We start from the raw sequence: 137,396 nt of genomic DNA on the forward strand, positions 1-137,396 counted from the left end.
TGCACTGTTAACTCCCCACCAAAAAGTTTCACACTTGCATAAACTGAAGTTCAAAGTCCAAGGGCAACATCTAGTGGAAAGATGCTGCATTTACAGAACTGCATTTACAGAACTTCACTGGGCACTGGAGATTAGATTTTTTCAGCACTCGAAAATGTAATATGCTAAAATCACAAAATATATATCAGAGAATACTTAGCGTCATGTGCTAGCTTTACATACCGTAACTTTTTTTTGGCACGGAGTCATGATTATGAAAGGCTACATATTACAACAGATTACAAAAGATTCATAACAAGTCGTCTTCTCACCGGAAGTTACAAGCACAAATATGACGTAACACGTAGAAACTTCCGGAACAGCAGTCCTTTTTATTCCTACGAAGGTCGATTAGACACAGACACATTAGTTACTGTACTGAGTTGCTTTCTTCAAATACGAAGGACTTTTCTTGTTATATTTGACTAGCTAGCTATCTTCATCAAAAATGCCAAGAGGAAGCAGAAGCCGGACGTCAAGGATGGCCCCTCCAGCCCGGTATGAAAATTGACAAAGTCATGACATTAGCAACGCATTGCCAGCTAGCTAGTTAACTTTGCTAGCTAACTTGATGCTAAATTAACTAACGCTAGTTGCCTGATTTTACTTGCTCGCTGGGCTTGCATAATTTCCCTAGTCTATATTTCACGTGGTGTCTGTATTTCAAAGGTGTTATAATAGTCAGCTAACGTTAGCCAGATAACAAATATAGTAGCTAGTTAGTTATAAATATGGTTTTTGGGCTAGCTAGCTAGGCAGCTATCACAACAGCTAGCTTGCTAGACACTGTTGGTGACGTTAGATGAAACTGATAATAATAAGACAAGTAACTAAATGTACTGAATAAATATCTGGTAGGCTAATGTTTACACTACCCTATTTTACGTTGATATATGTTACTGAATTGGCCCAGAATAACTTACTGAGGTTGATGCTGTTCATGGACCTAATTCAAGTTCTTCAGTGACACATGATTGAGTGTTGTCACTTGATTGCTCATCTAATGACAGCACTTTCTCTTAAAAACCAGGATGGCTCCACCGCCACCCCCCATGGCCAGGGCTGCACCCCCTCCATCCTACGCCCCAGCGCCTGCCCATGCCCCTCCGTCTGCCATGGCTGCCCCAGCCGCTGTTGCCCCCCGGCAGCCAGGCATGTTTGCGCAGATGGCCACCACAGCCGCTGGGGTAGCCGTTGGCTCAGCCGCAGGGCACATGATTGGCCACGCAATGACTGGAGGAATGGGTGGGGGCGGAGGAAGCCAAGAGGCTGCCAAGCCTGATGTCACCTACCAGGTAGGTGATCACTGCTTAGTCACAGTGAGTGACAGGGCCATGGGATTGAAGTGGCTTTGTGTCATGTAGCCTAGTTAGTAGTGATGAGTATGAATGAGTCAGAGAGAGGATAAGCCATTTAGGATTATACCCTGTGCCAGGCCTTAAAGAGCATCTAAATAGTTGAGAATAACATCAACACTAACCTCAAATGCTTTATGTTTCTCAGGAGCAGCCCCAGCAGTACCAGCAGCAGTACCAACAGCCACCTCCCATGTACCAGCCAGCCCAGTATCAGCAGCAGCCCCAGTCCATGTTCCAGCAGGAGCCTGCACCACAGCAGGGATCCTGCTCTTACGAGCTCAAACAGTTTATTGAGTGTGCTCAGACCCAGAGCGACCTGAAACTCTGTGAGGGCTTCAGCGAGGTGCTCAAGCAGTGCAAGTTTTCAAATGGTGAGTCTAAAAGTGTGTGTTAATACAATCTTAGCTGTTACTGGACATATTTGTGAAAAAGAGGGTGCTTTTATGTATCCCTGAAAGTTTTAAATAGTGATGTTGTATCATGACTATTTTATGCATTCATTAGATTTTATCAATTGACTTGTTGCCTATCCCTTGCCTTACCTGGTGTCACTTTCACCTTTTGGAATAGGATTAATAAACTCAGCAAAAAAAGAAACGTCCCTTTTTCAGGACCCTGTCTTTTAAAGATAATTGGTAAAATTCCAAATAACTTCACAGATCTTCATTGTAAAGGGTTTAAACAATGTTTCCCATGCTTGTTCAATGAACCATAAACAATTAATGAACATGCACCCGTGGAACAGCTTACAGACGGTAGGCAATTATGGTCACAGTTATGAAAACTTAGGACACTAAAGAGGCCTTTCTACGGACTCTGAAAAACACCAAAATATAGATGCCATGGGTCCCTGTTCATCTACGTGAACGTGCCTTAGGCATGCTACAAGGGGGCATGAGGACTGCAGATGTGGCCAGGGCAATAAACTGAAATGTCCGTACATTTGAGACGCCTAAGACAGCGCTACAGGGAGACAGGACGGACAGCTGATCGTCCTTGCAGTGGCAGACCACGTGTAACAACACCTGCACATGATGGGTACATCCGAACATCACACCTGCGGGACAGGTACAGGATGGCAACAACAACTGCCCTAGTTACACCAGGAACGCACAATCCCTCCATCAGTGCTCAGACTGTCCGCAATAGGCTGAGAGAGGCTGGACTGACGGTTTGTAGGCCTGTTGTAAGCCAGGTTCTCAGCAGACATCACCGGCAACAACGTCACCTATGGGCACAAACCCACCGTCGCTGGACCAGACAGGACTGGCAAAAAGTGCTCTTCACTGACGAGTCGCGGTCTTGTCTCACCAAATTTTATTTGTCACATACACATAGTTAGCAGATATTAATGCGAGTGTAGCGAAATGCTTGTGCTTCTAGTTCCTACAATGCAGTAATAACCAACTAGTAATCTAACCTAACAATTCCACAACAACTACCTTATACACACAAGTGTAAAGGGATGAAGAATATATACATAAAAATAAATGAATGAGTGATCGTACGGCATAGGCAAGATGCAGTAGATGGTATAGAGTACAGTATATACATATGAGATGAGTAATGTAGGGTATGTAAACATTATATTAAGTGGCATTGTTTAAAGTGGCTAGTGATATATTTTTATATACATTTTTCCATTTTAAAGTGGCTGGAGTTGAGTCAGTATGTTGGCAGCAGCCACTCAATGTTAGTGGTGGCTGTTTAACAGTCTGATGGCCTTGAGATAGAAGCTGTTTTTCAGTCTCTCGGTCCCTGCTTTGATGCACCTGTACTGACCTCGCCTTCTGGATGATAGCGGGGTGAACAGGCAGTGGCTCGGGTGGTTGTTGTCCTTGATAATCTTTTTGGCCTTCCTGTGTCATCGGGTGGTGTAGGTGTCCTGGAGGGCAGGTAGTTTGCCCCCGGTGATGCGTTGTGCAGACCTCACTACCCTCTGGAGAGCCTTACAGTTGTGTGCGGAGCAGGTGCCGAACCAGGCGGTGATACAGCCCGACAGGATGCTCTCGATTGTGCATATGTAAAAGTTTGAGTGCTTTTGGTGACAAGCTGAATTTCTTCAGCCTCCTGAGGTTGAAGAGGCGCTGCTGCGCTTTCTTCACGCTGTCTGTGTGGGTGGACCCATTCAGTTTGTCCGTGATGTGTACGCCGAGGAACTTAACTTACTACCCTCTCCACTACTGACCCGTCGATGTGGATAGGGGGGTGCTCCCTCTGCTTTCCTGAAGTCCACGATCATCTCCTTTGTTTTGTTGACGTTGAGTGTGAGGTTATTTTCCTGACACCACAGGCCGAGGTCCCTCACCTCCTCCCTGTAGGCCGTCTCGTCGTTGTTGGTAATCAAGCCTACCACTGTAGTGTCGTCTGCAAACTTGATGATTGAGTTGGAGGCGTGCATGACCATGCAGTCGTGGGTGAACAGGGAGTACAGGAGAGGGCTCAGAACGCACCCTTGTGGGGCCCCAGTGTTGAGGATCAGCGGGGTGGAGATGTTGTTACCTACCCTCACCACCTGGGGGGGCGGCGGCCCGTCAGGAAGTCCAGTACCCAGTTGCACAGGGCGGGGTCGAGACCCAGGGTCTCGAGCTTGTTGATGAGTTTGGAGGGTACTATGGTGTTAAATGCTGAGCTGTAGTCGATGAACAGCATTCTCACATAGGTATTCCTCTTGTCCAGATGGGTTAGGGCAGTGTGGTTGCGATTGTGTCGTGTGTGGACCTATTGGGGCGGTAAGCAAATTGGAGTGGGTCTAGGGCAGGGGTGTCAAACATACGGCCCGCGGGCCGGAACCGGCCCCCAAGGAGGTTCGATCAGGCCCGCAGGATAATTTGAAAGTGGAAAAAATGCATAAAAGACATGGAATTAATATTTTTAATTCGCTGCAATTCATGGATTATCCGCTAAGGCGCGCACTCTTTCCATCAGAGTAGAAGACAAGCCGCATCACTGAGACAGACTGAAAACAGCAGACGGTATCAATGCGCCATCTGCTGCTTGTTACGACGTTGTTAATACCTTGGTCTCTACCTCTCCGCTACACCCTCATTAGCCAAAATGTCGTTATCCAAACGGAGAAAAGTAGATAAGGAGTGTAGAATTTTCAAAGAAAAATGGACCACGTCCTATTTATTTACAGAGATGCACGGAAAACCTTCGTGCTTGGTGTGTTTGCAACAAGTTTCGGTATTAAAGGAATATAATATTCGACGCCACTACGAGACTCATCACAGCGAAAAATATGACGGCTTGCAAGGACAACTGAGAAGTTTGAGAAAGGAGTTTGAGAAACGTTTTCAGGTATTTGGTGAACTTGAGACAGAATTTTCAGTTTTTCGCTCACCTTTCACAGTTAAAGCTTCTGATCTGCCGGTCAAAATTCAGCTAGAGATAATTGATTTGCAGTGTGATGCAGATTTGAAGGGCAAATTTGCCTCTGTAGGTCTGGACAGATTTTATCAGTATCTACTACCAGGGTACCCCAAATTAACAGCCCTGGCTGCTAAAATTTTGTGCATGTTTGGGACAACCTACCTTTGTGAACAAATTTTCTCAGTGATGAATATCAATAAAACAAAAATGCGATCAAGGCTCACAAACAAGCACTTAAATGACATTCTGAAAGTGACAGCTAGTCAGGACATGACACCTGGTGTTGATGCACTTGTACAGGCCAAAAGATGCCAAGTTTCAGGAACAAATACAAGTCCAGACTAGACTAACACCTTTAAAATGCTGCCTTAGATACTGTTTGCATTGAAAGAATACAGCTCTGTGAAGATGAATCCTTACTGTGGTGATTTAAAAAATGTGCACTTTAATGTTAGTCAGCAGCTTCAAAACAAAAGTTGTGTGATGGAATTCTACTGTTCATACAACTCCATAAATTTTCAGTATGTATTGTATGTGTATGTATGTTTCATGTATGAAGTTTACAGATTTACAGGACAGGCGAACACTTTCTTCATTACACATTTAAAATCACTCTCCTTAGTTTGTAAGGTGTACGCAGGGATTACATTTAGATTTTATATGCGTATGTGTAAGTGGTTTAAAAATTCCTTTCTTTAAAAGTCTCATTTAATCTTAAAGTGCATTACTATATTTTTCAGTACCAATTAAAGTTTTGTGCCTTTGTACAATCAGTGGGATCAGTTGCAATGCATATTTGTGAATGATAAAAGTAAATTGCACATTTGTCTAAGGAAATATGAGGTGTTTCATGAAATGTTTTGTAAAAGGATAGTTCATTAAATTTAAATATTTTCCTAATGTTCTTGTGCTTCTTTACACCAAAACAAAGGAAAGACATGATATTTTGGTTATTTATAGCAGAGTATGGTATAATTTTAATGGTCCGGCCCACTTGACATCTCCCTAGGCCGTATGTGGCCCACGATGCGAAATGAGTTTGACACCCCTGGTCTAGGGTGTCAGGTAGGGTGGAGGTGATATGGTCCTTGACTAGTCTCTCAAAGCACTTCATGATGACGGAAGTGAGTGCTACGGGGCGGTAGTCGTTTAGCTCAGTTACCTTAGCTTTCTTGGGAACAGGAACAATGGTGGCCCTCTTGAAGCATGTGGGAACAGCAGACTGGGATAAGGATTGATTGAATATGTCCATAAACACACCAACCAGGGGTGATGGTTGGATTTGCATTTATCGTCGAAGGAATGAACGTTACACCGAGGCCTGTACTCTGGGGTGGGATCGATTTGGAGGTGAAGGGTCCGTCATGGTCTGGGGTGGTGTCACAGCATCATCGGACTGAGCTTGTTGTCATTGCAGGCAATCTCAATGCTGCGCGTTACAGGGAAAACATCCTCCTCCCTCATGTGGTACCCTTCCTGCAGGCTCATACTGACATGACCCTCCAGCATGACAATGCCATCAGCCATACTGCTCATTCTGTGCATGATTTCCTGCAAGACAGGAATGTCAGTGTTCTGCCATGGCCAGCAAAGAGCTCGGATCTCAATCCCATTGAGCACATCTGGGACCTGTTGGATTGGAGGGTGAGGGCTAGGGCCATTCCCCCCAGAAATGTCCGGAAACTTGCAGGTGGCTTGGTGGAAGAGTGGGGTAACATCTCACAGCAATAACTGGCAAATCTGGTGCTGTCCATGAGGAGGAGATGCACTGCAGTACTTAATGTTACTTTTGATTTTGACCCACCACCCCCTTTGTTCAGGGACAAATTGTTCCATTTCTGTTAGTTGCATGTCTGTGGAACTTGTTCAGTTTGTCTGTTGTTGAATCTTATGTTCATACAAATATTTACACGTTAAGTTTGCTGAAAATAAACGCAGTTAGGCCTCCCGGGTGGCGCAGTGGTCTAGAGCACTGCATCGCAGTGCTAACTGCGCCACCAGAGTCTCTGGGTTCGCCCCCAGGCTCTGTCGCAGCCGGCCGCGACCGGGAGGTCCGTGGGGCGACGCACAATTGGGCTAGCGTCGTCCGGGTAAGGGAGGGTTTGGCCGGTAGGGATTTCCTTGTCTCATCGACTCCTGTGGCGGGCTGGGCGCAGTGCGTGCTAACCAAGGGGGCCAGGTGCACAGTGTTTCCTCCGACACATTGGTGCGGCTGGCTTCCGGGTTGGAGGCGTGCTGTGTTAAAGAAGCAGTGCGGCTTGGTTGGGTTGTGCTTCGGAAGACGCGTGACTTTCGACCTTCGTCTCTCCCGAGCCCGTACGGGAGTTGTAGCGATGAGACAAGATAGTAATTACTAGCGATTGGATACTACGAAAATTGGGGAGAAAAGAGGATAAAATTTAAAAAAGAAAGAAAGAAAAAAAGAAAATAAACGCAGTTGACAGTGGGGACGTTTCTTTTTTTGCTGAGTTTATAAGGTTTTATGGCAGCGAATGTTCTTTGTCATGGAACCAGACTAGTGTTCTGTAGATGTCAGGTATTCATTCAATTAAGACTGACTTGAGTCAACTGAGCTCATTTGTTGAACGCCACTCAAACTGTACCTAGGCCCACTTTAATGTATGTCCTCATAGTTACAAGGTCCCACTTAATATTCTTGGCCTCCAAGATCTTTAACCACAAATGTATGCAATACACTGAGTGGCCATAGGGTGATGCAGAACTATGGGACATTAAATCATGAAATGTGTAGGAACTCATGCCAGGCTCTCACACATTTGATTTCACTGTGAGTAAGGACTGTCCTCCATTCCCGGTTAGGGAGTTGCTGGTTTAAAAAAGTTCACAATGTTTTCTTTAATGTTGATCTAGGGGTAGTGCTGCTGCCATGCATTGCCCCTGGAGTCCTCTATCTCTATCAATATAAACTACAAAATATGTACAATTTCCCTAATGTAATTTTGTATTTTTCCTCCACAGGGATGTCCTGAGAGACAAACAACCCCAGCAACGCTGAACGTACACACTCAACATACACACAATACTATTAAAGAAGTAATTTACAAACACTGGATAGACTTGGCTTTGTTTTGGCACTTTATCAAATAACTGTTAATCATAATATATGGACAATTAAAAACATTTTCCTCAGGCTGATGCTGTGAAACTTGTAATAAGTCATATTTCAAATGAAAACATGCAAAAAAATAAACTACACGTTTGTCTTTAATGCTTAAACATGGGGTGTATTCATTGCAATGGAAACGGTTTACCTTTTTAAGAACCAACCAGAGCAAACGGAATGTAACGGGGAGGGACCTAACTGAATTTATCCAATAGAAACTTGTTTCGTTGCAAAACGTTTTCCGTTGGGAGTAAACGCTTTTGGTTGCAAAACGTTTGTTAACCGACAATGTTTTGCTACAGAATCGGCGTAATGAATACACCCCTGTTGTAAATTAACCTGGTACCTAGTCTCAGCCGGCTGGGGACAAGATTAGTTGTAAACCTACTTGATGTATTTTAACAGTAATATTCCCTCATAGCCTGGTTAAATCAAACTGAAAGTAGTGGTTGAAATCCGTTCGGATGCCTGGCTAACTCCCTCATAGATCACAATGTAAATTTCATTGTTGGTAGATATTCCCTTGGTCCACCCATTTCCATCATATCTGGATTAGGGTTGTACGGTCGAAATTTGCTTGTAACAAGCATAGGATCTAATAAAGCTCTTCACATTAAAGACTCTTCTGAATCACATTCTCCTATCCCTGATGTCTCTCTTGCATGCCGTGATAATGTGATGCAGTATTACATAAATTGGATCATCCTTGTGGAACATTTGTCTAAGTAACGCTAGACTACAGCAAGAAGAACATGTAGTTATTTTTATGCCGCTTCTTTTATTGAAGATTTAGTACTACAGTACGTCTATTTATGTGCCACCTGTTATGCCCAGTTGTATACGAGGCTGATTATCTGTTGCATGCAAACTGAAGGGGGGTATCCCTGGAGTGATCTAGCGGAGAGGAATCGTTTTGAATTGGGGGGGGGGGGGGGTTACTGTCACAGGTGAGAATGTTAACCCGTGTGTTATTTCATGAATATGAAGAAGATATGTGTACACGCGTAGAGTGCCTGTGCTCTTCAACTAGTACTGATTTATTTTTGGCATCTGACATTAGCATTTGCCCTTTTCCTATGTTAGCACTGTCCACCATGAAGACTGACCAGATGTGTTGATAACGTTAGTGAGCCAGTTGCTCGTTTGCTCGTTATATTATATCCCATTAAGTGTTTGGATGATGGATTTAACGGCTTTGTAAGGACTATACAGGCATTGATTGATACGGTAAGTGTTGATCGTAAGAATTTCGTGTTTGTTCAACTTGACAAGAATGCTATTTAAAAGGTCAAATATTGATAGGAGCGAAATGTACGACAGCAATTATGGCTAATAGATTTGTTTCTTCTCCAAAATGACTTGATATTCAATCGGTTAGCCTAATTTATATCAATGTGTGACAAAGGCTGACGATGCTCACTAAGAACGGAACAATAGTGTTTCTTGTCGTGTATCCCACAAAATGCAACGCTCGCTTGCATCATGACTACATATTAATTCTATCTTGTAATGGTTACATGTATTATTAGTCCATATAATCTATTAAAAATATTATTTCTGGAATATATTGTACACTGTTTTGGAATACTTTTAACTAAAATGTAATCATTATATAATGCCGATTTAATTCACGTGCTAGTCGGAACAAAGAAACTCAGAAATGTCTGACTTGCTAACTGGTTGAAGCGGCACGTGTATAACACCGAGGTAAAGACAGTTTCAGATTGCATATTCGACGGAGATTCGCCTGTAGTTTTCTTTACGTCCACAAACAGCAGTTAGGGACCGTCAACATAGTGACAAATAACCTTTTTTAAATTTCAATAGCTCTGTAACCATTACTCCAAATACTTTCAAAACTAGTTGTAGCTAACCCGATGGCATAGACACACATTGCACACCATTTAGTTTGTCCATTTTAATCTCATATGGTTTTACATGAATTTTTCAAAATGTAGAATTTCAATAGCTCCTTTGTCATGTGACCTAATGACTTCAAACAAGGTTCAGAATGTCCACTCCGTGGGCCTACACATTGCACACCCTTTAGTTTGTCCATCAAGGAGCTATTAAAATGTAGCATTTTGAAATATGCATGTAAAACCATTTGAGATGAAAATGGACAAACTAAAGGGTGTGCAATGTGTAGGCCCACGGAGTGGACATTCTGAACCTTGTCTGAAGTCACTAGGTCACATGACCAAAGAGCCATTGAAATTCTACATTTTGAAAAATGTATTTAAAATCATGTGAGATGAAAATGGACAAACTAAAGGGTGTGCAATATAGAAGGGTAGTCAGTGGACATTCTTAACCTTGTTTGAAGTCACCAGGTCACATGACCAAGGAGCTATTGAAATTCTACATTTTGAAAAATGTATTTAAAATCATGTGAGATGAAAATGGACAAACTAAAGGGTGTGCAATATAGAAGGGTAGTCAGTGGACATTCTTAACCTTGTTTGAAGTCACCAGGTCACATGACCAAGGAGCTATTGAAATTCTACATTTTGAAAAATGTATTTAAAATCATGTGAGATGAAAATGGACAAACTAAAGGGTGTGCAATATAGAAGGGTAGTCAGTGGACATTCTTAACCTTGTTTGAAGTCACCAGGTCACTTGACCAAGGAGCTATTGAAATTTGAATGTAAAATAAGTTTGTACTTTGCTCCCTAACTAATTCAACTTGGAATACAAAATGCTGCTCACATTTCCACATGTGTATTAGCTTTGGAAAGTGAATTAATGTCCAAATCATGAAAATAAGACCTGTGCAATGTTGTGCGCAATTTTTTCCATCATCGTGACACTTATTTGGAGTCTGTGGCTCAAGTGGTTTGAAAGCTATTGAGGTTTGAAAGCGCGAATATCCGTCAAAGTTCCAATTTAAAACCAGTTCAACATGGCATCTGCATTTCTATCCCGGGTCTTCAACCTAGCTATTGTTTATTAGACGTATATATCCAGCCCCTACCATTAAAGGGCCCATTTGCCGTTTGCACATGCCTCCTGTGCCTATTGTGTGTTTTTATTTTATACAACCATTGTTTTCAAAGCAATATGGCTACACTCACCAAAAACCTACATCAATTGTCTCCTATGTGCTTACTTATATTGCTGTTAGAGGAGTTTAGAATGTCATTATTTGGGGGGAATTGAATTTTTACTTAAAATGTTATAAATTTCACTGTGTTAGATTTGATAAATGTATTACATGTTTTGTTAAAAGGACAATCAACTTCACAAATGCAGCTCAGTTCAATGAGAAAGTGAGTTTGCCCTGTGTATTACCTGCTCTGTTTTTTTTCTTCTTCAGCTTGTGGGTAGCAGCATCAGTATAGTAGTCTAGTAGCCTTATATAACCAGTCACGCCAACATGACCAAAGAGGACGAGATCCCGGATTGGGTGGGAGCTCAGGAGTTCTATGGCAAATATGACCCCAAGGAGATCCTGGGAAGGTATGGTATCATTTGTATGTCATATGGGATTGTTGACATGAACCTCGCATGAGGTAAAATGAGCATGAACCCATTTTCTATTCATTCACTGCATAGAAATAGCCTGGCCCCAGATCTGTTTGTGTTGCATACCTGTAACAAGCTTGCATGCCAACTCAACAATGTTTGGCAATGCATCACAATGACCATATTATCTGGGACCAGACTAGAACATAATCTCCACAGAAATGAAACTCTAAACAAAAGAACCAATTCAATGAGATGTCCAACTCTAAACACACACCAACCTCACCTCAGTCTAGACTGGTTATGGAAGGGAGTTTGGGTTCTGTGAACTCACTAGTAAACCCTGTCATCAGGGACATCCTTTGTGTCACTGTGTGCAGGTGTTAGTCGAGCGGTATGCCATTACGTAACTAAGCTATGCATTGTTGAGCCGGGCAGTGTTCATTTGAACGTGTTTTAGGACCAAGGTTTTGGCACTGAACACTACCAGTCATTGGTCAGCTAGAAGAGTCATTATGTCATCCCACTTGGATTCACACAACAATTCACAGAAATGTAACAAAGACAGGACAGATCAAAGAGGAGACAATTCATCGTAGTGTTTTGTACATAAAAAAACACATGCAGTATGTGGGCCACATGGGAATAAAACCCACCACAACCCTGGTGTTGCCAACATCATACTCCAACTAACCGAGCCATTCTAGCAATGTCAGCACAAGCTAACCATTTGCCTTTAAGAAAACCTTGATGATAAACCTCAAATCAAGATCCCACCACGAGATAATGTATTATAGTATGTACAGTACTCCAACCTAGCTATTGTATGTGCACTTTATGTCCCTGGAGTGTTGTTTTGAAGTGGACACACCCCCTAACCAGGGGTGTGTGTGAATAAGTTAGCCATTATTCCTGGTGACGCACTATACCACTGTTCTGATTGGGCCAGTGGGCTTTGACATGTCACACAAACAGCGCACCGTATAGTATTGCATAACATACACATCCCCTGTATTATCGTGTCAGTTTCCTGCACACGTGGAGAGAGACAACACGCTTTTGGAGAGAACACCTGCATGTCAATATACTGAGGAGCATGTACTTGCTTTTGTGGCCTAATGCAGATTTATGTCATTTTATGTAGTGTAGGCCTACATTCAAAGAGGGTTCTCAAAAAGAAAATGATAAGGATGAACATGTTTTTGAGGCTGCCTTAATATATAAAGCTGTGCTTCAAATATTTCAATATCTTTATCTGATAGGGATAGACAATCAGTCTCAGCCCTGTGAGAGTTTAGCTCTAGTAAATGTTCTGCATTAGATACACATTGTGTCCTGTATTGGTTTACTTAGGTTTGTATTACGTCCTATATAATCTCTTGTGGTCACATGCACATAACACAAATGGTAGTAGCATCTGTCGACAGACTGGAATTCGACGACTAATGAGAAACTTGGTTCCGGTACGCAGATTATTTGTCGCTTATCATTTGGACAAATGATGTAGGTCACATGCACATAACACAAATGGTAGTAGCATCTGTCGACAGACTGGAATTCGACGACTAATGAGAAACTTGGTTCCGGTACGCAGATTATTTGTCGCTTATCATTTGGACAAATGATGTCCAAATGATAAGCGACAAATAATCTGCGTACCGGAACCAAGTTTCTCATTAGTCGTCGAATTCCAGTCTGTCGACAGATGCTACTACCATTTGTGTTATGTGCATGTGACCACAAGAGATTATATAGGACGTAATACAAACCTAAGTAAACCAATACAGGACACAATGTGTATCTAATGCAGAACATTTACTAGAGCTAAACTCTCACAGGGCTGAGACTGATTGTCTATCCCTATCAGATAAAGATATTGAAATATTTCGCATTTTTGAAATTTGGGAAGGGGAGGGGAAATTTTGCCCATAGACTGGCCCGAAACTGGCTGAGAGTTTCCATTTAGAGAGATGGAGACTTCGCTAGTTTCGTTAGTACATTTTCTAACACATTTACCCTCTAATTATAGTACCTCCATGCTCCCCCCAGAATTTAATCGTGACTATCTGACGCAATTACACAATATTTTAGTTCTGGGTGTCTGAGATTACATCCTATAAAGTGAATAGAGTGGTGATCAGAGGGTTGTCGGTTCAAATCCCTGGTGGGGCACATTGCCATTGTTTCTTTGTTCTGGAACACATCTAATAAGAGCAGTTCCACTTAAGTATTCATCTGTACAAATCAAATCAAAACGTGAAATGTGTGTGATGTAACTTACTACCTTTAAATAAGATGCTGTTTGTTGACGTTTGTTTTTCTGTCCTTGTGCTTCAGGGGGGTGAGTAGCGTGGTGCGACGTTGTATTCATAAACAAACCCAACAGGACTATGCAGTCAAAATCATCGACGTCACTCCTTCTGACAAGATCTCAGCTGCAGAGATCGAGGAGATCAAAGAGGCCACAGTGAAGGAGATTGATATTCTCAAAAAAGTCTATGGAATGGACAACATCAGTAAGCAAAATAACACCATAATACATACATTATTGTCCCTTTAATGGACTTAAGATACAGTTGAAGTCGGAAGTTTAGATACACTTAGGTTGGAGTTACTAAAACTCGCTTTTAAACCACTCCACAAATTTCTTGTTCACAAACTATAGTTCTGGCAAGTTGGTTAGGACATCTTCTTTGTGCATGACACAAGTAATTTTCCCAACAATTGTTTACAGACAGATTATTTCACTTATATTATTATTCACTGTATCACAATTCCAGTGGGTCAGAAGTTTACATACACTAAATTGACTGTGCCTTTAAACAGCTTAGAAAATTCCAGAAAATGATGTCATGGCATTAGAAGCTTCTGACATCATTTGAGTCAATTGTTGGTGTACCCGTGGATGTATGTCAAGGCCTAACTTCAAACTCAGTGCCTCTTTGCTTGGCATCATGGGAAAATCAAAAGAAATCAGCCAAGACCTCAGAAAAAAAATTGTAGACCTCCACAAGGTTGGTTCATCCTTGGGAGCAATTTCCAAACGCCTGAAGGTACCACGTTAATCTGTACAAACAATAGTACGCAAGTACAAACACCATGGGACCACACAGCCGTCATACCGCTCAGGAATGATACGCATTCTGTCTCCTAGAGATGAACATACTTTGGTACGAAAGTGCAAATCAATCCCAGAACAGCAAAGAACCTTGTGAAGATGCTGGAGGAAACAGAATCCTATATTGACATAACCTGAAAGTCCGCTCAGCAAGGAAGAAGACACTGCTCCAAAACTGTCATAAAAAAGCCAGACTACGGTTTGCAACTGCACATGGGGACAAAGATTGTACTTTTTGGAGAAATGTCCACTGGTCTGATGAAACAAAAATAGAACTGTTTGGCCATAATGACCATCGTTATGTTTGGAGGAAAAAGGGGGAGGCTTGCAAGCAGAAGAACATCCTGCCCAACCGTGAAGCACGGGGGTGGCAGCATCATGTTGTGGGGGTGCTTTGCTGCAAGAGGGACTGGTGCCCTTCACAAAAATAGATGACATCAGGAGGGATGACAATTATGTGGATATATTGAAGCAACATCTCAAGACATCAGTCAGGAAGTTAAAGCTTGGTCGCAAATGGACAATGACCCCAAGCATACTTCCAAAGTTGTGGCAAAATGGCATAAGGACAAGAAAGTTAAGTTATTGGAGTGGCCATCACAAAGCCCAGACCTCAATCCTATAGAATATTTGTGGGCAGAACTGAAAAGGTGTGTGTGAGCAAGGAGGCCTACAAACCTGACTCAGTTACACCATCTCTGTCAGGAAGAATGGGCCAAAATTCACCCAACTTATTGTGGGAAGCTTGTGGAAGGCTACCCGAAACATTTGACCCAAGTTAAACAATTGAAAGGCAATGCTACCAAATACTAATTGAGTGTATGTAAACTTCTGACCCACTGGGAATGTGATGAAATAAATAAAAGCTGAAATAAATAATTCTCTCTATTATTCTGACATTTCACATTTTTAAAATAAAGTAGTGATCTTAACTAAGACAGGGAATTTTTTACTAATATTAAATGTAATTAAAAACGGAGTTTAAATGTAATGGTTAAGGTGTATGTAAACTTCCGACTTCAACTGTATATAACAACAAAACTACTTGAAAACGCTTGAGGAAGAAACACATCCATCTAGTTTATTCCTGGAGTAGGCTTAACCTGGGTTTGGAAAATGGGCTCTATAAAAACATTCACACATCTTGTCTAATGTGGAGTGTGCAGCACATTGACATGGATCTCTCGATTTCTAAAGTTGTTTAACAATAACTTTGTTCAAAGGCTACCCGATTATGTCTATGCATCCTAGAGGGTTGGACAACTTTAGCCTTTGCTCTCTACTGCTCCATAACCATATTGACTGCACATCACTTGTTTTGTTAGAAAAGGTCAAATGTATAATAGAACATTTGTGTAACTCTATGGCTGTTTACACAGGCAGCCCAATTCTGATCATTTTACCCACTAGTTGGTCTTTTGACCAATCACATCAGATCTTTTCACATATCTTTTTTTAGAGCTGATCTGACTGGTCAAAAGACCAATTAGTGGAAAAAAAGATCAGAATTGGGTTACCTGTTCTTCTGGTTGTAGACGTGCCTCATAACAGGTCTATTATCTCTCCGCAGTACAGCTGAAGGACTGCTATGAGTCTAAAGCCTTCTTCTTCCTGGTGTTTGACCTGTAAGTATCCAGACAGACTCTCCAGCATACAATCACGTTATCTTTCAATTTCCTAAAAATGAATCATATAAATCTTTATTTAACATTTTAAAAACACTTTCCAATTAAGATACAAGGAGGAGTGACATTTTTAATGCACTGATTATTTTTTACAGTGATTATACAGAGTACATTTACTGGCCCTTAGGATGTATGCATAACACTATAATCTGTGTCTCTCCCAGGATGAAGAGAGGAGAGCTGTTTGACTACCTCACAGAAAAAGTAACTCTGAGTGAGAAGGAAACCAGGTCAGAAACTCTTAACTCCCACACATTCATTCATTGGCGTACATTTGGGTTTGATCCAAATCCTCTCCCCTCAAAAATGTATATCAGGACAAGACAGTTTGGGGTTGAGGTGTTCATTAAGACATTTGAGGGACATTGAGAGATTTGCTGTGTGTGCTTTAGATTTGGAGTGATTTGGGGCTAGTTACAAAAAAAGAGTCTTGCATGTTTAGGGAGTGTGAGAGATTTAGATCAGAAGGGACAACATTTCCATATTTCCCTGTAGGAAGATCATGCGTGCCCTGCTGGAGGTGGTTAAGTTCCTCCACGACGAGAACATCATCCACAGAGACCTGAAGCCTGAAAATATCCTGCTGGACGACAACATGGATATTAAGCTCACTGACTTTGGCTTCTCCCTACAGATTGAGCCCGGACAGACACTCAACGGTTAGTTAGTAGTTTTTATTGACAGATGTGGGGTCTACGACTAGCAAAGCAAATCTAGTTAGTTACTGTAACCACACAATCTGAGTCTGACTGAGTGAGCTGTGAAATCATTGTAGAAACTTGTCGGAATCTCCGATCTCCAATATGGCTGGCTCTGTTCCAATGTCCATACTGGCATACCACATAGAATGAAGTATTATAGCAGAAGGGAATGAGATCTACATACTGGAGGCTCAGTCAGTGGAAGGAAGCCTCATGTTTTGAACATTGTGGCACTAAGTCTGAACACTAGCTGTCAGTGCTATGCAGAGGAACTCTTTCTAGCTAGTCAATGCCCCTAAGTCCTTTTCCACAACCCCCTCCCCTTCCTGTCCCTGTTGTTGGCTCAAGCAAAGGTTAAGATGCAACAGGACACTTGCTGAGCTATTTGCTGCTCCCCAATCATTAGGAGCGTGTGTTGACCTTTTAAAGGGCAATGCTGTGACTTATCTGCATGCACAGAACTTCAGAACTAGGAACTGCAGTCATTATTTTGTGTAAAAATACAATCCCGCACTTATACGTTTGTCAACAAATACTATATAGGTTCAGGTTGAATAATATACATGCAAAGAACAGTCAATTACTGTAACAGACTAGGATGTGTTTCCTGTATCAGCTTGAGACTGATGCTACATTGAATGTGTTTTTACATACATTTATTGTACTCAGACTTATAAGAATATACATGATTACTAATATTCACCTAGCAATGCCCTCCTGTTTTCTACACCAGAAGTGTGTGGGACCCCTGGATACCTGGCTCCTGAGATCATTGAGTGCTCCATGGACCCCAACCACAGGGGATATGGGACTGCAGTCGACATGTGAGTACTCAGATTACACACTACTACCCATTCACTTTTCCATCTACACACTGGATACCAGATCTTGGTTAAATACTGTACATAAAGCTTATCTGTCCTCCTACTGCTCCAGCCCTTCATTTATTTTAATACAAATTATATAGAATTGGAAAATTATCGCTAATCAGCTTTGAAGTGCAACATTTATTTCTAAAAGTATCCATTTAGTTAAGCTTGTTCCATATACATTTAGTTTAATAATACATGGTACCTAGTTTTTAAATGGTACCTATAGGTGACTGCCAAAATAAAGGAAACACCAACATAAAGTGTCTTATTAGGGAGTTGGGCCACTACGAGCCAGAACAGCTTAATGCACCTTGGCATAGATTCTACAAGTGTCTGGAAGTCTATTGGAGGGATGCGACACCATTCTTCCACAAGAAATTTCATAATTTGATGTTTTGTTGATGGTGGTCGAAAACATTGCCTTAGGCACTACTCCAGAATCTCCCATAAGTGTTGGATTGGGTTGAGATCTGGTGACCGAGACAGCCATGGCATATGGTTTACATTGTTTTATGCAAATCTGTGAATGGGGGCTTTGTCATCTGTTTATGCATGCCCTGTGAATGGGGGCTTTGTCATCTGATGGGTAGCCAAAATGTCTTGCCCAGCATTATTATGCATGACCCTAGGCATGATGGGATGTTAATTGCTTAATTAACTCAGAAACCACACCTGTGTGGAAGCACCTGCTTTCAATGTACTCGTGTTTCCATTATTTTGGCAGTCACCTGTATATTATATGGTGAAAGAAAGTCATAGATTTTTTTCAATTACTATAATCCAGATTTATTGTGATTCCAGATGGAGTTCAGGGGTGATCTTGTACACCCTGCTAGCTGGATCCCCTCCCTTCTGGCACAGAAAACAGATGATGATGCTTCGTATGATCCTAGCTGGGAACTACGACTTCACCTCTCCTGAATGGGACGACCGCTCCGACACTATCAAAGACCTAGTGGGTTTGAAAGGAACACTGTCGCTTCAAAACATAGTTAAAACTATACTTCTGACCTCATGGATAGTCAGATGCATCCATAGCTCTGTCAATGAATACGGTACACTTTATTGGTCCATTTGCATGGATACTTTCTTTTTTGCTGTCACAGTACTAAATCTGACACACACATCACAGGCTGGAGCACAAGGGGTATTGCCTTGCTCAAGGGAAGAACGGCAGGAGGTTGTATACGGGATATTGAAGCCAGTAACCTTCGGCTGCCGGCTCACTCCCTGCAGATTTCCTCGCTGGCAGCTCGGGGGTTCCAATCCTCCATTACCGGCCCGCCTCTCTAACCTCGAGGCTACCTCCTCCCCCTAATTTGAGAGTGCCTACATTTCTCCAGACCCATCCTTAAACTGTTTACCAAAACAAGTGTTGGAATTACCTCTTTTTTGGGGGGGGTCCTTGATTGCCCATTTAATGTTGCCTCATGTTTCCAGATCTCCAGGATGTTGGTGGTAAACCCAGATCAGCGTTACACAGCCCAAGACTGCCTGAACCACCCCTTCTTCCAGAAGTATGTGGTGGCTGAAGTACGACACTTCACCCCCAAGAGGAGGTTCAAGGTAGGAGCAGCAGCACTATACAAATATTCTCATTTGAGGGCCATGTGATGTCACCACGGTTGGGGATTTATGTTCATGATTTCAGAAATCCTCATAGAAAATTAGTTTTTTGAATCTCAATATCGGAACTGACTGGGATCGATGACTGAGCAATATATGACACCGTAATAGCTGAGTCATAAGGTAAAATAAGTCATAACAGTCTACTGATGTACATTGAACCAACACATTCTCTTCACCAGGTCGTCTGCATGACAGTGCTGGCCGTGATGCGCATCTACTGTAATTACCGCCGCGCCAAGCCTATCACCAAGGAGGTGATCAAGAACGACCCGTACGCCATCAAGCCCATCCGCAAGCTGATCGACGCCTGTGCCTTCAAGATCTACGGCCACTGGGTCAAGAAGGGCCAGACTCAGAACAGAGCCGCCCTGTTCGAGAACACTCCCAAGGCCATCCTGCTGTCCATAGCAACAGAGCCCGAGGACTCCTCCATGCACTCCTGGTAATGACGATGATGCTGCTGTTTGTTTCTCAGTCCAGGTCCTGAGAGGAGGGAGGTGGGACTTTACATAAGCATTCCATCTGTCCCAATTCTCTATCATTTTTAAATCAATGGTTTTGAATGTGGGAGGAGTGTACAGCTGCACACGTCAGGAGAAAGAACAGAATTGGGCTGGTATGTCGTTGGGCTCAGCTCAGGATTTAATTGGGCTGATTGAAGCATGGGAGTGACACAATAACAAAAAAAACTTTGGGTGGGACACTTTAGAGATGAGATATATATTGTTCTTTGTATTGGAGGTGCTTGCACACCTGATTCAATTCGTCACTAATCATCAATGCCTTATATGGGTGAATCAGGTGAGCTAGTTTAGAGCTACAACAAAATTGTTAAACATCTGGCTGTACCAGAGGAGAGGTTTGAGAACCACCGTTTTAAACAATAGATTGATTATAACGAAGACGTGGGAAATGTCCTAGAACTATGACCTGCACTGAGGAATATTGGTCCACTGTGTTTAGTACGGAACAAATAGCTAGATGACATCCACAGTGAGATATCTGTTTATAACAATCACTTATCTAGAGCTTATACCCTTAACTCAACATTGATAAAGAATGGTGTCCATTCTATTATATAGATTTCTGTGTTCTGAAATATTGCACCCTACTGAATTATTCCTAGATATGAAGTGTTACATTATGGTTAAAAAGGTCATTTCAACTGTATGAGCTTCAACACAGCACATAAATTCCATATGCATACAGTGTTATGTAAAAGACTATGCTCTGCCTGCAAAGCTTCTTAGTACTATGTAGCTAGTGATTTTCTTCCCTTTGCTCAGTATGTGCAATGAACCCTGCATGCGTGAACTGGCATGCACTAAGACATGTGCATTCTTTTTATTTTTACATACAGAACCAGTCAAAAGTTTGGACACCTACTCATTCAAGGGTTTTTATGTTCTACATTGTAGAACAATAGTGAAGACATCAAAACTATGGAATCATGTAGTAACCAAAAAGTGTTAAACAAATATTTTAAGTAGGTTCACATTTGACAGCGTTGCATTCTCTCAACCAGCTTCACGAGGAATGCTTTTCCAACAGTCTTGAAGTTCCCACAAATGCTGAGCATTTGTTGGCTGCTTTTCCTTCACATTGCGGTCCAAACCATCTCAATTGGGTTGAGGTCAGGTGATCTGATGCAACACTTCATCACTCTCCTTGCTCAAATAGCACCTAACACAGCCTGGATGTGTTGGGTCATTGTCCTATTGAAAAACAAATGATAGTCCCACTAAGCGCAAACCAGATGGGGTATCGCTGCAAAATGCTGGTTAAGTGTACCTTGAATTCTAAATCTGTGTAACCAAAAAAAGCACCATCACAACACCTCCATGCTTCATGGTGGGAACACCATCCGTTCACCTACTGTCTCTCACAAAGACCTAGCGGTTGGAACCAAAAATCTCACATTTGGACTCGACAGATTTCCACTGGTCGTGTTTCTTGGCAAGTCTCTTCTTATTGGTGGGTTTTCCCCCCCAGCAATTCAACCATGAAGGCCTGATTCATGCAGTCTCCTAAACAGTTGTCTGTTACTTGAACTCAAGCATTTATTTGAGGTGCAATTAACTAATAAACGTATCCTCTGTAGCAGAGGTAACTCTGGGTCTTCCTTTCCTGTGGTGGTCCTCATGAGAGCCAGTTTCATCATAGCGCCTAATGGTTTTTGCAACTGCACTTGAAGAAAATTCTCAGATTACTTTAAGACATGGTCAGTCAATGATGGAATGTTGTTTCTCTTTGCTTATTTGAGCTGTTCTTGACATATGGACTTTGCCCTATTTGGTAAAAGACCAACTTCTGTTTACCTTGTCAGAACACAACTGATTGGCGCCAATGCATAAAGACATTCCAGGTAACTACCTCATGAAGCTGGTTGAGAGTGTGCAAACCGTGGCTACTTTGAAGAATCTCAAATGGAAAATATATTTTGATTTGTTTAAGTTATTTTATAGTTTTGATGTCTTCACTATTCTATAATGTAGAAAATAGAAAGAAACCTTTGAATAGGTAGGTGTCCAAACTTTTGACTGTAGGTTATACTGCAAACTGTTTAAGGGAGAGTGTGAGAACACTTAAAATGTATGTTAATGTTTCGATGAATTTTATTTATTACAAATCTCAACCTGGATTGGTGTATCCTAAATTGTGCAAATGTTTAACTCACAAGACTCAGACTCAGATTATAATGAGCTGCAAACTCAACATCAGAGCCAAGCTACAGGTTTATTACATACTAAGATAAGAGTGAGGTTTATACATTCTTGGTATGATCCATAGCAAAAAACAAAACAAGAACACGTGTGGATGAAATGGAGTGTCCATGTATAATATGACAGAAGGGACATATCCACAAGCAGGGGAACAAGAGCATTCTCCATTCATCACCTATGATGAGAACCTTCTAATACTGGTCCATTTATTCCCCTAGTTATTCTATGAGGCTGCTCGAACAACTAGAATCTTAAGCGGTAGTCATCCACAAGAGGTCATCGGTTCTGACCTTAGCCCTTCAGGGATGACATGCCTGCTCTCATGATCTCATCCACCAACAGGATGTTGCTGGCTATTACCGTGCTGTGTACAGAAAAAAAACGAAGCAACAACAGTTTAATCCAAAGGGGTCATTGATTCTTAAATCTACAGGGTAATACTGATTTGAGATTTTAAAAGGGTGTGTTCTTCTTACCATGAGTGAAGGAGTTGTTTCTTAACACTGTAGTTATCCCAAACCCCAGCTTCCGAAGCGACCATTGGTTCACCTAAAGAAAGGAAATGCGTCAATTTAAAGTTAATTTTAATAGATTTTTTTTTATTTGACATAGGATATGGGTATGATGCATTTGGATGTGAAATAAAGCCATATACACCCAGTTTGAGCTTTTAGGGAAAAAAAACATTCCATACCAGAGCTCAGGTCCACGCCAACCAGCTGACCACTCTCTTTGTACTCAGTCTGGAGTTTGACCAAGGTCTCCATTGGATCATACCCAGAGTTCTGGGCTAGTACCTGGAGAGAAAGAAACAAAGTCAATTAACAGTAGACAGGAAGACTTTTCTTAAAGGGTTCCTTCAGGATTTTGTCAATGAGGCACTTATGTACTTCCCCAGAGCCAGATGAACTCGTGGATACTATTTGTGTCTTGGTGTCTAGTATGAAGGAAGGGGTAGTTTCACAATCGAATGCTTGCTAACACTACTTAACAATTGCACTAGCTAGCAACTTTCTTCAAACTGCACGCAGAGACATAAGTTCATCCGACTCTTGGGAAGTAGATAAAGGGTCTAATTGTCAAAATCCCAAAGTATCCCTTAATCTAAAAGCTAGATAACTCTGACAATGAAGGATATATCAATAGAACATCAAAGCATGGAAGGCATTGACAAAAATAAGAACACTTATAACCGTTGTTTTAAGACTCATTACATACCTTAGGGATGATGAGGAGGGCATCAGCGAAAGCCTGCACACCCAGCTGAGCCCGGCCCTTCACTAACGGTTTGTGCTTTATTAGAGCATCATGCACAGCCACCTCAAAGGCCCCGGCCCCTGACACCACGCAGCCTGCAAAGTCAACACTGGGGTCAGTCTCTGAACAGCTGATAAACAGTACTGAAGAGCTCAGTCAGGCACACATTGACAAATAAAATTAAGTGATTTGAGGCAAAGTGGAGTTTGAAGATGTGAATGAATGCTATCTGACCAGGCTAATCAACATTCTGTAGGGACTTGACAGTGAGACGTAACCTGAAATTTGTGTATGCACTAAAACTAGCTACTTCGAGAGCTTAGGACTATAAGGTTCTATCTGCAAAAATATGATTGAGATAATTGGCTTTAAAGTTCTGAACCCTCATTTTTTATTTTTTTTTCACCTTTATTTAACCAGGTAGGCTAGTTGAGAACAAGTTCTCATTTGCAACTGCGACCTGGCCAAGATAAAGCATAGCAGTGTGAACAGACAACAACACATGGAGTAAACAATAAACAAGTCAATAACATGGTAGAAAAAAGAGAATCTATATACAATGTGTGCAAAAGGCATGAGGTAGGCAATAAATCGAATAATTACAATTTAGCAGATTAACACTGGAGTGATAAATCATCAGATGATCATGTGCAAGAAGAGATACTGGTGTGCAAAAGAGCAGAAAAGTAAATAAATAAAAGCAGTATGGGGGTGAGGTAGGTAAATTGGGTGGGTAGTTTACAGATGGACTATGTACAGCTGCAGCGATCGGTTAGCTGCTCGGATAGCAGATTTTTAAAGTTGTTGAGGGAGATAAGTCTCCAACTTCAGAGATTTTTGCAATTCGTTCCAGTCGCAGGCAGCAGAGAACTGGAAGGAAAGGCGTCCAAATGAGGTTTTGGCTTTAGGGATGATCAGTGAGATACACCTGCTGGAGCGCGTGCTACGGGTGGGTGTAGCCATCGTGACCAGTGAACTGAGATAAGGCGGCACTTTACCTAGCATAGCCTTGTAGATGACCTGGAGCCAGTGGGTCTGACGACGAACATGTAGCGAGGGCCAGCCGACTAGGGCATACAGGTCGCAGTGGTGGGTTGTATAAGGTGCTTTAGTAACAAAACGGATGGCACTGTGATAAACTGCATCCAGTTTGCTGAGTAGAGTATTGGAAGCTATTTTGTAGATGACATCGCCGAAGTCGAGGATCGGTAGGATAGTCAGTTTTACTAGGGTAAGTTTGGCGGCGTGAGTGAAGGAGGCTTTGTTCCGGAATAGAAAGCCGACTCTAGATTTGATTTTGGATTGGAGATGTTTGATATGAGTCTGGAAGGAGAGTTTGCAGTCTAGCCAGACACCTAGGTACTTATAGATGTCCACATATTCTAGGTCGGAACCGTCCAGGGTGGTGATGCTAGTCGGGCGTGCGGGTGCAGGCAGCGAACGGTTGAAAAGCATGCATTTGGTTTTACTAGCGTTTAAGAGCAGTTGGAGGCCACGGAAGGAGTGTTGTATGGCATTGAAGCTCGTTTGGAGGTTAGATAGCACAGTGTCCAGGGAAGGGCCGGAAGTATACAGAATGGTGTCGTCTGCGTAGAGGTGGATCAGGGAATCGCCCGCAGCAAGAGCAACATCATTGATGTATACAGAGAAAAGAGTCGGCCCGAGAATTGAACCCTGTGATACCCCCATAGAGACTGCCAGAGGACCGGACAACATGCCCTCCGATTTGACACACTGAACTCTGTCTGCAAAGTAGTTGGTGAACCAGGCAAGGCAGTCATTAGAAAAACCGAGGCTATTGAGTCTGCCGATAAGAATATGGTGATTGACAGAGTCGAAAGCCTTGGCCAGGTCGATGAAGACGGCTGCACAGTAATGTCTTTTATCGATGGCGGTTATGATATCGTTTAGTACCTTGAGCGTGGCTGAGGTGCACCCGTGACCGGCTCGGAAACCGGATTGCACAGCGGAGAAGGTACGGTGGGATTCGAGATGGTCAGTGATCTGTTTGTTGACTTGGCTTTCGAAGACCTTAGCTAGGCAGGGCAGGATGGATATAGGTCTGTAACAGTTTGGGTCCAGGGTGTCTCCCCCTTTGAAGAGGGGGATGACAGCGGCAGCTTTCCAATCCTTGGGGATCTCAGATGATACAAAGGAGAGGTTGAACAGGCTGGTAATAGGGGGTGCGACAATGGCGGCGGACAGTTTCAGAAATAGGGGGTCCAGATTGTCAAGCCCAGCTGATTTGTATGGGTCCAGGTTTTCCAGCTCTTTCAGAACATCTGCTATCTGGATATGGGTAAAGGAGAAGCTGGGGAGGCTTGGGCGAGTAGCAGCGGGGGGGGGGGGGGGGGGGGGGGCTGTTGGCCAAGGTTGGAGTCGCCAGGTGGAAGGCATGGCCAGCCATTGAGAAATGTTTGTTGAAGTTTTCGATTATCACGGACTTATCAGTGGTGACCGTGTTATCTAGCCTCAGTGCAGTGGGCAGCTGGGAGGAGGTGCTCTTGTTTTCCATGGACTTTACAGTATCCCAGAACTTTTTGGAGTTAGAGCTACAGGATGCAAATTTCTGCTTGAAAAAGCTGGCCTTTGCTTTCCTGACTGACTGCGTGTATTGGTTCCTGACTTCCCTGAACAGTTGCATATCGCGGGGGCTCTTCGATGCTATTGCAGTCCGCCACAGGATGTTTTTGTGCTGGTCGAGGGCAGTCAGGTCTGGAGTGAACCAAGGGCTATATCTGTTCTTGGTTCTGCATTTTTTGAACGGAGCATGCTTGTCTAATATGGTGAGGAAGTAACTTTTAAAGAATGACCAGGCATCCTCGACTGACGGGATGAGGTCAATATCCTTCCAGGGTACCCGGGCCAGGTCGATTAGAAAGGCCTGTTCGCAGAAGTGTTTTAGGGAGCGTTTGACAGTGATGAGGGGTGGTCGTTTGACCGTGGACCCGTGGCGGATACAGGCAATGAGGCAGTGATCGCTGAGATCTTGATTGAAGACAGCAGAGGTGTATTTGGAGGGCAAGTTGGTCAGGATAATGTCTATTAGGGTGCCCATGTTTACGGATTTAGGGTTGTACCTGGTGGGTTCCTTGATGATTTGTGTGAGATTGAGGGCATCAAGCTTAGATTGTAGGACTGCCGGGGTGTTAAGCATATCCCAGTTTAGGTCACCTAACAGAACAAACTCTGAAGCTAGATGGGGAGCGATCAATTCACAGATGGTGTCCAGGGCACAGCTGGGAGCTGAGGGGGGGGGGTCGGTAGCAGGCGGCACCAGTGAGAGACTTATTTCTGGAGAGATTAATTTTTAAAATTAGAAGTTCGAACTGTTTGGGCATAGACTTGGAAAGTATGACAGAACTTTGCAACTCCTCCCCCTTTGGCAGTTCTATCTTGACGGAAAGTGTTATAGTTGGGTATGGAAATCTCCGAGTTTTTGGTGGCCTTCCTAAGCCAGGATTCAGACACGGCAAGGACATCAGGGTTGGCAGAGTGTGCTAAAGCGGTGAGTAAGGCAAATTTAGGGAGGAGGCTTCTGATGTTGACATGCATGAGGCCAAGGCTTTTTCGATCACAGAAGTCAACAAATGAGGGTGACTGGGGACATGCAGGGCCTGGGTTTACCTCCACATCACCTGAGGAACAGAGGAGTAGTAGGATGAGGGTGCGGCTAAAGGCTATCAAAACTGGTCGCCTAGAGCGTTGGGGGACAAGGAATAAAAGGAGCAGATTTATGGGCGTGGTAGAATAGATTCTGGGCATAATGTGCAGACCAGGGTATGGTGGGGCACGGGTACAGCGGAGGCAAGCCCAGGCACTGGGTGATGATAAGAGAGGTTTTATCTCTGGACATGCTGGTCTCAATGGGTGAGGTCACCGCATGTGTGGGGGGTGGGACAAAGGAGGTATCAGAGGTACGGAGAGTGGAACTAAGGGGTCCATTGCAAACCAAAACAATGATAACTAGCCTGAACAGTATGCAAGGCATATTGATATTTGAGAGAGACATACAATAAGGCATAAAGTGATTGCAGGTCATGATTGGGAGAGCTAGCTAAAACAACAGGTGAGGTAAGAGCAGCTAGTCAGCTAACACAGCAACAGAAGGTAAAAATGGCGACGACTGGGCAGAGAGGGTTGGATTAACTACACACAGATCCTGAGTTAAGGCACAGAGCCGACAGATAAAACACAAATAAACAGAATGGAGTACCATGAATTAATGGACAGTCAAGCAGGCATCAGCTATGTAGCCAAGTGATCATAGTGTCCAGGGGGCAGCCGTAGATGGAGCAGTGAGGCCTCCACTAAGCTAGCACGCGTTTAAAGTTAGTAGCCCGGGGGGGTGGTCTCCTCAGACGGAGGGGGTCTGCTCAGACGGAGGCCGGTTGAGGGCACGTCTGCAGACCAGACGTGGTCGTGTCGACAGAGAATCCAAGCCGGATAGCGATGGCGAAAGAGAGGTTGTGAATTGTAGAATTGTGTTTGCTAACTGGTGCTAGCTTCCTGGCTGCGCTAGCTGCAAGATAAGCTAGCAGTTAGCAGACCGGGGCAGGCAAGTTAGCCTTTGGGGGACGTCGCGATGGGGGGGGGGGGGGGGGGGGGGGGGAGTCTGTTTTTGCCTCTTCGTGCAGTGACGTCGATAGACCAGTCGTGGAATTAGTAGGGTTCCAGGTAGCTAACAGGCCTAGTAGGTTAGCAGAATGGGCCTTCAGCGGGCGTCACGCCTGAGGGGCCTGTTGGAGTCCTCGGGCAGATTATCTCGGTATTCCAGTCGTAGAGGATCGGCGGGGTTCCGTGCTCCGTACCGGCAGTAAAGGGGTCCGGATATTGTAGCCCAGGAGTGGGCTTCAGTGGTAGCACAGGAGCCCTAGCCGGGCTAGCTTCAGGCTAATTGGTGCTTGCTCCGGGATGGAAACGCTAGCCAGGAGTGGTCACCCGGGATTGTGGTTAGCTAGTTGCGAAGATCCAGATGAAAATGTTCAGAGTTTGCGGTAGGAATCCGGGGATATGGAGAGAAATAGGTCCGTTATGCTCTGGTTTTAGTCACGTTGTTCGAACTAGCGAGAGCTTTCCGAGCTAAAGGTTAGCTGATGACCGCTAGCAATGGTTTGCTAACTGATAGCTGGTAGGCAGTTAGCTGGCTATCTTCAGTAGATGGATTCCAGATCAGAAGTAAATAGAAATACTTTAGAAAAAAGCAGATCCACGCCACATTGGGTGAGGCGGGTTGCAGGAGAGTATTTAGAAGTTGAGGTTTAAGAAAGTATTTTTAAAAGATATGCGAAGAAAAAGATGTAAAAAGATATATACAAGGGACACGACAGGACAAAAACGTCTACACTGCTACGCCATCTTGGATCTAGTTTAGTTTGAATGGTGTCAGCAATTCCTATATTGTATTCTTTTGAACTTAACCACATGATGAGGTATTTAAAGTATATACATAAGTAGAGAACATTGAACAGAACAAGGATATGGCAATAAAATAAGACAAAAAAGCAGATAGAACCTTATAGTCCCAAGCTTGACTTGTATTCACTCCTCTATTGAGTAGGTGAGGCACAGGACAGCACCCACTCTTAGTAAAGAAATGAAAGGATGCTTTTGCATGGTGTCTGACTGCATCCACTACTGACAGTGACACAGAATTCATCCATGCCTACAAATCTATTTCAGCAATCAGCATTTACAGATTCAGCCACATCTTGATAAAATCAAAGACTCCCCCACTCAATCGATCATCTTATGGTAAAGCCTAACAGAGCAGAATTCAAATAGTTTCTGATTTATCCTGCCTGGAGTGCCAGATGAACAGGGTTTGAACTTCCATTGCAGCGTTACGTACCGTCCTCGATCGCGTTCTTGACGGCCCTGAGCCCGTCCCTGACTGCGTCTTTGATCTGGGTCAGGGTGTGTTTGTTGGGTCCCTTCACCAGCAGGGTCACTGACCGGGGGTTCCCACACTTCTCTATGAATGTGTACTTCTCCTCACCCTGTATGGGGGAGAAACCACTACATTACATATTTAACTTCATGATAAACCACAACATTACATCTTATACACATTTTTACCAAATCATAGATTTTCATAGTATTGGAAAGAAGGGACAAGGCAAGCTGATAGGCCCCTTTAGTATCCTTACTCAGTGTGGTGAATTTGGACAGTGATTCCACACACAACAGGAGGAATTCTGTACCAACTGTTTGGGAAGCAGACTGATATAGACCATTTATGATTGCTTGTTCTGGTCATGAAGTAAAGAACCAGCATGTTAACTCACCAGTGTGTGTTCATAGACAAGACCAGCCTGGCCCAGGCATTCTGGAGTGAGGTCTTCAAAAGAGTTCATGGCGATACCTCCACAAGCCAGGGTGAGTCTGGGGTGAGGGGAAGAGACCGGGGGCAGACAGGTCAACAAGACAAAGTAAATCATTCGAAAGTAGTAACACAGACACATTGTATTCACTCCTCCACTGAGTAGGTGAGGCACAGGACTGCACGCACATTTAGTAAAGTAGCAGTGAAAATATGCTTTTGCATTGTATCTGACTGATTTTACCACTGACAAGAGTAACATAATTGGTCCAAGCCTAAGAAGTGTACCTCAGCAAAATGCACTGTTCAAGCTTGTAAACAAACAAAGATGGGGGCAGGCTATATTTATTTTACCTTTCCATGTTCCTCCTCTTGGTCCTACGCAGAGCTACAATGCCCTCTTTGGCCAGAGCATCCAGGGAATATGGATCAATTCCCTTTGAGGAGGAAAATACAGTTGGGTTCATTAAATATAAAAAATATAATTCCAATCAATACAACTTTAATATGGTGCAACACTGGATGTACTGGTCTGCTGAATACATGTGGAGGAGAATGCAGCTCCGCCAATGCAGAGGTCACAGACCACACTACTTGAGCTACAAAGAAAGCACACAAGGGTGTTCACTGTACCGTCATAGTATTGCATGAGTATTCAAATCATTTCCTTTGAAAGATTGATAGATCAGTCCACATTTCAAAAATAATTTCTTCACTGGCGAAAAAAGCAACTTCCTGGTCATACCTTCTGGTTGAGGACCACAAAGCCTTTATTGTTATCAGCACACACTGCATTCTTGAGCTCGATTATCTTCTTCACGCGCTCCTCAATGAACTTCCTTTCAGCAGCCACCAGCTTCTCCCTCTCGCCAGCACTCTTGTAGAAGAAGCCAGAGTTTACCTCGCTGAAAGTAAAGCAGGGGTTTATGCGAACTGACAGTTTATAAACCCATGCTCTTTTCACAAACTGCTGAGGACACTCCATTTGGAAAGTATACAACATAGGCAAACACACCACAAGCCCCCTTACTGTAGTAGTTACATCCTAAAAATAGTGACTTTCCAATGACCAAAATTCATTGCTGCTTAAAAAGAGCTTTGCCTCATCTCTTAAATGAACTCAACTGCTGTACTTGTATTAACTTCTCCATGCAGTAGGTGAGGCACAAGACAGCACTCACCTTAGTAAAGAAGTGAAAGGATGCTTTTGCATGTCTGAATGCATCTACTGACTAACACAGAATTTGTCCATGCTTACAAATATATTCCAGCTCGTAACAGGCAAAGCTAGCTGCGCCAACATTATACTGACGTTTTCTCATATTCCAAAGAGGCGTTGCAAGTGAGCACAAAGGCATCCTCCACCCGTTTCTTCATGTCAGGATGACGGGCACCGTGGTCCAACACCAGGCCTCGTATCAGCCTAGGGAGGGGACACAAAAGTCACAATGTTGGACACAATTTGAATGTACTCCGTGTCAGTGACTGTCAGGTGAGTGTATGAGAGAGATGTACACTCACTGTGTGTCGCTGTCAGTCTTATGCTTCATCTCCATGATCTCCACCATGAACAGGTCAATGGGCTCGTTGGGTCTGTGGATAGCCAGCACAGCATCCACCACAGCCTGTAAAATATCCTCAAAGTGAGGGGGTGAAGTTATTAGATGTACTTATCATACAATCAGATGACAAGTACAGCAATTATAGTATTGCTTGATTGAGCTTGTCCACAGACTGAACTTTTTTCTTTTAAATCAACAACAAAAAAGTTGCCTAGCGTCATGCTCGCCCCGGACGCTTGTTCACGTTTGCTAAACATTCTCCAAAAACCTGTCACTGAAATTCACACTTCTACTCAATACAACACAGACATTGAATGGGAAGAAGGAATATACATCAGTGGAGGCTGCTGAAGGGAGGACAACTCATAATAATGGCTGGAACGGCACAAATGGAAAGGCATCAAACACATAGAAACTAAAGATGCACAATGTATCGGTGAACATATAGAAATCGGACGATATTAGCTAAAAATGCCAACATCGGTATCGGCCCGATGTCAAAGTTGATGTGCATACCTATATAATGTAGGTAAATGACGTAATGACGCCATGTAAAATGTTGTGCAACACAGCATTCCTAACCTAACCCACAATGTCTGCTGTGTGGATCGAGCAGTCATTTGAAAGAAAATTTCCGTGAGACAACTCAAATGGCGAAATCCATAAAAACGGCAAGATAATGGAATTCATTGCCCTTAACAAGCAAACGTTTTCTGTCGTGGGTGATATTGGCTTTCGCAACCGGTCGAGCGCCGGTACACACTAACATTATCAAGTGCGCTATTTTTAAGATGTTGCCCTATCGGAGTACCACAGTAATAGCGTCACTGCTATTAGCTTCACAACATACTATGGAACGCCGTTTGGGTCTGCGTGTCAAAAATTATACACGTCAAACACTATTTGACACGTTAAATAAGCGGTTAATTTGACACGTCAAATGACAGTTCTATTATAGAATGTTGTGTGATCTGAATTTGCACGTGCAAGCCAAGCGCCACCACTACTATCAGTAGCACTGCCAAAGCTGTACAAAAAAGTCTGCAAACAAGCAAACACCGGCCACAAACGATGTGTTTACAATACCGCGTTTTTGTGGGATACACAAGGTCTTGTGGCATATTTTGGTTAAACTATGGAATTGCAACCCTCTGCATGCACAATGCATTCTTCCATCACATGTGCAGTGCACTCTTCCATCACATGTACAGCTGATTCTCAAGATCTTGCACACTAATGAGATGCTATTGAGCCCACATTACTACACTGTATGAGCCAAGGACTTCATGCTTTCTGGTAAGTTTTGATTACAATACTGGGTGGGGTGAATATATTTTATGACATACATGATTTTTTGTTAACTAGTAAATAGTAGCCTACAGCAAAGTGTGTTTAAATCATTTCAAACTTGTTAACAATTTCTGCTAGATAGTTTTTGCTTTCTCTACTCATTTGCTGGATGCAGAGTTCAACAGAGTTCAAGTGAAGGTCAAGCAAATCAGAGAAAGCAAACTATTGCAATCATCTCTGATGGGTGGTCGAATGTTTGTGTGCAAAGAATAATGAACTACATCATCTCCACCCCTCAACCAATATTCTACAACAGCACAGACACACCGGTCTCTACATTGCAGATGAGTTAAAGGCAGTCAATGACCTTGGACCACAGAAGGCATTTGCACTAGTGACAGACAATGCTGCATACATGAAGGCTGCTTGGTCTAAAGTGGAGGAGTCCTACCCTCACATCACACCGATTGGCTGTGCTGCTCATGCATTGAATCTGCTCCTCAAGGACATCATGGCACTGAAAACAATGGCTACACTCTACAAGAGATCCAAGGAAATGGCCAGGTATGTGAATGGTCATCAAGTTATAGCAGCAACCTACCTCACCAAGCAAAGTGAGAAGAATAAGAACACCACATTGAAGCTGCCCAGCAACACCCGTCAGGATGGTGTTGTCATGTTTGACAGTCTCCTGGAGAGGAAGGAGTCTCTCCAAGAAATGGTTTGCCGATATGGACAGCCCCATCAAGAGGATCCTCCTGGATTATATATTTTGGGAGAGAGTGGTAAGCAGCCAGAAACCTATAGCAGAAGACATTGCATGGATTGAGGGAGACAATGCCATCCTGTCTGATGTTCAGACTCTGCTTGCAGATGTAAGAGAAGAAATTTGTACTGCCCTGCCCACTAACTGTTTCTCCAAGCAGAGTAAACTGCAGTTCTGAAATACATCAAAAAGCATGAAGACTTCTGCCTGAAGCCCATACATGCCGCAGTGTACATGTTGGACCCCAAGTATGCTGGCAAGAGAAGCCTGTATGGTGCAGAGATCAACATGGTCTATATGGTGTCACCCCTGCTGTCTCACCACCTTGGCCTGGATGAGGGCAAGGTTCTTAGCAGTCTGGTGAAGTACACTTCAAATCAAGGGCTTTGGGATGGAGATGCAATATGGCAGTCGTGCCAACATATCTCAACATCCACCTGGTGGAAGGGACTTTGTGGATCTGAGGCTCTTTCCCCTGTTGCCCCCATTATCCTCCAAATCCTACCAACATCAGCCGCCTCAGAGCGCAACTGGTCCTTGTTTGGGAACACACACACCAAAGCACACAACAGGCTGACCAATACAAGGGTTGAAAAGTTGGTGGCCACCTGGGCAAACTTGAGGCTTTTTGAGACTGACAACGAGCCATCCTCAACAAGGTTGGAAAGTGACAGTGAAGATGAGGCCTCAGCATCTGAGGTTCAAGAGGTGGACATTGAAGAGGTCCAGTGAGAAGACATGGGAGCCTGTGAGGAAGACAACCAAAGCTTTAGTTTCTGGACTATCATTTTACAAATGTTCGAAACATTTTTGAGAGATGCGATGGATCATTGGGGATCATTCAATATACCCTTTTTGTTGTTCCGTGAAATCATCCCATGTGAAGAGTGAACTCATTTAATTAAAGTTCAATTCTTAACTAAATTGTTTTTATTTCTATTGGAAGGATTTAATCATTTGCAATTATGTCTACTTATGATAAGGTGAAAAGGTTTATGCTTCTGTCTCCATATGATAAATATATCCAATGCAAAAAACATCTATATTTAAATGGAATTAATATTAATTTGCATTCATTTCTGTTAATTCCCATGGAAAGTTTCCACGTCTGAATAATCCCCAAAATGTGCAACCCTACCGACCACCATTAATCAGATGAGAACAGTCTTCTAAATTAGGGTTATTTTAGACGATACCTAGCTTTATAGTTAGCTAGCTAACTATAGCTACTGAAACAGATGTTTTGCTATGTTTTTGGGGAAGAACATGGTTTGCATCCATGAGCTAGCTAGCTTTTTTATTTAATTTTTATGACCAGCACTGTAGGTGAGTGAGACAACCAGCATCATAGCATACGTATCGATGAATGAATCGGTGTGACATGAAATATGAGTGATAGCGTAATCAATGTGTAATAACTACGTAAAAAATGTATGAACGTGTTAATTTATTATGTGACGTGCAGTCATATTTCGGGTCCTGATTGGTCAAATATTGTTATTTGACACGCAAAGACCCAAACTGCATTTTATAGAAATCCTGGTTGAGAATGAAACGACAAATTAACAATGAAACAGCACAGCAAGTAAGTGAAAGAAATCGGTTTTGATTATGTTTTACTGGTAATGGAGACATATGTAAATGTCAACAAAATTACTTTTTGGTGAGTGTGGTGTGTGTAACCTTTATTTAACTAGGCTAGTTAGTTAAGAACAAAATCGTATTTACAATGACGGCCTACCCCGGCCAACGCTGGGCCAATTGTGCGCCGCCCTATGGGACTCCCAATCAAGGCCGGATGTGATACAGCCTGGATTCGAACCAAGGACTGTAGTGACACCTCTTGCACTGAGTTGCAGTGCCTTAAACCGCTGCGTCCATGTGTGATAACTATTTAACTGTACTAGAATGCTTAAAAGACCGCAAAATCAGCGCATCACTAATAGAAACCATGTGTTTGACACCAATCCACCAAATGTGCTCCAGCCATTACCACGAGCCCATCCTCCCCTAATAAAGCTGCCACCAACCGCCTGTGATACACATGCATAATGATCTGCATGCCATTGTGTCAGTAAGGGGAAAACACTGCATGAAACCTTCACTATTCAGTTAACATGCACTCTTAAACACACACCACTCTCCCACAAACACACATACTCCCAACTTTTAAAACACTACATGCCGTCTAGACCGGGCACGCGCGTACCGCCATCGTGCGGATGTTGATTTTGTACATCCACAGCAGATGCGACCAGACATGCAGGTTGAAATATCAAAACGAACTCTGAACCAACTATATTAATTAGGGACAGGCCGAAACACATGAAACGTTCATGTATATTTAGCTAGCTTATTATTTTTTTTTCACGTTGTTTTTAACTTATTTTGTACATAATGTTTCTGCCACTGTCTCTTATGACTGAAAAGATCCTCTGGATATCAGAACAGCGATTACTCACCTCGACCAAGATTTTTTCTTTAACGAGTCGGACGCAAAGGATTTACTCTATACCCAACCACACCCAAATCTCCATCATTCGCATGAAGAGAAGACGCAGGTACAGGGGACACAGGTCAGGGTGCCTTGTGAGATTTTGTGGGTAACCCACCTCAACCATACTTCCTATTGGCCAATGTGCAATCATTGGAGAATAAACTGGATGAGCTCAAATGTACAAATCTAACAGAAGACTCATCGGGGTCTGCATCCCCGCTCGTCATCACGGCTAAATTATATACATTTTTTAAACTAGCGGAGGAATAGAGACGCGTGAAGAGCGAACGGAGAGAAGCAGGTGAGAAGGGTGGCTGGTAGGGGATGCGGCTGGCAGATTACAACTGCCACATGTGATATGCGCATAAAAGTGAAGTGGCTATTTTTGGACGTGCACATTCAAGAGACTAGTGACTGTTGCTTATATTCACCTATTTTTAAACAAAACTGACTTTATAAAGCATTTTATCAACAGGTGCCCTCGGGTTCTTTAGAACGGTAGGGCTAAAAAAGTCAGTAGTATCATATGAAACGTTACTACGGTATTCTAAAATGTTGGTATCATAAGTATTATGACATTTTGGTACTGGTATACAGTGCAACAGCACCTGACTCAAGTAAATCAGCTAAAATGAATATCATGATTAGAATGCAATAAGTTTAGAATCAGCTGTTTGCTTGAGAAGTGTGAAAAGTGTGACATCACTCTGTCCCCCACGGACTGGAGTTACCCATCCCTGCTCTAAGTATTTGAAAGATGTCAAATCGTTTGAACACAGATTTGGACAAGTGCTTGCTTGAAGAGCAATAAAGTAATGTAAGCCAGATTCATGAACTCTCCAACCCACCACTCACAACAAACACACACTCCTACCTCTGTGAGGAGATCAGCCAGCTCAGCATGGACCTTGGTTCTGAGGGAGGTGCGGGCCACGTGGATGAGGGTCTCTCTGTCCATCTCTCTGGTCACCTTCATCTCCTCCAGCACCTCCAGAGCCTTTTCCTTGGCTGCCTCAAAACCTTCTGCTATTATCCGTGGGTGGAGACCCTTTTTGGTGGGGGGAAATCACAAAACCGGTTGGGGGGGAAACCACAGGAATAGGGGGTTAACTAATGGTACTGGGATGCAGATTCTGCAACCTGCTTTAGTGGCACTGATTCTAGATTTATCAATTAACTATCACACAACCCTGCTAAAAATGAAATTCTTTATCAAAATCCCTTCTTTCAACAAGGAAACTACCAGTGTTGAAAAGGGTATTTCAATGACATGTTGGAGGCTTCCCAAGCCAAATCTCACCTCTGACACATACAGGTCTGCTTGTTTCAGGAGCTCCCCAATGATGAGCACATTGGATGTTGTACCGTCACCTGTGATGTCATCCTGTGCCGTAGCCACTTTGGCAATCAAGGATGCTGTCGGATGCTGGATTTGCTGATTGAAGAAAAGACATAACTGTCAAAGCAAGAATATGAAGCAATCCATCTCACACTTAGTAAGGTTACAGCTGTTAGATGAAATGTACTGGTTTGTTGAATACATGTGGAAGAGAATGCAACTCCTCCAATACAGAGGTCACAGACCAAACTTTACTCAAGCACAGAGTAAAATCCAGGGGAGATACAAAAGAAGCAGACATGGGTGTTCACTGTGCATCAAACTCATGAAAACATTTTTCTTACCATTTCGTGCAACAAGACATTACCATCTTTGGTTAGCTTTATGTCACCAGCCCCTGATACAAGCCTGCAAGCAAGCACACAAAGATAATTTGTTAGAGTCATGTTTGCATATTTAATACATTACTAGATGCATTGTAGGCTTATGTCTCTCATCATGTGAGTATAGCTAGAAGGCAATAAGACTAGTTGTATATAAACTATGATAAAGTCAGCTTTTAAGTTAGTGTCTAAAGGGCCTAGGTGTCTGCTGATTATCCTTTCTAACTAATACCATTGGTCAGATAATCCAGTGCCCATTGTAAAACCACTCCCTGATAATCCAGCTAGCTAAATCATAGCCCTTGATCATAACTCAGTTCCATTACACATAAGAGTCATTGGACAAAGGCATCTTCTGTATGGGTGAGTTTTGTTAGGAGCCCAGCGTTCGTTCTGAACGTTAACATGAATTGCTTGCAATACAGTTTTGGAAACCGTATCTTTCATATCAGCGAGAAATCATTTTCAAAATACAAAAAAGGTTACATTGGTAAACACCTTTATTGGGTTAGTGTTCCCATATGGTCATATATCCATGTTACAGTGTGTGTTTATGGAAGACAGAGGGACCACCTGTGCTAATTAGCCATCTAGCGTTAGCCATCTACCAAACACCAGTGTGTAACGGAAGGCCGCCAGAAACGTGTTGTCACTGAAAAATGCTGCTGGCTGCAACTGTGATAAAGCCGGGTAAAATAGTGTATATTTAGCATTTGTGAAATTATTTTGATGTAATATGAAAGTAAGGGGCTTCATGTTTCTAGAACCATAGAGCAATTGAGAGTCAATTCACATTTAGATGGAGCATTTGGCTGTCAGAGCCAGTCTACCTCTAAAAAGAACATGCGATGTCCTTAGACCTTAAAGGGATACTTTGGGATTTTGTCAATTAGGTCCTTTATCTACTTCCCCAACCTGGTCTCAGAGAATTTTGTATGATTCTTTACATAAAGCCGAGACACAACATTTAGTGTTACGATTCGTATGGTATTCATTTTGTATATGTTACGAATTCGAAACATATCCTAACAATTTGCTAAACATATGGTATGTTACAAATTCCAATTAGTTGTGGCAAACGTTAGCTTGCTGGATAACGTTACCTCGGCTAGGGGTAGGCTGGACAATAGAACGAGTCAAAATTCACCCAAGGCTGAAAATAGCAAAAGAACATTGGCTAAGCTGGAACTCTTGTGCGAGCCCATAGCAAATGAAGGGATTGGAAGGTTCGCAGAGGCTGTTTTGACTGGAGTGATGCTTAGAATTCCATTTCGCCTAAATGGCACCAAGAAAATGTATCCCTTTTTATTTGACCACTACAATCTGTCCTTAGGACAAAACTGAAAAAAAAAAACTTTTGTAGAAACCTCGATGGTGCCAAGTGTGCTTATGTCTGCATAACGAGGAAGTAGGAAAAAATGGCAACTTCTGACTATTTCTGGTCTAGCATTTAATGACAACGAGATACACTGCCCAGCCTTACATAATTCAAGAGGAGATTCTCATGATTAAAATGGTGTCCGAATTGGAAAAAATCTAAATATACACATTGCGAGATATTTGGTGAAATATACCAGCATGCTTCTCCAAAGGAAAACAATGGGAGGAGCTCAGCGTTCCAAGGGCGAAAGGTATTTCAGGGCTAGCATTTGATGACAATGAGATACACTGCCGAGCCTTACATAATAAGAAAGAGATTCTCATGATTAAAATGGTGTCCAATTTAAAAAATATATATATATTCATACATACTGCAAGAAATTTGGAAAAATAGACAGACATACCTACAGTTGAAGTCGGAAGTTTACATACACTTAGGTTGGAATCATTAAAACTCATTTTTCAACCACTCCACAAATTTCTTTTTAACAAACTATAGTTTTGGCAAGTCGGTTAGGACATCTACTTTGTGCATGACAAGTGACTTTTCCAACAATTGTTTACAGACAGATAATTTCACTGTATCACAATTCCAGTGGGTCAGAAGTTCAGATACACTAAGTCAACTGTGCATTTAAACAGCTTGGAAAATTGCAGAAAATGATGTCATGGCTTTATAAGCTTCTGATTGGCTAATTGACATCATTTGAGTCAATTGGAGGTGTACCTGTGGATGTATTTCAAGGCCTAACTTCAAACTCAGTGCCTCTTTGCTTGACATCATGGGAAAATCAAAAGAAATCAGCCAAGAACTCAGATTTAAAAAATAAAATAAAATTGTAGACCTCCACAAGTCTGGTTTATCTTTGGGAAGATGAAGATACAAAGTTCATCTGTACGAACAATTTTATGCAAGTATAAACACCATGGGACAATGCAGCCGTCATACCGCTCAGGAAGGAGACGCATTCTGTCTCCTAGAGATAAACGTACCGTGGTGCGAAAAGTGCAAATCAATCCTAGAACAGCAAAGGACCTTGTGAAGATGCTGGTGGAAACAGGTCCAAAAGTATCCACAGTAAAACAAGTCCTATATCGACATAACCTGAAAGGCCGCTCAGCAAGGAAGCCACTGCTCCAAAACCGCCATAAAAAAAGCCAGACTACGGCTTGCAACTGCACATGGGGACAAAGATCATACTTTTTGGAGAAATGTCCTCTGGTCTGGTGGAACAAATATATAACTGTTTGGCCATAATGACCATCTTTATGTTTGGAGGAGAAAGGGGGAGGCTTGCAAGCCGAAGAACACCCTGCACAACCGTGAAGCACGGGGGTGACAGCATGTTGTGGGGGTGCTTTGCTGCATGACGGACTGGTGCACTTCACAAAATAGATGGCATCATGAGGATGGAAAATTGTGGATATATTGAAGCAACATCTCAAGACATCAGTCAGGAAGTTAAAGCTTGGTCGCAAATGGGTCTTCCAAATGGACAATGACCCCAAGCATACTTCCAAAGTTGTGGCAAAACGGCTTAAGGACAACAAAGTCAAGGTATTGGAGTGGCCATCACAAAGCCCTGACTTCAATCGCATAGAAAATGTGTGGGCAGAACTGAAAAGGTGTGTGTGAGCAAGGAAGCCTACAAACCTGACTCAGTTAACACCATCTCTGTCAGGAATAATTGGCCAAAATTCACCCAACTTATTGTGGGAAACTTGTGGAATGCTACCAAATAATAATTGGGGTTATGTAAACTTCTGACCCACTGGGAATGTGATGAAAGAAATAAAAGCTGAAATAAATCACTCTACTATTATTCTGACATTTCACATTCTTAAAATAAAGTGGTGATCCTAACTGACCTAAAACAGGGCATTTTTACTTGGATTAAATGTCAGAAATTGTGAAAAACTGAGTTTAACTGTATTTGGCTAAGGTGTATGTAAACTTCCGACTTCAACTGTATATTTCCCTATAGTAAACAATGGGACGACCTCAGAGTTCCATGAGTAAATTTTTGTTGTTTAGATTAGAACTATAAACAATGTGAGCAGGTCTCCATTGCCAATAATAGCAAAGCAGGCATTGTGACGTTGAACAATAAACTGGGATTAGAACGTTCGGAAGGCAAGTTGGTGCCATAGTGCTCAACAGAACTAATAGGAGCTGGCAGGGTGAAAAACGCCCTAAAATAAGGCCTGTTTTTTCATGATTACTTTAAAACTATGGCAGGCAACTGGGACATATGGTAATATTATGAAACTGGGCTCCAGCACGGATGCAATGAACTAGTTATTAGAAAAAAGCATTGTTAAAAATGTCATGTGTCCAGCCTACTAGGGGTTAGATTATGGTTAAATATAAGCTTCACCTATTTTTAATGTTATACAGTATTGTTTTTGTGCATCTGAGTGATGTTCAATCGATTCCCAGGGTCATTTCATTTTTTCATGTGTATCTGAGTTATTGGAGTTCAAGCATGCAGAAATCCAGCCAGTATGATTTAGCACTGTGATAGAGTTTGCAAAGCTGTCATAAAGGCAAAGGGTGGCTACTTTTAAGAACCTCAAAATATATTTAGATTTTTTTAACACTTTTTTGGTTATTACATGATTCCATGTGTCATTTCATAGTTTTTATGTCTTCACTCTTATTCTACAATGTAGACAGTAATATATATATTTTTTAAAGAATATAAAAAAACACTGGCATGAATAGGTGCCCAAACTTTTGACTGGTACTGTGTGTGTGAGATAAAAAAAATATGTATATATATTTATAATACTTCCCGCGGCTATGCTCAGACTTTTAGTGATTGTTCTAATGCTAGTTCATTGTTCAATTGTGCTAGCGCTAACGTAAGTTAGCAACTTCCTTCAAACTGCACGCAGAGACATAAAACATGGTATCCACGACTTACCCGACTCTGGAGAAGTAACGTTAGATAAAGGCATTCATTACCAAAATCCTGAAGTATCCCTTTAAGGACTAACGTTACTACTGTACTAGTAACGGTAGGTTCCTATGATGTACATATTCGGCTAGCTAAATCAAGGCTAACTAACAGTAACGTGTGTTAAAACAAGTATTTTGGAGCTGGCTAGGAAATCCACTATCTAGCAAGTTATGAGTTTCTTAGAAATTACTGTCTACAATGGATCTGACAAACGAAAAATGTTTAATACCATAAATGGCCTACTGGCTGCCAGGCTACCACGATGCTAGCTAAAGCTAGCAGCAGTAGTAGTAGCATGCTAGCTAGCATGACAAGTCGCACTCACATTTTCATTGTTCCTTTTGGTCCCAAATTGCTTTTGAGCACATCCTGAAGACCACGCGCAGCGCTGATATTTACTGCAAGAGCGGCTTGAGCACGAGCCACCTCAGCTTTCGGGTTTAATGCCTTTATTGCAGTCATGGTGTAAACATGAGCTATTAAGTTAACCCACGCTGTATAATTTACAGTAACGGCTAAACTAACAGAGGCCGGTTTCTGGAACTCTCTGGGCTTCACGTGCGGAAATTGACAGTGGTCCCGCCTTACTGTATTTCATTGGCCAGCTGTTAGACGGAAGTCCAAATTACCCTGATTGGTGGAACAACAGTTCACTCAAATATCGAAAGGAGGAGTCAACCTGTTAGTTCACGATATTCAATTTGGCGCTGAACGAGACATAGTCGTAATCTGTTCAAACTGAGCTGTTTATAAATGTATGTGATTTATAAATCAATTTAAAAGTGCACTGTGCCTTTCTAAGCTCTACCGTCATGAGCAACAACTTTGTATTGCACATGTGTAAAATGAAATGTTATGAGTATGAACATAAAAAGCAAATGTGGATGTAAAAAGAGATGTCATTGGTCACACTGTCAAAAAGACAATGCAATTGGGGTCGCTATACTGATCGTGGCATTAGGCCACCACTGCGTAGTGGGTAAACTAACGTTACGTAAAAGGAAACAGTAGTGGGCGGTCTCACGTACCGGCTTTCATTTGATTCGCTCAGCTTTCTCTTCCTCACCAGTGAACCTATTGAATGCATCTGGGAAGTCGGACAATGCTGAAACCGGGGACAGTGCCATATCAACACTTTAGCAACCAAGAACATTTTGCACAAAATTGTTTTCTTATTGAATAAATTAGACTTAGCTTGCAGTTCCAGCACATGCCAAAAAATACATGAAGAGTACCATTTAACACCATCAAGGACACGTTGTACAGGTAATGCAGATTTATAAATTGTCCTTAAATTGATACATAATGTAACGCATTGCATGATTTCAAATGAACTCTATTGTTTTGCTATGTGATGCCAACCGAGCACAAATGTATTGCAGTGAAAACGCAATCTGGCAATGGCATTCATTACCGTTTGCGCGCATGCAATTCATTTTTTCTCGAGGAGAGCGTTACGCAACAGTTCAATTGCGGGATGATTTTCTCCAAGGCCAGGGTGCTGTTGTGTTCTTTGTTTCTACTGCCAGCTCCTAGAACTAAACGTTGCACCAACAGACTTGGTTATTTCGATGTAATTTTTAACAATAGATGATGAAAGGTAAAGTTGTTAAATTCAGTGGTGGAAAAGGTACCCAATTGTCATACTTGAGTAAAAGTAAAGATACCTTAATTAATAGAAAAGGACTCAAGTAAATGTCCCACAGTAAAATCCTAGTTGAGTAAAAGTCTAAACCTATTTGGTTTAAGTATCAAAATTAAAAGTTTAAATAATTTCAAATTCCTTATATTAAGCAAACCAGACGGCACCATTTTTTAAATTATTTTTTATTTACGATAGCCAAGGGCACGCCCAAGGGCACGCTTCAACGCTCATAGTTTACAAACGAAGCATGTGTTTAAATCCGCCAGATTAGAAGCAGTAGGGATGTTCTCTTGATAAATGTGTGAATTAGACCATTTTCCTGTCCTGCTAAGCATTCAAAATGTAACGAGTACTTTTGGGTGTCAGGAAAAATGTAGGTAGTAAAAAGTACATACTGTTCTTCAGAATGTAGTAAAGTAATGTACAGATACTCCCCCAAAAAACGACTTAAGTAGTACTTTCAAGTATTTTTACATAAGTACTTTACACCACTGGTTAAATCAGATTGTTGCACTGTATCTATCAATGAATCATGTATGGTACAGATACTATCGCATGCTTGAGCTGATCACATTATCTAATTGTTCATGTTGTCGCCAAATGTTCAGCCTGGTCTCATAGTTAGACATAACATGGTAAATGTAAACTCTGGACACTGAAATCAGTACGATACAGTATGTTACATTTGGTATGGTTACAAAAGACAGAAGGTTACTTAAGGCAAAAACGAAAGGAGTGTGATTGGTCAAGATGGGTGGGCATTTTAATGCAAATGTCTAGCAACTCAACAGTTGTGTGTTTGAATCTCATCACAGACAATATTAGCAACTTTGCAACTATACTGAACAAAAATATGAACGCCAAGTGTTGGTCCCATGTTTCATTAGCTGAAATGAATCTACAGGTAGCTAAACATTAACCAACTAGGTTCAAAGTTAGCTAACATTAGGCTATAACTAGCAACACAAATGGCTCTGAGATACGAATACTATTACTACACAGATCATACACGTAACGTTAGCTAGCTAGCTAACAGTACGCCTTAACTTGCAATTGCATTTTTTTTCTGACAAAATTAGAAACGTAGAATATCTGAAAATGTAGCTAGCTATACTCTCTTACCTGAATACATGGATGAACTCTTCTCCATTTCTGTCACGGATGCCATGGTTGCCCTTAGTTTGAAGATGTAATTAATTGTACAACAACTTTCTGTGTTCTCTTTTCGACTCCCTCCGCATTTGCAATCAAACATCTGAATTTTCTCCATCTCCTTAGCTATAACACTCTGCTTCCATAGGGTATTGAGTCCTCCAGAAAGTGGAGAGCTATCTTTAAAAAAATATGTGTTAGTAAAGATTACTCACTTAGCAGCTCATTATAGACAGAAGCGTGATACATGGCAGACCAATCCAAACTCATCTCTTGGCATGTCCAGCCCTACCATTATCTCATCCAATCATGACTAGTGGGAAGGTTCCTGACGTTTTCAGTGGCTAAAACAAGTAAGCTCATAATTTAACAATTTGTATTCGTATTTACAAATGGCATACACATTTGTTATTAAGGCACATGAAAGTTCCAGAAGGCATTTTTGCCTAAAAACGCATTTTGATTTAAAAAATACCTCTCCTGTGAAGTAGTGATGTGCAACATATGCCTAGTTTCCTGAAATAATTCACAAATGTGGTGTTTTGTCACACAACACAATGCTACAGAGGACTCAAGTTTTGAGGGAGTGTGTAATTGGCATGCTGACTGCAGTAATGTCCACCAGCGCTGTTGCCAGAGAATTTAATGTTAATTTCTCTACCATAAGTCACCTCCAACGTTGTTTTAGAGAATTTGGCAGTACGTCCAACCGGCCTCACAACCGCAGACTACGTGTAACCACGCCAGCCCAGGACCTCCACATCTGGCTTCTTCACCTGCGGGAGGGATCATCTGAGACCAGCCACCCGGACAGCTCAACAGATGAAACTGGGGTTTGTACAACTGAAGTATTTCTGCACAAACTGTCAGAAACCGCCTCAGGGAAGCTCATCTGCATGCTCATCGTCCTCACCAGGGTCTTGACCTGACTGCAGTTTGCCGTTGTAACTGACGTCAGTGGGAAAATGCTCACCTTCGATGGCCACTGAAACGCTGGAGAAGTGTGCTCTTAACGGATTAATCATGGTTTCAACTACTTGGCAGATGGCAGAAGCGTCTTATGGTGTCATGTGGGTGTAACCGATGTGAAATGGCTAGCTAGGTAGCGGTGGTGCGTGCTAGCAGCCTTTCAGTCGGTGATGTCACTTGCTCTGAAACCTTGAAGTAGTGGTTCCCCTTGCTCTGCAAGGGCCGCGGCTTTTGTGGAGCGATGGGTAACGATGCTTCGTCGGTGACTGTTGTTGATGTGTGCAGAAGGTCCCTGGTTCGGGTCGGGGCGAGGGGACGGACTAAAGTTATACTGTTACATGGGCAAGTTGTTTGCTGATGTCAACATTGTGAACAGAGTGCCCCATGGTGGAGTTATGGTATGGGCAGGCATAAGCTACGGACAACAATCACAATTCAATTTAATCAATGGCAATTTGAATGCACAGAGATACCGTGACGAGATCCTGAGGCCCATTGTCGTGCCATTCATCCACCACCATCACCTCATGTTTCATTATGATAATTCACTGTCCCATGTAGCAAGGATCTTTGCACAATTCCTGGAAGCTGAAAATGTTCCAGTTCTTCCATTGCCTGCATATTCTCCAGACACATCACCCTTTGAGCATGTTTGGGATGCTCTGGAACGATGTGTATGACAGTGTGCTCCACTTCCAGCCAATATCCAGAAACTTCGCACTGCCATTGAAGAGGAGTCGGACAACATTACAAACGCCACAATCAACAGTCTGATCAACTCTATGTGAAGGAGATGTGTCGTGCTGCATGAGGCAAATGATGGTCACACCAGATACTGACTGGTTTTCTGATCCACGCTCCTACCTCTTTTTAATGGGTATTTGTGACCAACTTATGCAAATGTGTATTCCCAGTCATGTGAAATCCATAGATTAGGGCCTAATGAATTTATTATAATTGACTGATTTCCTTATGAACTGTAACTCAGTAAAATATTTGGAATTGTTGTATGTTGTGTTTATATTTTTGTTCAGTGTACATAGGGGAAGGGTTAGCTAACATGCTAACTTTAACCGAACTCCTAACCCTAACCACTAGCCTAGCTAACATTAGCTGCCTAGCTAACATTAGCTACCTAGCTAACGTTAAGCATTAGCCACCTAGCTAACGTCAGCCACAACAAATTGGGTGTTTTTTAACATATCATACCTATTGCAAATTCTTAACATATTGCATGAATTACAATTCATAACACATCATACGAATTGTAATTCGTAACATATACGAAATAGATGACGGACATCCACAAATTAATACATACCATACAAAACAACATATCATACGGAGGGAGACAGATTTACGTTTACGATGTCCAGGTTGAAATGTTAGCTAAATGTCAAAGAAAGTGTAAGTGATTTAGGCATTCAAAAATATATATATTTTCAGTATCAACCAATGTTATTGCATGCATATTAGTATTAACGCTCAATGCATATAGCAGTTGCAGATATATTACCATATTCAATCAAAACCGTTATCTGGTTTTCAGGGGAATGATTCTCAGAAGATATCAAATTTTATTTGTCACATGGGCCGAATACTACAGATGTAGTAGACCTTACAGTGAAATGCTTACTTACAAGCCCTTAGCCAACAATGCAGTTAAGAAAAATAAGTGGTAAGAAAGTATTTACTAAAATAAACTGAAGTAAAAAAAGCAAAAATTAAGAAAATAGAAAAATAACTAATTAACAAAGAGCAACAATAAAATAACAGAGAGGCTATATACAGGGGGTACTGGTACAGAGTGAATGTGCGGGGGGCAGAGGTTAGTCGGGGTAATTGAGGTAATATGTACATGTAGGTAGAGAATAAATAGAGAGTAGCAGCAGTGTAAAAAAGGGGGCTGGGGGGGACAATGCAAACAGTCCAGGTAGCCATTTGATTAGCTGTTCAGGAATCTTATGGCTTGGGGGTAGAAGCTGTTAAGAAGCCTTTTGGACCTAGACTTGGTGCTCTGGTACTGCTTGCCGTGCGGTAACAGAGAGAACAGTCTATGGCTAGGTGGGTTGGAGTCTTTGACAATTTTTATAGCCTTCCTCTGACACCGCCTGGTATAGAGGTCTTGGATGGCAGGAAGCTTGGCCCCAGTGATGCACTGGGCCGTACGCACTACTCTCTGGAGTGCCCTGCGGTCGGAGGCCGAGCAATTGCCATACCAGACGGTGATGCAACCATTCAGGATGCTCTCGATGGTGCAACTGTATAACTTTTTGAGGATCTGAGGACCCATGCCAAATCTTTTCAGTCTCTTGAAGGGGAATAGGCATTGTCGTGCCCTCTTCACAGCGGTCTTGGTATGTTTGGACCATGATAGTTCGTTGATGATGTGGACACCAAGGAACTTGAAGCTCTAAACCTGCTCCACTTAACCTGGTCCTCCTTTTCCTGTAGTCCACAATCATCTCCTTTGTCTTGATCACGTTGAGGGAGAGGTTGTTATCCTGGCAACACACTGCCAGGTCTCTGACCTCCTCCCTACAGGCTGTCTCATCGTTGACGGTGTTATGTCGTCTGCAAACTTAATGATGGTGTTGGAGTCGTGCTTTGCCATGCAGTCATGGGTCAACAGGGAGTACAGGAAGGGACTGAGCACGCACCCCTGAGGGGCCTCCGTGTTGAGGATCAGCGTGGCAGATGTGTTGTTACCTACCCTTACCACCTGGGGGGCGGCCTGTCAGGAAGTCCAGGATCCAGTTGCAGAGGGAGGTGTTTAGTCTCAGGGTCCTTAGCTTAGTGATGAGCTTTGAGGGCACTATGGTGTTGAATGCTGAGCTGTAGTCAATGAATAGCATTCTCACGTAGGTGTTCCTTTTGTCCAGGTGGGAAAGGGCAGTGTGGAGTGCAGTAGAGATTGCATAATCTGTGGTTCTGTTGGGGTGGTATGCAAATTGGAGTGGGTCTAGGGTTTCTGTGATAATGGTGTTGATGTGAGCCATGACCAGCCTTTCAAAGCACTTCATGGCTACAGACGGGAGTGCTACGGGTCGGTAGTCATTTAGGCAGGTTACCTTGGTGTTCTTGGGCACAGGGACTATGGTGGTCTGCTTGAAACATGTTGGTATTACAGACTCGGTCAGGGACAGGTTGGTCAGTGCATGCTCTGAGTACACGTCCTGGTAATCCGTCTGGCCCTGTGGCCATGGGAATGTTGACCTGTTTAAAGGTCTTACTCACATCGGCTATGGAGAGTGTGATTACACAGTCGTCCGGAACAGCTGATGCTCTCATGCATGCTTCATGCATGCTCAAGTAGTTAAGGCTTTGCTTTTCCCTTCTCATGACCTCTGTAACTGTATACTATTGACAAATTGAATTACTTGTTATCTGATGCACTTTCAATGTACTGTCCTTGTTACAAATCCCTCTGGCCCGACAGTCTAGGGGGGGTGGTAATGGGACCCGTAACACAACTCATGCAAATTATTATAGTGACAACGTAACAGTGAGAACAAAAATAACCACAGACAACTAAATTACTACCGTCAAACACTCAAGGTTTATTTACAAACACACGGTAATGGGGGGAGCAGGAAAAGGGGCTGAGCGGGACCCAAGGAATGAAAGAATAATAATTCAAAAACACCCCTAAGCTAGACTAGCCTACTTCACAAACAGCTAACTAACTAACCAAAAATACAGGGGGTGGTCCGCCCAGTTCTAACTAGTGTTTTTAACAATATTTAACTACGGGTAGTGTAGCCCAAGGGCAACTTGTCTGGTTATCCCCTTTCGCGCCATCAAACAAACACTCACACACCATAACCAAAACAATACTCACAGGTGGGGACAAGGTGACATGTAGATGCAAAACACACAAGCGATCTACAGACAGAAGGCATTTACAAAAGAGATTGCTCTCTGGAGAAAACAACTGACAGGGGTTTTAAACCAAGGGAAAGGGACTGTGATTGGGTAGGGGAAAGGAGCAGGTGTCTTCCGATTAGCGACTGATTGATGACTGATTGGGGAATGATTATTGTCACCTGTGAGTAGGGGAGAAGGAGAGAAAAGAAATACACACAGGATACACACAGAACATTTGTATCCGTAACACTCCCACCCTTAAAAGAGCAACCCTAGGGATTGCGAACACATTTACAAAACATACAAACCTATTTATTTTTACACACGCGACAAAGCATCTGCTATCACATTTTCTGAACCCTTTTTGTGGCGGATTTCCATATTATAATTTTGCACAATCAGGGCCCAACGCATTAGGCGCTGGTTCTGATTGTACATACGGTGGAGAAACACTAAGGGGTTGTGGTCCGTATATACAATTACTGGTAGGGCACTGGAACCAATGTACACCTCAAAGTACTGCAGAGCCAACAACAAAGCAAGAGCTTCCTGTTCTATTGTGGCATATTTTGTCTGACATTTGTTAAACTTCCGAGAAAAATAACAAACAGGATGATCCACTCCACTCTTGTCCTGCTGCAGTAGAACAGCACCAGCACCTCTGGCACTAGCATCTACCTCAAGTTGAAACGGTTTTTCAAAATCCGGAGCAGCAAGTACAGGGGTATTACACGAGGGCTTTTGCAGATTCAAAAGCTATTTTACAATCCGGAGACCACACAAATGATTTAGCCGGACTAAGTAAATCGGTCAATGGCGCAACTACCGCAGAGAAATTTTGACAGAAACTACGGTAGTAGCCAACCATCCCTAAAAAGCGGCGTAGCTGTCGTCTGGTGGTAGGTGCGGGAAATGCAGTTATAGCCAACACCTTGGCATCAACAGGGCGCACCTGTCCATGGCCGACCTCTTTGCCAAGATAAGTAACAGTAGCTTTTCCAAACTCGCACTTTGCCAAGTTCAGGGTTAGCGAAGCAGCTGCCAACCGTTCACATACTACCCTGAGAGAGTCAACATGATCTGACCACTCAGACGAATAAATCACCAGATCATCAAGATAAGCACTACAGTTGGGTACTCCAGCTAATACGGAGTTAACCAGTCGTTGGAAAGTGGCTGGTGCATTTCGCATCCCAAAAGCCATGACTGAGTACTGTAGGAAGTTGTCGGGGGTTACAAAAGCTGAAATCTCCGAAGCACGTGAAGTTAACGGAACCTGCCAGTAACCTTTTAAGAGGTCCAACTTAGTAACATACTTAGCAGCTCCAATAGTGTCGATACAGTCGTCCAGTCTGGGTAACGGGAACGAATCTGGCATTGTGACAGAATTAACCTTTCGATAATCCGTACATAACCTGGACGTACCATCAGGTTTAGGAACCAGAATGCAAGGAGAACTCCAAGGGCTTGAACTTGGCGTAGCCAGGTCATTCTCCAACAAATATGTCACTTCATCCCTCATTATCTTCCTTTTGGAAGCGTTGATACGATAGGGGTGTTGCTTGATAGGTGTAGCATTTCCAACATTAATGTCATGTTCCAACACGTTTGTGCGAGTAGGAACGTCATTAAAGAGACATGGAAAACTGTGTAGTAGCCTCACAACATCGTCGGCCTGTCCGTCCGTTAAATGAACCAGACCTGACTGGATAGACAACAGCATTTCTGAGTTGGGCAATCTAACGCACTGCTGCTGAGTATTGCGCAACTCTAATCCATCTCCCTCACCATCATCAATATGACAGTCCACTATCATAGCAGTAGAAGCAGAGGAGACAGCAGTACCTTCCTCTATTTTTGAACTATCCACTTGGGTGACGGGTCGGATGTGGTAGGCTTTTAACATGTTAATGTGGCACACACGAGATTGGCGTTTTCTATCAGTGTCACGTTCCTGACCTATTTATGTTAGTTTTTGTGTGTTAGTTGGTCAGGACGTGAGGTTGGGTGGGCATTCTATGTTATCTGTTTCTATGTTGGTTTTGGTTTGCCTGGTATGGCTCTTGATTAGAGGCAGGTGGTTTGCGTTTGCCTCTAATTAAGAGTCATATTTAGGTAGGGCATTCTCACTGTTTGTTTGTGGGTGATTGTCTCCTGTGTCCGTATGTCTGTTCGTACCACATGGGACTGTAGCGTTTGTTTGTTTCGTTTCGATGTCGTCTGTTTTCCTGTACGTAAGTTTATGTTTAGTTATGTAAGTTTATGTTCAGGTTGCGTCAACGTCGTTTTGTTATTTTGTAAGCTTGTTAAAGTGTTTTGTTTCGTGTTGCCATCATATTTTATAATAAAGATGGCTTATTTCCCTAAGCCTGCGTTTTGGTCTGAGGATCCTTCTCTCCTCACCTCGTCCGAGGATGAGGAGAGCGTCACCCGTTACAATCAGGCGTTTGAAGCACATAATCAGTTTCACTTAATTTCTTCTCAATGAAGTAAGGACCAGAGAAACGAGCTGACAGTGAAGATCCTGGAACAGGCAATAACACCAGTACTTGGTCACCTGGCTGTAGTGGACGAGAAACAGCCTCTTTATCATAGTGTCTTTTCATGATCCTTTGGGAGGAAGACAGAGCTTCCTTTGCAAGAGCACAGGCTTGGTGTAGGCGCTCCCGAAAGCGACTAACGTAGTCCAACACATTTTCATCTCCTGTACACAACTCTTGGGACAAAAATTGTTCTTTAAGAACTTTCATTGGTCCTCTCACTGTGTGACCAAACACTAGTTCAGCCGGGCTGAAACCTAGGGACTCCTGTACAGTGTCACGAGCAGCAAACAAAACTAGAGGAACTCCCTCATCCCAATCTTTCTCAGATTCCAAACAATATTTACGTAGCATAGACTTCAATGTCTGATGCCAACGTTCAAGCGCACCCTGAGACTCTGGGTGATAGGCGCTTGACACACGGTGCGTAATTGACAAGGATTTTAACACCTGCTTGAAAAGCTTGGACAGGAAATTTGTACCTTGATCACTTTGTACCACCTTAGGTAATCCGAATGTCGTGAAGAATTTAATTAAGGCTTTACTCACTACCGGGGCTGTAATCCTTCGCAGAGGAATGGCCTCGGGGTATCTTGTTGCCATACACATAATTGTCAACAGAAACTGGTTACCCGATTTTGTCTTCGGTAATGGTCCAACACAATCAACCACCACATGTTCGAATGGTTCACCTATGACAGGTATTGGACAAAGAGGAGCGGGAGGAATAACCTGATTTGGTTTTCCTGTTATCTGACATGTGTGGCATGTACGACAGTACTGAGACACATCTTGTTTTAAACCTGGCCAAAAGAAATGGCGAAGAATCCGATCATAAGTTTTTGTGATTCCTAAATGACCAGACCACTGGTGATCATGAGCAAGGGATAACACATTTTGTCGAAAGGCTTTAGGAATCACTATTTGGTAAACAGCATTCCAATCTCCGCCCGCGTCATCATGGGATGTCCATTTACGCATGAGGAGATTACCATCAATGAAGTAAGCCACATTTTTCTTCTTTACCTCTTCCAATGAGACAACACTAGAAAAACATTTAGCAAGCTTTGTGTCAACCTTTTGGTTAGCAACCAGCTGCTCACGAGTGACTGGTAACTGTATTGCATCAGCAATAAGTTCAACTTTCTTCGCTTCTTTCCTGGGCTGTTTGTCAGAGGTGATCAGCTTCCCAGAGGTAGCGCACAACCCATCCTCTTGATCATCCTCTTTGAACAGAACTGTGTTAGACAAATCTATCACGTCACTCTCTTGTCGTGCCTGAGCACGAGTGACAGCACAAGCAGGGAACACATGTGGATAACTCTGTGCCAGCTCATTGGAGAGAGAGTGGTCACTTTTATCCAATACTTCCAATACGGGTACTACCTTTCCTCCGGCAATATCGTTTCCCATTATAAAGGTCACACCTTTTACTGGCAACATAGGACGTACTCCCACTCTGAATATTCCACTGATTAACTCAGAGTGTACTTTCACAAAGTGCAATGGCACTGGAACAAGACCCATTTCTATACCCTGAACTAACACACTGGAACCACAGTATGTATCGTCGGATAAGGGCAACACATCAGACAATATAAACGACTGCGCCGCACCAGTATCTCTAAGGATTTTAACCGGACGCTGAGACGCTTCGTCATTCGCTAGGGACACAAACCCCTCAAATGAACGGTTCATAACTACGGTCGGGAACTGGGTCTTTCAAAATACATTTACCCTTAGGCACCTGTTTCATTTCAGACCTCACAACCGTACGAATTAGACCAACACCTGTTGGTGGCTTGGCACGAAGAGGCATCCCTTGTTTACGTTTTAGCAGGAAGCAATCATTAATCATATGTCCCACCTTATGACAATAGAAACAGGGACGCTCATTTTTCTGGCGTGCTTGATATACTGCTGGCCGACTAGGGCTATAAGTAGGCAATTCCGTAACTCTACTCTCAGTATGAGCCGAAAACACACTCTTGTGCGTCAACACAAACTCGTCTGCCAACACAGACGCTTCTGACAGGGAGGATACTTTCTGTTCGTTTAGGTACACTACAATGCGTTCAGGTAAGCAATTTTTAAACTCTTCCAACAAAATTAACTCCCGGAGAGAGTTGAAATCAGTTACCTTACTAGCAGCATGCCATTTATCAAACAGATTTCCCTTCTCTCTAGCAAATTCCACATAAGTCTTACTAGAAGACTTCTTATGAGACCTAAATCTCTGTCGGTATGCCTCAGGCACAAGCTCATATGCGCGAAGAACAGTAGCTTTGACCACTTCATAATTTAAACTGTCTTCAAGAGGTAGCGCTGACAAAATCTCTTGGGCTTTACCAGTTAATTTACACTGAAGTAATAGGCACCATACCTCTTTAGGCCACTTCAATGCTACGGCTATTCGTTCAAATACACAAAAATAGGAGTCAACCTCTGACTCTCTGAACAAAGGTACTAAGGCAATCTGCCTACTAATGTCAAAAGTGTTGGAATCTTTAGTTGGTGAGGACGGCTCACTAACAGTCACTGCAGGCACGAAGGCTAGCCTCGCTGTCTCTGCCTCCAGTTCCATCTGGCGCATTTTTAACTCCATCTGCCGCTGTTCTCGCCTTTCCTCTTTTTCTGCCTCAATTTTACACATCTCCAACTGGAGAGTTTCTCGCCTAATTTGGGCTCTCTCTTCCGCCTCCAGTTGGAACTGTATTGACCGGACATCCCTCCTGGTATCACCGGTTGACTGTGGGGAGAGTGGATCAAAACGGGGCAATGTGGCTGGAGCTTTAGCCTCACCCTCAGACACCACTGGGCTTAGAGGAGCAGCAACATCCCCTACAGGGGTAGTAGGCTCAGGTAGCGGAAATACAAGCACCTGTTCTTCCAACAAAACATTCAACACTAATTGTTTAACCTCCGCTTTAACTACATTCTGTGGAATCAATACTGAATAATGGTCAGCCAAGGTCACTAAATCCACTCTACGACACCTATCAAAAACCTCCCACGAAGGGTTATCCAAAAAGGACTTCAAATCAAAAGTAGCCATCTTGAACTACCACACGAGTCAACAAAAATAGCAAACACTAATGCTACTTCAGCTACAGCGCTCAACACTGAACTATACCACTACAACAATTTGCATAAGCGGTATGGGTGTCAATAAAGACAAATATCCCGGATGAGCCCCCACTTATGTTACGAATCCCTCTGGCCCGACAGTCTAGGGGGGGTGGTAATGGGACCCGTAACACAACTCATGCAAATTATTATAGTGACAACGTAACAGTGAGAACAAAAATAACCACAGACAACTAAATTACTACCGTCAAACACTCAAGGTTTATTTACAAACACACGGTAATGGGGGGAGCAGGAAAAGGGGCTGAGCGGGACCCAAGGAATGAAAGAATAATAATTCAAAAACACCCCTAAGCTAGACTAGCCTACTTCACAAACAGCTAACTAACTAACCAAAAATACAGGGGGTGGTCCGCCCAGTTCTAACTAGTGTTTTTAACAATATTTAACTACGGGTAGTGTAGCCCAAGGGCAACTTGTCTGGTTATCCCCTTTCCCGCCATCAAACAAACACTCAAACACCATAACCAAAACAATACTCACAGGTGGGGACAAGGTGACATGTAGATGCAAAACACACAAGCGATCTACAGACAGAAGGCATTTACAAAAGAGATTGCTCTCTGGAGAAAACAACTGACAGGGGTTTTAAACCAAGGGAAAGGGACTGTGATTGGGTAGGGGAAAGGAGCAGGTGTCTTCCGATTAGCGACTGATTGATGACTGATTGGGGAATGATTATTGTCACCTGTGAGTAGGGGAGAAGGAGAGAAAAGAAATACACACAGGATACACACAGAACATTTGTATCCGTAACAGTCCTGTTCAAATATAACTTACCACTGTCAGTTAAACAATCAATTATGTTTTTGTCTCTCCTGCACGCTTTTGTTTCAGCATAATGACAACTTTATCACAGACAAAGGAAATCTTCCGGAGAGCAGACGCTGTGTGCTTTGATGTTGACAGCACTGTTATCAGAGAAGAAGGCATTGATGAGCTAGCCAAATTTTGCGGGGTTGGAGATGCTGTCACAGAAATGTATGTTGTGTAGCAATTCATAATGATTTTAAGATGAAAAGCATGTGCTTTCTTCTCTCGTTTATCTAGGCCCATCTACATTCCCCTGTAAATTTCTCTGTGCCATAATTTTCTACATGTTATGTTCTAAATGTTTCATTCTCAACATATTTGTTGAGTACATTGAAGTTTCTCTCATTTCAGGACTCGCAAGGCCATGGGGGGGTCAGTGACTTTTAAAACCGCTCTGACAGAGCGCCTGTCAATCATCCGATGCTCGAGGGAACAAGTGAACAAACTGATAACTGACCACCCTCCCCAGTTGACGACAGGTATTAAGTAAGTGTTTGCTGATTTCAATTGGTCTATTTTTTTCCTACTCAACACTTTCATTATTAGCAGAGGCTATTGTAATTTATCGTCATTCGCACATAAAAATTGTTGAACTTCCAGTAGTCTCTTCAAGCTGGGTGTCTAACCTCAAGTTGCACAATTGCTTATGAAACCTGTACTAATTTCTGCATGTTGTAGAATAAATGGACACAATTCCATCCATTGTCCAGGGAGCTTGTTGATTCTCTGCACCAGCGCAACGTGAAGGTGTTCTTGGTCTCTGGCGGTTTCCGCTGTATCGTGGAGCATGTTGCCACTCAACTCAGCATTCCCCTCCATCACGTGTATGCCAACCGCCTCAAGTTCTACTTCAATGGTAAGAGCAGATCAGAGCAGCATCAGAATCACCTCACACTGTTGCAGGGATGAACTGTAGTTGATTACTGTATGATCATTAATGTTTGAATATTATGGGTTATTTTGGTTTGACGACTGGAAGCAAAAACGGGTGGCTATCTTCTCACTCCAGTATCGCTGCACATTGTACATTTGGTATTGGCACTGACCCTGCATATATAATTATTGTGTTTTCTTTATTATATACAGGACCAGTCAAAGGTTTGGACACACCTACTCATTCAAGGGTTTTTCTTTATTTTTATATTTTCTACATTGTAGAATAATAGTGAAGACATCAAAACTATGAAATAACACATATGGAATTATGTAGTAACCAAAAAAGTGTTAAACAAATCTAAATATATTTGAGATTCTATAAAGTAGACACCCTTTGCCTTGATGACAGCTTTGCACAATCTTGGCGTTCTCTCAACCAGCTTCACCTGGAATGTTTTTCCAACAGTCTTAAAGGAGTTCCCACATATGCTGAACACTTGTTGGCTGCTTTTCCTTCACTCTGCAGTCCAACTAATCCCAAACCATCTCAATTGGGTTGAGGTCGGGTGATTGTGGAGGCCAGGTCATCTGATACAGCACTCCATCACTCTCCTTCTTGGTCAAATAGTCCTTACACAGCCTGGAGGTGTGTTTTGGGTCATTGTCCTGTTGAAAAACAAATGATAGTTCCTCTAAGCGCAAACCAGATGGGATGGTGTATCGCTGCAGAATGCTGTGGTAGCCATGCTGGTTAAGTGTGCCTTGAATTCGAAATAAATCACAGTCAGTGTCACCAGCAAAGCACCCCCACACCGCCGCACCGTCACACCTCCTCCTCCATGCTTTACGGTGGGAACCACACATGCAGAAATCATCCGTTCACCTACTCTACGTCTCACAAAGACACGCGGTTGGAACCAAAAATCTCAAATTTGGACTCATCAGACCAAAGGACAGATTTCCACCGGTCTAATGTCCATTGCTTGTGGTTTTTGGCCCAAGCAAGTCTCTTCTTTTTTTGGTGTCCTTTAGTAGTGGTTTCTTTACAATTTGACCATGAAGGCCTGATTCACACAGTCTCCTCTGAACAGTTGATGTTGAGATGTCTGTTACTTGAACTCTGTGAAGCATTTATTTGGGCTGCAATTTCTGAGGCAGGTAACTCTAATGAACTTATTCTCTGCAGCAGATGTAACTCTGGGTCTTCCTTTCCTGTGGCGATCCTCGTGAGAGCCAGTTGCTTGATGGTTTTTGTGACTGCACTTGTAGAAACTTTCAAAGTTCTTGACATTTTCCATATTGACTGACCTTCATGTCTTAAAGTAATTATGGACTGTTGTTTCTCTTTGCTTATTTGTTCTTGCCATAAAATTGTCTTTTACCAAATAGAGCTATCTTCTGTATACCACCCCTACCTTGTCACAACACAACTGATTGGCTCAAACGCATTAAGAAGGAAATAAATCCCACAAATTTAACTTTTAGCAAGGCACACCTGTTAATTGAAATTCATTCCAAGTGACTACATCATGAAACTGGTTGAGAGAATGCCAAGAGTGTGCAAAACTGTCATCAAGGCAAAGGGTAGCTACTTTGAATAATCTAAAATTATAAAATATATTTTCATGTTTAACACTTTTTGAGTTATGTGTTGTGTTATTTCAGTGTTGATGTCTTCAATATTATTCTACAATGTAGAAAATAGGAAAAATGTAGAAAAACCCTTGAATAAGTATGTGTCCCAAATTTTAACTGGTACTGTATATTTTTTATTTGCATTAGTTATACACTGCTCAAAAAAATAAAGGGAACACTTAAACAACACAATGTAACTCCAAGTTAATCACACTTCTGTGAAATCAAACTGTCCACTTAGGAAGCAACACTGATTGACAATAAATGTCACATGCTGTTGTGCAAATGGAATAGACAACAGGTGGAAATTATAGGCAATTAGCGAGACACCCCCAATAAAGGAGTGGTTCTGCAGGTGGTGACCACAGACCACTTCTCAGTTCCAATGCTTCCTGGCTGATGTTTTGGTCACTTTTGAATGCTGGCGGTGCTTTCACTCTAGTGGTAGCATGAGACGGAGTCTACAACCCACACAAGTGCCTCAGGTAGTGCAGCTCATCCAGGATGGCACATCAATGCGAGCTGTGGCAAGAAGGTTTGCTGTGTCTGTCAGCGTAGTGTCCAGAGCATGGAGGCGCTACCAGGAGACAGGCCAGTACATCAGGAGACGTGGAGGAGGCCGTAGGAGGGCAACAACCCAGCAGTAGGACGGCTACCTCCGCCTTTGTGCAAGGAGGAGCAGGAGGAGCACTGCCAGAGCCCTGCAAAATGACCTCCAGCAGGCCACAAATGTGCATGTGTGTGCTCAAACGGTCAGAAACAGACTCCATGAGGGTGGTATGAGGGCCCGACGTCCACAGGTGGGGGTTGTGCTTACAGCCCAACACCGTGCAGGACGTTTGGCATTTGCCAGAGAACACCAAGATTGGCAAATTCGCCACTGGCGCCCTGTGCTCTTCACAGATGAAAGCAGGTTCACACTGAGCACATGTGACAGACGTGACAGAGTCTGGAGACGCCGTGGAGAACGTTCTGCTGCCTGCAACATCCTCCAGCATGACCGGTTTGGCGGTGGGTCAGTCATGGTGTGGGGTGGCATTTCTTTGGGGGCCGCACAGCCCTCCATGTGCTCGCCAGAGGTAGCCTGAATGCCATTAGGTACCGAGATGAGATCCTCAGACCCCTTGTGAGACCATATGCTGGTGCGGTTGGCCCTGGGTTCCTCCTAATGCAAGACCTCATGTGGCTGGAGTGTGTCAGCAGTTCCTGCAAGAGGAAGGCATTGATGCTATGGACTGGCCCGCCCGTTCCCCAGACCTGAATCCAATTGAGCACATCTGGGACATCATGTCTCGCTCCATCCACCAACGCCACGTTGCACCACAGACTGTCCAGGAGTTGGCGGATGCTTTAGTCCAGGTCTGGGAGGAGATCCCTCAGGAGACCATCCGCTTCCCCATCAGGAGCATGCCCAGGCATTGTAGTCAGGTCATACAGGCACGTGGAGGCCACACACACTACTGAGCCTCATTTTGACTTGTTTTAAGGACATTAAATCAAAGTTGGATCAGCCTGTAGTGTGGTTTTCCACTTTAATTTTGTGTGTGACTCCAAATCCAGACCTCCATGGGTTGATAAATTTGATTTCCATTGATCATTTTTGTGTGATTTTGTTGTCAGCACATTCAACTATGTAAAGAAAAAAGTATTTAATAAGAATATTTCATTCATTCAGATCTAGGATGTGTTATTAGTGTTCCCTTTATTTTTTGAGCAGTGTACTATTTTTATATTGATTACTGCACTGTTGGGTAGCGCTTGCAAGTGAAGCATTTTACTGTACTTAATAAAACTTTAACTTAACTTCAGAGGGCTGGTTTCAGCCAAGCAAGCAGTAGATTGGCCTCTACAGGGAGGAATTCTTTTCTATTTCAAACCGTAATATTTTCCTCCTAGGTGAGTATGCTGGCTTTGACGAGACCCAGCCCACATCTGAGAGTAATGGGAAGGGGAAGGTGATCAGCATGCTCAAGGAGAAGCACGGCTTCAAGAACGTGGTGATGATTGGCGATGGAGCCACAGATCTAGAGGCCTGTCCCCCTGCAGTAAGTGTTTTGTCAATTCATTTTAAGACAGGTGACAAGCTAGTATTTAAAGCTGTTATTTATGTAATCTCCAGCTTTCTGTCATAGAATACTTTATTATCGATCTTGTGAAGGAAATTTGTATTTTTTTTCTGCTCCCAACACTCATAGACACCACAGAAACACACACAACACATTTTAGGTGGAGCAGTGTTAACAGCAAAGCAGTGCCTGTGGAGGAGTTAATTATTAAGTGCCTTTTTCAAAGACACAATTACAGGGGTTTTTCTTTAGGAACCAAACAGAAGCAAATGGAACGAACCAGGGAGGAACCTACCTGAATTTGTCCAACTCAAGTTTGCATTGCAAAACGTTTTGCTACGGTCTGCGACTAATGAATACTGAATACACCCCAGTACCAGATTGTCAGGTGTTAAAGGCAGCTATAATGTAAATGGACACTGGTTGCCTTTTAAGCAATTTTCCTCAGCACATTGTTTTGTTTTTCAGAATGCATTCATTGGATTTGGTGGAAATGTGGTCAGGCAGCAAGTAAAGGAGAAAAGTTTGTGGTACGTCACAAGTTTTGGAGAGCTGCTAAAAGAACTGGAGAAGATTTAACAAAGAAATAACATACAAACCTGAAACCTCTTACAACTATTGTTACTAATGCTAACATCAGTGTTTTATTTTTGCTAACATCAGTGTTTTATTTTCACCTAATGGTGTGCCTTTTTTGGTTTTATCCAGTGCACACTTTTTCTTCCTCCAGTCAATAGATAAAAAAAAAATGTTTTAATTAAAATGTTTCCACAACAATAGTGTCTTCTTGGGTTTGACCCTTGTTGATTTTTCTACTAATTAAAAAAAAAATCAGGTTAACCAAATGTTATTATTTTTGGAGGGATTTGAGCAGGGTTGGAGTCAATTCCATTTCAATTCAGTATAAGTTTAATTCCGGAATAATTGAATTGACCCCAATCCTGGATGTTTTAAACTGCACTTTTGTGGTTTTGTCCTCATTTCAACACTTTAGTGGTCAGGATAATACAACTACTCCATTGTACAATATGTGCCATCAAATGTGCATGTATAGATGTTTTAATTTTGCTATTGACACTAATAATAGTAAAAGTGTAATATGCAGTTCTGAGTGTGCGTGGTCATTTAGTTGTTTGTTTTCTTGTGTCAGACTCATGGTACCATCCACTAAACAATGACAAACACATCCATATTGTACTGGCTAGCACATAGTCCGGCAACAAAGGGCAGCAGTTTCCAGTTACCAGAGTTTCTCTTTGAATAACTTTGTGCTGGCAATTCTTGCCACCTTTCATAAATACCCTGTAAATCAGGGAATAAAAACTAGTATGAGGCATGCTACTATCAACCCTTAAACATCTTTTAAAATCATAATGAGTAGCAGCATGACTCCACAATTAGACTTTCATTTCAGTACATTGGAAGTTGTACCTGGGCACAGAAATATTCCATGATAATATTAGACTTGTGGTTTAACACTTTACAGAACAGATTATTCATTATGCCTAACCGAAAACATGTTAGATCTGATAAAACTGGACAAACCAGGCAATATCTTCTCCACAAGATTAAAACAAGCCATGTTCACTAAACCAGTACAATAACACGTCAAGATAATTGCAGATGAGAAAGAAATAGGGAGGATGCCCACGATTGCAATCAATACATGTACTTGAAAAAATTCACAGAAGACATTTAGGGTTAAAATAGGCATGGGCTTTAGCTCTGTATTCATCATACCAGTTCTCAAATAAATCCCAAGTTTATTTTTTCGCGTACAGAACAGCAGATGTTAATGTAGGTGCAGCGAAATGCTTGTTTCTAGCTCCAGCAGTGCAGTAAATGTCTAACAGTACAATACTAATACACAAATTATCCCAAGAAGAAATAATCCCGCTCAGTGCCTTCACTTTAAAATTACATAATTGACCATTAAGTAGATATTCTGTTGACAAAATACAGTAACAATGCACTTTTTGCCATTCGGACTGTCTTTCTAGCACTCTGTTTTAATCAGTAACAGCATTTCTTAGATCAGATTTCATCCAAAAGTGTAATTTTGCAATGCAACAATGTGATTCATATATTTACATTAAATAAACAAAATAACCGCTAAATCACACATTGTGCATCTATAGTGATTTTTTTTTTGTCAAGTCGTTGCCCCAGTTGCCCAATTCTTATTCACTGCAAACAGAACACACTGCTAGGCTAGCCTTCTTTCCAAAGCAGCACTTTGGTTGGTTCTAAAAAAATATATACTAGATCAGCTGTGGCCAAGTGACCAGTGTTAATATGACCCAGTATGTTGGACATCAGTTCTCCACCAAACCACTATCAGGAGATTTCAATATGTTGATTTTGCCCATCCTGTCTCCCAAGGACAAAAAAGCAGTGTTAAGCTCTCGTGGCAGCGCCTTACAGTTCTTCCAATTATGGAAAGAGTATTTTAGCCAACAGTTTCAAGATGGGATACGATATTTTAACCTCCTGTGTCTCAGTGATGTTTTTTGAGTACCAAATATTGCTTGCTGGTGCAAAGTCAGAAATAGGTAAAGTAAAAGACAAACCAAATCAGAGGGGGGTTGGTTGGCAACATTAACTAGAGGTTGAGACCACGGCAATGGGATTCTTTACTTTTTGTTACATTTAAAACAGGTGAGGTTTGGCATTCGGCCTTCTGTGTTCTCTCATAGGTTACTGCAGTGGGGAAGCCTTCATTGGGATCATGATTCTGGAGTCCATATGCTGAATGAGAGGAACTGAAACAGAGATACATGATCAGATGAGAGTCCAAAGTAATTCATAGTGTGCACACTTTTTAAATGAAAAAACTATGTGAAAGTACACTGCATAACTGATTTTGCTGACCTGTATAATACACAACCTCATCCCAACCCTCATGTTGCCAAGCTGCGTTCCTTGTGGCTTCTCTGGCCTCAAGGTCTTTGTAAGCTGAAATTAACAATGAAACACTATTACAAAATGAATGTTAGTCTTCTTTTAGAAAAAGAATAACAGCTTTGTATATTAGATAGCCTAAAAGCCTAGTACGAGAGGCGACAAGAATTTTAGATCTGTGTGAATGAACGAGAGGAAAGGAGAGGAGCGATACAGCTGGTCTGCCTGGCCTCACCCCAGAGGTGGTGCACCATGTAGAGGTTTCCGATCTGGGAGAAGAACCCTCCAACAGCCTCACTATTGTGCTGGCGGTAGCCAATAGCTCTGGCCCTTGGGAAAACAACAAGGCCAATCATAGCATCAGTCACAACAATTCCCCACAACCAATGCTTCATCTTCACATTTTCTCAATGCCACCCCATCCAGATTATAATTTTTATATCTATTTAACCTTACCTTATACAGGTATTCAATTAAGAACATATTCTTATTTGTCATGATGACCTGTCAAAGAGGCGAGCACAGCAGCCATATACAATTATATGGTGTCTCAACCAATGTTGACTGTTTGGACACTCATTTGACTACTCATACGGTTTGATTGAACTTGCTTGAAAACTATCATTCCAGTTTGGCAGAACCGGTTGGCTATACAGACAGTTGGATTGGATGTACTCATGCATTGAGACTGCTAATTGTATGGTGTGGGGTTGGAGATATTTCATTATTGGCTCTGAACCAGTCCCATTAGTCATCGTATATACAATCATATCAATTCCAATCATGTACAGTAATTTTGATTAGCCAAATCATACTGACTTAATTCATGTTGTCATGTTGTTTTAACAATGTGGCATGACTTTTTTTTTAAATGACATTTTCCCCAATTAGAGTTGATAATTCTGATCAATTACTGAATTAAATAAAATCAGAGTACGCACAGTCACAAATTAAACATATTTTGGCAGACAAGTTTGAAGAATTCAGAACAATTAATTAACATTGAAATATAGAATATTTGTCATAAACAAACAAATGTTTTCAACATAAACCTGAGAGAATGGAGTCATCCAGGCTCATAGGCTCCTGTTGAAAGTAAACACGTAAATTCAATCTGAAAATAGCAATGACAATAGTATAATCTCCCTTTAAGTCCTGTGCACTCTGGGATCTAACAGAGTATCAAAATAGCGTCTCTCTGGAATAGCTTTTATTAAGGAGAAAGTGGGGAAGAAAGTGTTAACCGAAAAATAAACTATATGCTGAAAGTAAAGATGATGAGTAATTAAAATGTCATCAGATTGCCTTACCAGTAATTACCCCACTCAATCATGGTGCCAGGCTGGAAAAAGGAAACATGAGAAAAAAGGTTTTGTATTTTACAGGAATATCAAAGTGTGACACAATTTCCTCCAAGATTCAAAATTAATCACAATGTCCCTTTCACATGGATTGCAATATAAGCCTACATTTATGAACATAATGTTTCCATAGAGCATACACAAACTCTCCAATGTTTATGTCAACAATTGCCCACCTTTTGCATTATCTCATGGTGATTCATATTTGTTCAGCAATATAGCACCATCCTAAACTAAACCCCTAGTAGTACTATGGTTAATGAGGTTTAGTCACTCAGTACTCACTCTGAGCTGGTAGGACCTGAGCTCGTAGATGTTGGGTCCCTTCCTGGGGATGGGCTCATTCCAGAAGCTGAACTCCAGGAGCAGTTGGTTCCTACGAGACAACAGCATCTTTCCTCTCTCCTCCCGGTACTTCATGAACTCCTGTGGATGAACGTCAATCTGGGTGTCAACCTCACATCAATAAGCACATATGATACCGCACTGTCTATCTAGAGAAGGGTTCTTTAGCTGTAGATTATAAGCCAGGGGTTATAGTAGGGCTGGAGCAAAAGCCAGCACACCCAGTAGCTCAGTATATGAGTTAATGTGACAGGCAACCTCAGACAATACTAGCATATGAAGCTATATTCTAGAATACTATATTCAAAGTGAAGGCTTCTAGATGGTGCCGGGGAGGAATTGACAGCAATGGAACAGTTTGTTACCTTGTTCTGCCGAAGTTTGCTCATGACCTCAGTCAGAGCTGGGTATCCTCCTCTATACCGCCACATATGTACTGGAAAAACACAAAACAGCAATTATTTTGCAAAGCAATAAATAATAAGCATATTCAGAGACATATCCATAATCTTTCTGATAAGTGTAAGGGCATTATTTCAGCAATGCAAAACCAACAGCCAGGTAACTATGGACAACATGTGTAGACATGGCATGGGTAGGCTGGGGTTAGGCAACACTGGTCCTGAAAAGGTAGATGTCTGCAGGTGCTGAGCAATTAGTGCTTTTTGAGGTCGCTTTGGTTTCGGTTCGACTATAAAAACTATAAATCACAGTTTTCGATTATTTAGGTTGATTGCTGTAACACAGAATAAAACAATTAATTCAAGTCCCATGATGGTTGTGACTGCCCAAAGACTTCTTATTACTTAATAACCATTAAGTGATAAGCAGGTAATGACTGCCCATTACTTTCCTTGAATACATTATTTCAGTTGTTGTGTATATTACATTTGTTTAATTTGATTACTTTATTATTTAATTCCAAGTCAACATCTCATCTCTATAGAGCTGCTGCCTATGCTTTCTGACAAAATCATTATTTTGTAGTTCTTCAAAGTAAATAAGGCATACTTTTATGACTGCTGAATACCAACTATTAATCACTTATATCATGTATTTTGAGGTAACAGCTGCTCTCTATATCACCTCACGATTGCACATTCTTCTCTCTTCTGTAGCAGGCGTAAAAGAAACACAGACCGGCCAAGTATATGCACAATAGATTATGGTCATTGTAGCTAATTACCACGTTTTATGCGCTAAACTATGTAGAATATTGGCCTGTTGGAAACTACAACTCCCTACTACAGTGCACCGATCAGGCTGGATTTGATTTAACTCTAGAGAACCTGTGCAATGTGCGCATTGAGCTCACAGAAAAAAGCTAATGAAATGGTATTCAAATAATTGAACCAACATTCGTCAATTAGTTGCACAGGAGGCTGCTGAGGGGAGAATTGCTCATAATAATGGCTGGAAAGGAGAAAATGGAATGGCATTAAACACCTGTACATCATGTGTTTGATACCATTCCACATACTCCGCTCCAGTCATTAACACGAGCCCGTTCTCCCCAATTAAGGTGCCACCAACCTCCTGTGATTAGTTTTTAAAAAGTAAAAAAAAAAAAAAAAATTTGGTTAATCGCGCAGCACTGTTTGCAGGCTTTGTTATTATTGCCAGGTGGGTGTAACGCCGACTTAATTGAATCATCATATCACTACGAAAATGTGCGAGACTGGTTCAATGAAGGCCATTTCTCCTGAACTAAGTTTGCATATCCCTACAGGTGTGCCAATTCCAGAGAATGTGCAGTTCAACTAGACTAGAAAGTGGAGGAGTGTGTACTCTGCTGCCAGCATTCTTACCAGCCTGGTCTTGCTCTCCATACCAGGTGTTCCAGGTACCCACCAGCTCACAGGGATAGTACTTATCATTATGGATAGATGGCAGGGTCTCCTCACTGTCAAGGGAAAACAATAACAAACACATTCTACCAGGGAGCCTAGCGGTTAAGAGCGTTGGGCCAGTAACCGAAAGGTCGGTGGTTCGAATCCCTGAGTCAGCAAGCTGGAAAAATCTGCCGTTCAGCCTTTGACCAAGGCAGTTAACCCCCAACAACCACTGCCCCCTGGGTGCTGATGACGTGTAAGTCGATTAAGGCAGCCCCCCGCACCTCTGATTCAGAGGGGTTGGGTTAAATGCCGAAGACAGATTTTGGTTGAATGCCTTCAGTTGTGCAACTGACTAGGTACCCCCATTCCCCTTATAATAATTGTTTGATAATATAATATAAAAATGTGACTTATTATGACTATAACAGATGAAGTGTTATTATTGATGCCTGGATGCAATAATTTGATGTTAGCACAGACACCACTGCAGCTTTCTTGTCAGGTTTCTCTTAGGACTTCAACATACACTTCCCAGCTAAATAGAATGCTCTATAACAATCCCCATCCCAAATGTTTAAAATATGCATTTTGGCTGTGTCTTCTGTGTCTAAACCAGTTGTGCAGATTTTACGATAAGTAAAAGGTTATTATGATTGAGTCATCTTAAGTATAAGCATAGATAAATTATTCTACACACTGTTGCCATGCCAGTGTGTCAATTGCATCACAGGAATAAAACATTTTGGCTAAACTCTGCCCTTACGGAAAAACCACATGAATTTCACGTGCTCTTATGTGGCGTTAATTTGATAACATGTGGCAACATGTGATAACATGTCTTTGGAACACATGTTTTCACATCATGTGATTTTTCACACATGAAAGCATGTGTTTTTTCTGTAAGGGTGCACAGCCCACTGGTGACACCAGCTGTGCAGTCATAATATCCCAGCTACTACTACTGTTTACCTTACATATCACACATGCTCAACAACCAAATTAAACAACCATTTGGGACAGTACTACCCTCAGTATGGCTAATACTTGAGCGGCTTCAGGTATAAAGGTCTAGACTGAACAAGGTCCATTTTACTTACCAAAGCTGGTTGTAGGCATCCAGGCACTCTGGTTTCACATTATGGACTGTAACAGAACAAGCTCTATTAGACATAGTGCCCTCTGTGTTGGAAGGGGTTAAATTGGTCACACTTTACATTACAGTCAAGGTCAGTAAGTACTGAAACAAGTATTGTAATTACACATTTCTACACTATGCTTATGGTTATTACACTGCACTCAAAACTCTGAAATATAAAAAGTAATTTGGATTAAAGTGAACAAGTTACAGTAAAGCACAACTTACACTGGATTTTGTAGAGGTTGCTTTCCTCATTCTTGGTAAGCAAGTGGGAGTGGGCATCCTTTCTGGGATCAACTTTACGCACAAATAGCGACTTGAACCAGCTGTCTTCACGACTCCTATGGTTTGACGCTGACAACCCCCTGGAGAAAAAAACACAGATGGTAGTGTTAATACACATGTGAAAGGAGACATCTTATGAAGTTAGTGACTCATCTATTCCTGCAGCAAAGGATTTCACTGCTGAGTAGTGAGTTGAAGTCAGATCTGCCCATGCATGTATTCCACATTTCTTTACAGGTGAATTATGACAGCAAGGTCCATCTAAGAATAATAACAGTAACTCATGCACTGTATGATGTTGATGCCCAAGCTGCCTACACACAATATTTGAGAAAATGCACATTAGTTTCCTACATGCAGTATCATTTCTTGCATGTCTCTGGCTGTTTCCAAAGTAAACAACAAGCATTGATAGTTACATTACATTACAGCTTGCCACAGACTACCACTGCTGCACATACAGTACACACGCGCAATCATGGTGCTTATGAACTAAAAATGATTCAAATAAAAACGATGCATCATTGACTAGTTGACATAAGGTAAAGAAATGCTGATGTAGTAACATAGTAAATTAATGTCATGCAAAATACAGTAAGCTACACTATATATATACATACACAAATATAGATAACCCTTCAAATTAGTGGATTCGGCTATTTCAGCCACACCAGTTGCTGACAGGTGTATAAAATCTAGCACACAGCCATGCAATCTCCATACACAAACATTGGCAGTAGAATGGCCTTACTGAAGAGCTCAGTGACTTTCAACCTGGCACCATCATAGGATGCCACCTTTCCAACAAGTCAGTTTGTCAAATGTATGTCCTGCCCCGGTCAACTTTAAGTGCTGTTATTGTGAAGTGGAAACTTCTATGAGCAACGCCGCCACATAAGCTCACAGAACGGGACTGCTGAGTGCTGAAGCGTGTAGCATGTAAAAATCGTCTACGCTCAGTTGCAAATTGCCTGGAAGCAACTTCAGTACAAGAACTGTTCGTTGGGAGATTCATGAAATGGGCTTCCATGGCCGAGCAGCCACACACAAGTCTAAGATCACCATGCACAATGCCAAGCGTGTAAAGTTTTTGCCGCCACTGGACTCTGGAGCAGTGGAAACGCGTTCTATGGAGTGATGAATCACGCTTCACCATCTGGTAGTCCAAAGGACAAATCTGGGTTTGGTAGATGCCAGGAGAACGCTATCTGCCCCAATGCATAGTGCCAACTGTAAAGTTTGGTGGAGGAGGAATAATGGTCTGGGGCTGTTTTTCATGATTCCGGCTAGGCCCCTTAGTTCCAGTGAAGGGAAATCTTAATGCTACAGTATACAATGACATTCTAGACGATTCTGTGCTTCCAACTTGTGGCAACAGTTTGAGGAAGGTCCTTTCCTGTTTCAGCATGACAATGCCCCTGTGCAGAAAGCGAGGTCCATACAGAAACAGTTTGTCAAGATCGGTGTGGAAGAACTTGACTGGCCTGCACAGAGCCCTGATATCAACCCCATCGAACCCCTATGGGATGAATTGGAACGCCGACTGCGAGCCAGGCCTAAAACATCAGTGCTCGACCTCACTAATGCTCTTGTGGCTGAATGAAAGCAAGTCCCAGCAGCAAAGTTCCAACGTTTTGTGGAACCCTTCCCAGACGAGTGGAGGCTGTTATAGCTGCAAAGGGGGGACCAACTCCATATTAATGCCCATGATTTTGGAATGAGATCTTCGATGAGCAGGTGTCCACATACAATACATGCCCAAAAGTATATCCACAACAGTAGCCCTACCTTTATAATAATGACCTTGAGTAAGTGTAATAATAATTCACTGTTAGACAGACACGTACACTAGTAACTGGGTATGCCGTGCATTAACTTCAAGAATGTAACCATTTTAGAATAGCTCAAATTAGAAGGTGCACTAATATGTAGCTTATCAAATAGACTACAGGCCAATAGTTGACTGGCTAGCTATTTATGCTAGCTTGCTAGCAGTCATTTGTTCAGGTTCACTCCTGAACACTTGCAGCATAGCATAGACGAGTCAGTGGGAGCCTCTATTCTCCAAACTCGTCAATGGAACAAAAGTCAGAACCCAAACGCTTTAAATCCTAAACGTGCAAAGTAATAATAGTCACACCTGGATAAAACGACGGTCTGTCCTGTTGACTGGGCCGTGTTTTTTATCTGATTCAGGCCATTGCCAAATCTCTGAAGGACTCGCGTCGCCATCTTCCATTGATCACGCTGGAGCGTGTTCATTACGCCGAATCGGTTGCAAAACGTTTCTTAAACGGAAGCAAACGGAACAAACGGGGCGGGACCTAGCTGAATTTATCCAATAGAACCTCTCGTTTTGTTCTGTTTGCTTCCGTTTGGTTCTTAAACGATAAACGGTTTCCGTAATGAATACACCTCCGTCTTATGCAAAAACACTATTATTACTTTGTCTACAATGAAGCCACCAGATGGTAGTAAAACACCAACAAATGAATGGTGTGACCAGGGGAGGACCACCTGTCCTCGGTACTATGTTACAGTTTTTACATACAAACTTAAAAAGGAGACTGGTGTGTGTGTTCCTCTTCTTTGTAGACTTCACTTCTTTTTTTTTTGCTCGACTGAATATATCTACTGTATTTTCTATGATTGGGGATAAATGGAAGACTTTATTCATGCATTCTAAAATCTTTGATGACGTGCCTGTTCAAAATTCCCCTGCCTCCAGGACAGTCTACATCAGGTGACTGGAATGATATACTCTTTTTTTATGTACTCTTCCAACCGACGCTTGACAGACCTTCGTGTCTTAAAGTAATGATGGACTGTCGTTTCTCTTTTATTTGAGCTGTTCTTGCCATAATATGGACTTGGTCTTTACCAAATAGGGATATCTTCTGTATACCACCCCTACCTTGTCACAACACAACTGATCGACTCAAACGCATTAAGAAGGAAAGAAATTCCACAAATGTACTTTTAGCAAGGCATACCTGTTAATTGAAATTCATTCCAAGTGACTACCTCATGAAGCTGGTTGAGAGAATTCCAAGAGTGTGCAAAACTGTCATCAAGGCAAAGGGTGGTTACTTTGAAGAATCTCAAATACTTTTTTTGTTACTACACGATTCCATGTGTAATTTCATAGTTTTGATGTCTTCACTATTATTCTACAATGTAGAAAATAGCAAAAATAAAGAAAAACCCTTGAATGAGTAGGTGTGTCCAAACTTTTGACTGGTACTGTCTATACACACGACATGACCAAATTACCTGCTCATCAAACATCTAATTCCAAAATCATGGGCATTAATATCCAGAGTTCAATGGCGGCAAGCTTCACACCATTCCAGCCGACGCTTGGCATTGCGCATAGGGATCTCAGGCTTGTGTGCGGCTGCTCGACCATGGAAACCCATTTCATGAACCTCCAGTTCTTGTGCTGCAGAGGTAGTTTGAAACTCGGTAGTGAGTGCTGCAACCGAGGACAGACGATTTTTATGCACTACGCACTGTCCCGTTCTGTGAGATTGTGTGGCCTATCACTTGGCGGCTGAGCCGTTGTTGCTCCTAGACCAGGGGTGTCAAACTCATTCCACGGAGGGCCTAGTGTCTGCAGGTTTTTGGTTTTTCCTTTCAATAAAGCCCTAGACAACCAGGTGTGGGGAGTTCCTAACTAATTAGTGATGTTAATTCATCAATCAAGTACAAGGGAGGAGCGAAAACCCGCAGACACTCGGCCCCTGTGGAATGAGTTTGACACCTGTGTCCTAGACGTTTCCACTTAACAATGAGAGCACTTACAGTTGGTCGGTGCAGCTATAGCAGGGCAGAAATTTTACGAACTGACTTGTTGGAAAGGTGGCATTCTATGACAGTGCCACGTCATAGGATCACTGAGCTCTTCAGTAAGGGTAATTCTACTGCCAATGTTTGTCTATGGAGATTGCATGGCTGTGTGCTCTATTTTATACACCTGTCAGCAACGGGTGTGAATGAAATAGCCAAATCCACTCATTTTTAGTGGTGTCCACATACTTCTGGACATGTAGTGTGTACAGTGCCTTCGGAAAGTATTCAGACCCCTTAATTTTTCCACATGTTGTTATGTTACAGCCTTTTCCTCATCAATAGTGGAGCAGGTTGAGAGCTTCAAGTTCCTTGGTGTCCACATCACCAACAAACTAGAATGGTCCAAACACACCAAGACAGTCATGAAGAGGGCACGACAAAGCCTATTCCCCCCCAGGAAGCGATTTGGCATGAGTCCTCAGATCCTCAAAAGGTTCTACAGCTGCAACATCGAAAGCATCCTGACTGGAACGGGAATTGCTCGGCCTCTGACCGCAAGGCACTACAGAGGGTAGTGTGTATTGCCAAGTATATCACTGGGGCTAAGCTGCCTGCCATCCAGGACCTCTACACCAGGCGGTGTCAGAGGAAGGCCCTAAAAATTGTCAAAGACCCCAGCCACACCAGTCATAGACTGTTCTTTCTGTTACCGCATGGTAAGCGGTACCGGAGTGCCAAGTCTAGGACAAAAAGATTTCTCAACAGTTTTAACCCCCAAGCGATAAGACTCCTGAGCAGGTAATCAAATGGCTACCCGGACTATTTGCATTGTGTGACCCCCCCCAACCCCTCTTTTACACTGCTACTACTCTCTGTTTATCATATATGCATAGTCACTTTAACTATACGTTCATGTACATACTACCTCAATTGGCCTGACCAACCAGTGCCCTCGTACATTGGCTAACCGGTGTGGCAAAGAAGGGGGTCGAGTGATAAATGGCAGATATGTGAGAGCAGAACTAATAAACGGGCTCTGCCCGATCACTAAAATGGCCACCCCGATCAGAACTACAGATCACAAAATGGCCGACTGCCAAAACTACAAGTCCCAGAAGCAAGGGGAACCCTCAGAACGTGGAGCCGACACACAGATAAAGGGTCAAGAAAAACCAGGAAGAGGGATTGAGGGGTGGAAGGATCTATGAACCGTAGAGAAAGAGACAATAGATATTGGCTGGATTTACCGTGTATGAGCTGGACTGTTTTGGACTTACCTATTGGCGTTTGGACCTGGACATACCGAGAACCCGATTTGTGTACCGAACCCTGCTATCCTTGACCTTGCCTACGACCTGGGTGGACCATGACGGAGAAACAAACACACAGGTACTGTCCTGTTCGAAAGAACTCTCATTCTGGGGTAATTTGGTGACAGTTTCCCACTTAATTTGTGACAAACGCTCATAACCTTGAAGAGGTTTGCCACACGGGGCTATCTGCATTGTGTCCCACCACCCACCAAGCCCTCTTTTACACTACTGCTACTCTCTGTTCATCATATATGCATAGTCACTTTAATCATATCTACATGTACATACTACCTCAATCAGCCCGACTAACCGGTATATAGCCTCGCAACTGTATATAGCCTCGCTACTATCATTTTTCACTGTCTTTTTTACTGTTGTTTTTATTTCTTTACTTACCTATTGTTCACCTAATACCTTTTTTGCACTGTTGGTGTCACAATTGTCATAATAACTGGACCAAAGCGCAGCGTTATCTGGGTGCCACATCTTTTTATTACTATGTGAAACTCACAGCAAAACAATAAACAAACAAATGATACATGAAGCTAATGCAGTGCTCACAGGCAACAACACAAAAACAAGATCCCACAAAAACCCAGTGGAAAAATGCTGCCTAAATATGATCCCCAATCAGAGACAACGATAGACAGCTGCCACTGATTGGGAACCATACCAGGCCAACATAGAAATAACAAAACTAGAGTACCCACCCTAGTCACATCCCGACCTAACCCAATTTGGGAATAAAAGGCTCTCTAATGTCAGGGCGTGACAGTACCCCCCCCCAAAGGTGCGGACTCCGGCCGCAAAACCTGACCCTATAGGGAAGGGTCCGGGCGGGCATCTAGCCTCGGTGGCGGCTCCGGTGCGGGACGTAGACCCCGCTCCGCTCGCGGATCCGTCAGCTTCGGTGGGGGCTCTGGTGCGGGGATCGTCGCCGGAAGCTCCGGACCGTGGATCGTCGCCGGAGGATGCAGACCGTAGATCGTCGCCGGAGGCTCCGGACCGTGGATCGTCGCCAGAGGAATTGGACCGTATATCGTCGCCGGAGGCTCCGGACCGTGGATCGTCGCCGGACGCTCCGGACCGTGGATCGTCGGCGGAAGCTCCGGACCGTAGATCGTCGCCGGAAGCTCTGGACCGTGGATCGTCGCCGGAAGAACCGGACCGTGGATCATCACCAGAGGCTCCGGACCGTGGATCGTTGCCGGGGACTCCGGACCGTGGATCATCATTGGAGGCTCCGGACTGGGAACCCTCGCAGGAGGCTCTGGACTAGAAACCCTCGCTGGGGGCTCTGGACTAAGAACCCTCGCTGGGGGCTCTGGACTAGGAACCCTCGCTGGAGACTCTGGACTGGGAACCTTCGCAGTCCAGAGACAACAAGAGACAACAATAGACGAGAGACGAGAGACAACGATAAACAGCTGCCTCTGATTGGGAACCATACTAGGCCAACATAGAAATAACAAAACTAGAGTACCCACCCTAGTCACACCCCGACCTAACCCAAATTGAGGATAAAAGGCTCTCTAAGGTCAGGGCGTGACAGTTGGTTAGAGCCTGTAAGTAAGCGCACGTGACAAATAAACTTTGATTTGATTTGAATCTACACCCAATACCCCATAATGACAAAGCCAAAATAGTTTTTTAGGAATGTTTGCAAAAACAGAAATACCTTATTTACATAAACATTCAGACAATTTGTTATGAGACTCAAAATTGAGCTCAAGTGCATCCTGTTTCCATTGATCATCCTTGAGATGTTTCTGCAACTTGACTGGAGTCCACCTGTAGTAAAATCAATTGATTGGACATGATTTGGAAAGGAACACACCTGTCTATATAAGGTCCCACAGTTGACAGTAGATGTCAGAGCAAAATTGTCTGCAGAGTTCCGAGACAGGATTGTGTCGAGGCACATATCTGGGGAAGGGTACAAAAATATTTATGCAGCATTGAAGGTCCCCAAGAACATACTGGCCTCCATCATTCTTAAATGGAAGAAGTTTGGAACCACCAACACTCTTCCTAGAGCTGGTCGCCCGGCCAAACTGAGCAATCGGGGAAGAAGGGCCATGGTCAGAGAGGTGACAAAGATCCCGATGGTCACTCTGATAGAGCTCCAGAGTTCCTCTGTGGCGAAGGGAGAAACTTAGAGAAGGACAACCATCTCTGCAGCACTCCACCAATTCGGCCATTATGGTAAAGTGGCCAGACAGAAACCACTCCTCAGTAAAAGGCTCATGACAGGCCACTTGGACTTTGACAAATGGCACCTAAAGACTCTCAGACCATGATAAATAAGATTCTCTGGTCTGATGAAACCAAGATTGAACTCTTTGGCCTGAATTTTTATTTATTTTACCTTTATTTAACTAGGCAAGTCAGTTAAGAACAAATTCTTATTTTCAATGACGGCCTAGGAATAGTGGGTTAACTGCCTGTTCAGGGGCAGAACGACAGATTTGTACCTTGTCAGCTCGGGGATTTGAACTTGCAACCTTTTGGTTACTAGTCCAACGCTCTAACCACTAGGCTACCCTGCCACCCCCCCCAAAAAAATGCCAAGTGTCACATCTGGAGGAAACTTTGCACCATCCCTACGGTGAAGCATGGTGGACACAGCATCATGCTGTGAGAATGTTTTTGGAGGCAGGGACTTAGAAACTAGTCAGGATTGAAGGAAAGATAAACGGAGCGAAGTACAGAGAGATCCTTGATGAAAACCTGCTCCAGAGTGCTCAGGACCTCAGTCTGGGGCGAAGGTTCACCTTCCAACAGGACAACGACCTTAAGCACACAGCCAAGATAATGCAGTAGTAGCCTCGGGACAAGTCTCTGAATGTCCTTGAGTGGCCCAGCCAGAGCCGGTATTTAACCCGATCTAACATCTCTGGAGAGACCTGAAAATAGCTGTGCAGCAACGCTCCCCATCCAGAGAAGAATGGGAAAAACTCCGCAAATACAGGTGTGCCAGGCTTGTAGCGTCATACCCAAGAAGACTTGAGGCTGTAATCGCTGCCAAAGGTGCTTCAACTAAACACTGAGTAAAGGGTCTGAATACTTATGTAAATGTGATATTTCAGTTTTTTATTTGTAATACATTTGCAAATATGTTTTGTTATTGTGGGGTATTGTGTGTAGATTGTTGATTGATGTCGCCTATAGCTAAATCCGCCACTGTATAAGGCTTTGGTTGTATTTTCTGTGCGTCCATTTCAGCCTAGCCCAACCAACACTTTTACCTGTGCAGACGTGTGTGCTGGAACACTGTTAATGTGGGAGGCAACCTGTCTGCCTAGGGATACTAAGTTTGTCCCATTTGAGTTTTTAGGAAATATGCCTTCACTTCTTCAACTGTGTAGTGAACAGTTTTGACTCCTGAGCATTAAATATATGTAATAATTCTTTATTTTGGTTCTTTCGAACGAGTCTCCACCTTTTTATGGTCAGTTGGTGTGTGGAATTAACTGAAGGAATGGGAGGTGTTCAAGTCCAGGCTTTCTGGCGGTTGTAATTCTTGGCACATAGTACCAATCATGGTTTCTCAACAAGCCTGGGAACAGCTAGGTCTAGGCTACCTCTTTCTCCGAGTGGAAAATGTTTTCAGTATCCAGAGTGACATGCTCTCAATGCAGTAAAAGTAACACAAAAAAATAACACAAAAATACAAAATATTTAATTTCAATAAAAATTATTCCAGTTTGTATTTCTTCTTCCATTCAGTTTATGGTGGATAGTAATGATCTAATATCACTTTTTTAAATATCTATTGTTTTGGGCAGCTGTGGGAGAAATGCAGAACAGACCCTGTAGTCTGACTGTGAACTCTATTAGGAAACTGGATCAGAAGATGGCTTCTTCTCCTACGTTGTGGTTACTTTGAGGAACTGCAGTGACCGACTTTCAAGTTCGCTCTAGCCTTGGTACTGGCAGTAAATCTTAGCTGATGGTTGTGTTTTCAAATCTCATGACTGTACGCCGCAAATGATGGAGAACTCTATCAGTATGATTCGGCTTTACAATGCCAAGAGGAAATGAGTAATGAATTGTTAAGACTGTTTACAGAAAACGGAAAAGTGAGATGGTGTCATGGTCATGTAAACATTCAGCACACATTTAAAAAAATGTTTCAGAGTATTTTACCTTCCCAAAACACTAAACAGCTTTAAAATGGAGCTGTAGAGGGTGTTAGAAGCATTTCAGCTTATGGTTTTCTTTCTCTCTCAGAGATTTGATCTGGATTCTAGAATGCATGTCTGTTATTCTGTTCTTTGATGGTTTTTGGAGTGTCTTGTGAGTAAGATCAGGGATATTGGCCTTCACTTCCTGGTTGGGAAACAGTTTTTACCCTTTGTCGCATGTCTTGTGTTCAAATGTGACTTGTAAAGAATGGAGTAATGACTGTACACTGCACAAATCAAAAAGGGAAGGTGCTGAGACACTGGCCAAATTGATTTGATGATGATGCATGATGCATTTATAGGGCATTGGTTATTTTTCAAAATGTGTGAGTGAAAGTAGTTCACTCCTTTAGTTTTATTTTACATGTAGGCCTATGCTAGTTTAAAAAAAAAAAATTCTGCAGCAATTTTATCATTATGCCATTGTTTTGTTTTAGGGCAGTTTTTTTGTATTAATCTCATGATGTATAGACATACTGTATGTGGTGAATTACAATAATCAGTACTGTACATAAACAAAATACTGGTTTCTGTAAACTGCTGCCATTGTCTTTCTGGATGTGCCTTGAAATAAACTGACCTAAATCCATGTTCTCTTGTTGATGGGGTCTTGTAGTAATACTTCATATGGATATCACCACAGGAGTCCATTGCAAAATTTAGACTAGGGGGGTGAATTAAAATGTTCCCAGAACCTATTGCTATATGTATATTAGGCCTATCCCTATGGAGAATCCCAATGTTAGCATCTCAAGTTTATGGGCTTAAGCTGAAACGCTGAAAGCCATTATGCTCTCTGAACAGCCAAACACTGCTTCATCTCAACTCAAAATCAAATCAAATTTTATTTGTCACATACACATGGTTAGCAGATGTTAATGCAAGTGTAGCGAAATGCTTGTGCTTCTAGTTCCGACAATGCAGTAATAACCAACAAGTAATCTAACCTAACAATTCCACAACTACTACCACATACACACAAGTGTAAAGGGATAAAGAATATGTACATAAAAATATATGAATGAGTGATGGTACAGAACGGCATAGGCAAGATGCAGTAGATGGTATCGAGTACAGTATATACATATGAGATGAGTAATGTAGGGTATGTAAACAAAGTGGCATAGTTTAAAGTGGCTAGTGATACATGTATTACATAAAGATGGCAAGATGCAGTAGATGATATAGAGTACAGTATATACATATACTTATGAGATGAGTAATGTAGGGTATGTAAACATTATATTAAGTGGCATTGTTTAAAGTGGCTAGTGGTACATTTTTTACATAATTTCCATCAATTCCCATTATTAAAGTGGCTGGAGTTGAGTCAGTATGTTGGCAGCGGCCGCTAAATGTTAGTGGTGGCTGTTTAACAGTCTGATGGCCTTGAGATAGAAGCTGTTTTTCAGTCTCTCGGTCCCTGCTTTGATGCACCTGTACTGACCTCGCCTTCTGGATGATAGCGGGGTGAACAGGCAGTGGCTTGGGTGGTTGTTGTCCTTGATGATCTTTATGGCCTTCCTGTGACATCGGGTGGTGTAGGTGTCCTGGAGGGCAGGTAGTTTGCCCCCGGTGATGCGTTGTGCAGACCTCACTACCCTCTGGAGAGCCTTACGGTTGTGGGCGGTGCAGTTGCCGTATCAGGCGGTGATACAGCCCGACAGGATGCTCTCGATTGTGCATCTGTAGAAGTTTGAGTGCTTTTGGTGACAAGCCGAATTTCTTCAGCCTCCTGAGGTTGAAGAGGCACTGCTGCGCCTTCTTCACAACGCTGTCTGTGTGGGTGGACCAATTCAGTTTGTCCGTGATGTGTACACCGAGGAACTTAAAACTTTCCACCTTCTCCATTACTGACCCGTCGATGTGGATAGGGGGGTGCTCCCTCTGCTGTTTCCTGAAGTCCACAATCATCTCCTTTGTTTTGTTGACGTTGAGTGTGAGGTTATTTTCCTGACACCACACTCCGAGGGCCCTCACCTCCTCTCTGTAGGCCGTCTCATCGTTGTTGGTAATCAAGCCTACCACTGTAGTGTCATCCGCAAACTTGATGATTGAGTTGGAGGCGTGCATGGCCACGCAGTCGTGGGTGAACAGGGAGTACAGCAGAGGGCTCAGAACGCACCCTTGTGGGGCCCCAGTGTTGAGGATCAGCGGGGTGGAGATGTTGTAACCTACCCTCACCACCTGGAGGCGGCCCGTCAGGAAGTCCAGGACCCAGTTGCACAGGGCGGGGTCGAGACCCAGGGTCTCGAGCTTGATGACGAGTTTGGAGGGTACTATGGTGTTTAATGCTGAGCTGTAGTCGATGAACAGCATTCTCACGTAGGTATTCCTCTTGTCCAGATGGGTTAGGGCAGTGTGCAGTGTGGTTGCGATTGCATCGTCTGTGGACCTATTGGGTCGGTAAGCAAATTGGAGTGGGTCTAGGGTGTCCGGTAGGGTGGAGGTGATATGGTCCTTGACTAGTCTCTCAAAGCACTTCATGATGACGGAAGTGAGTGCTACGGGGCGGTAGTCGTTTAGCTCAGTTACCTTAGCTTTCTTGGGAACAGGAACAATGGTGGCCCTCTTGAAGCATGTGGGAACAGCAGACTGGGATAGGGATTGATTGAATAGGTCCGTAAACACACCAGCCAGCTGGTCTGCGCATGCTCTGAGGACGCGGCTGGGAATGTCGTCTGGGCCTGCAGCCTTGCGAGGGTTAACACGTTTAAATGTTTTACTCACCTCGGCTGCAGTGAAGGAGAGCCCGCAGTTTTTGGTAGCGGGCCGTGTCAGTGGCACTGTATTGTCCTCAAAGCGAGCAAAAAAGTTATTAAGCCTGTCTGGGAGCAAGACATCCTGGTCCGCGACAGGGCTGGTTTTCTTTTTGTAATCCGTGATTGACTGTAGACCCTGCCACATACCTCTTGTGTCTGAGCTGTTGAATTGCGACTCTATTTTGTCTCTGTACTGGGACTTAGCTAGTTTGATTGCCTTGCGGGGAGAATAGCTACACTGTTTGTATTTGGTCATGTTTCCGGTCACCTTGCCCTGGTTAAAAGCAGTGGTTCGCGCTTTCAGTTTCACGCGAATGCTGTCGTCAATCCACGGTTTCTGGTTTGGGAATGTTTTAATCGTTGCTGTGGGTACGACATCGTCAATGCACTTTCTAATGAACTCGCTCACCGAATCAGCATATTCGTCAATGTTGTTGTTGGACGCAATGCGGAACATATTCCAATCCGCGTGATCGAAGCAGTCTTGAAGCGTGGAATCAGATTTGTCGGACCAGCGTTGAACAGACCTGAGCGAGGGAGCTTGTTGTTTTAGTTTCTGTTTGTAGGCTGGAAGCAACAAAATGGAGACGTGGTCAGCTTTTCCGAAAGGAGGGCGTGAAGGCCTTATATGCGTCGCGGAAGTTAGTATAACAATGATCCAAGGTTTTACCAGCCCTGGTAGCACAATCGATATGCTGATAGAATTTAGGGAGTTTTGTTTTCAGATTGGCCTTGTTAAAATCCCCAGCTACGATGAATGCAGCCTCAGGGTGTGTGGTTTCCAGTTTACAAAGAGTCAGATAAAGTTCGTTCAGGGCCATCAATGTGTCTGCTTGGGGGGGATATATACGGCTGTGATTATAATCGAAGAGAATTCCCTTGGTAGATAATGCGGTCGACATTTGATTGTGAGGAGTTCTATATCAGGTGAACAGAATGACTTGAGTTCCTGTATGTTGTTGTGATTACACCACGTCTCGTTAATCATAAGGCATATCCCCCCGCCCCTCTTCTTACCAGAAAGATGCATGTTTCTGTCGGCGCGATGCGTGAAGAAACCAGCTGGCTGCACCGACTCCGTTAGCGTCTCTTGAGTTAGCCATGTTTCCGTGAAGCAGAGAACGTTACAATCTCTGTCTCTCTGGAATGTTACCCTTGCTCGGATTTAATCAACCTTATTATCAAGAGACTGGACATTGGCGAGTAGTATGCTAGGGAGTGGAGCGCGATGTGCCCGTCTCCGAAGCCTGACCAGGAGACCGCTACGTTTGCCCCTTTTACGGCGTCGCATAGGGTCGCCGGCTGGGATCAGATCCATTGTATTGGGTGGAAGGCAAAACACTGGATCCGTTTCGGGAAAGTCATATTCCTGGTTGGAACGATGGTGAGTTGACGTTGCTCTTATATTCAGTAGTTCCTCCCGACTGTATGTAATGAAACCTAAGATTACCTGGGGTACCAATGTAAGGAATAACACATAAAAAAACAAAATACTGCATATTTTCCAAGGAACGCGAAGCGAGGCGGCCATCTCGGTCGGCGCCGGAAGTTCAAACAGAATAAATAACTACTGCAATTGCTCAAAGCAGCCCTTATCTCCAATTCGAGTCTGCATTTGAAAAACTGTGACAGAACATTATGGAAAATTCATCTGACAGTGCCCCTGACAGCAACATAGCCAATAATACTGGTTTGGAAGATTATCTTTATAAAAGCGTTTAATTAAAGTCAACCCACTTTCTCCCTTTTTCAAAATTGCTTTCACAAATTACATAGACTTATATCTTGGTTAGGCATCAGCATTCAGCAGCACACAAAACTAAGTCCAAAGCTGGCCATTCCACTGCATTATTGGATTATAACAGAACGAAAAGCCCAGGCCTGGCAGTAGATACACAATCCTATTGAGTTTCCTTTCCTCTGTGAGGAGATGCAGAGAGAACCTTACACTGAGATGATGTATATTCAGTCAGACATGCTGCATTCTGGGAAACCATATTTTTGTTTGTTTGGTATCAGCTGCTTCTACAGTACATCCTTTTCTGGAGGTGATGGTTGAAAAGCCTTGTTCCAATTTGTGTAGATAAGAGTAAATTAAGGGAGAAAGATTGGAGTGGGTATGGAATGGGTGGTGGAAAAGTATGGACGGATGACCCAGATTAATTCATCATATGAAGAAAGACAGAAAAAGGAGGGCCAGGAAGAGAAGGAGAAGATTTTGTGTTCTCTGATTTAGAAGAATGCTTACCATTCCTGGAATTCAGCACGACTCTTTAGAGGGATTTCTTTTTAATCCAGAGATATGCATTATAAGTGAATGCATCAAAGGCAGACTTTTTGTCCAGAGCTGCCTCAGTTGAGGCAAAATATGTAAATGTCTGGACATAAACAGATGATTTGGCCGCTTGGCTAACATATTGCTAACATTTGCCTGGGACCTAAATTTAGGCGTTCTTTTAATCCCTTGTGGTTGTTCATTTTGTTGTCAAACATTCGCAAACAGTAAATGTCTGTTGGATCAATCATTTACAATGTCACTGCAGTTATCTGGTTGTGTATTTGAAGACACTACCCAGACAGAAATATGTGACCTTGCAGCAGCTTTCATGTTACAAGGGCACCAGAGTGGTGTACTACAAATCTATATATAGGTCTACTCAGAGTTCAACTCAGGATAACCGGTGACACGAAAGTGGCTCAACCTTTAGCCAGGTACTGTAACGGCTCTCGTTGGTGGTAGAAAGAGTAGACCAAAGCGCAGTGTGGAAAGTGTTCAGGATTTTAATTCCAAAAAACACTCAAACAAAATAAAAAAAAACTGAAAACGAAAATGCACAGTTCTGTCAGGCAACAGTAAATAAACAGAAAACAAGATCCCACAACCTAATGGTGGGAAAAAGGGCTGCCTAAGTATGATCCCCAATCAGAGACAACGATAGACAGCTTCCACTGATTGGGAACCATACTAGGCCCAACACATAGAAATCTACCAACAGAACAAAACATAGAAAAACAACATAGAATGCCCACCCCAACTCACGCCCTGACCAAACTAAAATAAAGACATAACAAAGGAACTAAGGTCAGAACGTGACAACTATGTTCCATAGGTTAAAACACCATACGAGAGTAATTCACACATGTGCTTAATTTGACACAGAATGTTTTCTACAAGATCATATTCTACTGTGAGGACTGTGGAACACATAATTAAAATAATGAAACAGTTTGCAAAGAATACTTCAGAGTGGACATAAATCAGGTGTCAATAAGCTATAATAAGCGTAAGTGCAATAAAACGTGTGATGCAAACCTTGTGGCAGAATGCAGGTGATTTGTCAATTATTTATTTGTTTGCTCATAGGCTACATATGAAACAGTGCAGTAAGTGTTTATTTTGCATTTGTTCAATTATTTTTATGTGATATGAAAGTATAATGATTTATGTTTCTAGAACCGTACCGCAAGAACCGTACCGCAATTGAAAATCGATTCACGTTTAGACTGAGTGTTTGGCTGTTTTGGCAGACAATATTGGGCTAAGATAATAGAAGGTTAGCCTAGTCATCACATAGCAAATAGTAGCAACAACAAATAAGCTACACTAACGCTTTACGTCACATCACACGGCCATAGCCGACAACCTTCATGCAGTGCTGGACAAGAGCCTTGCAAATAGCCGCTCATTCCAACAGAACCCCCAGTAACAAGCGCCACTCTACCTTTCCAGCGATCCATAGTCTATCAACACAACTGGATGCTGTTTCCTAAAATTGATCAATTGTATCATTCACTCAAATCATTCAGAGTTTTGCAGAGTAACAGCTACTTTGTATCCACTAATAATTCACACAAACTCCCTAACTTGTAGAGAATGAAACTCAGGCCGAAACCCTTATCCCTCCCACATGATTGAATATTCATAAATGACTGATCACTGTTCGAGTCCTTCCTTTTCCTTTCCTTTCATGTCTCCTTCCCTTAATCCCTTCTCTCCTACAGCCCTACTCTAGTAAAATGTAGTGTATTTAACCGGCTACGTTCTCTATCTGCCAATAAAAAGATGCGTGTTAACTTCAAATACATTTCTGAGAACACAGGACTTGATGGTTTCACAATTTTTGATAGGCCTTTTGACCTGAGGAGAGTTGAATATGTAAATCCCTTTGCAGGAAATTGATGGTAACTATAAAAGATGCATCCTGTAGGCTAAATCATGTTTATGATCAGGGAAGGGAAACAACTTAAGGACATAAAGAGCATGTTGGCAAATGACAGTGGTGGAACCACTTCACACAGGTGTCTGTTTCTTAACAAACATTATATGCTCTTAGAAATAAAGGTGCTATCTAGACCAAGATCAAGATATTATTCTCGGAGGCTACGCGGAACATATCCCAGTCCGCGTGATCAAAACAATCTTCAAGCGTGGATTTGGATCGGTCAGACCAGCATAGAATAGTCCTTGGCACGGGTACTTCCTGTTACAGTTTCTGCCTATAGGAAGGGAGGAGCAAAACGGATTCATGATCAGATTTGCCAAAGGGAGGGTGGGGGATGGCCTTGTAGGCATCCCGGAAGTTGGAGTAACAGTGGTCGAGTGTTTTAGCAGCGTGAGGACTACAGTCAATGTGTTGATAGAACTTTGGCAGCATTTTCCTCCAATTTGCTTTGTTAAAATCACCAGATACAATAAATGCGGTCTCAGGATATGTGTTTTCAGTTTGCACAAAGTCCAATTAATTTATTTGAGAGCCGTCGTGGTATCGGCTTGAGGGGGAATATACACGGCTGTGACTATGACCAAAGAGAATTCTCTTAGGAGGTAATACGGTTGGCATTTACTTGTGATGTATTCTAGGTCAGGTGAACAAAAGGACTTGAGTTTCTGTATGTTATCACAACCACACCATGAGTGGTTAATCATTAAACATACATGCCCGCCTTTATTCTTCCTATAGAGATATTTATAACTGTCTGCGTGATGAACTGAGAACCCAACTGGCTGTACGGACTCAGACAATATATCCCGAGAGAGCCATCTTTTCATGAAACAGAGTATGTTACAATCCCTGATGTCTCTCTGGAAGGAAACCCTTGACCTGAGCTCGTCAACTTTATTATCCAGAGACTGAACATTAGTGAGTAATATTTGGAAGGGGTGGGTGGTATGCGCGCCTCCTGAGTCGGACTAAAAGACCACTCTGAGTACCTCTACTCTACCGGTGGTGTTTTGGGTCGGCCTCTGAAATCAGTTCAATTGCCCTGGGCGGTACGAACTAAGGATCCGATTCGGGGAAGTCATATTCCTGGTCGTAATGCTGGTAATGCTGGTGAGTTACCTCCGCTCTGATATCCAATAGTTCTTCCCGGCTGTATGTAATAACACAAAACATTTTCTGGGCTAATAATGTAGGAAATAACACTTAAAAAATGAAATACTGCAAAGTTTCCTAAGAGCTAGATGCACGGCAACCCTCTCTGTCGGCGCCATTCAACAAATACTAGTGACCTAAGTGACTTTCAGCATGGTATGATCATTGGTAAGAGGGGCGCTGGATCCAGTATCTCAGAAACGTCCACCCTCCTGGGCTTTTCACACATGACAGTGTTTACCGAGAATTATGTGAAAAACAAAACATCCAGTCAGCGGCAGTCCTGCGGGTGAAAACAGCTCGTTGACGAGAGAGGTTAAAGGAGAACGGCAAGAATCTTGCAAGCTAACAGGCGGGCCACAAACAGACATGTAATTGTGCAGTACAACAGTGGTGTGCAGAACGACATCTCGGACCACACCGGGTTCCACTTCTATCAGCTAAAAACAAGAGGAAGCGGACACGCGATCACCAACACTGGACAATTGGCGAGTGGAAAAACATTGCCTCGTCCAACAAATCCCAGTTCCTGTTGCGTCATGCTGATGGCAGTCAGGATTTGGCTTAAGTGGTTTGAGTCCATGGACCCATCCTGCCTGGTGTTAACGCTACATGCTGGTGGCGGTGGTGAACCGGTGTGGTGAATATTTTCCCAGCGCACGTTAGGTCCCTTGATACCAATTGAGCAATGAACATTTCCAACACCTTATAGAATCCATACCCCAAAATAATTCTGGCTGTTCTGGAAACAAAGGGGGTACTAGATGGGTCTACCTAATAAACAACCACTGAGTGTATTTCTAAGTTTAATCTAAGTAGTCTACTGATAACACGTGTCCAAACTTCAGGTGGCTAGTCGGATCTGTCCTTTGCTGAACTTGGTTTTCTCCATCACTCTTGTTGTTTGCTAAGCAGCTGAAGAGATGCATCATTCTCTCCCTTTTGTGGGGATTGTGGTTTGTGGTTGAAATGACTAAGCAGGCAAGGAGCAGAGGTAAGCTTATGGGCCAGGCCGCTATGGAGAAAACAATCCATTGTTGAAAAAATATGTTAGTGTAACATTGGGTGAGTCATTGCAAGTATTTATTTGTACATTTTTTTTATGAAGCCTAATGACTACTCCCTGAGGGATGTTGTCTTGATTTTATAGACGTTTGCAGAGATGCTATCATACCTCTGAATAGCCTTTCTCTGGCTTATTTTCTAAACCGATTTCTATGGATTTGGCAGCAATATATTGAGGGGACGAGGTATAAATAGAGTGAATTATTTCAAATAAGAAATATATACTGCACCAGGATTTACATGAAATGATATAATTAGTTTCATTCCAATCTTAAGTTTCTGCACTCAACGGATGTCTCCAGATCTTGCCTACAAACAGTGACAGCTGTGAAAACTGCTGATAAAATAAGTACTCAACAAGAGCACAGGAAAATCTGGACTACTATCTATCAAGAGGTGTGAAAAAATTGTCATTGTTGAAGTCCCTTGCCCCCCCACACATGTCCTGAGTCCAAATGTCTCTTGGCTGTCTTTGCACTTTCCCAATCCTGTCTTTCGGTTTTCTTTGCGCCATGGTTCGCAAGATGACTGTTATCGCCTCCCCAAGAAATGGCTGTCAGAGTTGCGAGAGTGCTGGTGACAAAATATTTCACGACTGTATTTTTGTCTTCATCAGATAGGGCGCCTAACTGCAGACATTGCCACACAGTGCTTTTGGAGATTTTATTACATGACTGAAAGGAGTTGAGATTGGCATCAAGATCTCAAAACAAGTTTTTTTTCCCAGTTCCAAAATGTATTATAAGGCTAAGAAAATGTGTTGATATTTATTGATACAGTTCTGTTACTAATAACCTAACCAGCTTCAAACTTGCTCTTCCTTAGCTACCTGGTCTGCTGGTTTTTATTTTAGTTCAGTCCTTACATGCTTTAAATTATTATTTTCTATGAAAGTCCTCTCACCTCCCAAGTTCCAACAATGAATCAGTTCCTTCAGCAAACTTTCAACCAGCAACTTATTCACACATGGATTTCCCAGTTACAAGGAACGCCCAACAGACCATGTATCCCTCCACAACCTGCTTGGCAATGCCCATCTCTGCTGTGGAGTTTTAAGAGCATAACTACAGGTGAGGATCATCTATTGAGAGGTAATTGCTCAATAGCCTGTGGTCGTCTGGTGATGCATTGCAGCTGGAGTGCCGTGCAGCTGCCCTCGTGTATGTATTGGCTAAACCCCATGTAATTCCCAATTTTCCAGAAAAATAAGTATTCTACGCCTCATTACTGACTGGACTTCACGTTTGTCCAATGAATGTCACCTGGAAAATTGATATTACCTGTTATGAAAAAGAAACATTGAGCTGTTTGGGTCCAGTCAAGTGAGATGCATAAGACAAGTCCTATGCTTTACCTCATGGGACAAGTTTTGAAGTGTAAAAATTGGTTCATGTTATGTATTAATATATTTATAGTGAGAATTTACTTTGAATTACATTATGCTTTAGTGTCTTCCCCCTTTTAGATCAGACACTCATATAGGCACAATCAAATTCAGATTTCTTCAACTCCAGAATGCACAGCACAAGTGTGTGGAAGAAACAATAACTACGATTATGAAAGTAACCACAAAGTGAGATAGATGACGACGAGCTTTGTTCCAAAACGACTGCTTTGACTTTTCTGATGCATTTCTTTGAATGTGAGGTCAGAACAATGCCCTAACCTCCTACAGTCGCCTCCTCTTCTGGCCTGTTCAGGTTTTTATTTGTATTTTTTTTTTTACCACAAAGAGTGTTTGTGTAAGTCTCAGTATTTCCAAAACCCTCAAGTTTTCAGATGGAGATTTGCTTTGGAAGTGCTCAAGCTATTGGGATTGGAGGTGGGAATCTCTCTCTCTCTCTCTCTCTCTCTCTCTCTCTCTCTCTCTCTTTCTCTTTCTCTTTCTCTTTCTCTTTCCTCTGGTGGCAGTAAGTAACATTCAGAATTTCCTGTTTTAGTTTTAATGACTTTTTAACAAAGAGCTCTGGAAGCAGACATCATTACCTAATGGCAAATCTATCTGCTCATTGAAGGCTGTGGAACTAGCAGAGGGAGTTCAAAGGTATCTCTGGTGGCTTGATCTGGCCTGCTCACTGTAGTTAACAATACATATCAGATCTACATGATAATAATCATATATTATAAAAAATATTATTTGCATAGTTATAACAAAACTTTTTATTACACACTATGTTTTCACTTATGAACACATAAGCAGTCCTGTGGTGTTTACATGGTCATACACATCCATCATAGGACCCTTTCTGATACTTAAAGTAGCATAGTGTCCAGGAGCAACCAGAGTCCAGGAGTAGGCTTTATCTTTGTCAGTGAAACTGGCAAAGAAACAGATTTTGTGAGACCTAGCCTACACGTTCAAGTATTTGATCACATCAATCTCAGAATATAGGCCTGTGACCTGTTAGTGTTATTACACAACCCCAAAAATTAATTAGACTCCATAAATATGTCTCTTTGATATACTGTACTGCATATCCGTGATACATCACTCTGTGTTACATTGTGCCGTAATGATTCCATGCTCCTATTTAATTTAGTCATGGACAGTTTTGATAACGTACCAAATAATGTCATTGCAGTTGTAACTATAGCTCTTATTTGTTTCACACATTTCCAAACATTGTGTATACAAGTTGCTTTTAACTTTTTTCTAAAGGGAGAGATTTATAGCATTTTCCTGGGTTCTTTTATGTCCGTTCGCAGGAAAATTTACCCAGGGATACGTCTGCAACTCTTTAGCGCTATAGCTAATGACATCATCATCATTGCAACTTGGCAAGCCTTCCAGAAGCACAGGAGCATAAATAACTTGGTAATCACCATAGATGACGTCTGGTCATGGGGGATCAGCAACAGTCTGTAGTGATCTATTAATGTAATGAATAGGCTACATCTTCAGCACCACTCCCTAAAAGTAAATATATCAGCCATAATACCAGTGATAAATCAATCCGGGCCTAGCCTCAAACAAAGGCAGCATAGTTTGCAATTGTACCAAGAGGTTCAATGAAAAGCTTCCATAACACTAGTTTATTAAACAGTGTTGATTTCTTTTCATGAACATTATCTCTCTCTCCTTTGAGAGAATGACACAAGTCATACAAATATTTAAAGGTCCTTTGTAACTGCTGAGGATTTTCATGGCGTCCAAATCTGTCTACCGTCGCTGTCTGAGCTTATTAAACGCTCCACACATTTTCCATAACGCTCAGACAACAGGTCAGATGTGTGAATGAAGAATTAACCGGTCGATGTCCCAAGGCCAAAAATAAGATTATGTGGAGGAATGAAAAAGGGCCTCACGCCCAGCTCCTGCTCAGGGTCTGTTTTGCCTGGGAGCAATCTCTCCTGTAGATCATGTCTCGTGGCATACCGACAGGTATCCAACAGATCGACAGGGGAGTGTTTTTCTTTTAAATCAAAATCAAATCTAATTTTATTGGTTACATACACATATTTAGCAGATGTTATTGTGGGTGTAGTGAAATGCCTGTGAGCAAAGCATCACATGCGGCCTGGCTGATGAGGAAATGGCTATGGTGTTTTGACTCCTCAATGAAATGGTAGACACGTTGTGTAGCCCGACCTGGCTCTTGTCTTCCACTTGGTGGGTTTGACAGGGAACATGCTGAGGTTTGACAGATGAATGGTGCATAGTTTATCTCTTTCATTTTTCTTAGTCTCACTTCTTTGCTGTCTTTTCAGGGCAGATGTTTTCCCATGGATGCACATCTCAGTAGTGGATTGGATACAGACTCTTTGTATTGAGTGCTCAATTTGTCTTAAACAAGCTCTGATTATCAGCAGATTGCATTTCCTATGACGACTCAGAATATGACCCAGATGCAGACACAGGAGGCAGATAGTACAGTTCTCATAATATTTATTATAGAAGGGGAGGGCAGGCAGAGGTCAGTAATCCAGGGCAGAATCAATGAGGTACAGAACGGAAGGCAGGCTCAGGGAAGGCAGAATGGTTAGAAGATTAGAAAACAGCAACTAGTGTCACGCCCTGACCTTAGAGAGCCTTTTTATGTCTCTATTTGGTTTGGTCAGGGTGTGATTTGGGGTGGGCATTCTATGTTTTTGTTTTCTATGATTTTGTATTTCTTTGTTTTGGCCGGGTATGATTCTCAATCAGGGACAGCTGTCTATCGTTGTCTCTGATTGGGAACCATACATAGGTAGCCCTTTTTCCCTCTTTCGGTGTGGGAAGTTGACTTTGTTTGTGGCACATAGCCTTAAGCTTCACGGTTTGTTTTGTATTGTTTATTGTTTTGTCGGCGTCATCATCTACTAATAAAAGAAAATGTACGCTGACGACGCTGCACCTTACATTTACATTTAAGTCATTTAGCAGACGCTCTTATCCAGAGCACCTTGGTCCACTTCCTTCATCAGCCGTGACAACTAGACAGACTCAAAAACGGAAATCGCGCTGGTAAGACTTGACGGGACAAGATGAACTGGCAACAGACAAATAGAAAACACTGGTATAAATACACAGGGGAAAGGAGACAAATGGGAGACACCTGGTACGGGGTGGAGACAAGCCCTGATCTATTTCACTTGTCTTGTGCATGACATTTCCAGGACAACAGTGTGGGACATGACATTGATCAATAAAGGGTGTGCATTAGAGGGCCTGCACTTCTTATATGGTACTCATTCTTTTTAGATCTGTTTTTGCATTTAATAAAGGTTCTGGTTTGATACTTTTCATTCAGTTGGCGGTCAGCCTAGAACTCTGAGGTTGTACTTAGTGTTGACTTTTGGGTGGAGAAAATTCTTGTTTGACCTCATTTTTCCATGTTCTGTCGGGGTACAGTATCCCCTAACATGCCCTCTCAAGTCTCATAAATCTGCCTCCAGAAAGGAGGTCAGAGTTCTGGAATTGTAGGGAATCGTTTCAGTCATTCTTGCCAGGGGAAGGCTGCAACGATGCGTATAAAAGGCTGTTTTCCTCTCCAGATAAGTTTTTACGGTTCCTCTGTGACACATTGGTCAAACACATTGCCTCATCTGCATGTCGTGTCACTGCCAGGGTTATAATATGAGGGTTGTAAGGGTTGCAGACTAGAGCAATTGAATCAGGTTAGGTTAGTATAATTTTCTGGCACAAAAAGTTATATAGACTGCTTAATTGAATCAAGCCAGTTGACACAAGACTGGCGAACCTTGGTCTGCTGATCTACTTGGGTGTCCCAGGATGTGCTGTCATGATGCCGGTGTTGTCACCAGAAAAGCATGTCCCAGGAATGTGTACCACCCAGAGACTTAATGTGGTTTGGACGAGGTAATGTGTTGGTACATTAAAAGGCCTCTATGTGGGGGAATTGTCCTCCTCCCTGTTCCCCTCTGCCTTCCTCTCCGATTTGTCCCTGTCTGGTTTCAGCCATGACTGCATACGTGTCCCTAGCTCCAACATTCTCTAAGCAAAAAGACAGACACTGATGTCACTTGTTGTTGCAGGTTATGAACCAAATCAGGCCATCCCAGTTCTCTTAGCCATGAGGGAAACATCTTGCGAAAATGTTATTTTGCTTGTGAATGCAGAATGTCTCAATGTCTACGGAGAATAATATCTTATGTTGTTATTCCGTTTTGTTAATAACAAGATTTCAATAAGTGCATGTTTTCTGGACAAGCAATTGATCAACAAAGCAACTTGGATCTAACAAGCAAAGGGGTTGAGCCACAAATTGAATTATTTTCATTTGAATAGCCTTTTTGTCCTGAATAACAGTTGACATGGACAAAGCTTACACTTTGAATCTGTGTACTGTGAGTGGGAATATGAAGAATGTATACTTTAGCTGAGGGCTCAGATGACTACATATTCAGCTTTTTGTGTAAGTGTATTTGAGTTCAAAAGGATGAGAGCATGGCATTTCAGCGAATCATCTGGGTATAACATTATTCAGAGTTTTCTGCTTTTAATCACTTAATAAATGTTGTAGATAATCACAGAAACATATTAGCTGCCTGATACTGTGTCATCAAACAGTTACAAAAGTTAGGTAGCAGTTGTGCCAGCATCTCTTCCTGGCTTTTATTGATTTGGTGTTTCAGAAGAGACAAAAAGCTTCAAAATGATGAAGTCAATGTTTGAGTCATGTTCTATCTGCAAACCATTTTCAGCAATCTGCCCTGAATTAGGTTGATAAAAATAAATGAATATCTGTCTAGAGAGCATCACAGTGGCAGCCTATTATGCAGAAGAATCCAGAGTGTTCTACACCTTTTACACCTGGTGCTTATATATCAAATGTGGTTGTATGTGACTGGAGGGAGATAGTGTTGTTGATTTCAAAATGATGTATTGCAGTGAAAAGACAGCATTCATTTAAAAAAATGCCTTTATCTACAGGACCATAGTACACTGTATCCTGCTGTTGAAAAGACTGAAGTGTGTCTTTGACCTGGACTTAGCCAATCATCCTTTGTCGGGAATCATTTCTCACACGCTTGTCTGCCTCAGACTCCAGCCATGCTAGCACAATGCTTTAGTATTATTGGTCCCTAGAGCAACACTCTGATTTAGTATTGAGACAGTTGTTGTTTTGAGTTTTATTGTAAGTTATTGTTTGGAAGCACATTGTGTCTGACTGAGATCCCCTAGGCCTGGCTCCCTGAGCCCTGAACAGCCTTCCTCTGCAAGCTCATAGTTCTAACGGGAAACGTATATCGGCACTCCTATTTGTTAGTCTTGTGTAATGGCCGACCTGGTGCACTTGGAAACACATTTTCCTGAACTTGAGCCTAATAAACAAGAACGGGAGGCAACTTTAGTAACTTCCCCTTACTTCACCCTCCTTGGCTACAGCCACCTTATTCATATGCTGACAGGATTTAAGCCTATGGGTCACAACACTTAAGGGGATAAGAACAGTAGCTCAGTCCTCCCGAGACTTGCCCTCTGTCCTCTTCATGAGCTATGACTTTAACTTTACTAGCTTCATCATTGTAAGTTATTGAACCCTTGTCTGGTATTTAAACAGGCACTTAGTGATTCATGCATCACTGAAGAACTCAGGTAGACCTGCTTCCCTGAAGTCCGCTTTATGTGATATATGGGCAGACACTATGAGATATCATGTTACCTGCACTTGTCCAAAAATCTTTTCAATGTTGCGTTATATTTATTTGTTTGTGGATGTCACGGGCTGTTTTTAAAATATACAGAGGGTTTCTGACTCACATTATCATGGGAAGCATTAGATGTGATTGGGAATTAGCCTGAATGAGGAAGAGAGCAAAGCCAATGTTAATGAAACATTACAACTTCAGAGATTATTAGAGAATCCATTCATTAAAAGGAGAAAGGAACATTTTATAGTTGGTTTGAGATTGAAAGAGTATCCTCTTTCTTCTAAGAATCTCTTATCTAATTCTATACTTGATTGAAATGTTTGATAACATTCTTATGGTTGTTAGTGTTTGTTTGCAGATGCAGGTCATTCCAGGCTGATAGTGTCTTCCGTGGAGTTTATGGGAAGTCTTTCCCAGATGAATGACTATGACGTCGTCATGGAATTCCGCTCTGACGGCATGTGGCAAAACATTGCGTCCATATGAAAGTAATTTGCTGCTCATGTGCAAAGTCAACAGTCACATATAAAACAGTCACATATGTTTTACCCTCAAATAATTATTGAATCAAATTATTTGATTTGTTTTGTATAGTCAACACTGACAGAGAAATATCCAATTATGTCTCCATTCAAGTGTTTTTCACACACCACCGGGAAAGTTAGTTAATTAGTTAATTAGTGGAATAACTAACAGTGATGTTAAAATGTGATTCTAAGACAGTGCTCCAAGCCATTTATTGAAGGTCATTAGAAAGCACTTTATTGTTAAACACCACTGCAAATAATTATGACAGACATGAATGATTTTAGATAAATACATTGATTGAAATGTCGAAACTGGAGCAGTGGATCAGACTCTTGGGAATAGCTCATAAAATCTTGGGGAATCTGATGTTTTATTTTATTGCATACTTTGTCATGCTTATTTTATTAACCACTGACTAATCAACAAAGTGTGATATGTTGACATGTCCAACAGTCTGTCTGATTTGTAGAATTGTTTATTCTATATATAGTCTGGGAAGAAATTAGATGTGCATCAGCAAAGGCCCAAGGTTACGGTAATCGTAGCCTGTAGTAGAAATATGTCCCAAAAATGTTAGGTATTTTTTTCAGTTCCAGATTATTTAAATTGCTCGGCATCATTTGTTTTACAATCAAGGGAAATGGATTAGAACACACCAGTATGATCCTTGCTGTTGTCACGGCCGATGCTGGAGGAAGTAGACCAAAGCGCAGAATGACGCCAACAAAACAATAAATACAAAAAACGACCGTGAAGCTTAAGGGCTATAGTGCCACAAACAAAGACAACTTCCCACACAGAAAGGAGGGAAAAGGGCTACCTAAGTATGGTTCCCAATCAGAGACAACGATAGACAGCTGTCCCTGATTGAGAACCATACCCGGCCAAAACAAAGAAATACAAAAACATAGAAAATAGAACATTGAATGCCCACCCAAATCACACCCTGACCAAACCCAAAATAGAGACATAAAAAGCTCTCTAAGGTCAGGAGCGTGACAGCTGGGAATACTCATAGGAGACTTTTTTTTATTACACATTGACAAAATCAACAGGAGTCTAGGTAATCATTACATAATTAATTGTCATTCATTTCATTCACAAACTGTTATTTTTGTGATATATAACAAATACAGTTTTAGAATGTAGCTTAAACCCCACCTAAATAAAATTCCACTTAATATATTTCCTTTTGTAAATTGTATTGACATTTAATTGGGAATTTTCTAAAGACAAACTTGTCTAACAGAGTACAGTACTGCCATGAGGATGCTATTTCAGAAGAATTACAGCGATTAAATAACTTAAAGCTATGTCGGCAGCAGATGTTTCCTACATTCGCTCCCAACTAATATAATATAATCTTAACTGGAACAATAGTAAAGGGTGATATCATATTGTAAACCATTTAACCCTTATATTTAATCTGCAATTAATGAAATAACATTCAGGAACCCAAATAATAAACCAAACTGATTGATCTGGTTCATTGAATAATCAGCTCAGTGAAAGGCAAACAGCTCAGTACGAACTGATCTGAGGAGACTGTAGTGACCTGCAGAAAGTGCATGCAGTGATAGCAGTACCATGTTGGGTCTGCAAAATGAATCAACTGACACTTGGAAACAGCAGCTGGAGTGGGATTTCCTCTTTCAGTAACCTTGGGAATTGTGGGAAATGGTCACTCTGGAGCTCAGTTTCCGGAGGCAGATCAATACCTATATAATCGTACAGATCTTTGTAACACAGGACAATGTCCACAACTGTCTCTCTGAGGAGCATGTCAAACGTTGACACTTGTGTCAGTCTGGCACCAACTTTGTGTCAAGGCTCTTCTGAAGAATCTAATGTTGAGTTGTGAGAATACCTAGGTCTTGGCTGCTTCTCAGTCCCTGCATCTACAGCTATGTCTATGAATTTTAAGAGGGATTCATTATCTCCAGCCTGGCCCCATCCCTCACCTTATGTGACGTGGTTCCCATTGAGCAGAAACACAAATCCCATATTTTGTCTTGAATCTTGCATTATCAACGACTCATTCATCATGGGAAGTAAGATGTATCCAGGAGGTCTTTGATACGGACTGGGGGTTTCCAGTAGAGAGTGGATTACTATCACATGAAGAGCTGCTTGGGTTAAAACTCTACAAAGCCTGGAAGTAGAAGACATAGGATGAGCATAAGAAGATCTTACTGTATTCTGTGGAAAAGAGGCTGATGAGAACTAACTAATTATTAACTAACCTTTTAGGCTAGCCTAGGCAATCCATCCAGGGATTGATCAGGTCAAAACCAGCTTTGCTTCAGAATAAAGTTAACAGAAAGATGCATGGGGGTATAGCTGCTGTCTTGAAAGTTAATAGCAGCAAGGTTAACAGGGTTGAAAAGTCAAGTTTCGCTTAAAGACAAGTTGCAGTAAGAGCTGGGACCTGTGCCCACATGGATTTTGCCTGGACACCTTTAAAACACCAAGACCCATAAATTCCAACACGGTTTCATGGGAAAAAGATGTGGAGAATTTTTATGTTCGCTGCCATAGTTTTATTATTGAAAACCAACATATCAGGGTTATAAATCATTGTTCCAGCACTGGAAAGACTGTGGTGTGACAATCTGCACTTCTACTGTAGTAAATTATACTTTTATAACGCAAAACAAATTGTAAATTGGTATTTTCTTACAAAAATCCCTGAGAAATGCACATGACATTGTTACTCGCTGATACGATCTTACATTTCATCAGATGTTTTCAGCTTCCTTCTCTTATCTCAGAATATACCTCCCTCCTTTGTATTTACAAGGCCTCAGTATAACAAACTGAAGCTTTATCATGCTTGTTGTGTTAGTTTGATAGATCTTAGTGTAGTAAATCTTCTTGATCTTGTCTCATGTCTAATTCCCTGCTTTAGCCCAGCAGAGCCCCACCTTATTAGCCCCATGTTATTTTAGCATTGATATGTGTCACATAATACAGTTGAAGTTGGAAGTTTACATACACCTTAGCCAAATACATTTAAACTAATGTTTTTCACAATTTCTGACATTTAATCCTAGTAAAAATTCTCTGTTTTGGTCAGTTAGGATCACCACTATATTTTAAGAATGTGAAATGTCAGAATAATAGTACAGAGAATTATTTATTTCAGCTTTAATTTCCTTCATCACATTCCCAGTGGGTCAGAAGTTTACATACACTCAATTAGTATTTGGTAGCATTTCCTTTAAATTGTTTAACTTGGGTCAAATGTTTCAGGTAGCCTTCCACAAGCTTCCCACAATACGTTGGGTGAATTTTGGCCCATTCCTTCTGACAGAGCTGGTGTAACTGAGTCAGGTTTGTAGGCCTCCTTGCTCGCACACGCTTTTTCAGTTCTGCCCACACATTTTCTATGGGATTGAGGTCAGGGCTTTGTGATGGCTACTCCAATACCTTGACTTTATTGTCCTTAAGCCATTTGCCACAACTTTGGAAGTATGCTTTGGGTCATTGTCCGTTTGGAAGATCCATTTGCGACCAAGCTTTAACTTCCTGACTGATGTCTTGAGATGTTGCTTCAATATATCCACGTAATTTTCCTGCATGATGTCATCTATTTTGTGAAGTGCACCAGTCCCTCCTGCAACAAAGCACCTCCACAGCATAATGCTGCCACCCCCGTGCTTCACGGATTGGATGGTGTTCTTCGGCTTGCAAGACTCCCCCTTTTTCCTCCAAACATAACGATGGTCATTATGGCCAAACAGTTATATTTCTGTTTCAACAGACCAGAGGACATTTCTCCAAAAAGTACGATCTTTCATGTGCAGTTACAAACCGTTGTCTGGCTTTATGGCGGTTTTGGAGCAGTGGCTGCTTTCTTGCTGAGCGGCCTTTCAGGTTATGTCGATATAGGACTCGTTTTTCTGTGGATATAGATACTTTTGTACCTGTTTCCTCCAGCATCTTCACAAAGTCCTTTGCTGTTGTTCTGGGATTGATTTGCACTTTTCGCACCACAGTACGTTCATCTCTAGGAGACAGAACGCGTCTCCTTCCTGAGCGGTATGATGGCTGCGTGGTCCCATGGTGTTTATACTTGCGTACTATTGTTTGTACAGATGAACGTGGTACCTTCAGGCGTTTGGAAATTGCTCCCAAGGATGAACCATACTTGTGGAGGTCCACAAATTTTTTCTGAGGTCTTGACTGATTTCTTTTGATTTTCCCATGATGTCAAGAAAAGAGGCACTGGGTTTGAAGGTAGGACTTGAAATACATCCACAGGTACACCTCCTATTGACTCAATTAGCCTATCAGAAGCTTCTTAAGCCGTCACATAATTTTCTGGAATTTTCCAAGCTGTTTTAAAGACACAGTCGACTTGGTGTATGTAAACTTCTGACCCACTGGAATTGTGATACAGTGAATTAGAAGTGAAATAATCTGTCTGTTAACAATTGTTGGAAAAATTACTTGTGTCATGCAGAAAGTAGATGTCCTAACCGACTTGCCAAAACTGTAGTTTGTTAACAAGACATTTGTGGACTGGTTGAAAATCGAGTTTTAATGACTCCAACCTAAGTATATGTAAACTTCCGACTTCACCTGTACAGTACACTACCGGTCAAAAGTTTTAGAACACCAAGTGTGTGCAAAGCTGTCATCAAGGCAAAGTGTGGCTACTTTGAAGAATCTCAGATTTTAAATATATTTTGATTTGTTTAACACTTTTTGGGTTACTACATGATTCCACATGTGTTATTTCATAGTTTTGATGTATTCACTATTATTCTACAATGTAGAAAATATAAAAAAATATTGAAAAACCCTTGAATGAGTAGGTGTGTCCAAACTTTTGACTGGTACTGTATATAACTGTAAATATTGATCACATTCCTTCTGTATAGTCATATATTTTGATACATTGAATGTTGATATTGTGAACCTATGTTATTTTTACCTCCTGTTTCAGGGAGTGATGTCACTGAGTACTCCATATATATAGGACCTTCCATCTGGGATATGGATGCCTGATGACCGAAGGGTCAAAATGTTATTGTAATACAATCACCTGGGAGAATGAGCAGCAGCGTGCAGCATTTTAATTTACATTTTTCATGAATTTACCTACAACTCTAGCACTTGTAAAAAAAAACAACCTGGATGTGCGTATGTTTATCAACTTTTGTTGTAGGTGATACACAATCTGATTCCACCAGCATGTGTTTCCATCCCCAAGCTCTGCACAAGGTGAAGGTAAGTTGGCAAACATATTTACAAGCTAAATTAGTTCAATTTACAGTATGCATGGCATAAACATCAATTGGGTAGTGTTTGTGTTTGTGTTATGGGGTTACAGGTGGTTAGATGTAGCGTGAGGATGACAGAGTACCTTCCAGACCATGTTATCAATTTAGTATGCCCCTTCTTAACCTGAGTTTTACAAAGAGAAAGGTGTCTGGAGTCATTCCACAGGCCCTGCTAAAACATATCCCAAAGCGGTGGCATGAGGAAGGGGACATATCTCTCGATTATGGAGCACAACAAGATTGTGGGACAAGGTATAAAATGTTGTGGAATAAGGTATGAAAGGTATAAAATCAAGACAACAGTAATGACATGATCACCTCATTCTTCTCTCTGCAGATTCCCAAAACACAAGACAAAGACACATCTACAAAAATCCCCTGCTACTATTGACAAGAATGATGTGTCAAAGTCATTGGACTGCGGGAGGTTTACAGATAGATATTTGAGATGAGGAAGGGGGTTGTGCTTAGAGACAGTAAATGTATTGTGTATGAGAATGATTGAAAGGTGCCATTTCCCCTCAATCTCCCATACACAGCAATACATACTGTGTAAGAACTGCTCTCCTAAGACTTTTCACACCTTCTGCCGCCCCCCAGATGTTGAATGATCTTTCCTTCAAAAGCAGCTCCCAATGTCCCTCATTGTCCCTAAACAATACACTAGTCTGTCTCTTAACACACAAGTCCCAATCGGTTGACACCTTTACATTTACATTTTTAACATTTAAGTCATTTAGCAGACGCTCTTATCCAGAGCGACTTACAAATTGGTGCATTCACCTTATGACATCCAGTGGAACAGCCACTTTACAATAGTGCATCTAAATCTTTTAAGGGGGGGGTCAGAAGGATTACTTTATCCTATCCTAGGTATTCCTTAAAGAAGTGGGGTTTCAGGTGTCTCCGGAAGGTGGTGATTGACTCCGCTGTCCTGGCATCGTGAGGGAGTTTGTTCCACCATTGGGGTGCCAGAGCAGCGAACAGTTTTGACTGGGCTGAGCGGGAACTGTACTTCCTCAGTGGTAGGGAGGTGAGCAGGCCAGAGGTGGATGAACGCAGTGCCCTTGTTTGGGTGTAGGGCCTGATCAGAGCCTGAAGGTACTGAGGTGCCGTCGTAGGCAAGCACCATGGTCTTGTAGCGGATGCGAGCTTCAACTGGAAGCCAGTGGAGAGAGCAGAGGAGCGGGGTGACGTGAGAGAACTTGGGAAGGTTGAACACCAGACGGGCTGCAGCGTTCTGGATGAGTTGTAGGGGTTTAATGGCACAGGCAGGGAGCCCAGCCAACAGCGAGTTGCAGTAATCCAGACGGGAGATGACAAGTGCCTGGATTAGGACCTGCGCCGCTTCCTGTGTGAGGCAGGGTCGTACTCTGCGGATGTTGTAGAGCATGAACCTACAGGAACGGGCCACCGCCTTGATGTTAGTTGAGAACGACAGGGTGTTGTCCAGGATCACGCCAACAAAGGCCTGTTGCGCTACGTCCCTTCCACATAAAAATGTAAAATGGTAACACAACAACCTTGTCTTTCCAGGTGACGTGTAGTACGAGTAAATCTTCTGCAAGAGGTCCAAACAGTTGGTGGTTAAGGTCTACGAGCCCTACACCAGAGCTGGCCATAAACCACAAACGGGACAAGACCATTCGCCACAAGCACTCTGCTTCCACAGCCCACCATTGCCAGTGTACCTATGCTGCATAAAGGACCCAAAAATAAATATGGATATTTTAGATACATTTTCAAAATGTGTCTGCATTTATGGATTCACAGAAGATATTTATATAAGCCTTACAGGGCTCTGTAGCATCAAACAGGGGAGTGTACAATTAAACTGACAGTAGAATTACTTAAAAAAATATATGTTTACGTGACTTATTTTGTTGATTCCCCATATTTATTTAAGTCAGAAGACAAACATCCAGACTTTCCAAGGACCATGTCAACGTCCTCTGTCAAATATACATGCATTTGCCTCCCTCTGGTGATCAGCTGCATCATTACATGCATTTATATCACTTCACTGCAACATTGCGTCAAAGGGGCGGTCATTAGAAAAAACATTTACTGAGCTTGACTGCTTCACGGCACTGACATTGCAAAGCAATTACTGAATTTGTCTCGAGCAGGCGGATCAAAATATGTAACTTTAATACACTACATATACAAAAGTATGTTGACGCCCATTGAAATTAGTGGATTCGGCTATTTCAGCCAAAACCGTTGCTGATAGGTGTATAAAATCAAGCACACAGCCATGCAATCTCCATAGACACACATAGGCAGTAGAATGGCCTTGCTGAAGAGCTCAGTGACTTTCAATGTGGCAAAGGATGCTACCTTTCCAACAAGTCAGTTTGTCAAATTTCTGCCCTGCTAGAGCTGCACCGGTCAACTCTAAGTGCTGTTATTGGGAAGTGGAAACGTCTAGGAGCAACAACAGCTCAGCTGCGAAGTGGTAGGCCACACAAGCTCACAGAACGGGACCACCGAGTGCTGAAAAAAATAATCTATCCTCAGTTGCAACACTCACTACCGAGTTCCAAACTGCCTCTGGAAGCAACGTCAGCTCAATAACTATTCGTCTGGAGCTTCATGAAATGGGTTTCCATGGCCGAGCAGCCACATACAAACCTAAGATCGCCATCCGCAATGCCAAATGTTGGCTGGAGTGGTGTAAAGCTCGCCGCCATTGGACTCTGGAGCAGTGGAAACGCATTCTCTGGAGTGATGAATCATGCTTCACCGTCTGGCAGTCCGACGGACAAATCTGGGTTTGGCGGATGCAAGGAGAACACTACCTGCCGCGATGCATTGTGCCAACTGTAAAGTTTGGTGGAGGGGGAATAATGGTCTGGGGTTGTTTTTCATGTTTTCGAGCTAGGCCCCTTAGTTCCCCTTAGTTCTAGACTATTCTGTGCTTCTAACCTAGTGGCAACAGTTCGTGGAAGGCCCTTTCCTGTATCAGCATGACAATGCCCCCAGTGCAGAAAATGAGGTCCATACACAAATGGTTTGTTGAGAAATGTATAAGCCTTAATTCTTGATTACCACATTCAAGGTCAAATAACATCCACTCACTTGGGAGTATACTAACTTCAGGTCCAAAGCTCTACCACTCCTTAACATTAAGCTTCGGCATGTAAACTATTTAAACTACATAAACATGTACTCCAATAATCTAATGTGGTCCCCTGATTATGTGAAAGGAACTTTAACTGCAGAGTTCATGCACTAATACCACAGGCTGACATCAGCATCACCAGTCCCCACCTAAATTATTAACCATGTCATTACAACACACAATTTGTGCCTAGTTTGCATGACTTTTGCATTACTTTTGCGTGTACACTTGTGGGAGTGAAAGCACAACCATACCTACACAACCATAATAAGACGATCCTTATTATTTCTGATAACAAATGCCATCATTATGCAATCACAATTGAGCAGGTCACATATAAGAGTGATAAATCGTTCACGCTGCTCATTCTGTGGATAAGCGAATGCTCCTACCACTGTCTCTCCCAAGCATCTTCGACCAGTGTTTTGGATTACTGCCCCACGTGTTGCTTGTATTGTTAGAGAATTTCCAGTCATCTGGTGATTTTCAGTACGCGTACTGTTTTCTTTGAAGTAGGAAGTAGAATCGATATAAGGTTAAATATTAGACATGTGTAAGCAGAATGAAGGCGGAGCCCATGTGAATGTACAAAGCTGGATCAACATCGACTTAAACATTAGACGTGTAAATAACAGAACGTAAGCAGAATCCGTGTGGATGAGGCAAGGTAGATCAACACAGTCGTGACTGGTCTGGGTCATATCTGATCTTGTGAAGGCTACTGAACATGCACATGGGTTAATCATACATAGACAACATCGGCCTGAACTTGTGAAGACCTTTGGACAGGAACATTAGCTAATCAGTTATAGGCACCATTAGACTTGCAGTAGGAGTGTGCATGTCTGTGTGTCACGTCACCAATAGAATCTATGCCCTAATGTCTGAGCCAATAAGAAAGGCAGCAAGATTAGGGTGGCCAAGGCGTGACAATGAGTGGAGTGACAATGAGTAAGAGTAAAACTGTATAAAAGCAGAGTACTGAAAATGGAGAGATCAGTTCTTCCATGGAATTGCAAGCTCCGTTATCTGAGAAATATTTGATTCAATATTTCCACGACAGTATCCACAGCGCTATCTTGCAAGTTGGTGATCTCCCACTTGTTTATTAAAGTGCAGCCAGGATCAATACAGTGAGTATTGCCTGCCTTCTCTCTGTTTATTTTACTGGTGCATGTGTGATCAATTCTGTGTTGTTTGTGTGTGTTTGCCATTTCACTGGCGGAGCTTGTATTCGGTGAGTCGGGGTGTGTGGGTTGTGTTTGAAAACTAATTTTAGCTCACAACAAGCTTGTACCATGGATAATACTAGACAGAAAAATGCTGCGAAGCTCAATGCGGAAGCGGAATACGTATCAAGCACTACTGTAACGGCTTTCTTCCATAGGTGAAGGAGAGGACCAAAGTGCAGCGCGGCTAGTGTTAAACATGTTTAATACCAGAACAAGTGAAACACTACAAACATACAAATTAACAAATGTGCAAAACCGATACAGACCTATCTGGTGCAGAACACAAACACAGAGACAGGTAACAAACACCCACAAAATCACAACACAAAACAAGCCTCCTATATATGAGTCTCAATCAGAGACAACGACTACCATCTGTCTCTGATTGAGAACCCACACTAGGCTGACATAGAAACAGACAAACTAGACACACAACATAGAATTCCCACCCAGCTCACGTCCTGACCAACTAAACACATACAAAACAACAGAAAACAGGTCAGGAACGTGACAACTACACTCCATGAACTACTGGATCAATCAAAATTGTTCTATAAAGATCTAATAGATCTGCAGGAAAATAACTTTAAGTCCTTCCTGCAACTCTTTACGGATTCTACCAACAGAATGGTTGATGATCTGTTTATTTTAATTTTATTTTAATTTCACCTTTATTTAACCAGCCATTTACAACTGCGACCTGGCCAAGATAAAGCCCAGCAGTTCGATGCATACAACAACACAGAGTTACACATGGAATAAACAAACCTACAGTCAATAATACAGTAGAAAAAAGAAAAATCTATTTACAGTGAGTGCAAATGAGGTAAGATAAGGGAGGTAAGGCAATAAATGGGCCATGGTGGCGAAGTAATTACAATATAGCAATTAGACACTGGAATGGTAGATGTGCAGAAGATTAATGTGCAAGTAGAGATACTGGGGTGCAAAGGAGCAAGATAAATAAATAAATACAGTATGGGGATGAGGTAGTTGGATGGGCTGTTTACAGATGGGCTATGTACAGGTGCAGTGATATGTGAGCTGCTCTGACAGCCGGTGCTTAAAGCTAGTGAGGGAGATATGGGTCTCCAGCTTAATTGATTTTTGCAGTTCGTTCTAGTCATTGGCAGCAGAGACCTCGAAGGAAAGGCAGCAAAAAGAGGAATTGACTTTGGGAGTGACCAGTGAGATATACCTGCTGGAGCGCGTGCTACGGGTGGGTGCTGCTATGGTGACCAGTGAGCTGAGATAAGGTGGGGCTTTACCTAGCAGAGACTTGTAGATGACCTGGAGCCAGTGGGTTTGGCGACGAGTATGAAGCGATGGCCAGCCAACGAGAGCGTACAGGTCACAGTGGTGGGTAGAATATGGGGCTTTGGTGACAAAACGGATGGCACTGTGATAAACTGCATCCAATTTGTTGAGTAGAGTGTTGGAGGCTATTTTATAGATGACATGGCCGAAGTCGAGGATCGGTAGGATGGTCAGTTTTACGAGGGTATGTTTGGCTGGATGAGTGAAGGATGCTTTGTTGCGAAATAGGAAGCCGATTTTAGATTTAATTTTGGATTGGAGATGCTTAATGTGAGTCTGGAAGGAGAGTTTACAGTCTAGTCAGACACCTAGGTATTTGTAGTTGTCTACATATTCTAAGTCAGAACCGTCCAGAGTAGTGATGCTGGATGGGTGGGCAGGTGCGGGCAGTGATCGGTTGAAGAGCATGCACTTAGTTTTACTTGCATTTAAGAGCAGTTGGAGGCCACGGAAGGAGAGTTGTTTGGCATTGAAGCTTGTCTGGAGGTTAGTCAACACAGTGTCCAAAGAAGGGCCAGAAGTATACAGAATGGTGTCGTCTGCGTAGAGGTGGATCAAAGAATCACCAGCAGTGAGAGCGACATCATTGATGTATACAGAGAAGATAGTCGGCCCGAGAATTGAACCCTGTGGCACCCCCATAGAGACTGCAAGAGGTCCGGACAATAAGCCCTCCAATTTGACACACTGAACTCTATCAGAGAAGTAGTTGGTTAACCAGGTGAGGTAGTCATTTGATAAACCAAGGCTGTTGAGTCTGCCGATAAGAATGTGGTGATTGACAGAGTCGAAAGCCTTGGCCAGGTCGATGAATACGGCTGCACAGTAATGTCTCTTATCGATGGCGGTTATGATATCGTTTAGGATCTTGAGCATGGCTGAGGTGCACCCATGACAAGCTCTGAAAGCAGATTGCATAGCGGAGAAGGTACGGTGGGATTCGAAATGGTCGGTAATCTGTTTGTTGACTTGGCTTTCGAAGACTTTAGAAAGGCAGGGTAGAATAGATATAGGTCTGTAGCAATTTGGGTCAAGAGTGTCTCCTCCTTTGAAGAGGGGGATGACTGCGGCAGCTTTCCAATCTTTGGGAATCTCAGACGATATGAAAGAGAGGTTGAACAGGCTAGTAATAGGGGTAGCAACAATTTCGGCAGATAATTTATAAAAGAGAGGGTCCAGATTGTTTAGCCGGGCTGATTTGTAGGAGTCCAGGTTTTGCAGTTCTTTAAGAATATCAGCTATCTGGATTTGGGTGAAGGAGAAATGGGGGAGGCTTGGGCGAGTTGCTGTGGGGAGTGCAGGGCTGTTGACTGGGGTAGGGGTAGCCTGGTGGAAAGCATGGCCAGCCGTAGAAAAATGCTTATTGAAAATCTCAATTATAGTGGATTTATCAGTGGTGACAGTGTTTCCTAGCCTCAGTGCAGTGGGCAGCTGGGAGGAGGTGCTCTTATTCTCCATGGACTTTACAGTGTCCCAGAACTTTTTTGAGTTTGTGCTGAAAAGTTGCATATCACAGGGGCTATTCGATGCTAATGCAGAATGCCACAGGATGTTTTTGTGCTGGTCAAGGGCAGTCAGGTCTGGAGAGAACCAAGGGCTATATCTGTTCCTGGTTCTACATTTTTTTTGAAAGGGGCATGCTTATTTAAGATGGTGAAGAAAGCACTTTTAAAGAATGACCAGGCATCCTCTACTGACGGGATGAGGTCAATATCCTTCCAGGATACCCGGGCCAGGTCGATTAGGAAGGCCTGCTCGCTGAAGTGTTTTAGGGAGCGTTTGATAGTGATGAGGGGTGTTCGTTTGACCGCAGACCCGTTACCGATGCAGGCAATGATGCAGTGATCGCTGAGATCTTTGTTGAAAACAGCAGAGGTGTATTTGGAGGGCAAGTTGGTTAGGATGATATCTATGAGGGTGCCCGTGTTTACGGATTTGGGGTTGTACCTGGTGGGTTTGTTGATAATTTGTGAGAGATTGAGGGCATCAAGCTTAGATTGTAGGATGGCCTTGGTGTTAAGCATGTCCTCGTTTAGGTCACCTAGCAGCACTAGCTCTGAAGATGGATGGGGGGCAATCAGTTCACATATGGTGTCCAGGGCACAGCTGGGGGCAGAGGGTGGTCTATAGCAGGCGGCAATGGTGAGAGACTTGTTTCTGGAAAAGTGGATTTTTAAAAGTAGAAGCTCAAATTGTTTGGGTACAGACCTGGATAGTAAGACAGAACTCTGCAAGCTATCTCTGCAGTAGATTGCAACACCGCCCCCTTTGGCAGTTCTATCTTGTTTATCTTGTTTAAGGATGTAAGGGCATTTATACACAGTTTGGAGTTTACGTAGTCAGAGGTGGAGGAGCTAAAGGGCGCAAATGTCACCAGCAAGACCAAATTCAAAACCATGTCTGAGGATTTCCAAACAACACTTGCAAAGGAGACTACCTCGAAAACCAATTGAGACACAATAACATTTTAATCGATGGAATCGAGGACGTAAAGACTAAAACTTGGCATGACACAGAAGTGAGGGCCAAGAAACTCCTGGCAGATCAACTCAAATTGGATACTAAACTCATCGAGATGGAGAGGGCGCATAGGAATGTCACGTTCTTCTGCGATGGACGGCCCAGATCTATAGTGGTGAAACTGCTCACGCTCAAAAACAAGGAGGACATTCAGCCAAGTGTCTGAAGGAAACCAAAATCTTCATCAATGAAGACTTCTCCAAAAAGATAAGCCTCAAAAGAAAGGAACTGCTGCCACGACTAATTGAAGAATGAAAAAGGCAACATCGCATACCTGAAGTATGATCACCTGGTTGTTCACCCCCCTTCTCGTAGGCCTATGGCAAGTGACTCCGCTATAGTCCACTGATTTGACACACACGGACACACATCCACACATACACACACATATTTACTCAAATTTGTATATGTGTTTCACTTAACCTCATGACCAAAAACACACATTGCTCTAAATGTCATAACCCTCTGAGGCCTTCAGTTATGTTATGTGGACGGTGTCAATGTGCATTCCATAGGAAGTGCACCACTATTGACCAACCTAACACAAACGTATGGTTGTATTGGACATGTGAGGCATGCACTTCTATGTTTCCGTTCCACTCTCTGGATGATTCCGACTGTTCTGAAATTGACCAGAATCTATCACTTGTGAATACTGTAATGTTGAGCAATTTAACAACCTATATAGCAGTTTATCTAATTCCAAGAAAAGCTTATTTGTTACCTTTTCAGAAACATGGTTGACTGAAGATAAGTCTATCACTTATGTGATAGTCTCCTGACCCCTCCTGTCTCAGCCTCCAGTATTTATGCTGCAGTAGTTTATGTGTCAGGGGGCTAGGGTCAGTTGGTTATATCTGGAGTACTTCTCCTGTCTTATCCGGTGTCCTGTGTGAATTTAAGTATGCTCTCTCTAATTCTCTCCTTCTCTTTTCCTTTCTCTCTCTCGGAGGACCTGAGCCCTAGGACCATGCGTCAGGACTACCGGGCATGATGACTCCTTGCTGTCCCCAGTCCACCTGGCCTTGCTGCTGTTCCAGTTTCAACTGTTCTGCCTGTGGCTATGGAACCCTGACCTGTCCACCGGACGTGCTACCTGTCCCAGACCTGCTGTTTTCAACTCTCTAGAGACCGCAGGAGCGATAGAGATACTCTTAATGATCGGCTATGAAAAGCCAACTGACATTTACTCCTGATTATTATATGACCATGCTGGTCATTTATGAACATTTGAACATCTTGGCCATGTTCTGTTATAATCTCCACCCGGCACAGCCAGAAGAGGACTGGCCACCCCTCATAGCCTGGTTCCTCTCTAGGTTTCTTCCTAGGTTTTGGCCTTTCTAGGGAGTTTTTCCTAGCCACCGTGCTTCTACACCTGCATTGCTTGCTGTTTGGGGTTTTAGACTGGGTTTCTGTACAGCACTTCGAGATATTAGCTGATGTACGAAGGGCTATATAAAACAAACTTGATTTGATTTGATTTGAAGATGTCTCCTTATAATGTTGTTCACCACTGTAGAACATCAAGAGTGGGAGTGTCCATTTTTGTTCAAAAATGTTTTAAATTCTTTGTAAGAGAAGACCTCGCACTCACATCTGATAACATTGATGTTGATTCTCTTTTCATGCAAATTCCCTCCTGTTCATTTTTTGGTTGTAAAAAAAGTGGTAATTGGATGCACCCGAGTCTGACATTGGTAGTTTCATTGATATCCTTGCATCAACCTTGGATTTGATTAATAATGAAGATAACATTTTCTTTCTATTGGGTGATTACAACATACATTTATTTAAAAGTGAGAACCACTCACTGACATCTTATTTTTGTAATCCTTTATACTCCAGCTTTATGTTTCCCCTCATCTATAAGCCCACAAGAGTGACCAGTTCATCTGACACCCTTATTGATAATATATTTTACAAATTCTTTGAATAATGTGGTTACTACATGTATACTGGATACTGACATTTGTGACCACTTTCCAATTGTCCGCTTCTCTTCGGCAGCTGGAAATAATAGATGGGAATAGTTAATAGCATTAAATGTAGAGTATTTAACAAAAGTAATTGTGAGCTCTTTAAGATGTTGATTGATGATATTTCATGGGACATTTTTTATAATCAGGCTGATGACCTAAATAAAGATTGCGCCGAAGAACATGGCTGTTGTTTTACATTCTCCCAACCAATTGTGAAATGTTGTTATTTTTTTGCGTTTTGTGTAACTTATTTTTCAACTTATTGTGTACATAATGTTGCTGCTACCGTCTCTTATGACCGAAAATAACTTCTGGACATCAGAACAGAATTACTCACCACGGCCTGAAAGAAACTTTTTTCTTGAACAAGTCCGACGAGAAGGACATCCTGCTTTCACTGGAACAGGCCCAGATCCACGCCTTTTGCATGAAGAAAAGACGCCGGAAAAGGGGATGCAGATCGGGGATCCTTCTGAGAAGCCGCAGGCGAGGGCCTAAGGACGAGATGGAACAGCACATTGATGAGGAGGCCATGTTGAAAGAAGCTATTTTATATTAGAACAGTGCACAGACCAGAAAAGACCCATTCCGACACATGTTCTAACCTCATTAAGGGACCAAAACGTACAATTATTAGGCTATCAAACAAAAAACTTTTTTTCGAGTGAGACTACTCATACCACTTTGATGAAAGGAAGTATCTACTAAACACCAAAAGGAACATTTCATTCCATCCTAAAATTGTTTCTCAAATGTATTTAACCAAGTATTAACTGATTATTCTTCCCTCTTGTGGCAAATGGCGTAATGAATAGTCTAAAGAGAGGTCAGGTCAGAGTCAGACAGTGTGACCCACCAAAGCCCTAAATTCCCATCACAAATGTTAGGCCTACATTTAAGGAGTGGAATGGATGGTCAACATGTTGACGCTCTCTGTAATTGAAATTCATATTTGTCATTTATCATAGCTCAACACCCCTAAAGAGCCTCTCACTACAATACTACAGCTGAACCAACAGTCATAGGTCGCCAGAGCAAGGAAGAATCATCACTCTTTTAGGGGAAACACAATGATTCGCTGGTCGCTGGTTTCGAATCCCACAGTATGTCTATCAGAATGTGTTGGTTTCGAATCCCACAGTATGTCTATCAGAATGTGTTGGTTTCGAATCCCACAGTATGTCTATCAGAATGTGTTGCAAGTAAGATAAGAGCTTAATTTATGGCAGTCTGACCTCCTGGGGAGCCCAGGATCGAGTTTGGGAAACCCTGCTTTAAGGTACCTGGTTGTATGAATGGGTCTACAATAACAGTGTTTATGTATGCACAAAGAGAGAGAGAACAGGTTCTATGAATGTGATCGAGTCAAAAGCCATTTACAATTCCATTGAACTCATTCAACTGAAAAACTGACAAACAGAAAGGATGTCTAAATCACAAGGCTTCAAACTAGTTGCACTCATCTGGATGTTGATAATCAGCTACATCTGGTCAAGATGAGGTAGAGAAAGGGGTTGATGCCAATCATGAAAGAATGTGTCTACAGTCACAGTTCTGTAGCATCCTATTTATAGTCTTTGTGCTTTAAATCACTAATCACTAATCTTAGCTACAATGGCATGCTTGATTTCTTATGAAGCCTCTCATTTTCCATTATATCAGGGGTGTCAAAGTCAAATGGACGGAGGGCCAAATAAAAAATTTAGCTACAAGCCGAGGGCCGGACTGTTCGAACGTTCATTGAAAAATTTTTAAATGACGCATATAGTCTAGTGAACCTAATTGAACCTACTGAAAACCTAACAAATATATTCCAATATGATCAGATAAATAAAGCAATATTTTCTTATGGCTCTGTCAGTAATCTTTAATTTTCAACAGACACAAAAGACAAATTTCCTTTATATAAAAATCCCCATAACATGAACATTAAATGAAAGAAACCGGTATTCAAGGCACCATCAGTAGCCTATATTTTCTATTTTAGCAAAAGTGGGCTAAATTTACTTCAAAGAAAAAAACAATAATAGCAATTTTCTATCATCCACTCAACTGAAATATTTTAAAAATATAATTGGATTGAAATACAATAAAATAAAGTGCAAAAATCTATTAATCAAAAACAACACGTTGTTTAAGGAGAAGTAACATGCAGTGAAAACAAATATTAAACTTTAACTTTTAAACTTGAACTGAGTAAAAACTCTAAATATGTGATTGCACAGTAATGTTCACTTGTTTGAGGTTGAGGGTGATACTTGGTGGTGTCCCATCTTTTCCACAAGTTCATCAATGTTCGGGGTAAGGCTCTGAGCTGAGGAAATCCTCAGAATTGAGTGGAGGTGTTCAGCAGTAAGTCGACTTCTGTGTGATGTTTTGTTCAGGTTCATCAAAGAAAACAGTTGTTCACACAGGTATGTGCTGCCAAACATAGACAACGTTTGAGCAGCCTGGATGCGCAGCTGGGGCATTGTGTCGGGGAGGAAACGGGCGAACTCCGCAGCACCCACTGCCGCATATTTTGCCCTCAGTGCATCATTGCATTGGAGGTCAATCAACTCCATTTGGAGGTTTGGTGGTGAGCTTTCCACGTCAGTAGCAAATGGGTTACCGAGCAGTTCCAACCTGCTTTTTTGTGCTTCAAAGTCAGCAAATCGGCGTCGAAAGTCAGCGGCAAGCATACCTATTTTATCAGCCAACTGTGCGCTCGGGAACGCACTGGTAGAGAGCTTCTCTTTCATGGTCTGGCAGCTGGGAAAGTGGCTCAAATTTTCTTTCCGCATCTGCGTCTCCCACAGAGTCAGTTTGGTTTTAAATGCCTTCACTGTACTGTACATATCAGAGATGACATGATCCCGACCCTGCAGCTGCAAGTTCATTGCATTCAGATGACTCGTAATGTCACACAGAAAAGCCATTTCACACAGAAACATTTAGTCTCGGAGTTGTGTTGTGTCTTTCCCTTTGCTGTCCAAGAACAGACAAATCTCCTCACGAAGCTCGAAACATCTTTGAAGCACCTTTCCCTGGCTTAGCCATCGCACCTCTGTGTGATAAGGCAAATCACCATGCTCCGTTTCTAACTCCGTCAGAAATGCCTTGAACTGGCGGTGATTCAAACCTTTGGCTCTGATAAAGTTAACTGTGCGCGTGATGATGCTCATTACATGCTCCATTTTCAAGGCTTTACCGCACAACGCTTCCTGGTGTATGATACAATGATAAGCTGTCAGCTCACCTGTCGCGTTTTCCTCTTGCATCTTTTCCCGTATCTTCGCCACCAGTCCGCTCCTGTGTCCACACATCGCAGGTGCTCCGTCGGTTGTCAAACCCACGAGTTTTTCCCAAGGCAGCTCCATCTCATTTACACATCTTGACACCTCTTCATACAAATCATGCCCCGTAGTTGTGCCATGCATAGGACGTAAAGCCAAAAACTCCTCTGTCACGCTTAGGCTGGAGTCCACTCCGCGGATGAAAATTGACAACTGGGCAATGTCAGAAATGTCGGTGCTCTCATCCACAGCCAAGGAATATGCAATGAAATCTTTTCCCTTTTTCACAAGCTGCTCTTTTAGATTGATGGACAACTGGTCTACTCTCTCGGCAATGGTGTTTCTGCTCAGACTCACATTTAAAAAGAGTTGCCTTTTTTCTGGGCAAACTTCGTCACAAACTTTAATCATGCAGTTTTTGATGAAATCCCCCTCCGTAAATGGCCGGGCTGATTTAGCGATCTCTTCTGCCAAAATAAAACTGGCCTTGACAGCAGCCTGGCCTTGTGATTTGGCTTTTTTGAACAGAGCCTGTCGAGATTTGAGGCCTCGTTTTAATTCCTCTGCCTTTTGTAGCCTTTGTTCCATGTCCATATTCTTGTTTTTGTCCGCGTGTTTCGTTTCATAATGTCGTCTCAGATTATACTCTTTCAGTACCGCCACACTTTCTCCACACAGAAGACACACAGGTTTTCCAGCTACCTCCGTGAACATATACTCCGACTCCCACCTTGTTTGAAACCCCCGGTTCTCAGTGTCCACCTTCCGTTTTGCCATTTTTGATGGGTATCTGAAAGTTAATTTTACTGTGATGCTGACGACTGCTGTGCCAATAAATATTGAAATGAAGCAGCCTACTGCTCGGTGCGTCACCGTTGCATTGTGGGAAATGTAGTATTGGTGCGTGTAAAAGATCTGCGGGCTGCCGGCTTGCTGCGGTCTGCGGGCCGGTTCTAATAATAAATCAAGATCATCCCAGGGGCCGTAAAAAACCTTCTCGCGGGCCGGATGTGGCCCGCGGGCCTTGACTCTGACATATGTGCATTATATCATGGCAAAAGAAAATTTATTAGGGAAAGATGTGGCCTACTGTTGGTTGAAATGTTATTTGGTCTGATCTCTGAAGTCTGATGCACCCTACCTACCCTCTGCCAGGCCTGGGTAGCATACATCACATTGCGTTCACAGATCCTATATAATTAAATAAACAATTGTGTCTGTGTTGTGGGTGGCAGGTAGCCTAGCGCTTAAGAGCGTTGGCCAGTAATCGAGAAGTCGCTGGTTTCGAATCCCTGAGCTGACTAGGAGAAATATCTGTCGATGTGCCCTTGAGCAAGGCACCTAACCCTAATTGCTCATGTAAGTCGCTCTGGATAAGAGCATCTGCTAAATTACTCAAATGTAAATGTTCTGTACATATCACTGTTTGACAAACATGCTTCCTCTGTTGTCTTAATGAATCCCATCAGAACTGCAGTGGTTTTCTGGGGCCACCATAGTCTGACAGGATATTTGAGAAACATGAGGTCTGGGTAGGCTAGGTTTCAACTGAGTATTCTCATCTTCTGGTCATATTTTTATTATCAATTCAAAGTAATATCCGTGGGATCACTCTGGATCTATCTTAATGGACTTCCGGTTATTACTGTGGTCAAATGTGTGAACTTTTAATATTTTTTAAACTAGGTCATCATTCTGGCGGTGTGGGTGTGTTGCTCCCAGAGTTACTATACTGTCCTCCTTCAACATGTAGTCCGTTCAGTCCTTCTCCGAGTGAGTGAAACAGTATACCTGTCTATGAACTGTCATTTAAGATGCTCTGTATCCCAGTCTGGGAGTTATCCTGTCACTCATATGTTCTTATCTGCAAAACATGTCTTAAGGGTCATAGTAACAGCTCCTCTGTGGGAATGTTAGTCTCCGACGTAATTAAGACAATGATGGATCCTGTCGGAATGCCAATTTCAAGACAGACATGACACACTCCAGCGCTGTTGAATTTTGGGCAGGCTCTGCAATGCTGTGCTGTTCTGTCTGCTTCTTTTTTGGTTGCCTTTGACTTTGAGAGTTTCATGGGAACTTTTCATAGTTTTGAGAGGATTGATAGATTTTCTGGTATGCCAGAGGTCATGTGAAAATACCCAGGCTGTCGTGTTATGCATCTTATGTCATTTGTTCATGTTTAATTAGAAAGCAGGCTTGCTTTAGCATCATGGTTTTAAATGGTTTCAACAGTTCAAACAGTTTTTGTATTTTGTATTTTTAAATACATTTTCGGGATGGTCAAAAACGCTTTCAGTGTCAACTTAGATGGCTAAATCCATATATATTGTATGTAGAAAAGATAACGGACCTTTTATATATTTCAATAATAAAATCTATTAGAACTAACAATTACCAAAATAAAGGCTAGACGGTCAGGGAGAATTTAAAAATCCCAAAACAACGCCAGACTGGGGGCCTCTAAAATGTTCTCTAGAATTCAGCTGCGGGCTGACCGAGCCCCCTGCCACGCCCACCACCTAAGCCCCTTAGTGATCCAGAAAAAACCTAGGTTTTCACAGAACCGAACATGGATAAAATTACTTGCTTCACATACATGCACTTGACTTCTCCCTCTAGAAACAACTTTGTCTCTAATGTACTGTGTAGGCCAGCATTACAGCATTGTCAGTCTGTCTTACTTCTTACTTACTTACTTATTACTTACTCAAAATTTGGTATGCTAGAAATGAGATTGAATTGGATAATGCAGGTGGGAATGATGAATTTATTATGTTTTTATATATTTACCCATTTACCCATTACAAGAACCAGATACATTGAAAATAATATCCTGCTAGACACAATAACCAGATTGCCTGCACCGTAGCTAGCTAAAAGGAAATCTGGACAAAAATCTGCATGGCTAGTTTCCAGAATGTTGGAGGAATTTAGATGGTTCTCTCGGTACAGTTTATAGAGACAATTCAACCTCCCTGTGCCTATCTGTGGTCTAAAGGTATCAGACTACAGATATAGCAGGAAACCCCCTAAGTAAGTATGACATGGTAACGTCAGACTCAGCTGTGGCTTCCATCTGTGGACATGTGTAGCTGTGTTCCCTAGTACAGGTGTTTTTAGAGCATAACAGCACGTTATAGCCAAATATTTATAGTCAAATGTCTATTGTAAGGACTTGGGAGGTTGTATTCCTTAAGATGTTGAATGCCTTAATTAGGTTAGAGGAACAGTGGGTGTTTGAGTTTCTGGCATCCGAGTAGCTCCTAGGATCTGGAGTAAGGATGGCCTGTGTAATTCAGGCCATTCATGATCAAAAACAATTGAAAACTGGAAAGAACTGGTGGGAATAGCCTCATGAGATGTAACAGAGGCTGGTTGTTGAGAGATAGTGATGACATTATGATGAGTGATGAGATGATAAGTTATGGTAGGGTAACTTGTATGGTATGATTGTACACTGACTAGCTGTGGCTTTGAGTCTTATGTCATACAGGGGAAATTATATTTAGATCACACTTAGGCTTGTTTGAATCGATGTAGCCTATAAAACCCCAATCCAGGTTCAATTCACTGGTAAATTAGGATAGTAACAGAGCTTACCAAGTATGACACATTGGACAAAAGTTGCAGGGGGCATTTCTACATCTTTATAGCCTAATCCATTGCTTTTAATGAAGTCTCGGCATCCCATTCTGGCTCACATCAGTCATACCTTTCTGCCTCCAACTTTGACTTAATTCTCAGATTGTTGTTTAAATGTACTTCAGTCCATTTTCTCTGTAGATGTGACTGACACATCTCACATGCATTCCAGATGCTGGATGTTCTCAGGGTTTCTGCTCCTTCAGAGATCACCGTGTTTTAAGTTTAAACAACTGGAGAAGAGGTCCTTCGTATTGTTCTCTGGACCGAGCCAGTGCCCTCTAAGAACTGTCTTGGAAATGTGGAAATGTTTGCTACACGTTTGGGAGAAAAACAGTAGGAGTTGGAATGGTCTGAATTAAGAGGCCAGAGAATAGCTGTGCAGCGACGCTCCCCATCCAACCGGACACAGTTTAAAAGGATCTGCAGAGAACAATGGGAGAAACTTCCCAAATACAGGTGTGCCAAGCTTGTATTGTCACACCCAAGAAGATTCGAGGCTGTAATTGCATTAGCAAAAATGTTTTTGCTTTTTTCATGCAAAAAGGATTTGGCATGGGTCCTCAGATCCTCAAAAGGTTCTACAGTTGCACCATCGAGAGTATCCTGACTTGCTGCATCACTGCCTGGTATGGCAACTGCTTGGCCTCCGACCGCAAGGCACTGCAGAGGGTAGTGCGTATGGCCCAATACATCACTGGGCCCCAGCTTCCTGCCATCCAGGACATCTATCCCAGGCGGTGTCAGAGGAAGACTCCAGCCACCCTAGTCATGGATTGTTCTCTCTGCTACCGCAACAGCAAGCCGTACCGGAGCACCAAGTCTAGGTCCAAGAGGCTTCTAAACAGCTTCTACCCACAAGCCATAACACTCCTGAACAGCTAATCAAAGTGCTACCCAGACCCCCTCTTTTACGCTGTTGCTACTCTCTGTTTATTATCTGTGCATAGTCACTTTAACTCTACCTACATGTACGTATTCCCTCAATTACCTCGACTAACCGGTGCCCCCGGACATTGACTCTGTACCGGTACCCCCTGTATATAGCCTCGCTATTGTTATTTTACTGCTGCTGTTTAATCATTTGTTACTTTTATTTTCAATTGTTTACTTATCTATTTTTTACTTAAAACTTCTTAAAGCATTGTTGGTTAAGGGCTTGTAAGTAAGCAATTAACTGTAACGTCTAAACCTGTAGTATTCGGCGCAAGTGACAAATATAATTTTATTTTATTTGATTTGGGGTATTCTGTGTAGATTGATGAGGGGGAAAAACGATTTAATCCATTTTAGAATAAGACTGTAACTTCACAAAATGTGGAAAAAGTGAAAGGGTCTGAATACTTTCCAAATGTACGGTATAATCAACAACTGAAGAAGACCTTGAATATTATCAATTACATCTATCAATGACATCCTGCTAAGATATGATAACGACTTTCCTGGCCATACTTCACCTGTCCATCAGAAGACGAAGCTGTAGTTCTAATGTGTATACATTTGCATGTCTAATGCACAAAAACATTTCCACATCCACTTTTGAAAGTTGGAAGGAAAGAGGCAAGATGTCATAACTGTCATTATAGATGCTGAAGCCAGGGATGTTTCAATGAAATGCATTCGTTTCACTTCATGTTGGATGCTGAGGTCATAGTCATCATTACTATTTTGGACCACCGATCAGAAGAACATTGTGCACATCAATTCTCATATCTGTTCACTTTTTTAGCTCTATCTCTATGACAACACACTCTCTCACGCACCTCTCATACACATTCACACACACCCTGTAAAAAGACATCGGTCAAGGTCCAAACGATTTGATTTTGCCAAGATTACGTTTCACTTGAAATCAAAAGTCTAGTCGTTGTTAAGAAAGCATGACATCGAAAACAAATCACGTCCGCCCTGTGGCTGCCTCATGCTCGGAGTCAGCGGGAATGTGTCAGCACAGCCTCACATTCTCAGCCTATTCGTGTTTGTCTGAGAAAAACTTTGGCATGTTTTGGCAATCCGTTTTCACTTAACATTACTCTCCTGAATGTTATAGTGCTCTAATGGGAGTCCATTGTGACATGTTTTTACTGAAAAATATAGACATTCTGTATGGTTGTTCTCCATGTGCTTTTGAGGATTTGTTAAATATTTTCCTTTATTTTAGATGGCTTGTTGGATGCAGTACAAATGCACTGCATCCAGGGCTCAACTGAAAAGGTGATATAAATCTCTATATGACTTCCATGGTTAAATAATTGATACAAAAATAAATAATTCTCTCACAATTACAGAAATGAGTTGTGGGAAAACATCTTCTGCCCCAGTCATCTTTTAATATCTAAAGAATTCTCTGGCCATCAGGAGACACATGGGAAAACAGAGGAGGGAAATTAAAACTGTTCATTAATATGTCTTTGCTACAGTAGGGTTGCATGTTACTCAAAGATTTCTAAGTTTACCACTAAACTTCCATCATTTTTGCTAACTTTCAAGGAATATCTGGAATTGTTATCAGATTACATCTAGAGGCCTTTTTTGAGTACAGTACATCAGTTTATCAGTTGTCTGTAATTATCTCTGGCCCTCTGTGTGGCCTTATCACGTGTGTGTGTGTATGTGTATATATATATATATATATATATATATATATATATAGATATATATATACTACCAGTCAAAAGTGTTAGAACACCTACTCATTTTTCTTTATTTTAGCATTTTATACATTGTAGAATATTAGTGAAGACATCGTAACTATGAAATAACACATATGGAATCATATATTAACCAAAAAAGTGTTAAACAATCAAATTAATTTTATATTTGAAGATTCTTCAAATAGCCACCCTTTGCCTTGATGACATATTTGCACGTTCGTGAGTAAGACATTTATGCGTGTTAACCCTCGCAAGGGTTAACCCTCGTCTGGGCCGGCAGCCCTAGCTGCGTCCTCAGGGCATGCGTAGACCAGCTGGTTGGAGTGTTTACGGACATATTCAATCTCTCCCTATCCCAGTCTGCTGTCCCCACATGCTTCAAGATGTCCACCATTGTTCCTGTACCCAAGAAAGCAAAGGTAACTGAAGTAAATGACTATCGTCCGTAGCAATAACTTCTGTCCTAATGAAGTGTTTTGAGAGGCTAGTTAAGAATCATATCACCTCTACCTTATCTGACACCCTGACCCACTTTAATTTGCATACCGCCCAATAGATCCAAAGACGATGCATTCGCCATCGCACTGCACACTGCCCTAGCCCATCTGGACAAGAGGAATACCTATGTAAGAATGCTGTTTATTGACTATAGCTGAGCCTTCAACACCATAGTACCCTCCAAGCTTATCATTAAGCTCGGGGCCCTGGGTCTGAACCCCGCCTGTGCCACTGGGTCCTGATGGGCCGCCCCCAGGTCGTGAAGGTAGGAAACAACACCTCCACTTCGCTGATCCTCCAACTCAATCATAAAGTTACAGATGACGCAACAGTTGTAGGCCTGATTACCAACAATGACGAGAGCCTACAGGGAGGAGGTGAGGGCTCTGGCGGAGTGGTCAACAAAACAAAGGAGCTGATCGTGGACTTCAGGAAACAGCAGAGAGAGCACGCCCCTATTCACATCGACGGGACCACAGTGGAGAAGGTGAAAAGCTTCAAGTTCCTCGAAGTACACATCACTGACGATCTGAAATGGTCCAACCACACAGACAGTGTGGTGAAGAAGGCGCAACAGTGCGTCTTCAACATTAGGAGGCTGAAGAAATTGGGCTTGGCCCCTAAAACCCCCAAACTTTTACAGATGCACAATTGAGAGCATCCTGCCGGCTGTATCACCGCCTGGTATGGCAACTGCACTGCCGCAACCGCAGGGCTCTCCAGAGGGTGAAGCGGTCTGCCCAACGCATCACCGGGGGCACACTGCATGCCCTCCAGGACACATACATCACCCGATGTCACAAGAAGGCCAAAAAGATCATCAAGGACATCAACCACCCGAGCCACGGCCTGTTCACCCCGCTACCATCCCGAAGGTGAGGTCAGTTCAGGTGCATCAAAGCTGGGACCGAGAGACTGAAAAACAGCTTGGGCATGTTTTAAATCACGTTTACAGACTCATTTATCTTTCCATGTAGTATATAGCGCAATTTAGCTGCTTAACTGAAGCAAAAAAATGTGGTAATGCAGTCTCACATCATTCAGGCTTTTTGGCTCAAAAGACCATCCAAATCACTCCGTCTCGCAGTTCTCAAGACCATGAAGCTTTAGGTTGCATTGCCAAATTGCACCCTGTTCCCTATGTAATGCAATACTTTTGACCAGGGCCCCATAGGTCCTTGGTCAAAAGTAGTGCACTACATAGGGAATAGGGTACCATTTGGGATACAGCCTTAGAGAGTTGATTTAGGGGTGAACCCCATTTCATTCCAGACTCCTGTAGATTGATTATGGACTGCCACAGCAGTGCTCCACTTTTATTCAATTTAATAAACTTTGTTTTCAATGCTTTTTTTCTTAATTTTCTTTGGAATATTAGTATACTCTAAAAATAAAAGTTCCCTGGAGTATCCTTAAGGGGTTCTTCAAAATGAAACTGTGGGGGAACCCCTATAAGTTATTCATTCAATTGATCCTCAGATAAAACCTTTTGAAAAAACTTATGGGGTAAAGCAGAATAAAAAATCCAAATATGAGGTAAGCTCCCGGCAGAGCCTCAAGTCCATTGGGTATATCCTCTGACGTGTTGATGTTAATGTGTTGATGTTCTCTGTATCCATAGCCAGAATGATTTAGCAGAGCATGGTGATTGAACATGTTTCCTGTTATATTCATCAGAGGTGTAGGGAGGGGGAAGTCTGTGAATCTCAAAAAATAGTAGTTATACAGATGATTAACAAAACGTGCACACGACAGTATTCATACCTTGGTTTTTCTTGTAAATGTGGATGAAAACAACTGTTTTGATAATGGTGTTCATACACATACCTTGTCCATAATGTAGAGGCCTATGGGATTTTCATTGAATATGTACGGGAGGAGGATGGTACATGTGATCTGCATAACATACCAATACCAATTGACATACCTTTGTATGCCTCCTCGTCTGTATACCTGCAGACACAGACACAAAAGTGAGCAGTTCAGTTATCAGCACGCAATACAGCTAGCCTTCAACATATTCTTATAGCCTACATATTCTTACCTCTTTGTTGATTGATATTCGTTGAATTGTGTCCATTTTCTCTTTTAGAAAGATTTGCACAAATATGAAAAGATAGATGGTATTATAATGAAACAATATTAATTTAGATCATACAAGGGACAAACCTTATCTTAAATTAAGGAGTACATACATTTTTCAGTTAAGTGCCTGCACCTGCTGTCCTTTCAAATTCGATTCCAAATGTTATGTTCCTGCAAGAACCCCCACCAACTAAGGAGGTTCATCCATGAACCCCACCTCCTAAAGGGTTCTTGGAAAAACCTTTTGTGGGCAATTTCCAGTGCCAAGAACCCTAAGGATCTTCAAAGAACTTTGAGGATCTTAGAAAAACCCTTGTTGAAACCCTAATATTTAGAGTGAGGAGACCCCTCATGTGCCAAAGTAAAGAGTCATTCTAATTTAGGTGTATCTTGGGTTAGGTCCCCTTCTGAATGTGAAGTGTTACTGAAACATAATCCTAACAAACACAGCCCTGGTTTCTGACTGTACAGAGCACCGGCTGCCCTGTACTGTACTCCAACACACTCAAATCCTTTGCTCCAGACTGAAGAGCTGCAACGTGTGGCCACAAGCATTTTGCTTGGACACTTTTAAAACACCATGTGTAGGTCACATAAAGACCCATAAATTCCAACATGGTTTCATGGGAAAAGATGTGGAGGATTTGTATGTTTGTTGCCATAGAGTTTTATTATTGAAAACCAACACCAACATATCTGGGTTATACATCATTATTCCTGAGCTTGTCTGCCAATAAGACTGGTGTGACAATCTGCACTTCTAATAGAGTAAATCATACTTTTATAACGCAAAGCAAATTGTAAATACACGCAGGCTTTAAGGTTATTTTCTTACCAAAATCACTGAGAAATGCACATGATGCTGTCACGCTCTGATACAATCTTACATTTCATCAGGTCTCTGGCATTTCTTCTTGCATTCCCTCAGTGGACAGTAATAATATCCCACAGTATCCCATCTTGAGACCAAATATGCATCAAGGGTGATTTCTGCTTCCTTCTCTTATCTCAGAAGATATCTCCGTCCTTTGTATTAATGAGGCATCAGTTCAACAAACTGAAGCTTTATCATGATTGTAGTTTTGTGTTAGTTTGATAGAGCTTAGTGTAGTAAATCTTTTTGTCTCATGTCTAAATCCCTACTTTAGCTTCTATCACACAGCCTGATCTGACGGCCATTAATTCCATTATTGGCCAATGGCCCTGGTATCAAGTGTTTAAGTCTTGGGGCTCTATTTTTGGCTTGCACTAAGGAGGTGCAAGTGTCAAATGCACATTAGTTTGCAATTTCGTCATGTGAAAAGTGGCGCACTGGCATTTTTCGGCCCTAACACCAGGTTCGGCAATTTACCTGTCTAACATCAGCTTACTTCCCCTGAGGTGGGAATTGTGGCAATATTTGAGGTGTGTCCTTAAAAACAAGCGCAAAAGTGACAATTTAATGCAGCGCTAAAAGGAAGTTAAGACCCACAAAAAGCAGGTCTTAATGGTAACACAGTTGATAATGGCATGGAATTTGAGAGCGGAAGCTCAGCCTATCCAGCCATTACCCACAGTGACCAAGGAAAAGAGATGTGCCTTTTGTGCCGGTGAATCTCCTATGAATCTCATGTGATTAAAAACCAAGCATAGCCTACCCTCCCCTTAATCAAGGCTGGTTTAGCAGCATCGCATAGGTGTGTCTTTTTATCCTGGTCATTAGCCAAGTAGTATATGAATAAAGGTCTGCTGAGAGTGTTTTGCCCACATGCTTCTTCATTTTTCACTATTCACATACGTGCATACTTCATTTCGCTTGTTCAAGTATCCATCCCCATCTCCAAAGAGCGCCTCTCATCTGGTTACCAAAGACCAATGGAGCCCTTTCTATCTCAATATCAAATAATTTCTGGGTAAGAATTAAGTACCTTACTGCAGCTTCTAAGCAAAGAGCACTTTTTCAAGTCCAGACTACCCCACTCCAGCAGCATAGACCATATGCCAGTCTTAGTCTGCCTTATAGCCACTCAACAACAAGAGCTTTTTTAATCCTACTGCCAGGGGAAGTTTCCCAACTCTTGGAAATACTTTCCTTCATGTCTGGCATTTTCTCTCACTGGCTTTTCGCATTGTTATATCACTATTATTACAGTAATTGACATGTTTTTGACATGGACCCATTCCCATGGCCTAAACGTTCCTTTTAGGGCTTATATATCAGGGGTCAGTTCAACTTCACCCTTCATCTCATCAACTATGATAGCCTTGCATTACAGTATTTGACTAGGTAACCTCAAATTTAGGTCACTGTTTTGCTGTTGGCGTTTTGGGAACAGTGCTTGGTTTTGGATCCTTCCCTTTATAGAGTATTTTGAATTACTGGTACACTAACAATCATACCGTTGATAATTCAGTTAATATGCACTAATAATGTCCCATCAACAGAAAATAAATGCTGCCGGCAGAAAATAGGCCAATTTCAGTTTCTCTGCTTGCATAGGCCTATTCTGGAGGATTTTCCTGATTAACATCCTTGTGAAAAATAACTCAATACCAACAACAAACAAAACTAAATGGTATTTGCCCATGAATAAAAATTGTGTGACTTCAGCTCTTTAAAGATATTTTTGTGGCAGTGGACAGGTGCACCTTGTGCTGGGGACAACAAAAGGCCACTCTAAATGTGCAGTTTTGTCACACAACACAATGCCACAGATGTGTCAAGTTTTGAGGGAGCATGCAATTGCATGCTGCCTGCAGGTATGTCCACCAGAGCTGTTATCAGATCATTTTATGTTCATTTCTTTTCCATAAGCTGCCACCAACATAATTTTTGAGAATTTGGTAGCATGTCCAACTGGCCTCACAACTGCAGACCATGTGCATGGCGTCGTGTGGGTGAACAGTTTGCTGATGTCAACAAACAGAACGGAATGCCCCATGGTAGCGGTGGGGTTATGGTATGGGCAGACATAAGCTATGGACAACGAACACAGTTGCATTTTATCAGTTAGGATACCCTGAACTTGTGAACGTTGATTTGGTGTCTCTAGATTTAACGGTTCAAGAGTTACTGTTGTTGACAAAAAGTTTTATCGTTAAAAAGTATAAAATAGATCAAAAAGTTGTATGCAAGCACACTATTTCAGACCAGTCTACACATTTTAAAGTTTAAATGGCATTTCTAGCTTAAACCGTGTAAGAGGAGTAGCATTGTAAAGAATAATAATAACTATAGTCCGATTTATTTTTAACAATATTTAAAGTGTGGCTGCTGTCACAAGCCACATTAATTACAGCACAAGAAAAGTTCTTAAACATTCTGTAATGTTTTAACGGTGTCACGATCGTGTGGCGGATTGACGGACCAAAATGCAGCAGTTGGAAAATAAGCCATCTTCTTTTATTTTAAAAGATGACAAACAATAAACACGAAACACTTTAACAAAATAACAAAACGACCGTGAAGCTACAAACGTTGTGCACATACATACAGGCTACAAACGTTCTACATAGACAATTACTCACAACCAATGAGAGCCTATGGCTACCCTAAATAAGGCTCCCAATCAGAGACAACCGAAATCAGCTGTCTCTAATTGGGAACTCATTCAGGTAACCATAGACTCTCCTAGACAACTAAACATACATAGACAACGCTAGACATCTACACTCAACACAAACCCATATACTACACCCCATAACCCCTTTACCATATAAACACCCAAAACTAACAAAACATAAACATTCCCCATGTCACACCCTGACCTAACTAAAATAATAAAGAAAACAAAGAATACTAAGGCCAGGGCGTGACAAACGGTAAAATTAGCTGTATCTTTCTGCTGTAGAGGTTTAGCTAGGCTAATTTCTCCAAAAAGTGGAAAACGGAAGTTGTTCCAAAACAAATATTTCTCCTTTACCCCGCAGTCAAATCTTTATGGGGAGATTAAAAATGGCAATGACTTACACTGAGGATCTGGATAACATCCAGATGACTGTTATTACCAAGCCTCATCAGGCCCCTGAAATTACCGTTCAATTAGGTCTGTCATTCGTAAGACATTGTTAAGCCTCATAAAATACATTTAATGACCTTTAATTTAATTATTTCAGCGCTATAATAATCAATCTCACTTTCAAATGTTGTCTTATCACTTAGATTGCACATTTTGAATGTGAAGGTTCAGTTGGGGTCATAGTACTATAAATACAGTATTGCAACATGACAGAGGGGGTAACAAAGAATTCTAATGCTATGGATCATTTGTGGGTAAGTCCATTTAGTGGGTCCCTTTAGTCCACTTTTGGGAGTGCATTTGAGCTCAAGGATTGTATCAGCGAATTAACAGATTCTGGTGTATTAACCCCCATGATTCATTCGGAATGTGCCCTGTAAGTGATGGTCACCATACAGTAAATGTTACAATTAGAAGAATATCACCATACCCCACAGGAGGTTGGTGGCACCTTTATTGGGGAGGACGGGCTCGTGGTAATGGCTGGAGCGGAATAAGTGGAAAAGTATCAACAACATCAAACGCATGGTTTCCACGTGTTTGATGCCATTCCATTCGCTCCGTTCCAGCCATTACTATGAGCCATCCTCCCCTCAGCAGCCTCCACTGCCATACACAGCCCACTATAGACCAGACTGGATTAGTCTTTACCCCTGGAGCTGCATTTCACAATTTACAGTCCCTTCCGTCATCTCAAGGCAATTACAATATTTAGAATTTACAGTCCCTTCCGTCATCTCAAGGCAATTACAATATTTAGAATTTACAGTCCCTTCCGTCATCTCAAGGCAATTACAATATTTAAGGTTTAGGTCTTTGGATTGTATTAATAAATACTCCACATTTTACAAGGACACTCCAAAACCACATGAGGAAGAGCAGTCTCCCAGACGTGGTATCCTAAGCCTACAGGGCGTGGGGGCTTGCCAAGGCCCATCAAACCCTTCACCTCCTCGCCAACAGTTTGATCTCCGTCTGTCTGAGCACAAAGGCTACACACACGTGCCTGCCACGCCATTGTTTCACAGAAATTATTTTATGTTGTTTTCCCGGAACCCCTTTCACATAGCCCATCAAACAGAGAGTAGCTGTTGAATTACAGAGATACCATGACCAAGGAACTTGAGCAGAGCAATGTAAGAGAATGACTGAAACGGCTGCGGTGCATAAAGTTAGTTTGCTTTGGACAGACTTTAACAGACAATGTTCTGCACTGAGCCGTCTTGTCTCTGACCCTGAGCCGTGTGCAGTCGTCTGTCAGCCAACAGCCCTTCTCTTTGTATCAGGCCGCCACTCCCTGTCGGTGCTCAGCACTCTTGGCAGATCAGTCCAGAGAGGCTGAAGGCACTGATTAGGCCAGACTAAAAGCAGCCCTCAAGCGCCTCGATAACAGCATGAGTAAGGGAGAAGGCATGGAGAGCACAGGGCCGGGCCAAGCCAAAATAATTATGTCAACGAGCAAGACAAAGTGGAGGCCTTATCAGAGAGGGAGGGAGGACAGCTTGTACAAGGAGGGTGTCACTTTAAGAGGAAGACCTGTCAAGGGTGTGCATGTGCACTCCATTAGGTCTTAAAGGGACCTTGAGGTGTCAGTGCTGCCCCAGCGCCTTGCCTTGTTGCATCACCATTTGCCCCACCCTGTACAACTTAATCATGATTTAAAGTGTATTGGCCAATCACCACATTAAAGGACAATAATGGCATTTGATTGGCTTGGAATAGCCATCACGCATATTCTTCAGGCATGGTCTATGTGTGAGTTTCATTGCGAGGGAATACTGTTGAGGGTCACCAACACCTTACTTTGATGGATATACAGTACTTACAGTTCACATAATCACAGCAGTCATTAGTGCTCATAAACCTTTAATTCTTATCACATAAACTATTATGATAGAGCATTATGAGATTTTAATGTAAAAGGCATTCTATTCTATATACTTATATAATGAGTAATGAATGTTTGTGAATTCTAATGAATGTGTATGTCAGGTATCATCTAACACCTGTGTTGGCAGGCGGTCTTTGGGTTGACAAAGTATCTTTAGAGAAAGGATTGGCTTTCCAAACAACTCTTTAGCTAAAACTGTATTATTACTGTTCTATTCTGGTAAAAAAAGACATGTCTGCCTCTACACCTCTAACTGTGGTTCATTCTTGCATATTCATGTGTTTAATCATGTGCAACAAAATGTGTTGCTCTGTGGTAGTTTGCAGTGCACCAGTTCACTGGGTTCCACTTAGGTAGTTCTCCAATTGTACTTTCCCTGAATTACACACTGTCAAAGCCTTTTGAAATATTAGACAGACATTGTGGATTGAGCTCAGGCAAGTCCAGGTGGATGACTAGTGGCCTAGTCATACGTTATTCATTCTACCCTTAATATGTCTGTTTGGATGGTATTGCTGACAGAGAGACTTGCCAAAAGGTGAGTCAGTTGTGTTAGGTGAACAGTGATACCCTGACAAACTACAATGCATCACTGACTTGGGTATTGTACAACGTTGACATCAAATTCATAACCTCTTATTTTAGACTTTACAGAATTTATGGATGGCCAAAAATGGCACACATTGAGGAACATTGAAGACATTGTCTTTCTATTCTCCCATCTCTCTCTTTGAAGTTTGTCAATAGCTTCCACTGTCTCTCTTACAGTACAGTTTAACATGAGTGCATTTTCCCAATGACTTCCATTGCATCTGCAAACAATTATTATCACTATTCCTCTATTCATCAAAAAGCTCCATCTTGTTTTATTGTATGGGATCTTTATTGTATGAGGTAAGATGATGAAGTGCCAGGATGTTTTTCCTTCGAACATCAGAGAGCTGTCAATCCAAACGAGCCCACACTCAGTCGTTTATGAATCACAGTGCTTGGGGAATACAATGAGACACTTAACACTTTCCTGGATCCAAACATGACAGGAGAGGTAATTCAATTAAAATATGAAGAGCAGTGCATTTCTGACTAGCAGGAATGGCCTGTTTGTTGAAAACATCTGATGCCTTTTCTCAGTGTTTTATGTTTTTTTCTTTTTGCCAAGTTTGTCTGCTGTAATCAATTTGTTCTGGGTAATGCATTACTTGAATCAAGACACTGTAGATATTGTTCAAGCACAGTGAGGTTACACAAGCTGGGTCTGTAGTTTTATGTAAGGGAGGTGAACCTATTGTTTTCCAGGCCTTACCCAGTTAGAGTGTAGTCCTTACTTTTAAGGGAGTAAAAGCAGAGTTACAGAGCAAATTCTTTCATCTTTAAATTCATAGGTCCACAAAGTGACCACACAGATCATGCCTGATAAATGCTTAAACTATAACCTTGTCCAACCTTGATAGTAATTATCTCCTTTGAAATGTCATGTGCTATACCAATTAGGGGTAGATGAAGGTGGAAGGGAAAGGAAAGCAGATCTGTCTCCAAATCAAATTAAATCAAATGTTATTGGTCACATACACATATTTAGCAGATGTTATTGCGGGTGTAGCGAAATGCTTGTGTTCCTAGCTCCAACAGTTCAGAAGTATCTAACAATTCACAACACACAAATCTAAAAGTTAAATAATGGAATAAAGAAATATATAAATATTAGGACGAGCAATGTTGGAGTGACATTGTGTCACGATCGTCGTCAGGGTGGAAATGACCGCACCAAGGTGCAGCGTGGTGAGCGTACATTTCTTTTTATTTATGAATGTCGCCAACAAAAACAAGAAACAACAAAATTAACGTGAAGCTGACTAGGGCTATACAGGCCACTAACACAGACAACTACCCACCAAATACAAAAGGAAAAAAGGCTGTCTAAGTATGATTCCCAATCAGAGACAACGATAGACAGCTGTCCCTGATTGAGAACCATACCCAGCCAAAACATAGAAACAGAAAACATAGAAATAAAGAAACTAGAACGCCCACCCTAGTCACACATTGACTAAAACACAGTAGAATAGAATACAGTATATACATACACATCCAGGTCAAAAGTTTTAGAAACACCTACTCATTCAAGAGCTGTTCTTTATTTTTACTATTTTCTACATTGTAGAATAATAGTGAAGACATCAAAACTATGAAATAACACATATGGAATCATGTAGTAACCAAAAAAGTGTTAAACAAATCAAAATATATTTTATATTTGTGATTCTTCAAATAGCCACCCTTTGCCTTGATGACAACTTGCACACTCTTGTCATTCTCTCAATCAGCTTCATGAGATAGTCAGCTAGAATGCATTTCAATTAACACGTGTGTCTTCTTAAAAGTTAATTTGTGGAATTTCTTTCCCTCTTAATGCGTTTGAGCAAATCAGTTGTGTTGTGACAAGGTAGGGGGGTATACAGAAGATAGCCCTATTTGGTAAAAGACCGAGTCCATATTATGGCAAGAACTGCTCAAATAAGCAGAGAGAAACGACAGTCCATCATCACTTTAAGACACTTTAAGACACTTTAAGACAAAAATTCAAAAACTTTGAATGTTTCTTCAAGGGCAGTCGCAAAATCCATCGCCACAGAAATGGAAGACCCAGAGTTACCTCTGCTGCAGAGGATAAGTTCGTTGGAGTTACCAGCCTCAGAAATTGCAGCCCAAATAAATGCTTCACAGAGTTCAAGTAACAGACACATCTCAACATCAACTGTTCAGGTGAGACTGTGTGAATCAGGCCTTCATGGTCGAATTGCTGGAAAGAAATGACTACTAAAGTACACCAACAAGAAGAAGAGACTTGTTTGGGCCAAGAAACACGAGCAATGGACATTAGACCGGTGGAAATTTGTCCTTTGGTCTGGAGTCCAAATTGGAGATTTTTGGTTCCAACCGCCGTGTCTTTGTGAAACGCTATGTGGGTGAACGGATGATCTCGGCATGTGTATTTCCCACCGTAAATCATGGAGGAGAAGGTGTTATGGTATGGGGGGGTGGGGGGGGGGTGCTTTGCTGGTGACACTGTCTGTGATTTATTTAGAATTCAAGGCACACTTAAATAGCATGGCTACCACAGCATTCTGCAGCGATACGCCATCCCATCTGATTTGGGCTTAGTGAGACTATCAATTTGTTTTTCAACAGGACAATAACCCAACACACCTCCAGGCTGTGTAAGGGCTATTTTCACTGGCTTACTGCTGCTCTTCCATGCCGTCCCTAGGAGTGGTGTGTCACTTGAGTGGGTTGAGTCACTGACGTGGTCTTCCTGTCTGGGTTGGCGCCCCCCTTGGGTTGTGCCGTGGCGGAGATCTTTGTGGGCTATACTCGGCCTTGTCTCAGGATGGTAAGTTGGTGGTTGAAGGTATCCCTCTAGTGGTGTGGGGGCTGTGCCTTGGCAAAGTGGGTGGGGTTATATCCTGCCTGTTTGGCCCTGTTCGGGGGTATCATCGGATGGGGCCACAGTGTCTCCTGACCCCTCCTGTCTCAGCCTCCAGTATTTATGCTGCAGTAGTTTATGTGTCTGGGGGCTAGGGTCAGTCTGTTATATCTGGAGTATTTCTCCTGTCTTATCCGGTGTCCTGTGTGAATTTAAGTATGCTCTCTCTAATTCTCTCTTTCTCTCTTTCTTTCTTTCTTTCTCTCTCTCGGAGGACCTGAGCCCTAGGACCATGTCTCAGGACTACCTGGCATGATGACTCCTTGCTGTACCCAGGCCACTTGGCCGTGCTGCTGCTCCAGTTTAAACTGTTCTGCCTGCGGCTATTGAACCCTGACCTATTCACCTGACGTGCTACCTGTCCCAGACCTGCTGTTTTCAACACTCTAGAGACAGCAGGAGCGGTAGAGATACTCTCAATGATCGGCTATGAAAAGCCAACTGACATTTACTCCTGAGGTGCTGAGTTGTTGCACCCTCGACAGCTACTGTGATTATTATTATCTGACCCTGCTGGTCATTTATGAACATTTGAACATCTTGGCCATGTTCTGTTATAATCTCCACACAGCACAGCCAGAAGTAGACTGGCCACCCCTCGTAGCCTGGTTCCTCTCTAGGTTTCTTTCTAGGTTTTGGCCTTTCTAGGGAGCTTTTCCTAGCCACCGTGCTTCTACACCTGTATTGCTTGCTGTTTGGGGTTTTAGGCTGGGATTCTGTACAGCAATTTGATATATCAGCTGATGTAAGAAGGGCTATATAAATATAAATAAACGTGAAAAAATATTTTACCAAGGAGAGTGATGGAGTGCTGCATCAGATGACCTGGCCTCCACAATCCCCCGACCTCATCAAAACTATGAGACAACACATATGAAATCATGTAGTAACCAAAAAAATAGCCACCCTTTGCCTTGATGACAGCTTTGCACACTTGGCATTCTTTCAACCAGCATCACCTGGAATATTTTTCCAACAGTCTTGAAGGAGTCCCCACATATGTTGAGCACTTGTTGGCTGATTTTCCTTCACTCTGCGGTCCGACTCATCCCAAACCATCTCAATTTGGTTGTCTTCACTATTATTCTACAATGTAGAAAATAGTACAAATAAAGAAAAACCCTTGAATGAGTAGGTGTCATAAAACTTTTGACCGGTGGTGGATGAGATGAGTAAATCAGTATATATTACTAAACTGACCGGTGTTCCATTGTTAAAGTGGCTAGTGATTCCATGTCTATGTATATAGGGCAGCAGCCTCCAAGGTGCAGGGTTGAGTGGTCGGTGGTAGCCGGCTAGTGATGGCTATTTAGAAGCTGTTTTTTAGTCACTCGGTCCCAGCTTTGATGCACCTGTACTGATAGCGGGGTGTGGCTCGGGTGGTTGATGTCCTTGATGATCTTTTTGGCCTTCCTGTGACATCGGGTGCTGTAGGTGTCCTGGAGGGCAGGCAGTGTGCCCCCAGTGGTGTGCTGGGCAGATCGTACCACCCTCTGGAGAGCTCTGCGGTCGCAGGTGGTGCAGTTGCCATACCAGGCGGTGATACAGCTCAACAGGAGGCTCTCAATTGTGCATCTGTAAAAGTTTCGGAGGGTCTTAGGGGCCTAGCCAAATTTATTCACCCTCCTGATGTTGAAGAATGGCTGTTGCGCCTTCTTCACCACACTGACTGTGTGGGTGGACCATTCCTAGCTACAAGCAGTGTCAACAGACATCCTGGTTTGTTGCCACTTTAAAAGTGTATTTTTAATCTATGGCAAAAGAAGGATTAAAAGAGTGCCCACATCTGACTCTGCGGGTAATGAACCAATTTCTATGACATTACAGAAAAACAAATGCTCAGAGATAGACCTTTCATCCTCAAATAACAGCTTAAAGTAATCATCAGAAATGAGCGAAAGAAAACACAGGAGTGTAAAATGATTAATTGAACATGGAGACAGTCCACATAGCTCTCAAAATGCAACTGCTCATGCATCATTTTTCATGGCTATGCGTCTCAGTGAATTGAGTACTTGGCGTAGCCTATGGCCAATTCGGCTGAATCTTGCATTGAAAAATTAACCCAGGTGGCTTGTTCTCAATATCCACATCTGGCTTCACAACATACCTCTATGATAGGCTGTGTTCTGTATCAGTTTGATGGAGAATGCAAACTACTAGACAGAAATGTTGAAAGCAAAAACGCTATTTCTCATGCTGTATCAAAATTTCACAAGATATAATTAATGTCAGAGGAATTGCCTTTCATTGGGAGTTTTGGCTTTGTTCAGACCCTTTTTAAGTCGTTTTTAAATGTTTTATTGTTTTCCTACAAGATGGGGAGCAGGAACTTGATCTTGATCTGTATTAGATGTTTAACAAATATAATGCATTGAGTTGCTAATGACTAGCAGGAATTAATGGGGATGTTTTCCCACTGATAAACAGTTATTGGTTGTTTTCCCATTCTCTTACTGAATTACAGGGTGGCAGGTAGCCTAGCGGTTAGAGCGTTGGGCCCGTAACTAAAAGTGCTGCTGGTTCAAATATCTGAGCTGACTAGGTGAAAATTCTGTTGATGTGCCCTTGAGCAAGGCCCTTAACTGTATAATTTGCTCCAGGGGTGCTGTACTACTATGGGTGACCCTGTAAAACTGCACTTATCCGATGTATGTGACAATAACTTGACAATAACTAGAACCTAAAAAGTTTATCCGGCTGTCCCCATAGGAGAACCCTTTGAGGAACCCATTTTGGTTCCAGGTAAAACCCAATTGGGTTCTATGTAGAACCCTTTCCCCATAGCGTTAAAAGAGTTCTACCTGAAACCAAAAAGGGTTCTCCTTAGCCTAAGAAGCTTTTTGTAACTCTTTTTTCTAAGAGTGCACAGTGTAACAGACGCTGTGCCTCAGCAGCCCCCTAGGCCACCAAGCGCTCCGAGCCGATAAGATAAAGGGAACAGGAGCAGCTCTCAGTGGAGTGGTAATGCAGTGTGCACACCAGACCAAGAGAGCGCGAGGAAACAAGTTAGTTAGCGGCCAGGCCATATACTAACTCTTTTATCTTCATTATACAGTACATACATACATGTTTGTGTTAACGCAATTTCAAATGCCTATAGCCATCCCGTCAGAAATGCAAAGCTGAACTCGCACCTGATTGGGTGCGAGTGATGTCAAGAGTGATGTCAGGCTGAAATTGAATCAAGCTGGAAAGAAGACACAGATTTTACATTGATGATCACATCTTCCCCGAAAACAAATCCATGTGCATTTCTGGATATGAATTCAGGAATGACTTAAGATTGCGTGATGCCACTATATTTAGCAAAAGTTTCTCTCATCCCTCCTTTTGTCATCCAGCTCTTCCCAAAATACTTTTTTTGAGCTGTTGGTATTCCACATGTACTGCATTGATCAAAACGAGGTGAAGCTGGTAATAATGATTGATTCATCTTACATGCATCTCAGAGGAGTGAATTTCAGTAATCCGTATGCATAGCCATGACTTTGATTTGAATTTCTGTCCATCTACCCATAAACATTTTTTTTTAAGGCCAACTGTTAGACTAGTCTATCTGACCAATCAGTTCACTCTGACCTGCTGAGCACTCTATAGTGTGTAGCCTACAAAATAATCATAGGGGAGAGTGGGGTAAGTTGAGCCAAAGGGGTAAGTTGTACCACTCCTGTTTCTAGGAAACCATACACAAACTTAATAATTTGACAAAATATTTATGAAGAGGTCATCATTTCATGGAATCTAAGGAAGAAACCACATGGAATAAGTGGTAAACAGGTTGGGTAAAAAAACGGATTAATTAATCATTTTAAGGTCTTTGCAGACTGTACGATTTTAGCCGTCTTATGCAACGTTTTTGCCGTCCCATACAAATTCTTAGGTTGTAAACGATTGTCGGACGTCTTGGCTTGTTCAGTGTGACAGGGCCTAGGTCTGCCGATTAAGTACCGCTACGCGTGGACGTTGGCTCTAACAAAGTTTTAGCAGTGTTAGAATTGTTTTGCCTTTATTGTGTAGTGTGTGGCTGGTGTTACGAGGCGATGGCCAGCACTGAGTATGCAGACAATAGCATGATTATTGTGAACAGTCAGGTTAATATAACAGTTCAATTTAAACGTTGCTGTGCAAGAAGAACGATTTCCATAATAACCTTGTTTACATGACACATATGAAATCCGTCTGCCAGATGGGATTTTGATAAATGCACAACATCAGCAATCTAAATATGTTTTCTTCCACAGCGATCATGTTTGTGGAAGCCTATTTGATTCTGAATTCGGATATATCAAGTTTGTATGTGAAGACTATTTCTAAGATGCATACTTTCAGTTTATCCAAACTCACTTCACTCATGCATAAGCATAGAGTGAGGCTTACGCTGCTGGTGCTGGCACATGCGCAGATCAAATACACCGCTGCAGTTGACGTGGCCTACATCGGCTGACGTGGCCTATCAAGCCAATCACAGAATGTGACGACAGAACTGACGCAAATTGTACAATCTGGCCAGGTTGATATCAAGATTTTAATTTGGTAACCTTGCACAGTGTGACATGATAATTGTAAAAGACTGAATCTGATGTACAGACTGCAAAGGCCTTTAGAGATTGTTTTACTTGTATATAAACAAAAGTAGATAATTTTAAGATTGTTCTATACATCAGTAGGGGTCTCTATAAGCTTCATCCTAAACCTAGTATGAAAGTGCATCCTTGTAGCTGTGTGGGCTAATATTGTCAAAATGTTTGCCTTGGTAAGTTAAGCCAATGGTCATGGGGTAAGTAGAGCCAATGGTAAGTTGTGCCAAGATACAACTCTTTTTGACAAGCTATGTTTTCAAAACTAATGTTTACATTAATTTGGATTATTTCCAGGGATACAAAACATCCTGTAATATACTATACAGTGCCTTCGGAAAGTATTCAGGCCCCTTGACTTTTTCCACATTTTGTTACGTTACAGCCTTAATCTAAAATGGATTAAATAAAAAATGTTCTCAGCAATCTACACACAATACCACATAATGACAAAGCAAAAACAGGTTTGCCATTTTTGTAAATGTATTAAAACCAAAAATATGAAATACCTTATTTACATAAGTTTTCCGACCCTTTGATATGAGACCCGAAATTGTGCTCAGGTGCATCCTTTTTGCATTGATCATCCTTGAGATGTTTCTACAACTTGATTGGAGTCCACCTGTGGTATATTCAATTGATTGGACATTGATTGGAAAGGCACACACCTGTCTACATAAGGTCACATAGTTGACAGTGCATGTCAGAGTAAAAACCAAGCCATGAGGTCGAAATAATTGTCCGTAGAGCTCCGAGACAGGATTGTGTCGGGGCACAGATCTGGGGAAGGGTAAGATCAACATTTATGCAGCATTGAAGGTCCCCAAGAACACAGTGGCCGCCATAATTATTAAAAGGAATAAGTTTGGAACCACCAAGACTGCCCAGCCAAACTGAGCAATCAGTGGAGAAGTGCCTTGGTCAGGGAGGTGACCAAGAACCCATGGTCACTCTGACAGAGCTTTAGAGTTCCTCTGTGGAGATGGGAGAACCTTCCAGAAGGACAACCATCTCTGCCGAACTCCACCAATCAGGCTTTTATGGTAGTGGCCATACAGAAGTCACTCCTTAGTAAAAGGCAGATCACAGCCCTCTTGGAGTTTTCCAAAAGGCACCTAAAGACTCTCAGACTATGAGAAACAAGATTCTCTGGTCTGATGAAGCCAAAATTAAACTCTTTGGCCTGAATGCCAAGCGTCAAACCTGGCACCATCCCAACGGTGAAGCAAGGTGGTGGCAGCATCATGCTGTGGGGATGTTTTTCAGCAGCAGGAACTGGGAGA

At 42.2% G+C, this 137,396-nt stretch overlaps 5 protein-coding genes, 1 long non-coding RNA gene and 2 other non-coding genes across 12 annotated transcripts; 4 read left to right on the forward strand and 4 right to left on the reverse strand.

Moving 5' to 3' along the window:
* The first annotated feature begins 329 nt into the window (after window positions 1-329).
* On the forward strand, window positions 330-8,528 carry LOC129832043 (coiled-coil-helix-coiled-coil-helix domain-containing protein 2-like). The gene is made up of 4 exons (XM_055895760.1): window positions 330-537; window positions 1,070-1,334; window positions 1,543-1,768; window positions 7,749-8,528. Exons 1-4 carry the CDS (start codon window positions 488-490, stop codon window positions 7,757-7,759), a joined length of 552 nt encoding a protein of 183 aa, XP_055751735.1. The 5' UTR covers window positions 330-487; the 3' UTR covers window positions 7,760-8,528.
* Window positions 8,529-8,826: 298 nt separating this feature from the next.
* Window positions 8,827-22,007, forward strand: LOC129832039 (phosphorylase b kinase gamma catalytic chain, skeletal muscle/heart isoform-like). Its single transcript, XM_055895754.1, has 10 exons — window positions 8,827-9,120; window positions 11,213-11,355; window positions 13,699-13,877; window positions 16,050-16,104; window positions 16,329-16,394; window positions 16,660-16,823; window positions 17,599-17,689; window positions 18,539-18,692; window positions 19,178-19,303; window positions 19,546-22,007. The coding sequence occupies exons 2-10, from the start codon at window positions 11,273-11,275 to the stop codon at window positions 19,810-19,812; spliced, it is 1,185 nt and encodes a 394-aa protein (XP_055751729.1). The 5' UTR covers window positions 8,827-9,120; window positions 11,213-11,272; the 3' UTR covers window positions 19,813-22,007.
* Window positions 22,008-22,083: 76 nt separating this feature from the next.
* On the reverse strand, window positions 22,084-42,428 carry LOC129832038 (T-complex protein 1 subunit zeta). Of its 2 annotated transcripts, none has more exons than XM_055895752.1 (14): window positions 42,174-42,428; window positions 37,467-37,530; window positions 37,084-37,218; window positions 36,658-36,831; window positions 31,190-31,305; window positions 30,981-31,091; window positions 30,414-30,573; window positions 30,023-30,105; window positions 29,634-29,730; window positions 29,198-29,345; window positions 23,308-23,441; window positions 22,784-22,886; window positions 22,566-22,638; window positions 22,084-22,453 (listed from the first exon to the last, which is right to left on the reverse strand). In XM_055895752.1, exons 1-14 carry the CDS (start codon window positions 42,308-42,310, stop codon window positions 22,381-22,383), a joined length of 1,608 nt encoding a protein of 535 aa, XP_055751727.1. In that variant the 5' UTR covers window positions 42,311-42,428; the 3' UTR covers window positions 22,084-22,380. The 2 variants fall into 2 exon arrangements, with proteins under 2 accessions (XP_055751727.1, XP_055751728.1); XM_055895753.1 differs by having other exon boundaries at window positions 31,190-31,293; window positions 42,174-42,427.
* On the reverse strand, window positions 28,880-29,011 carry LOC129832595 (small nucleolar RNA SNORA15). Its single transcript, XR_008755980.1, has one exon. It is a non-coding gene; the product is annotated as a small nucleolar RNA SNORA15 (small nucleolar RNA).
* On the reverse strand, window positions 37,302-37,440 carry LOC129832597 (small nucleolar RNA SNORA22). Its single transcript, XR_008755983.1, has one exon. It is a non-coding gene; the product is annotated as a small nucleolar RNA SNORA22 (small nucleolar RNA).
* Window positions 42,429-42,889: 461 nt separating the features above from the next.
* LOC129832041 (phosphoserine phosphatase-like) lies at window positions 42,890-61,662 on the forward strand. 4 transcript variants are annotated; one of them, XM_055895757.1, is made up of 7 exons: window positions 42,890-43,114; window positions 45,313-45,478; window positions 56,006-56,149; window positions 56,333-56,467; window positions 56,692-56,837; window positions 60,389-60,537; window positions 61,027-61,662. In XM_055895757.1, the coding sequence occupies exons 2-7, from the start codon at window positions 45,468-45,470 to the stop codon at window positions 61,135-61,137; spliced, it is 696 nt and encodes a 231-aa protein (XP_055751732.1). In that variant the 5' UTR covers window positions 42,890-43,114; window positions 45,313-45,467; the 3' UTR covers window positions 61,138-61,662. The 4 variants fall into 4 exon arrangements, with proteins under 4 accessions (XP_055751732.1, XP_055751731.1, XP_055751733.1 ...); XM_055895756.1 differs by having other exon boundaries at window positions 45,334-45,478; XM_055895758.1 differs by lacking the exon at window positions 45,313-45,478 and having other exon boundaries at window positions 42,891-43,114.
* Window positions 61,663-62,252: 590 nt separating this feature from the next.
* Window positions 62,253-70,707, reverse strand: LOC129832040 (protein NipSnap homolog 2-like). Its single transcript, XM_055895755.1, has 10 exons — window positions 70,564-70,707; window positions 68,364-68,503; window positions 68,098-68,143; window positions 66,974-67,068; window positions 65,531-65,601; window positions 65,106-65,246; window positions 64,770-64,801; window positions 63,695-63,789; window positions 63,430-63,513; window positions 62,253-63,320 (listed from the first exon to the last, which is right to left on the reverse strand). The coding sequence occupies exons 1-10, from the start codon at window positions 70,683-70,685 to the stop codon at window positions 63,256-63,258; spliced, it is 891 nt and encodes a 296-aa protein (XP_055751730.1). The 5' UTR covers window positions 70,686-70,707; the 3' UTR covers window positions 62,253-63,255.
* A 20,365-nt stretch (window positions 70,708-91,072) lies between these two features.
* LOC129832044 (uncharacterized) lies at window positions 91,073-110,184 on the forward strand. The gene is made up of 3 exons (XR_008755857.1): window positions 91,073-99,775; window positions 100,166-104,085; window positions 108,974-110,184. It is a non-coding gene; the product is annotated as an uncharacterized LOC129832044 (long non-coding RNA).
* Window positions 110,185-137,396: the final 27,212 nt, after the last annotated feature.

The sequence above is a fragment of the Salvelinus fontinalis genome, chromosome 33, assembly GCF_029448725.1.
Source record: "Salvelinus fontinalis isolate EN_2023a chromosome 33, ASM2944872v1, whole genome shotgun sequence".
In the NCBI taxonomy this organism is placed as follows: domain Eukaryota; kingdom Metazoa; phylum Chordata; class Actinopteri; order Salmoniformes; family Salmonidae; genus Salvelinus; species Salvelinus fontinalis.

Bases quoted from the DNA above. Each gene is read 5' to 3' on its own strand.
- LOC129832043 (XM_055895760.1), top strand. From the start codon at position 488: ATGCCAAGAGGAAGCAGAAGCCGGACGTCAAGGATGGCCCCTCCAGCC. The intron at 538-1,069 runs GTATGAAAATTG...CTTAAAAACCAG, and splicing joins AGGATGGCCCCTCCAGCCCG to GATGGCTCCACCGCCACCCC. The intron at 1,335-1,542 runs GTAGGTGATCAC...TATGTTTCTCAG, and splicing joins AGCCTGATGTCACCTACCAG to GAGCAGCCCCAGCAGTACCA.
- LOC129832039 (XM_055895754.1), top strand. From the start codon at position 11,273: ATGACCAAAGAGGACGAGATCCCGGATTGGGTGGGAGCTCAGGAGTTC. The intron at 11,356-13,698 runs GTATGGTATCAT...CTTGTGCTTCAG, and splicing joins CCCAAGGAGATCCTGGGAAG to GGGGGTGAGTAGCGTGGTGC. The intron at 13,878-16,049 runs GTAAGCAAAATA...ATCTCTCCGCAG, and splicing joins CTATGGAATGGACAACATCA to TACAGCTGAAGGACTGCTAT.
- LOC129832038 (XM_055895752.1), bottom strand. From the start codon at position 42,310: ATGACTGCAATAAAGGCATTAAACCCGAAAGCTGAGGTGGCTCGTGCT. The intron at 30,106-30,413 runs GTATGACCAGGA...TCCTCCTCAAAG, and splicing joins TTGTGGTCCTCAACCAGAAG to GGAATTGATCCATATTCCCT. The intron at 29,346-29,633 runs GTGAGTTAACAT...TCCCCCATACAG, and splicing joins TTGTCTATGAACACACACTG to GGTGAGGAGAAGTACACATT.
- LOC129832041 (XM_055895757.1), top strand. The intron at 56,150-56,332 runs GTATGTTGTGTA...CTCTCATTTCAG, and splicing joins GGAGATGCTGTCACAGAAAT to GACTCGCAAGGCCATGGGGG. The intron at 56,838-60,388 runs GTAAGAGCAGAT...TTTTCCTCCTAG, and splicing joins CCTCAAGTTCTACTTCAATG to GTGAGTATGCTGGCTTTGAC.
- LOC129832040 (XM_055895755.1), bottom strand. From the start codon at position 70,685: ATGAACACGCTCCAGCGTGATCAATGGAAGATGGCGACGCGAGTCCTT. The intron at 63,790-64,769 runs GTAAGGCAATCT...TGTTTTCCCAAG, and splicing joins ATTGAGTGGGGTAATTACTG to GGCCAGAGCTATTGGCTACC. The intron at 63,321-63,429 runs GTCAGCAAAATC...TCTCTGTTTCAG, and splicing joins TGAGGTTGTGTATTATACAG to TTCCTCTCATTCAGCATATG.